This window comes from Teleopsis dalmanni, chromosome 2 (genome assembly GCF_002237135.1).
Source record: "Teleopsis dalmanni isolate 2A chromosome 2, ASM223713v2, whole genome shotgun sequence".
NCBI lineage: Eukaryota > Metazoa > Arthropoda > Insecta > Diptera > Diopsidae > Teleopsis > Teleopsis dalmanni.
The window spans coordinates 182513017-182637108 of record NC_051847.1 but is presented as its reverse complement, the minus strand read 5'-3'; the positions used below and the strand labels follow the sequence as shown (position 1 = coordinate 182637108).

Below are 124092 nucleotides of genomic sequence, written 5' to 3'. Positions count from 1 at the left end.
CTAATTAAATACTATGTAATAGAATAATTATGCATCAATGATATTTTTAATTATTAATCAGCTTTGCTTACACATCTGTCTGATATCAGAGGTCACACATATGATATATAAAATGCCTTTAATTATAGTAACAGATTCTTGTCAAAGAGCATAACCTTCCTCGCCTCCTTAATTTCAAAATAAATATTTATTTATTTCAAATAAAAAATATATGATTTATATAAATATATATAATAATTTTACATAAAGTAGTAGAGGGTTTAGATACTTAAAAGTTATCAGCTCATATTATGATGGATTGAAATTCAATAGTATGCATATATAAAATAAAGTACAAGTATAATATTATACTTAAAATATAATATTACTTAATAAATGAAAGGGAAATTCACAAAAAACTTTTATTTTTAAAATTTAAAAAGTTTATAATTAAACGAATAAGACTAAAGATAATATCAATTAAATTAGTTTAGACCATAAATTTGTTTTAAAGTCAATAAGACTAAGAATAAATTCAGTCTACACAAATAGGCTACATTCTTTTATAGGTTACAAGTAAATAAAATACTTTTTACTCAAATATCTGAATTTGTATAATTGTGCATCCAAACCACTAGTTATCTACTATCCTTTTCATGGTTACAGACCCATGCTATACTTAATGATAGTGAAGGCTACTCACTGGAAATTTCACCCAAAAAGAAAATGTATACTTAACCCTACAGATTATAATCTGTAAGGTACATTGTGACCGAAAAGCTTTCGGAAATTCTCATTTAAAATTCGCGCGCTGTATATTTTTCGATATTTTAAGTTTATGTAGTTTGGCAGCACTGTCCTTAATTACTATGACAAAAATGAGCGCGATCTGTCGGACAGTTCGTTTACGGCAGCTGTTGAAACCAGTTCACCTCAGTAGTGCGTTGCGAAAAAAACAATGGAAAAAAATATTGAACAAAGAGTTTGCATCAAATTTTGTTTTTCGAACGAAATTTCGTGTGCAGAATCGTTGCGAATGCTACAAAAGGCTTATGGGGAATCAGTTTTATCGAAAACTCAAGTTTATGAGTGGTACAAAGCCTTTCAGGACTGTCGTACGACCGTCGAAGACATGCCGCGTTCTGGACGACCTTCGACCTCTACCACCGACGAAAACATTGAAAAGGCAAAGGAAATCGTGTTCAAAAATCCTCATGTGAGTGTTAGAGAGATAGCACGAGAGCTAGGCATCGGTCGTGAGATGGCTCGTTTGATTTTGGTGGACAATTTGTGTATGCGACGTGTCAACGCCCGGCTTGTTCCGATTCACCTCAATTTGTTCAACATTATCAACGATTTTAAGGCCAAACATTCAATAAATACCATCGAACAGCCACCGTATTCACCTGATCTTGCACCGTGTGACTTTTTCCTGTTTCCCAACCTCAAATTACCACTCAGAGGAACGCGTTTTGAATCCATAGAAGACGTAAAACAGAATTCGCAGAGGGAACTCAAAGCCATACCGGAAAGCGCCTATATAAATAAATGTTTTGATGATGGAGAAAAGAAAACGTTGGGCATTTGTGTATCGCTTCTAAATAAGGCAGCATATTTTGGAAGAGATAAAATAAATATTGATGAAGATTAAGAATTTTGCGTTTTATTTAAAATTTTCCGGAAACTTTTCGGTCACAATGTATACCATACCTTACCCTATATAAAATATTATAAATAAAAATTAAAATAAAAAAATAAACAAATAAATAATAAAATGTTATTGATAGTAAACATTTCAGTTCTGGGTATAAAAAGTATTTATACTTGTTTTTATATATTCGGGAACAAAAAAAAAATTGGAGAGAATTTTTTCATATCGCAGATAAGCCTTTTTATTTGTTTTTATTTTAAATATATTACAAATAAGGTCGTATAAAGTTAATACTAAATTTAATAAAATATGAATAAAGTAAAAAAATAATTGTTGGAATTCCGATAGTTCATATTGAAACTATTTTAAATATATTACATCTTCCATTACCTAAAAACAGTTTTCTGATGGTCAAAAAAATAAGAGACACCTCGTTGTAAAATAATTAAATATTATATGTGTAATATCGTAAATAAATTGATAAATAAGAATTGAAAAATAATAGATTTATAGCATATAATATATTATTTTTAGAAGAAGAATTGCAGAGAAGTTAATTTTTGTATTATAAAAATTATTTTAAAATTTTAAATTAAATCAAAAGAAGACCTTAAACGTTTCGTAGTAATAAATAACACGTATAATCATTTAAAGCCAATCTATTTGTTTCTACATATATACATATCTGTAATATCAATATACTTAATCGTTTCATTGATATTATAGATATATATAATGTTTTAATTTAAAAAAATAAATTTTTCTTTCTTTGTATAAAATTAATATTACTTATTTTTTTTAAAGATGTCGAATTCGTATTCGAAGTTATGGGTTCGCCCGGTGTTGGCATTGATTGCTTTGATTTAGGCGATGCTCTCCGTGCCCTCAACTTGAACCCAACTTTGGCACTCATTGAAAAAATGGGCGGCACAAAGAAGCGTAATGAGAAAAAAATGACAATGGAAGAATTCCTCCCAGTTTACTCACAAGTTAAAAAAGAGAAGGATCAAGGTTGCTACGAAGATTTCATTGAATGTTTGAAATTGTACGATAAAGTAGAAAACGGCACCATGCTTCTTGCTGAATTGCAACACGCCCTCCTCTCATTAGGTAAGTTCAAGAAATTAAAATGTATAAGAAAAGTTCTTACACATATATGAGAACCATTAATTAGTAATAAAAATTGAAAAGATATAAAGAAAAATAAAATACAAACAACTAATTACGAATATTATTAAAATAATAATAGTATAGGTACTACTATTATACTATACAGAGATTTAATGACCCCTGTTTTTAAGTCTGTGAATGTTAGTATTTATTTATTATATATTTTTTACTAAAATAAAGAAATTAAATTTAAAAATATTTTTGAATATTCTTTTATATATTATTATAATTATAATTTGTAAAAAAAATTATTTCAAAATATAAATGATACATAATTAAATGGAATAATTATATTTATTTAATTTGCAAACAAGGGTACAGTTAATTGATAACAATTTTTTTTATATTGACATATTATAATTTTAGAATAGTATTACTCTTTTAATTATTAAAAATATAAACAAATTTTTTTAATTATATGCTTACAGGTGAAGCTTTAGATGATGAACAAGTGGAGCAACTCTTCGCTGACTGCATGGATCCTGAGGATGATGAAGGTTTTATCCCATATTCCCGTAAGTACTTTCTACATAAAACTAATAATTTTATTTTATTATAAAATTATTTCTTTTTGAAATATAAAATTGTCTTTCAACAAGACATTAAACAACAAGTATTAATATATGTTTTGTATTTTTATATTGTTTCATGTCACTATTTGTTATATGTATCCACAACACACCTTATCCGATTCCTTAAAAAAAATAAATCACATCCTTATGTCAAATGCACTGCAAAAAAACAAATCGTTTGTTTTACTTAATCCTATGTAATGTACCACATATGCACCGTCCAAAAACGTTTGAATGTTTGCACCAAAAACAGAATTCGTCCAAAGATTGATGAGCGATCCAGTCGTCTTCGACTAAACAGTAAGTAAATTGTACTATTTTACATGAGGAAAATTATATAAAAATTTCCAAACTATATAGGAAAGTAAGATAATGAAGTTAAGTATTCTATGTTAAATGTTAGTAAGGTATATGTACTTTTTAAAGAGTAATGACTAAAAAAGAAACCCATTTAATTGCCTATATACTCGTATGTCTTCTAATAATTTTAAATATTTAAAAACTTTTTTCAATTTAATTATTATATTATTTAGTTATTTAATTTTACATTTATTTTCATAATTATATCAATTTATTAAATTTTATTTATAGTAGTTGTTGATTATATTAGAAAATATACACATATAAATATGTTTTATTAATATTATTTCATTTGTATTATATATATATATTATATATATATTAATTTTTTTTAAATTATTATATATAAAAACGCAAATTTTTTTGTATTACCATTTTCGGATTTAGCAGACCAAAATTTTATACTTTGGAAATGACTTTGTTTAGCTGTGTCGTCCGAAGTTATTCATATTAAAGTATTAATAGGTATATGTTATATTTTTGCAGTACCTTGCATTAATAAAATATATATAAAACTAAAAATATTTGGCGGTATTTTAAACAACAGTGAATAACAACAACAAAATTTTGATTATTTATTATGAAATAATTATTTTGGTGGTCTTACAAGTTGTATTTGGGAATACTCAAAACAGCTGTGTGGTCCGTCAAAAAATCAAGTAATTAATAAATAATAAATATTTTGTTGTTGTTAGTTGTTAAAAACTAGTAACAACAACAATCAAATAATCAGTAATGTTCAAAATAATTCTCTATTAAAACAATAGTTTCTATTAAGACACATAGTGTCTTAATTATTAAGACACAAAATTGACTTTAAAAAGCAAAACAACACATTTTATTAATTTATTATAATTAATAAAAAAAGTATATAGTATTTTTATAAGTATATACATTTATATAAATATTGTTTCGAACTAAAAGTGATAATTCATATATATATATATGTAATACAATTTATTATGTAGTATAATCGATTTTTATTTTGTTCTCCAAAAACAGTTTAGATAGATAAACAATTTTAAATTAATTCTTATTGTAATGAGGTAATGATATTTTAAGTTCAAATATACTATCTATAAAATTAGTTTTTTGATTATTACCGGGTTTAGATCATTTATTAAACACATAAAATTATAAAAAAATTATAAAAAATTACACATTAATTTGTGTTAGATATAAATAAAATATTATTTGATTATAAAATAATTGTTATATTTATAATTAATTATTAAATATAATTAAAATATTTAAAACAAATTAATAAGTGTAATTTTTTAAAAATTTTTTATAATTTTACACATAGCACATTACCGACCTACCGGCCCGGTAACAATCAATAAACTTATTGTAAGCTGATCTCAATAATTAATAATTAACAAAATATTTAAATTAAAAAGTTTAAAAAATTTGTTTTAAAAGAATCCTCTACTATAATGATTCAGAACAATATGATAAATAATAATAATAACAATAATAATAATAATGGAATAATTTTTTTTTTTAATTTACTTCATAGCATTTTTAGCCAGAATGTGTGACAGACCTGATCAGCTATAAACTGTCAACAAATTAATAGCTGCAACATATCTCCATAGATGTTATAGTCATCTCTCTCTCTCGTATATTATATAATTTAATTAATGATACTGCTACTACTACTGCAATTGAACTTCAACATAAAAATAATTTTTTTAAAAATAAAATTTAAATTATAAATTTCCAAAAAAGAAAAAAATTTTAAAAATAATTTTGTTGTTCATTTTTTTAATTATAAACACAATTTTTTTTATTTTATTTTAATGCAAAAAATAAAAAAAAATTGAAAGAATAACATTTTTACATACTAAAATATAGTAATAAATACATAAAATATGCATAGTGAAGCATAATTATTTACTAAATTGAAAAGAAAGCGAAAACTGTTTTTAGTTGTAAAATTGTTTAAAAATACAAAAAAAAACAAAAAAAAACATGCAAGAAAATGAATTTTAGTTGGAACGAACAAGACAAACTTACCATTGCAAAGTTTAATTAAAACAAATAAATATTATATCTATCTCTCACACACATTCTCTCTCTCTCTCTCTCTCACTCACTCACTTTTAATACACTCTCTCGCACAAAACACACACAACTAATGCGATGCAAAGTAAGCACAAATTAAGCCGTATTTGTATTTCTAATATATGACAGTTTTTATTATAGAGAAAATAGTGAAAACTGAACCGTACAACAACAACAGAAACTAATTTCATATATAACGGCCGTTTCAAAATTCGCATAAAATCAGTTTTAATGCAGTAGGATTCCTGGAATGACTTCCATGTAAAAACTCATATATAGGAATTTGATATGCTTTATTTATGCTACTTTGTTGTTTTTTCTTATGTACATAACATACTTTCTTTAATTGAAGGGATTTTTTTATTTATAATGATGATAAGCTTATTTATACATAATGAGTTAATTTTAATGAAATTATAATGATTTTATGTAAATAAAAACTGAAGAAAACTGAACCAAGAACATTAGATTTCTTCTAAAATAAAATAAAGCAAATAACATCTATGCTACAAAACAAAAACGAACTGACTTGATTATATGTTAGCCATAATTTTTGTTTAATTAATTTAAACTTAGTTAGTGTTCTACACATCCATCCCCATTCCCATCCTCTTCCCTCTCTCTTTCTTCATCTATCTTTTTCTCTCTCATGCTCTTTCTTTCTTTCTCTTTCCATTTACTTTTCTCTCCTACTTCTCCTCTCCCTCCCGAAAATAGTAACTGCTAGCTCTTTCCATTGGTTCTGGAGATATTAGTACATGTATATTATAGTATAGATTATATGTTAGTCATAATTTTTGTTCAATTAATTTAAACTGAATTAATGTTCTATACCACCATTCCCATTCTCTTCTCTCTCTCTTTCTTCATCTATCTTTTTCTCTTTCATGCTCTTCCTTTCTGTCGTTTTCTTTTTCTTTTTCTTTTTCTCTTTCCATTTACTTTTCTCTCCTTCTTTTCATTTTACTCCCGAAAGTAGTAACTGCTAGCTCTTCCCATTAGTTCTGGAAATATTAGTACCTGTATAGTTTAATAGTTATCTAAATAACTAGTCTTTTAAGTTCTAGGTTATACTTCCGCAAGTTGAATTTTTTACGTTATTATCGCTTATTATGCGATATTTTAATCAGGTTTACGTTTGGTATGCTCTACTTACCATTAGTGACGTCACGAAATTTTTATAGCAGCATGCAACAGCTATTTCTATAACTGTTTCTATAAATAGTTAATTATAGTCTCTACAACATGTTTCGAATGGGTTATAATGTATTTATGGAGAAGTTTGTAAGTAGTTAAGCGATATGTAATGAAGTCCAGTTTCCTTCAGCATCTATTTGATATTCCATTCTTCGCATATGGGGGAGATACTGGACGTTTTATAATCTACAGCATGCACAGTTGCTTTAATCAAGTATTTGGTTAATTGTTGTGTCAAATAAGTTAGAGAATTGTGTGACAGTGTGCTGAAGTCTGGAGTGGGTGAGCTTACATTGTACCACAAGAGGTCTTCCAATGAACCGTTTGTATGTTTCATAACGTATTGGATACATTATTCAAGCATATATCCTGCTAAGTGCTTAAGTCTTAATTAAAATAAATTTATATACAGACCTTATAAGTATAATGGCATAAACAAAAAACGAGATATATATTATCAAAACCTTTTAAAATTGTTTACAAAAAACATATTTAATAATCATACAATTATGTAAATTTTACAATTATGTAAAACAGAGTAAAAAACTTGTAAAAAATTATATCATAAAATCATGAAAATTAAATTAAATTTATGATTCAGTATAATAATACAAGGCTTCAGGATTAAAACCATCAAAATATTGATGTTTTAAAATATCTTTTGCTAAAATGCGGCTAGCTGGATTATAAGTAATCATTTTTTTAATTAAATCGATTCCTTGGTCGTTTATATTACCCGATAACGAGGTAAGTTCAATTGTTGACTCAACTTCCCATTCTGATAAAAAGTGCGGAAGAGTGGTAACTCCAGGCCATATATCTTCAGTGGGGGCACCTAATGTTCTATAAAATATAAAAAAAATATGTTAATAAATAAATAAAATATTTTTTTATTTATTATATACGTATTTTATAAGCAAGTTTAAAGCAACATATATATATTAGCTAATCCAAAATGTTGAATATGGTATATATAATTATAATAAAATTATAATTAAAATAATATTATAATATAATAATAAAAAAAATTATAATATAATTATAATGGAAATATAATAAAATTATAATTTAATTATAATAATATTATTATATAATAATAATAAAATTATAAAGTAATTATAAATAAAATATAATACAATTATAATATAATTATGATATAATTATAATAAACATATAAAATATGTAATGGCAGTGTGAAGTCTATTAAAATCAAAAAAAAAAAAAAACTATCAATAAAATATCTTATATATCTATTTTTTTAATATTACTGATATTTTTGTTCATTAAATGTAATTTAATTTAATGTTTAATACATAAGAACCACAGACAAGCCGTGAGTAGATATCTACCATAATACTTTTCTGTACCAAAATTAATTCAAAAAGGTACCATTTCTGTAAAGAAGGTCCAATTTTTTTCTTATGTCTTTTAATAAAAAAATACAATATACAGAAAATATACAACAGTAGAGGTCCTTTTATACATAACAATTTCATTATTTAAATATTCGAACTATACTGACCATGCATAGTGTATATCTTTTTTATTAAATAGTTCTTTTGCATAGCATAATATTATTTAAGGTCTATATATATAATTAGTTTCAATTATATTCATATTACGTATATGAATTTTTTACTTCTGGTTACTGCTACTGCTATCTGTGGAAATACTTCCAGCATCACAAATATTACCAATATTATTACCAATATTATCGGGTGGCGATTTTCCTTTACATAGAAACATATGCTGTGATGTGACTATATAAAATATCTGTGCATATACCTACAATTTTTATAAGATTTTAAAAGTCTTGGTTGAAAACTCAGCACTTACATATGCTATTTCGAGTCTAAATTTTAGACCCGTCAGTTATGAAAATACCCTTTTTGTTTTTTCGTTCTATGTTCATGAACAGATGTTTTGCATAGTGTTACAAAAATAGCACATGTGGCAACCGTAGTACTAAAATACCACATGTGGCAACCGTGTTGCCAATGCTGAAAACAAACAAAAGAAAATAAAAAAGCACATGTGGCGTCACCTAACGGGACTTCGTTCGGTTATCGTGTGAATAAAAAAGTTCCGACGATAAATTATATGTACATGCAAAATAAGCATAAAAATGAGAGCGAAACAAAATTGGTTTCTATTTAAAAAATAGAAACTCTTTTCTGATTTCAATAAATTCTCTCTTTGCTCTATTGATTTTATGTGTGTATCAATGGACTTCAGAGAGATTTTAAAAACAATATTTTTAAAAATATTCTACTTTATTCTACTTTCTACTACTTATAACTTGTCTGTGATAGAACCCCGCTAATCTGAATCTATTAATATTGGGTTAGATCTGAATTGCTGAGATATTCGGGTTGTGGTAGTGATATTAAAAAAATCTAGGAAAAGGTTTGTATGTCTTAATATATTTAATTTTAATATTAAAAATTTAATAATAATTAATTGTACCTTAAATTAATTTAAAAATTAAATGATAAGTTTTCCTTCAATTGTCTTTTAAACTGCTTTTGTAGTGAAGCATATATTCGCTATTTTAATACGCTAGAATTTGAAAATATTTGTCTGTAGAAATGTTTTTAATTAGAGTTAACTTGCACCCTGTATAAAAGTAAAATTGTACTCTGTATTAAAAATAAAATAATGCTCAACAATACTTTTTTTTGGGTCAATGAATTATCTCTGGAGGAGAGATTCTCTAGAAAGCACTCAGTGTACTATGCTACGTAGGTATATAAAATTAAAAGTACGAAACATAAACTATTTTAATCTTAATAAAAAAATAAAAATAAATATTTAATTGATGAAACTAAATAGATAAAAATTATTTCATCCAATAGGTAGTATTAGTTAATGGCAGAAAATATTGTATTATATTGAATATAATAACTTTACAATTATATATATATATATATATTATCAACTTTTTTATATTTACTAAAAATTAAATACCTGAATATAACCAGTATTTGATTTATATGTGAAGAACCTTTAAACAGAACGTTTTTGGTTGCCATTTCTGCAAAAGTGCACCCGATCGCCCAAATATCCACTGAACAATCATAAGTTTCTTGTCCTAATAAAAGTTCTGGTGCTTTGTAGTACAAGGTTGAAATTTTGGGCGAGTATTTATGTGGTGTGTTTTTATATACTCGCGCCATTCCAAGATCTGCGACTTTTAAAACCCCTTTATCGTCAATTAACATATTGCGAGGTTTTATATCGCGATGCATTATGCGCGATCGATGTAGGTAGTCTACAGCACTGCTTATCTGATATAAATAACTACGCAACAAACTTTGACTAATAAATTCGTCTTCTAGTAGCAACTTAAGATACTTCTTGAGGTCTATCAGCATGTACTCAAATATTAAATATAATTTATTAATTTTTGGGACCATGTCAACTAAGGTGACAATATTTGGATGTTTAATCTCTAAAAGTAGTGATATTTCTCTAAAAATAAAATTTAATGAGAAATTGTTGATGGGATCTATTATTCATTTCAAACCTGAGTGCAAAACTAGCATATCCTTCATCATCATTATGGAATCGAATTTTTTTTATTGCGACTAATTCATTATTGAACTTATTCAATCCTTTGTAAACTTTACCATAGGATCCTTCACCTATTTTGTTAAATTTTATATAATTCTCCATCTTGAAATAGTAACTTTAAGATTTTGCAGACAACAAATTGCGGGAAAACTTTCAAACGAATCCACACAACAAGCAATGCCGAAAATTTGACGAAGAATGTGTGAAGAAGCAAATAAAATCAATATAGGATGTATAGTGTTGCCAGTGAGGTTCAATTAAGTTTTAAAAAGTATTTGTATTAAAATATTTTTATAATTACTGAATGATATTCAAAATTCGTTACTGTGTGTATTTGGAACATGTTATGTAGAGTGTCGCGGGCATGGTAAAATAGGCTCTTCCGGGCTAAGACGAAAATTAATGTTATGTAGAGCGTCACATCAGTATTGGCAATTTCGTATTGTTACTACTTTTTTTACTTGTTCATTGTACCTAAATTTAAAAGGAATGCTACTTTATTATTGTATTTTCTTATAATGATTGTACTTACAAAATTATATGCGTTTTCTTAAAATCGGAAAATCTGAGAATTAGATTATTAGCAGTTTATGAAATGGGCCCTGTTGCTTCCTGACCATTTTTCTTCAAAATGTACTAAAATTGTAAGAATTTTCTCCTAAAAGACGCAAATTTTGACATTTATTACTGGATAACACTGGTTTGTCTAAGTGCTGAGGCACAGATCGCATGCTAAAATTTGAACCGACATATTGTTTTTACTCTCACTCTAACTCTCAATTTTATAATTTGCATTGAAAACAACAATAATTTTACACACGCCGTGCCCGTGACATAAGGCTGCGGTGACGTTGCACGCGAATTTTGTCTTGCGTGTTCGTATGAACAAATCAAATGTATGTAATCATATGTGAGTGCTTACAGTTGTTGAGAACAATTCGCGCGACGTCTTGTCTTTCTCATGCGAATATATGATTAAACAAAACATTTTGTTTGAAATTCTACTCGGAATTACAGAATTGAACCATTTTCAATCGTGACACCTATTTTGCTGATAATTTTTTATCATTTCCATTTTATAAAATGTTATGAACCCATTTAGTTGGTATTTTCGATATAATAGGAACGATTATAGTTTTTATTTACTATATCGATATCATCCAATATCTTTTGTGCCTACATAAGCACAATAAGACTGGTTAAATCGTTTTTAATGGTGATATATTTTAATAAAATATATTTTAATAAAACAGTTTTTAATAAAATTTTATATAATAAAATATTTTTTGATAAAATATTGTTTAAAAAAATATTGTTAAATAAAATATTTTTTAATAAAATATTGTTTAATAAAATATTTTTTAATAAAATATATTTTAATGAAACATTTTTTAATAAAATTTTTTATAATAAAATATTTTTTTAATAAAATAATGTTTAACAACATATTCTTTAATAAAATATTTTTTAATTAAATATTTTTTAATAAAATATTTGTTTAAGAAAATGATTTTTATAAAATATTCTTCAATAAAAAATTTTTAATGAAATACTTTTAATAAAATATTTTTTAATAAAATATTTTTTAATAAAATATTTTTTAATAAAATATTTTTTAATAAAATATTTTATAAGAAAATAATTTTTAATAAAATATTTCTTAACAAAATATTTTTAAATGAAAAACTTTTAATAAAATATTGTTTAATGAAACATTTTGTAATAAAATAAATTTTAATAAAATATTTTTTAATAAAATATTGTTTAAAAAAATTTTCTTTAATAAAATTTAATTTTTTAATAAAATATTGTTTAAAAAAATTTTCTTTAATAAAATATTTTTTAATAAAAAATTGTTTAATAAAATATTGTTTAATAAAATATATTATAAGAAAATAATTTTTAATAAAATATTTCTTAACACAATATTTTTATATGAAATACTTTTAATAAAATATTTTTCAATAAAATATTTTTTAATAAAAAATTTTTTAATAAAATATTTTTTAATAAAATATTTCTTAATGAAATATTATTTAATTAAATACTATTTAATACTATTTAATAATTAAATACTTTTTGATAAAATATTTTATTAAATTAATTCAATTAAATATTGTGTAATAAAATACTTTTTAGTGAAATATTATTATGTCTAATATTAAACAATTGAAATAAAATTTTTTAACTGTACGACTGAAAGCTTTTCTTTCCGTAAAAACGACAGCAGTACTAAATTTTTTAACGAAACATAAAAGCATTGTGAAGTTTACTTTACAAATAATTCAATAGATGGCGTCTCTTACATTTTAGTGCTGATAAGAGAGTTTGTACTAAAAAAGCTTTTTACGGTGTATGGGCATTTGTGCGTTCTCAAAGCTTTAACGTTAATTAAAAATTATTTTGCATTTGAATATCAGTTGAATTCGAGATAACAGACTAAAAAGATTCCTCGGCTCGCATTGCAACTATTTTAAAGGTGTAAAATACATATATAAAATAATTGATTAAAATTAGATTGTGAAATTTTATTTAACACATAAATTTTATATTCAAAACTGAAACAAGTTTTGAAACAAATGTGAATATTAAAAACAAATAACAGTAATTAAATAGAAATTTAAACAAAGTCTTAGTTCAAAAGAGATATAAGAATTCAATATACTATATAACTTTGTTTTGAAAAAATATATATTTTTGATATTTTTTCAAATTAAATTAATTTTACGTATTTTTATTCCAATTTTTTTAATTTTTTTGTTCTTATTTGATTTTATATTCGGCAAAAAGTGTTAACGACTTAATTTTTTTTCCAGTGAGGCAAGTGTAACAACATTCCAATAAATAGTCTATATAAATATACATATATAAAGTGATACACAAATTAAGTAAAATTTTTAATATTTATAAAAAAAATATAAATAAATATATTTCTATATATTCAAAAAATATTCTATACACACATAATACTTTAAAAATTATAAATAAAAAATCCACCGTTCAATTCTGTAAAATCCTTTTGCGTGCTTTTGCATCATTACTTCGGCTTTTAAAAGAAGAGGAAGTTAAGTGTTTGAAAAAAAATTTTTTATATATAGTATAAAAATACAACATATTATTCCAATATGGCGGATGTCATGGAGAAAAGCTCTATTATGGAAGCTGCGGCTCCTGTAGCTCCCACCGCAAATACAACAATAACAGCAGCAAACATTCTAGATGATTCACATAACATTGTGAAACAACAACAATTGGAACAACAACAACAACAGCAGCAACAACACCAACAGAATTTGTTACAGGACCAAAAGCAGCAACAACAACAACAGCCACCACCAGCCCAATTGCAACAAACGCAAATGGATGTTAAACAACAACAAATGCAGTCACAAGCAGAACAAAAAGGTACGAACAAAAAATACGAGTATAAAAACAAAAACAATATCTTCAAGGAACAAAAATTATTGTGAAATAATAACAAAATGCGTATTAAGGCTTATGACATGGTACAGTAAGTGTAAAATAAGGAATTGTACCGTAAAAGCATGACACTGTAGAATATAATGAAGCTTAGTGTGGTTCGCTTAAATTACATCTTATAATTTTTGATTTATTAGAAAGAATCTTTTATTTCAAATAGAAATTGATTTAAATAAGATACATTTTTGTTGGTTTTTCATTATTACTTACTGTCTTTTATTAAATTGTATTCCTTGATTTTTGTGGAAGTCAATTTAATAATCAAAAATTTTTATTATAAATATTGTATAAAGAATTGAAATCAATAATATTCTAAAATACAAATATTATATTGTATGTTATATATAAGCTGCACTTTGTTGTTGGTTTAAGGCATTTTGCTAAATCTTATTTAACGGGGTTGTGAGTTCGAGATCTTAGGTGTCTAATACTGCAAGGTTGTCGATTATAGGTATTATGGACGTGTGCGAGTTAGGCTAAGTTGCGTTCTAAACGAGGAAAATTCTAAATTGTGCCGATAATGTAATGATGTGTTGATAAATGGCTAACTGTGTGCAGTGCAAAATATCCCAAAAAATCTCTCATTTGGTTTAGCATCAACTTAGCCCAACTCGCATACATCCTATATAATTTGTTGTTATGATAATCAATCGAAAATTATTTTCTTTATTAGGGATGAATAATTTCTGAGTTATACTTTTCATAATAAATTAATTTAAGAAATATGTCTTAAACAAAAGTAAACATATTGTTATGTATGTTAAAATAACATGGATTATAATGGATTAATTAAATAATGCAAATAATCACTTAAATTAGGAATTTAATTCTCAACAAATAACAAAATAATTAAAAGTAAAATTATTGAAGTTGGATATGATAAGTTTCTCAATAACGCTTTGAATTAATGTTAAAATGAGTAATATTCAATAATTATCGATAGAATAATTAGAATCGATGATTTTCTATAATATAATTGCTAAATACGTATGAAAAACATTTAATTCAGTCAACCATTACAGTGTTTATTGATAATCACTTTTATTGATTACTGTGAATGTCTAAGTTTTATAGATTTCGGTAGAATCAGTATTTCCAATTTTTATTAGACCTATTATAAAAGGGGTTTATGAGGAATATTGTCTTATAGGTTCTTATAGGTTATATGTTATGATTGTTTTTCAATGTGCTGTTAAACCAATAAGGTAGAAGAATTAATTAACTAGTCTTCCGGCTAATTAAGCTGATGTATGATTTTGAAATCAATTTTTCTGAAATAAATTATGAAATAAATTATGAAATAAATTTATGAAATAAATCTTTTTAACGTCAGAAAGTACATATAGTAAGCTTCGTAGGAACCTTATTTGACTGGACTCATCCTCTTATTTAGTGTAATTCGAAGCCGTACTAAAGCGGCAATATGTTGATCAAATTGTTGAAATTCTATACACAAACGCAAATTGTTCTTAGTTCGTTATTTAGACAGATTAATCGTTCTTAGGAATACTAATTTTATACAATATCATGAATGGCAAATATAAATCTTTTTATTTTGTACATTCTATTTTTTTTGTCTGGTAAATTTAGAGCTTTAAAATCCATTGCGAAAGACTCCAGCCCATTGAACCATTTTTTAGAAATGAACATGAAGATTTTAATCATTAAACTTCTGAGAACCTCATCTCAGTAGTCATGAGTAAAAGTAGAAGTTAATAAACTAAAGAAAAGATAAGAAAGAAGGTTAAACTTTTGAAGAGGATGGAGTTACTGTGAGAATCGTAGGGAGATCATTATATACACACTTCAACTTCTAAAAGAGTTGTAGGTAATTGTGAGAATCAAAGATTATTATGTATATATTCTCTAACCTGGTCTACTAAAACCGCAGTTGTGTAGTGGGCTGTTAGAAGGAAATGATCACACCTCATTGAAATCGACTTAGAGGATTTGGGTGAACTTATATCTCAAAGTTAATAGCAAATATGGAGTAATGGTGTTAGTATAATTATTTTTTTAATATTTTTGATAATTTCATTTCATCTTTTTGCAAAATATCTATTTAAATATAAGGATTAAAAAATGTCTAGGTCATAGGGTGGTTGGGCTATACTAATTATTTTCAGTACGGAATTTACTAATCTGGCTAAATTTTTGCATATGGGTTAGTGAAAATCCAAACTAATTGTATAAAGATGATTGCATTTACAAAGGTCATTGTGTGGTAAGACATTCGTTCTGAAGATCTCATTAAACGCTTCAAGACATCAATTTTGGTATAAAATTGTACATATGTACGTGAAAGATGTGTTATTTTAAGAGGATAATACTAGACATAATTCATTATGTTTTGGGTTTGCTGTGGATGAAATTTTCCAGTCATGTCATTGCATGATGTGGTGAGTTTAGATACCAATATCATTCCATTTGTCACTACTAAACCTTTCGTTTATGGAGTTAAGCGAAAGATTGAATTGATATAGACAATCCCTAAGTTCTACACCTTTTTGCACATATCGTGATGTGAGTTTGACATCAAGGTTAGGTTAGTACTAAAATTTTTTTTTTGTGCAGGCTTATTAAGAATCTAAGAATCGTATTTATATGAATAATTCTCAAATTCTTAACGTTTTGAAATATCTCATGTAATTTCATCTTTTGATGATGAAAATTTGACATTGAGATTATGTGATTTGTCACTTTTATTGTGAGGTTATACAAAGTATCGAATTTATGTGGAGAATCCTTAAAATTTTATACCTTAGAAAATGAAAAAGGAACACTCGTCAAGCTATGACCGTGGTAATGTCTGCTATGTGCTTATAATTTATCGTAAATTATTTTAAAAGGATTAAGTATTGTGAGATGTGGGATAGAGTATATTTAAATGATGTTTTAATCCTTACCTAATGTCTAAGTCAAATTAATATATTAAAATAAGAACTACATTAAAATCTGAATTAATGGAAATGCTCAGAAAAATAATTTGGTTGATTTAACCTGATATTAACTAAATCTCAGATCAAAATATTTTTATTCGATGGTTCATATTGGTTTAACTATATCACATCTTGGATTTTATAACTTTTTTATCACATGAGCTAAAATTTCTCTAACAAAATGTTTAGATTAATTTAACTAGTATGTGGTTAGAGTCTAGTTTTCTAGGAGATTTTTTTTTCTTAAGTTGATTATCAGAACCACTAATTAAAAAGAAATTAATAGTGGTAGTCTTATAGTATTATACTTGTTTAATACATTATTTCTAGAAGTTAAGTTCCATTAAGTTTTGTTCCAATAAAGCAATTTAAATTCCATACAATTATGTTAATAGCGATTTAGAAGCAGTGTTTATACCTATATAAAGTGTATTTCAGTTATAACTATGAGTCAAAATATTATTAAAGCTCGACTAATTGCTTATTTGACACATACTCTATTCATGAAAGCGTGATTATGTTATGATTACTTTTCAGTAATTAGGGACATATAAGTGAAGAATGAGAACGCTAACATAGCAGTATAATGATAATAACTTTAAATTTAAAAGGATTTTTATGGTTTTATGAAATTCACGCTAAACACACCCAAGTGCATTACTGAAATGCAGACATGAAGGACACACCCAGAACAAAAATTTTACAATTTATAAAAACTTAATCAACTAACGTCTAAAAGCTACACATAATATATATGATATTATCAGACGTACAGGCAGGCAGACATTAGAAAAAAATCAGGAAAACTCCTAGACAGGATTTACGAAGCCATTATTATTTGAAATATCTTACAATATGACAAAAACAAGTACAAAAGAGTACACAAAAAAAAAAAATAAAAGGAAAACATGACAAAGAATTTGTTGAATGTACGCCAACATCGGTTTTATTGTCGTTGCAAATGTCTGAAGTGCGGGCGGATTATTGGAGTTGAAAAGGATAATCGCTCCCATTAAAAAGTGAAGTTCAGAATAAAATTGAAAATTCGTTGCAGAAAAATCCAAAAAATGCAACGGTGCCGTAAGCGGAAGCAATGTTGCTCATACGCTCCATCGCACAAACATAGGAGAGCAGAAAATATTGTCAAGTGCAGCGCAGATATTACGGGGTATGATGGCATTAAATCAAAGAAAATTATAAACTCTTTGACATTTGTGCATTGTTAGCATTAAGCATGTTTAGTGGGAAAAATACCCAGAGAAAATACAAAGATATAAGCATTTTTATATGTAATTATGGCGAGCAAACATAACGAGTTCACTAACCTCGAAGTGTGACAATTACGATTATGCAATTGTAAATGCAATTTTTTTTATCTGATGTCATCAAAGTCGTCGGCTCTTTTTTCTAAAATATTTTGTATCTTATGCGTGCGCCTAAGGCACAATAAAGTGATTCACTTAATTGCAGTAACCAATCTGTGCAGTTTTTTGCAAAGTACACAAACGCATAATTCGTCCGATAAAAAGAATCAAATTCAATGAACGAAATTGGCTTTAGTAGTTCTCAACACAATTTAATTTATCAGCGGACTTAAATGCTTATATGACAACGTCGAGTGTACTCGTTAATTGTCTGTTTCAAGTCTATTAAAAACTGCATTATTACTTGCAGTTGAGATATTATAGCGAGTAGCATTTATTTACTACTCTCAGATACTTAGGCTGTGCGTTTCCCTTTAATTGATGTCATTACTGGTATTCATGTGGCATGTGACATGTGACATCATCGCCTCAGTAGTGCAGCATTTAAAACATTCCAGGCACATTAGTTAAAAATTTTTGTTGAAATTCCAAAACGTTTAGTTCAAATATTTTATTTAATTAAATTATATTATACATTTAAAATATTTTTCATAAAGAATTCTTTCAAATTTATTTTATTGCATTTTGTGCATTTTTATTCATTTCAATTAATTTTTTTTTGTATTTTAAATGGTAATGGATTTTTTTTGTAATATTAAATTAACCCTTTAATGATACTAAGCATGCTATGATGGTTTTATCATTATAGCATACATGGTCATAAAATGGCAATAACATAGTCTTATATTACTTTTACATACTATGACTCTTATATGTATACTATGAACGTTATGTATTATTACTCTTATATACTATGAACCTTATGCACTATGACTTTATGATTATAGATAAATATAGATTATAGATATATAAATTGAAAAAAAAAAAAACTAAGGCTCTGTTTATAACGCGTAAGTGGAGACAGAATCCGTCAAGAGTGAGAGTGGGTGATATGGTGATAAACTGGGAGGATAGCGTTAAATATTTCGGCATCACGTTGGACAAACGATTCACATGGCTTAAACATGTTCAACTGAAAAGAATTAGCTGCGCCAAAATTCTTCATTACCTCCAACCGCTATTTAGAAATGAAAACAATGCAAAGAACAGGAAACTAATACATAACCAAATAATTTGTCCTTCTATATGGTTGTGTAGCGTTTAGCAAAGCTTCAAACACTACTATTCACCAGTTAGAAATTGCACAAAGCCAGGCTCTGAGAAGACTTTTCAAAGTTCCTTGGTACATTAGATCATCCTCATGGACATCAAGTTTGATCCTATCAAAAAATACATAAAGAATAAACCCCTGAAATTATTTGCGAAATCTGACAGACTTACTAACATCGCATTATCAAAACTCAGAATGGTTACAGGCTCCTCGGGGATATATGCAGATCTGAGGTCAATTATTGCTTAGTCTAATGAAGTGATAAACAATAATCCAGTCAAGACGCAAAGAGGGGTTTTGTAGAAACCTCGCAGTTAATAGAGAGTAAAAGTGCTCAGGTGCACTGACTCAACTCAACTAGCCTTAACATAGTAAATTGATATATCATATACATATTATAGATATAGAGATTTTAAAAGAATAATTATTTAGAGAAAAAAATAACATTGGAAAATAAAAATCTATCACAAACTTTTTCAATATGTTAAGAGAAGAACATCCTAATCACAATAATTAAAAAAAAAGTATTTATACTTTTTTTTAGAAATTTGTATTAATAACATACAAACATTTCCATTAACTAAAAATTTTTGTTGTTGTATTTTCATTTCTATTTTAACCCTTCTAACTTTTAAATAATCCCTTTTCATCATAAGACGAGCCACTTTCGTTGAGAAGAGATTAACATAAAAATTTAAATATTTTGTTTTTTAATTGGTAAAAAAGATTAGTTTGTAGTTAAATATCTTATACTATATTAAATAGCTTATGCATTTCCTGAACCTCATTAGAACTTTTTTGTTTAAATATTTTATATTTATATTTTTATTTTTTATACTTTTATTTATATTTGAATGGGCCAATTGGTCAATTGTTTAAATAAAATAGTACTTTTAAAATTATTTAAAAAAAAATTCATTTTATTGTAATCATTATTTCAACTATAGTCTGTAGTCATCTACAGGGTAGGTAGGTAGGGTAGGTAGCTTGGAGTGGCGGCCTTGTTCCCAAGAAGCTCATTAGCGCATCTTCAGGGTATGGTACTCTAAATTTTATATAAATAAAATTTGGTCATTAAAACAATAAATAATGGTTATGCTATGAAAAATTGCAGTAATTGCTGCACATTTGTGTACTTAATTGTGATAGTGTAAACGCACTATTAGTCACATTAAAAGTCAAATCATTCTATTTTCCCTTTCTTATCACTGAAACTAGTGATACAGTTATCACACATTCAATTTACTAATTGAAAAATAAAATAATAATATGAAGTGGTAAGATGTGATAGGTAATATAAAAGAACGTAATGCAAAATTTGCTACCCCAAGCCCTTGTCAATATTCATTGATTATATTGCATTCCGGGTGCTGTTATCATTGAATGATGTCACATACGTAAGTCGAAGACGCGTTCAGTTAAATTAGAGCACGCTTCATTTGCTGATTATCAAGAGAAAAGGCAAAAGCAAAAACAAACTCAATAAAAGACAACAATAAACTTTAATAAATTAAATGATTTTACTCGGTTATTGTTGTTGCGTGAATTATTATTGTATTTACTCGACAATAAAAAATAAAAAAGTAGAAACACTAACACAAAATAATAAAAGCCGCAGTAGCAGCGTTAAAAGTGAGACTTTGCAATGAAGTCATCATCAGTAGCAGCAACGGCAGCAGAAGCAGAGCCACCAGTAGCAGCAAAATATTGAATTTTGCATTAGTTTCCTTTCAGAAAGCACTTTTTGCCGGCTCTGCTCGCTCTGCTGACGTCTAAATTTGTTTAAATAAATTCATTTAACTGTTGCGTATATAAAGTGGTAGTTTTTTTTATTTATTATTATTTATATTTTCATATTTATTTTTTTTGCTGATAACAGGTGCTCAATTGTCAAACTTTGAATGCTAAAGTGTGCAAAAAAAAAACATTTATAAATAAAAATTGAATATGATTTATAAATATTCTCTTATCAATTGTTATCGGTTTTACTTTCTAAGTACTTTCAAGCTGCAATTGCATTTCTCTCTATTAAGTTGCTATTAACAACTTGTTACTTTAGTCATTAAAATATAAGTACTTCAAGCATTTAAGTTCATTAAATTATAATACAATGAAATTGTTTAAATATTACATATTTTAAGTAAACAAAATTACCTCATTCTTTTCTAAGACTTAAAATATTTTGTTGAAAATATCAATTAATTATTAAAAAATAATTATTAAAAATATATAAGCTAATGAATGAATCATTTTTCTATTATTAGTAAAATATAAGTATAATTTTATTGATTTAAACAAATTTCTAATAAAATATTAAAATATTTTTACTCGATTTTCTTACTAATTTCTCTATCAAAATGATCAGGTCAATTTTACTAATATGTGGTTAGAGTATATTTTTCTGAGTGTATGTTTAAAGTGATGCTTGGAGTAAACTTTGGTCATGGTGACGAGACTTTCTATAACTTTTCATACTCTGATCACTATAGTATTATTCAGTAATAAGACTCAGAATTTAAATGTATTTTACATTTCTGTACAATTAAGATGTATCCAAAAAGTGCAAAATTAATAATTGTGATTTGACTATCTGCATAAAAGCCTTCATAGTCATGACCAAAAAGAGTGCAAAAACGTTGTGACTATTCGTCATATCATCATTTGAATAACATGGCATTGTAAATGCTGATATTCCACAAAACAGACATACAACCTCACGTAGCTTAACTCAGATTTCAAGTATAATACAGAAGTCTAATAGCAGTCGGCAGATGGATCAGATTTTTGGGAACTATAAAATTATCAAATCCATAACCCAAAATGTAGTTTCAAAATATGAATTAACTTTTCATTCTAATTGAAGGCTACAAGATATTATGTGTAAAAAATATTAACACCTAAGTGTAATCAAATCCAACAATAAAAGTATGTCAATTAAGTTATAAAATCAGACAAACTGAATACATAAAATGTGTAACACTCATATCAGTTAGATGTTATACTAAACATATAGACACTATGTAGGTAATTTCTGAGATCGGTGATTCATACAGGAGAGGGCACACAGGATGGATCTACTCTTCTTGATAACATAATATACTGATAATGCAGTACAAAAACATTACCTAAATATTTTGTAACATATGCCTCTCTGCCCCTAGACATAATCCTGCCAGTACGATACTACTTTACTCTCACTAAATATTTTCTAAGATATGCCCTTCTGCCTTCAGACATAATTCTGACTATGCTCCACTTTCATGTGATTTGTTAGTCGAAATTTGATAACAAGATTATTTCCAAAATAGGTATTGTACCATTTTCACGATACTACTTCACTCTCACTAAACATTTTCTAAGATATGCCCTTCTGCCTTCAGACATAACCCTGGCTATGCTTCACTTTCATCCCATTTGTTAGTCGAAATTTGATAACAAGATGATTTCCAAAATAGGTATTGGACCCTTTTTTGTACAAATCAATAACGGCAATCAAATAACGATATGAGATGTTGAAATCTCGGAAATTTTTATTAATGAATTATAGATATGACTTATACGACTCCCTTTCCCTTCATAGCTAGATAGTTATGGTGTATCTATCTAACAATAATAGTTCAAATCAAATTATAGGTATAACAATATGGCCCAGATAAAAGCATATATAAAAACACTATGTCTTTTACACTCTTAAACGTTTGTTTTATAATTTATTCACTATTAATTTAAATTATATATTTCTACTTTTTAATTGTTTTTTTAATTAATAATAAAAATAACTAGCAAATTCTGTAAAATAAAAAAACAAACTGCATTAGTTGAAAAAGATAATAAGATACATACATAAATTGTGTAAGTGTTAGATACTGCCACACTTGTTAAGTGTTGTTAAGTATATATAATATAACAACACTGTGAGAAATATCGCATCATATAAAGAAAATATATGTATATAAAAAAACATAAAAATAGAAAAATACATTTTCTTTATTTTGTGTGTCACTTTCAGGTGCAATTTTGCATGAAAATCTGCTGAGTTCTATAAAAACACTCGCATTTTCTTTTGCTAATAATACTGAAATGTCTAGTGCACTGCAACTAGAACAAGTTTCTTATATGCAAAAGTTGAAGATACACAAAAAAAACTATATAAAGTGTGCAGAAATAATTAGAAAATGATTTTAGATGTGTTTACTCAAATCTGTGCAATGTCACAAATAAATAAATAAAATAATATTATTTACAAAGGAAATGATGTTCATGAATATAATGAAAATGAAAAATTAATATTAAAATTAAATAAATTTATAAATAAGAGAAAGTAATTTACCATTTAAATATATAATATGAAACTGTTAATAAAAAACTAAAAATTAAAATAATTTAAAATAAAACTTAAGTTTGAAAAAAAGTATAAAAAAATCGTTTTGTCAGTGAAACACAATTTGAAAAATGAAGTAATTAAAATTAGATATTTTCATTATATTGTAAAATATATTTGTTTACCATTGAATATTTATTTGTTGTTAATAACTATATACTAGTATTGCCCTGTACTTTGTTCCGTTTAATCACAGTTTTTGTGTTCTTTCAAATTCAACTCATCTAGTGCCTCGTTTCATTAACCCAATCTGTTGCTAACCGAAATTTTTACAATTCTAAACGTTCATTACGTTGTTAATCAATTGTATTTTTCTTATATTTATCGTTTATGCTAAGATTATATTTAGTTAATGTCTTTTACAACCAGTATTTCTATATTTCGCCAATTTTTATTTAACTGTATTTATCCTTTTATTTTTATTATGCAATAACAAAAGGGCAATAGTAAAAATTTTTGTCTTGTCCAAAAAAAATTTAATAATCAATAAAAATTGATAAATTTATTATTTTTAAAGATACTATTATTTTGTTTCCTTTTTTTGAAAAGATTTTGAACAAGTAGGTTCAGTAAGATTTCATAAAAATTGTATTTAAATTAGGATAGCTCGGCTAATTCGTTTTAAACTTCAAAAAGATAATTACTTTATTTATTTATTTGATATTTACTAAAATAAAAAGTGTTAATCTACCAAGAAAAAAATCATTTAATTATAAATATATATGAAAATAAAAATCTTAAATATGCTTTATACACATTGCTGCATTCAGATTGCTTCAATTATATACCAATTCTAAGTCCATAGGTCATTTTCAAATTTGTTACCTAATATATGCTTAGGTTAGGTTAATTTAGCTGGCCGTTCATTGATCTATTGGTCTATAGCCACACTAAATAGTGTTTAATCTCCGTATTGATTTTGTAGTAGATATTATTGAGAATTTAAGGAGTTCTCTATTTCTGAGCCACCAAGAATTTTTAACAGATTAGTTATAGCATTTTTAAATAAGCTTTTTTTTTAGATAGAACTTCATGGAATTTGAACTCAGACACTGAGTGCTGTAGTTATACAAATAGTACACACATATCGTGCTATCAGGGCAGTTCAATATGTACTTAAATAAGTTAAAAAAATTATAGTAGTTTATGGAAATCTCATTCATCCCAAAATTTTGTTTATTATTATTATATCAGTTTCGAGCAGTGAATGTCTTGAGTCTTACATCAATTTCAGAATATTTGTTTCAACCTCTTCAACAATTTCTATTAAATCATCTAATTTAATTGACAATACTTATGGGTTCAATTTAGTTCTATCTACTTCTCAAAGCAAAAAACTCTAATGCAATTCACTCTATGTTTGGAGAGAGCTGAATGGTTTCTTCCATACCATCATTCTACTAGCTTCTACAGAAGTATCTTACTACTTTTAAAGTTAAATTGATTTCAATTAAATTTATTTATTAAATACATAAATAAATTTCTAGACTTAAAATTATAGAATATTATATTAAAAATAAATTTGATTTAAAACAAATTATGGATAAAAATTTCAACAATCTATTATTTCTACAAACATATTAGTTTTATGTTAGTGGTATATTAAATATATTATTTTATATTAGTTTTTTTTTCTACAAATATATTAGTCTTGGGTTTGTATATTGTATATATAAATATATATTTACATTTATTATAATATTATATTACATATATTATATACTATACATATTATATATAGTATTCACGTTATGTATAAAATTGATTATTTAAAAAAATATAGTGTATTTATAGTGTATTTTGAATTTAAATTTATATAAATATTTTGGAATACGAAATACTTCAGAATTTTCGTTTTGAAATAAGAAATACTCTAGAATCTAAGTATGAAAATTAACAATTAGAGCCAGATGTGTAAATATTTAATTTCAACTGAAAAAAAATAATAAAAAATTTATAATGTTCTGATTTTAAAATTAATGTGTATAATTAACATACTCTTACTTATATGGAAATAATTTAATATTTCCTAAATGAAGATACATGTTATAATTAATTATATACCTTTCCACATGTGACGTTCCACATTGAAGTTAATGGTCTGCAATATTCAATACAGTTTTATTGATTGAATAATTAATGCTCATTTTGACCGAAATGTCAAATAAATTTTCAATTAACTACCATTTTAAGACGAAGAAATGAGGTGGAAAATTGTTTTCTCTCTGACTTTACTGCCTCGAATTAATTTTTATACATAGTACTTGGCAAACTCGTAATTTGGAAACATATGATTTTTTTAGGCATTGGCCTACATAAGTTTATGGTTAATATAATTTATACACATTTTAATGAATACTTTAACATATTCATTATACTATTTAAATTCTGAAATCAATTTATAAAGAATATCTGTATTTTTTATGATAACAAAATTAAGCATATGGTGGGTATCATAAACATACTACCATAAAAGTAATAAAATGTGCTACAAATATCCACAAGGGGAGTTTAAGAAGCACTTTTAAAATCTAATAAATACCAGGCTATAAATACCAAGTTACTCGTAGTATTAATTGAGTATTATTTAAAAGATTTTAATATAAAACTTTAAAACTTTTTTGTATTAGCTAGGCATGGCATGAGAATGTTTTTTTTTGTTTGTAAAAATAAAAGATGGCTTCCTTATATTATATTAATTTTAATATATTTGTTATATAATAATATATTTATAAGTTACATATTCCCAGTTCTCGGGCATGCCTATTTGTTAATGGAATTGAGCAATATCAGCTATGTTAAACAACATTTTCGCTAACGCTATATGTCAACACAGTCTAGTTTTGAAGATTTCGGGCTTTAAAGCTGGGAATTTTCATATGGAAAATACCTACAACGAATAAATGCACTATCTGGAGAAAGTAGTTTCTGTTTATTTCATCAATGTAAAAATTTCACAGCTTTAAATGAGAAGTAATCTATATAATTATTATTATTATAGATAGGCTGTACATGCACTGCGTCCTGAAAGATCTATCTAGTAACCTATAGATATAGCATAGCGAAAAAAGTTCTTGTTTGTACTAAAATTCGTTGCAATATCGGCGTTCCTCGGAAATGATATTCGCACCCATATTTTCTATATCAGTGTAGTCATTTTTTTGTCATTTTTATATAAGAGGTCTCACAATATGTCCTCGTAATATTTTATTATTAATTATATGCAGAAACGAATTGGCCATATTGACTTAAGTCATATTTAAGTTATTCATCTTTCTTTCTCTCTCTCTACTTTACTGTATATCTTAATTTGTACTTATGTCAGTTTGAGACTTAAGTTAGGTTTCTAAAATCTTTCCTTAGTACTTAATTTTTTATCGGCTTCTTTGTTTTTGTATAGAAATTGCGATATTTTATCTAAAGCTTAATGTATAGTGTTTACTTGTTTAATTACAATTTAATTTAATTATACCTAGGAAAAGATTTAAAAGTGATACTTGTTAGGTTTCTTCCGGCAAGTATAGTAGATAAGTATAGCAAAAGAATAAACAGACTTAAAATTAGTTAACAGTAATGAATAGAATGAAATGAAATAGGAAAGAATCAAATAAAACAATAAAATTGAATACAAATATTTAGCTAACTTATAAATAAATAAATTAAATAAATAGGAATAAATTTATTTAACTTATAAATTAACAAAATTAAATAAATACAATTTTTTAATAAAAGTTACTGTCACGATTGATATAAAATTTTCGTCCTTTTTGAATAGTTATATCATTACTTGTACCCACCCACTGATTCTGACTTCTCAATTTAGAAAGAAAAAAATAAGATTATTATTTTTCTCTTTTCACAGTTGCTTTGTAAACAAACCATTGCATTGGAAGACCTAAGTCACCTACGTCACCCTCTCAACCATCTATTATAAGACATCTGATATCCATTAACAACCTTAATAGCTTTATTCAAATAGTTGAAAGATATAATCTTCCACTCAGTGGCGGCGCTAGGAATCAGCGATGTCGGCAACCGCCGATGGCCTCAGGCGCACAGGGCCATCGCAAAAAGTTATCGACTGTGGATTCAAAGCATATAATGAAAAATTTGGTTTCATATATGGCATTAATTATATCCGAAATATATCCTAATGTTTATATAGTAATAAAAATTATGTTCACAGTTTCAGTCAGAACAGCTTCTACGAAAAGAAGCTTCTCAAAGTTAAAATTGATTAAGACCGTTCATTTATTTTAATTGGTGTTTATCTTAATTTAATTAGCATTAAAATATTCTTACATGCTTCGTCGTATTAGTGAATGTAAATTAGTTACTCATTATAACTCTGTAATGAAAGGGGCCTCGCAATTCTGGTGTCCAGCGCCAGTTTAGTTCCGCCACTGCTTCCACCTATATTTCTATATGTCAGTTGGAATTTTATTTTCAATTTTTATTTTGATTTAATTACACGATAATTGTAGCTTTAAATTGCAGTTCTCTTTAGAATTTTAATAAATTTTGGTTTAGGTCTACGATATATCTATAATACTGTCATATAATGCTGTATACAATATATTGTCATTACAGGGTTTAAGTGTTAATGTATTTGAGTTAACGAGTTTACCTAATTTTTATTTTAATACTGCACTTAATATCTTATATTAAACCAAAAAATAGCAAAGTAGTAGAAATTAGAAACAGCAAATTAAAGAAAGAGAATTAAAAGAAAATTGTAATTCTATTCTATTCCGTCAAAATTTGTCCAAAATAGAGATTGAACGGTAACACGGTGACTATTAGATTAGTATAAGACGAATTTTTGCAAAGTATGTAGTAAACGGAAGTTTGGACACTTGGTTACCTGTTGATGTGTCCTCATTTTGTTTTAATATTATAGATTTTAATTTATTGTCATTGATTACAGTCATCAAAAAATTGTAGATATTCTGTGTTTAAATCATTGTATCAGTATTGGAATAGTGTATATTTTAGGTCAAAACTAACCGTTTTTGGTACTTTTTCTCTAACTTTTCTCATCAATATTCTTGTTATGTTCGAACTTAAATGGAAGAAATTTTATACTGCTAGTATAAAGTATATTTTTGCATCTTAATAATTAATAACAGTAATTAATTTTAATTGTTCAAAACCTAGAAAAAATAATAATTATCTTTTGGGGTACCAAATTATTAAATATCTTAACATTACTTTGGACATTCTCGTTTTCTTAATCTTTAATCTTTTGAAATTGATAATTTAGTTAATAATTAAAAAAATAAATTTAATATATATTGTTCTTCAGGGGCAAGTTCAATAGAAACTAAACATTGTGCAACCTCAATGAAACGAAAAGCATACAGCATTTTTTAGAATATTGTCCTATATAAGGGTTTTTAAGACAAGTTTGTTTTGAAAGAGAATCTTTAGTGGAAGAGAAAGTAATCAGTTTGATAAGTGAAAAAAATGATCCTGATTGGAAGAGTTTGATTAGCTATATTACTAGTGCTTTGAAATGCAGAAGGCTAATTATGAATGAATTCAATACTTTTTAATTACAATTTAAAACATGAACGAATAATTTGAACTCTTTACACTTTCATTTTTGAATTGTGAATAGTTCTAAGCTAGAAGGCAAATTTATTTAAAACCAATACCTCCGACAGACGAATATCAAGTCAGTGTTGTATTTTTTATTGTGAATAGTTCTAAGCTAGAAGGCAAATTTATATAAATCCAACATCTCCGACAGTCGAGCATCAAGTCAGTGTTGTATTTTTTATTGTGAATAATTTTAAGCTAGAAGGCAAATTTATATAAATCCAATACCTCCGACAGACGAATATCAAGTCAGTTTTATATTTTTTATTTTTTTCAATATATTTTTAAGTAACTCCAACCGAGGTTTTGGATTTAAGCTATAATACTTATTTATGTTAAAATATTTTGAAATAAAGAACTATCTATATTTTACTTCAGTAAGTGTATTACTTAAATATTATTTTTAAATAATTTTTTCAACTTAAGTAAAAGAAATTAAATGTATCAAAACCTACAACTTTTCATCTCAATCTATCTAGTAAACTAATCTTCAAACAAATTCATTTCAAATGTATTTATGTATATGAGTTATGCATTGTGTTTGTCTTGTTCATATATTTATTTATTTTTTTTTTTGAATAATTCTCATAGCATTTTAAATTATATACTAAATTATTGTTTTCAAAACAACTCATTTAGTTTTTGTTAATAAATTTGAATATTTAATTGATTAGGAAATACTAAACACTTTTTGCGTTGAACTGTTAGCGAAGCAAAATAAACGAAACGAAAATAGTTTGAACAGGTTTGACTCAAAACAATTACAGATGCAAAAACATTAATGAGATTTCGTGTTAATATTTGGCAACTTTTATATATATTTAATGACAATGAAAATAAATTCACAACCTAAGTTCTCTCATTTTCTATTTTTTGTTTAATTTATTTTTGTATTTTTATTTTGAAAATAAAATTGTAAAAATTGTCAAAAACCAAAAATCAAAAACAAAACATCAAGAAAAAAATTAACTTGAATTCAATTAACACATTTAAGTTAATTTTAAACATTTAAAATATATTATATATTATTATTAAGCTTAGTATCTCAGATAAGTTTTAACAATAGAAACTTTTTAGAGATATGCATTCTATTGTATATAATTATTATTAAAATTTTACTGGTCTATAGAAAATAAAACTTATTATATTAAATTTATTTCTGAGAACTTGGCACATTTCCGTGATATAATAAAAAATTCTCTTTGGCAGATACGCCTTCTCTACAGACAATAGTTCCGATCATTAAAATAAATATATGCACAATAACTGTAAAAAATACTTGTATGGGGAAGATTAATATACCAATATATTTACTACCAACATTACATCTTTTGTATTTTGAAGAAATTAAATATATTTATTTAGAAACTAAATTTATGGCTGACCTGTTGTTGTTCTGAATATGGTCAAATAAATATCATGAGTAGTTTTTGGAAATAAAATAAAAATAATAATAATTATTAATTATAACAGTAATTGAAAAATTTGTTGTAATGTTAACTATAACTGCTATCAATCACTGTTTATACACATAGGGTTATATGTGTATAACCACTGTTATCAATCGAAAATTGAAATATTTCGAGTTATCAAATCTCAAAATGGTTATAGGTTCCTCGGGGAGGTATGCAGATCTGAGGTCAATTATTGCTTAGTCTGATGAAATGACAAACAATAATCTAGTTAAGGTGTAAAGAGAAGTGCTTAAGTGCACTAGCTCAAAACAGCTTCAATACAATAAAATATCTTGACCCGTAAAACTCCAAAACAAAATAACAATTAAATTAAAAAGAATTTAATATATAAACCCGAAAAGAAAACTACAGTAAAACAAATAACTATAAGAGAGTACCTTTCGTATGTAAAAAGATGAGTAATCTTCATATATTAAGTCAAACAAGCTTTTCATTTGTTGAACATTAAATAAAAAAATAGGCTACGGGATCTCTTTTTAACAATGTTATTTTCATGAATGGTTCTTAGTTAGATTATGGGGTCAGCGAAGGTGCACGCAAAGTTGGATAGTTTAAATATGAAAAATTTACACAGCTATCTAACTTGTCCACACTTTTTCAGGTTAAAATATTTATTGAACTGTAAACTCACTAATGTGAGTCCTGAAACACCGTATTATTCAGGTCAACATAAAGCTGATGTTCTGAATAGAAAAGAATCAGTCACGCGAAGAATTCTTGAAGAACCGGTCTTAATACACTGATAGAAATATCGTTTGCAGTATATTAGAAATAGGGACACAATAGACCCGACGGTCGCAGTGCCACATCCCTTAACAAGAATAATATTAGAAATAGGTTTAAATCACTTCTATATTTAAACTGACAACAAATGAAGTGATTTAGAATGGACTTGAATATGAAATTAATTTTAATTTTTAAATTATCTACATAATTATTATTGAAGAAGTGTTTTTTTATTATACATGTTCCGATGTGTTCACATGTATTTTGTATAAAATTTTCACTTAATAAAAATAGTGAAACTTTATTCTAGTTCAATATATGAGTTACACATGTATCTTCCTAATCCAAAACAAAGTATGTCCAAAATGTCATGTTTAATATTCACAACAAGTTGCACATTACGACAAGAATATCGTTTACAGTGAAATATGTCCAACACTAATTGTTGGGTTTACTAGGGTTAAACAAGTTCAAATTTCTTTGAAACACGATTTCATGCCAATATCTCGCAGGTTGTTACCGTTCTGTTCGCAATGTTGTTATGAATAATAAAAACAAATTTAAGAACTACGTTGATTTACATATCTGTGCAATATATATATATATATATATATATATATTCGAAGTGCAAAGAAGCAACAAATTTTCATTGTTAAGTGAAGTCTTTGCCAAGAAACTGGGTAGGCTCACAATAAATTGTGAAGCAGAGCATGGAAGCCTTTTGATGGCTTGCCATGCACTTCGCAGTCGAATAAAAGTTGCTAATTTGCGTGCAACAAATGTTCCATCAGAAGTGCACCACATCCAATGTAGACATAATTGTGCCACGAGCGCGGACGTTGAAATGTAAACAAACCAGCAATGGATGGGCTCCTCTACCAAAAGTGTACCTAAATGCACCAGAGCATTACGGAAGGTGTTAATACAATAGTTGAGGTTGTTGTGCACTTTTACGATTTTATTAGCCCATCAAGAGAGGGAAACGTTTATTGTCAGCTAAAAGGGTTTCATTAATTTCTTGTACATTTAATTTAATTACTAGAATCGTTATAAAGACATGGAGCTGAAAGAGTACACATATAATATATATAATAAAATTCAAATGTTAAATGATTTATGGTTGAGATAATTAATTACTTTCACGAATGAAATTATTTTATAAAATATAAAGTTCTTTTTAAGTTTGATCAATATTATTTTAAATTAATTTTTTGCATGCGTTTTCATTTAAGAACAATGACATTTAATATTTACATAAAAATTTTTATATGTACTAAATTATGCAAACTATGAGATAAACTTAAGACAATTATTCTTAAAATTATTAAAAATAATAAAGCACGGATTTTTACAAAAAAAATAGTTATTCCCATTTTACCATTTTATCATTTTTATTATTTCCTAACTTTTTTTTTCAAGATTTTCGAAATGCTCAGTCTTTAATTTCTGGATTATTGCTTTTTTATAGGATATTTAATTGTCGGATGCTTGATCGTCGTGTCGAAAAGCCTTCTTAGATAGATTGATATCTATCTTGCTATGCATTTGATATCTTGCTATGCAACATAAGAACTGAGTTCCTAATCTGAATTAATATGTCAACCTGTAGTATTTTCAGTCTGTGATAATCCAAATATATTATATATTCATGCCACCTTAATTTATAAAAAATGTTCCAAATGACCTAAATCAACCGGTGAGGAAAACGGTGAAAAAAAATCTTTTCAAATAAAAGAAGGTATTGAATTTAAGCGTGTTCTACACCATTACATTTGGACAATATTTTAGGAAGATTTAAATATAAGAAAACTGTAGATTTATTAGATAACAGATTTATAAAATGGCTCTAATACATACATATAGGGCCAGATCTAACTCCTACTAACTAATATTTATAGTCAAATATTTAAAAATTTGAAAAGTTCTCCCAAAATTCTCCCAAAACTTGACTAAGTGTATTATTTAAGGGGAGATTGAAGGACTTGGAATATCGTTGGAAAATGACGTTATATCGAAAATTGATTATTATTGTGATTTGAAGTATACATCTTTTTAGTAGTTTTAAGTCACGTGCCGTTGGTAACCATAAGAAGCAACCTCCATAGCATTCACAGTTCTACAAACTCATTCAGTTCAACTCAGTTTTTGCGGTTACCTCGAAAATGTTTTATATTTACATATTTAGTTACTGATTGCGGTTGACATTTGTACGAATCCATAAGCTTTGGTAAATTATTTTAATTCAACGATTTAAATATTATTACTACGATAATTGATTGGCTAGCTTTAGGGAAGATTGTTCTCTTCCATATTGTTTGTAGTCTTCTTCAATATCTTACACCTTGTGCATTTTAAGTCAGCGTTCACTATTTTTTACATCGAATAATAAGTAAAAAATTTTAAAAACGGTTCTTTCTATGTTTCTATGTTGTCGTAATCGTAATCCAATGTTAGCTTTTTGTATGAAGGATGATTCTTGTGAATTAATTTCTATTTTTAATGTTTTGTGTTTTTAACGTTTTTTTTAATAGGTGAGAAGGTGGAATCCTTTATCCATCGTCAAACTAACGTCGTCAGGATGGTGTGATCAATTCTTACTTTGTAGTATACGGACTAATACACACCTTCTTCTGTTTCGGGATTGCTATGCTCTGGGATCGCTTTCACATTTTTTGAGAAGGTATCAATACTTATTGGCTATCCAAGCAGTATACTTTTTGTACAGCCTTCATCCAATCCCCACATCTGTTTCGATTTGGAAGATCTCCAGATTTATTTTGCTTTAGTTTAGTTTGCATCCATGAGTTTCTTCTTTTTTCGAAGCACGTACTTTGATGAGTTGCTTGATTTTGTTTTAATTATCTGCTTGTACTTTCATTTTTTAAATGATATTCTCGAAATAAGATCATATAGTTATATGAAATATATTGTGAAATATTATATATAATTGTCTGTATAATATGCCCCTAATAGATTAACTATTTTTATTATATAGAATATCTAATTCCTATTGAGTAATATTTTTTTTCAAAGTTGAAATGTTGGTTCTCTTCTACATAGAAACTCTCTTCTCTTGCTTCATGATATCTTCACACAACTTTTCTCTTCATTGCACTCATCGGTTTCGCAATATGTACTATTGGAATATTATGCTGTTTTTCATCCTATATGGATATTTTGAAATTATCCATTACTAGTTAGGAACTGTGTGACATAATTGTCAATCTCGCCGAAATTTCTTTCTGTCAATGATTATACATCCAGTATGAGCATTGTTTTCTATCTTTTGATTGATTTGAGGTGCAACTATTGCTGGCAAACCTGAAAAGGTCAGTCTTTCATGCAATGAGAGTTTGTTGATTTGTTTACGTGTTTCTTTCGTTCATAAGGATGTAGGTTAATAGGGTTTATTTCGCTGATCACAGGATTCCACTGCCTCAGATATGGTTTGGTACGTAAAAGCTACACGGAGTGCAATAATCAGCTGTACATACGTTTCTTCTACATTCAACCTTTAAGGAGTTTGCCCAAATATCGTTCCCGTAAAGTAGTATTTAATTTGTAGTCGCCATGTAGACCGAAACGGAGTAACACCTTACGTATAGTTATTATATATATTATATGTAAATTTGCATAATTACTTCTGTTCTGCAGAGTCAAAGTTTATTTCTCACATATTTTTTTCCTTTCACCAAGAAATATAAATATATTCCTTTTTGTAATATTAAATATGCTTTCAATGGTGTTCACATATAATACCCATACAAAGTTCAATAAACTCTGGCTTGTTTTTCTTTTGCACTGAAAGAACAGTGTTCAAAAGAAATAATTAAAACAGTTTAGAATAAGCAATGTAACCAACTTCACAGCTTTCTTCCTATGTAGCCCTCATATAAATGAACATAGAATAAAGCCGCGCGTATGGCTGCTCGAAGGAAAGTCACAACACCGCGAAAATTTCAACTTTAATTTTCGCACATAAATTTTGCAATAAAAGAGTTTGTATCTTCCGCAAGATTAAATTTGGTTGGAATGAGTTTTCATATTTGGAAAAATATTCGAAGAAAAACATTAAAACACGCCGCACCTCAAAGTTAAATAATAATAAAAAAAAATATTAATAATTAGTTTGGTGCCAATTTTGGTGAACTCCTGCCACGACGAGTTGCCATTTATGGCAGTCGTAGTTTGTTAACATTAATCCAAATGCTGCCATATTATTTTCTGCGTAACACGCACCTTTAATTGCGTGATCTAAGTTAGTACAAGCGACTAAGCAAATATAGACGTAAGCAACTTTAACTGCTGAAAATGCCAACTCAGATACAAATCAATTTCGTCTTCTACGAGTTTGAGGCAGGCGAGTCAAAAAGCTAATAAACTCTGGAAATGAAAATTGTTCGTCTGCATGTGAGAAATTTGTAATAAATTCAGTGTTACAAATGAAATGCCATTTAATTCAATTAAATAAATTATTTTAATCGATTTTTATTTTAAATGAACAATAAACTGAATTATTTATTAGTGTTGTAACATAAGCAATTTCTGAGGATATTTCATTGCATATTAATATCATTTATTTTAATTTATTAATAAGAATTAATAAATAATTCATTCAATATATAATAATGAGCATAAATTTAACATATATTCTCATTTATTTATACAGTCAAACTTCTATAACTCGAAGTACCATTTATTTATTTATTTGAAATCAAATACAGCACAGAAGTTATAGTGAGTTAAAATATTCAGAAATAAGGGTTTGAGATTTTGAGTTATTTTTCTTATTTTTAGTAAAAAGTGATTCCAATTAATACCAAGCCTTATAGTGATCATCAGTTGGACTATCATTCGTTTGTAAATAAAAATTTAGAATTTTGAATGATTCTTCTACTTAATTCTTAGAGCGCTAATGAAGAATTTCATACACCTCATCATCACTTTACATTGCGCTTAGAAACGGATCCAAGAATTCAAAGCTATAATGCTTAATAATATTGTCATCCGTAGGAAAGCTTAATGTACACATTTCAGTGTCAAGCTCAATATAATCGTTAAGAGTAGCATTGGAAGTTATTTTATTTATTGGCATTTGCACAAAGATGCAACTTAAGAAAGAAAAAATTAAACATTTGGTTTGGAAAAAGGGGCTTCCCCTAACATCTAAATGAATTCATACTAAAAACATAAATTCGACTTATAGAATGCACTTTTTCACATTTCTATTGACACGTGACAATATTTTTATTTGAGTTATAGAGAAATTCCAGTTATAGAAGTTCGAGTTATCGAAGTTTGACTGTATGTATATAATGCAGTACTCATCTGAACTATAAATAGCAAGTTTTAAAAGAATCCATTCAAATTTCAATACATCAATGTCATTTTATGCGCTTGATAGACATATAGATAGTCTATCTGTAAATGTATCTAAGTTGAAAATGCAGTATTTGTATGCTTTCATACAGTATAATTGAAAATTCTATATTCACGTTTAAATATGTTCTTTTCCACTAAAATTTCAAGTAAATTTAATAAATTCAAAAACCTTTAATTTCATCAATGATAAAATCTAAATAGCTTTGGGGGTTGAAAAATGTTTGCTACAGTTTAGTCTGTACATAAAAACTGTCTGACGGCATTTCTGTCCGAGTTTTTGGTGTAAATTTATGTCAGCGAAATGATAAAATGCTAATAATAAAACAGTTGCCATAAATTGACTGCAAAAACAACATCAAATGTTTATCAAAACTAAGATAAAAGTCATTGAATTGAAAAAATGCTGCTTTGAGATACTTTATACTTTTAATGATTTTGTATCTTTTCATTGTTTTTTTTTTTATTTTTATTTTTTTTTGTTATTATTTGTACGACATTTGTGCTAGTTTCAACGAATAAACATGCGCATTTGTCGCATTTAAGGTTGATTCATGGAAATTCCGTTGCACTCAATTTGAATTGAAATTAACCCCACAGATTTCGCACAAGTGGCCCTTAATTGCTACTTTGCTTACTTAGGCCGGCCACATTTCCTACACAAGCATGAAATGAAATAATTTTTATAAAAATATGCTGTGTGTACAGAAAAAAGATATATAAAATATAAAATATAATATAGGTATTTCAAGAACTATATGGTAAAGGAAGCAAGACATAAAATAATCAATGAATGTACATGGAAATAAAAAAGAAAAACATATGAGAAAACATTTTTTTAAAATGCCGAAAGAAGCCAACAAAAGCATATTTATTATGGCGTATATACACATTAAACGCACCCTCGCACCCAACAACAACAACAACAGCAACACAACAACAAAGTGCGGCCAGTGAGTCAATTTCACGAGCATCAACTAAGCAACCCTTATGGACAGGGGGTAAGGGATGATAACCATTGCCACCGCTATATTTATCTTTATTGTTATTAGCTGTTGTTGATATACTCTTTTTGAAAGTTCACTTGGAAGCTTTTGCAGAGAGTAAATTTGAAAGCTTTTCACTTTGAAAGAATACGTTAGCTTAATTTTAGTACTGCAAAGCTTTTGGTTGTTGTATAAACTAAAAAGTTTTTTAATAAAAATATATTATTCATTTTAAGCAATAGTAGTAAGTTTCGAATACTTTTCATTGAATATAAGTGAAATAAAACATTGTTGCTTTTAATTTTCTTAGGCTCCTCAAATCACTCAGCTTTCGACTAATAAACTTTAGTTGAAAATATACAAATATATATTTATATAGGTACATGTGTACATAATGTAATGAAAAACAAAGGTATAGGATTGCAAATACTAGCAACAGCATAATAATTACAAATTAAAAGTATTATTAGATACTTCTTGAAATTCTGTAGAAAACGATTGTGTAAAGTCTGTTATACTAACTAGATGCCTATTCAACCAAGCAGAGTTGGTCACGTAAAGCATGGAGTGTCATTTGTAATGTCTGAATGGTCTCAATGTTTCGCTCCTTGAGAGCCAGCGTCTATCTGTCATATCTGACCATAATTGTGTAGTAATTCTTTACTTACTTAATTAGCCAATTCATATTCATTCACTGACCAAACATAATACTTCTCTCCAGGTGCTGCTGTTATGTGTGGGCCTACTCTAGTCACGTTAGTCTAGTATAGTTTGTGCTAATTCAACTTAATCAGGCCACATTAACTATGTCTTCTTCCTTTGATTCACTGTTCAAACGTGAAAAAGATAGCGAAGCCGTTGGACTTAATTTGCTTATACGTTTTTGTTCATTTGGATAAGATAGTTGTCGCAACTCCAAGTACAGAATCAAAGCCCATTTTCACACATTTTTTTACCAGTAATATCACACGTATATTGTATAAAAAAATAAACCTCTGTAATGTTGGTTTAATACTACAAATAGTAGAGATAGTTGAACTTGAAGATAGACTCTCTCTAAGAAGGAGCTATAATAGATCTATTAATCGCAGTCTTAATTCTTCGAAGATAATAATAATATCATACATCCACTAACGAATAGCTACGTATTAGCTTTACCGGAATATAGAGATTACGAAGTAAACGCAATCCCTTACCGGATTATCGAAATTCGCTTTATAATTGGTAAAAAGATGGTGGATTTTTCGCAGATTTTCAGGATTTGTTATATTGTGAATATCTGGGTAATAGCAAAGCGACAAAGTCGAAAACGGAATTGGTGAGGTTAATCAATGATCTCGCGATCGTTGGTGCCTTTTTTCAAAATAAAATGGAGGGTACTAAGATTCCAACTGTTACATTTTCACAAGTATATAGAAACGATTTGGCTTAATCTGCTGATACTCTTAAAAATATGAGCATAAACTTTATTGAACTATAATTGCCTACTGTAGCACATAGTTTTTAATAAATAACCAACCAATAATGCTATTAAATAATGTCTGAAAAAAAAATTATTTAAGCAAATATTTTAATTATTTATTTTAATATTGTGATATATGAAAGTATTTAAAATATGAGATTATTCTTAAAAATAATTATTGTATGTTTTTTTTTATTACAGGTAAACTGAAATTTAAATATAATAGTAAGTAATGGCTTCATATAATATATTTTACTAAAAATTAAATAAATTTTTAATGCAAATCAAAAGGAAATAGTCATTAAAATCCATAGAAGGTGTCATAATAGTATATGCTTCTATTTTATGGACTTACACACATTGATATCCTTCAGATTTAATCGTTTTTATTATTATTTTTTATTGCATTAAATATAGGTAAAATGGGTTTTATATGATCAGTACCAGTTGAATTTTATATTTTTAATAATTTTTATTACGTATCCGTAAGAACTTGCGATAATTATTGCACATTTTCGCTTTATAAAGTTTGATGAAATTATCCAGTTAAAAAATTATTACCGAATTGGCATTGGAAAAGTTCATTCGATTGTGAATATCCTTAACCTTAAGTAACTTGAAACTTCATGGCACAGTCGGTGATGTGTCCCTTATGTTATTAGAAGTCATTCAGTTTTATGATTCTACGCATTCCACAGTTCCAGAGGCAATAGTTGCGTGTTGTCTGCCACTAACCATCGCTATTAGATACGAAATATGAGTCGAAGACGAACACGAAGTCACATTTAATAAAATTCATAGATACTTTGGTTGAAGAAAAAATAATTTCTAAATTTTGCTTATTTGTTTGTAATTAATTTTACAAATTGAATTAAGTTATTTTTGCAGGTTTACATTACGAAAATATTTATGATGTTGGGTGGAGTTTAGTTTTGTTTAAGAAACTTAAAATAGAATCCTTTTAAATTAGTTAATTTCATTAAAAATTTTTTTTTATTGTTTGGAAATATTTTTAGAACGAAAATTATTATTTAAAATTGCTTTTAGTGTTTACTTCTTAGTTACCATTTGTAGTAATTAAATGTAATGTGACGTCATGCTCTACAATAAATTAATGTAACTATTTTTACAACAAAGTTTCTGGTAATTATAATATTATTTTATAAAACATTAAAATAAAATTTATATATAAAGATATATCTCAATTTAATAAATTGTAGTCTCAATATGGCAGTACTGTTTATCATCCAAGGCATCATACCATCAGTTTAATGTTCGCCATTTTTTAATATGAATCGTTGGACAACCGCTGAACGAGTTAAAATTGTGAAAGTTTACTTAAAAATGGTGATGATTATTTCTAAAGAATTTTTCTCAGTGATTAGAGTTACCATATGTGTCACTTGGTGGATATGTCCTCGAACAGAATAGTTTTATCTTGGTAATAAAAAGAATTAAACTTCATAAGTATAACTATCGGAAGATTATTATATCTCCAAAAATATACTATATAGTATGGCATTTGGTTTAGAGGTGTGTTAGAGTCATTCCTTTTTGAAAATGCGAATAGAGTGACACAAACCCTATTTGTTTTTTTGATGTATGAATGTAGAGAATATGTGGTTTCTACAAGAGAGTGTTACAGATCACACAAAATATCGTATTTTGGTCTTTAAATTAACATATTGATTTAACATATTGATGTCTTTATATTATGTATGTTATATAATTTGATATATGTATATATCAATATATATTGATATTGATGTCATATATTGATATCACATTTCTATCAAGTGAACCTTTTTTTGTGGAATTTTGTTTATGAGAACAATCTTCAAAATACGAATAATTACCTATTAGATAAAGATGAACCAACCTAACAGTTCGATGAACTTGGCTAAGGCCCAATTATTGCAAGATAACAGCTCGGTAAGAAAAGGGGCTTCGAATGTTATAGATCTTCTTTTAGCTAAAGATGGGCGCTGACGCAAGAGATGGAGCACAGCTTTCTCTTTTTCGCCGAAGCCATAACTGGGTAGACCCAGTTTTATAGCATGCCTACCTATCTTGTAGTGGGCCGTCACCATCGATACAGTGATGCTGAGCTTGTTACGCCTTAGTTAAAGTAGCTGACTGGTGCGTTTTTTTAATTTAATTCAATTTACACCAGGTCAACCTAGAGGTCTAACAGCAGGATTCGTTTGCACAGTTTTGTTTGGCTTTGCTCACATATTTTTGGTTATTTAACAGTTTAACTGTTCCCGTTTAATTATCTCAGAAGTGAATATAAGCGAGAAGAGTGCCTACCTTGACAAACTCGTCTCCCCTACATTTGCCCGAAATATCCCTATGTCCAGGGACCCATACGAGTTTGTACCTGATACTCCTAGCTCAATCATTGCAGAAAGCGCGACATTCGAGTTACGAGTTACGATTGATGTGGATTTAGTGCTTACTAGTGATTAAATGGCAGCTTGACTGTCCAAAGAGAGATAATAAGTTATGATTGATGTGGATTTAGTGTCTATCAGTGATTTAATTACAGCGTGGCCAGTCCAATGAGTGGTAATAATGAGGAAAATTTTGATATAAGAAACTTTTCAATTTTTAATGGCGCAAATTTTTTGGCTAAACGGGTTTTTCGGTTAAACCCAAATATCCATCATTAGAAGTGTCTTGGATGCACTTATTTCTTTAATTGTCCGTGTATAATTTTTTGACTGCAAGTGTTGGGAATTGAATCCAGTTAAACTTTGTCGGTATACCTTTAACAAAAATTCTAAATAGTCATTTAAAATAGTTTATCACATGACTAATTTTTATGGTACTTATAAGTAAAATTAAATATTAAATATTAAATATTAAATTTAAATATTATATAAAACAAAAAACGAAAATATACAAAAACTTATCAGACATTTTAGCCAAAAATATTTTGATGACGTACCGCCGTTAAGTTTAAAGCCTTAAGAAATTTCTCCATTTCTTCCCAAATATATACAAATACTTATGTGGGCCAGAAATTGGTTAAACTATTTTCCTGCCCTACTTCGCCATTATATCCTCATCGTGTATCCTACGGTTATTATAACTTTGTATGTCAATAGATTCATTTCACAATGAACTGCGCAAGGACATTTCAGTCTAAGACCCATATTCGTGCCGTGGAATGTGTAGTTTTTTCTTTTTAGTTTTGGTTTCTTTGGTTAAATCGCAGTAAAAATCAAAACAAATTCTAAGAAATGCCGTTCAAATCAAAATATGCAAATTCAGTTGAGTTCCTACATTCGCGCCTGCAAGTTGCCTTTTACTAAACCTTACAGGAATAAATTTTTTTACGTGTGTTTAAATAAAAAAATTATTCTAAATAAATCATAAATGCTACATTTTGCTTTAAAATAATTTAAAAAATAAATTAAAATTTTATAAATAAATTTAATTTAATATTTGTTTGTCTGCTATTGCACTTTAACTGCAGAAGCATATTCGGTCAAAGTGCATTATCCTTTTTGTATAAAGTAAAGTTATTGCCCTTTTGTGAAAAAATCAATAAAATTGCAATTTTTTTTTAAATAATTTAAAATTAACGTTTAGTGTTGGTAAGTGGAGAATGACCGGCTGTGTTCGTTCTAAATTCGTTTTTTCATTCATTAAAAGGATATATATTTTTAAATCCCTTTTTATGGATTTGTGAAAGTAGTTGTGCATTTTATTATTTTTATTATTTTTTTTTAATATCATTGATTTTTTTTAATTTAGTTACTTGAGTTCAATTGTAAATTGTTAAAGTTCGTTTCAGGCGCGAATTGTTTTCAGTGTAAATTATGTGTAATTATGGCTACCGGAAATGGAATTATTAGTTACACCTGCATTGCTCTATTATTACTCTGATAGGAGAGTTAAATTTTATGCTTGCGTTGAAAATGTAATTAAGTCCTTCGTTATTATACTACGAAGCGTTTTTTTTTATTTTATTGAAAGTAATGTGCTTTCCGATTTTTTAATAATACATAATAATTTCTCCATAATCAATTAATAGTTAAGAACGCACTAATATTTATTCAAAATTGCAATTAATAGTTTCATGAGTATGAAGTTATCAAACAAACTTTTGATTATCAATTATATTCATTCGATAAAGTTTATAATTTTAAATTGCTGTTTATATTTTCTATAGTATATATTGTGTATATTATAACATATATATTCCCATAGATAAAGTTTATGACTAATATTAGTAAACGGAATTATTTATAAACTTAAGTTAGAAATCTTTTAGTTGCATTTTAATTAGGTATGGTTAGGTAAATTTGGCTGGCCGTAAGTTACACATACGCCTATTAATCTCTAGCAATGCCAGACTCTATATACACTATAGAATCTTTAAATATTTTAAGCACATTCGTGACAATGCAGCAAATTTTTTTTGATTTGTGTAGAGGGGAGGAGGGGAATACCTACGCATTAACTACGATCCGTCACCCAGAGATGTGAGTGCCCGATTAAAAGCACTCCCCTCATTCCTAGAGATCTTGTCTTATTACGTAAGTACTACTTCGAGGTAGGGTCCGTATTAGTCATTTAAGACTTCCCCCCATCGCTGTGAACTGCATCTAGGCCATACTACTGGTTCAGGTAACTTACCCTGCACTTCGTCTTTTTGTAATGCAATTGCTTGCTCTAGCTGCCATCTGTCGACATCTACTATTTACAACCTCAGGATTTTCTTAGCAAACATTGCTATGTGATCCCAGCATTGTTAGTGATTCTCATTCGCGCATTACACTCAAAGAATGTGTGATCTGCGGTATTATCCTCAGCTCTGCAATATATGCGGACACTACTTAATTTGGTCACCATATTTGGTGACTCTACTTTACGCCTGCGGTACAAGTAGCTCTTGAAATATCCATGATCAGACAGAAACTAAATGAGATTGCGCCTAACAATGAAAACATTGTGCTTAATCAGTACCAATGGTTGTATTATTTTTCGAAGTATTCGTCATGATGTTTAATACATTTTAGCATTCAATTGAACCAATTTTCGAAACAGTTTTGCTACACTGAAATCTCCAAAATCAGGAGACGGCCTATTCTGGAATAGAAAAACGTCGTCACATTTTTTCTTAATTATTAATATTCTGACCTATTTCAATGTAGTTGATGAACAAAATACTACGCACATCCCAAAATATGGACTCCATAACCTTACCAGTTGTATGTTGCATTTTGGGCCTCTTTGGGTAACGTTTGCGATTTAACTATGGAGTTAAGTGGTAGATTTAAGTTTTGTTCATTGCTATGAACCGCAATTCAAAACGTTGGTTTCATCTTGCTTCAACAGCTCCAAACGGCACTCAAGATCATCAACATATTGTTTTCGACATTATTTCGGTCAACTATCAGAAAACGCGGAACCCATTTCATAATAAACTTTCTTATAGACAAGTGTTTATGAAAAATGAACTGAATCAAACTAAATCATAAATAATTTCTATATATTCCTGTTGAGCATTTTATTTAAATATTAATTACTTGATCAAGACTAGCATTCTTAAGCTTATCAAATTTTCTGTCATTATTTTTTATATATTCTCCCTTTTATTACAAATAGCATCATACGTAAACTTCCTCAACATTCAGGGTAAAACTTGTCGAGTACAACATATCTTTGTATGATAAGCAAGGAGGCCGAAAATTTGGATTCCTAGAAAATGTGCGCCTTAAGAGTTCAATTATATTAACATTTAATAATAGAATCTAAGATTTTATGATTCGATATGATATTACATATTTATTATTTTATATAGTTTTGTTAATAAAACAGTGCAGGTTTGAAGTACTACAATGCTTGCAAACAGCACAATTTTTTAATACGCTGCTCATGAATGTATCTTTAAGATTCATTCATTTGAAAGTTTTTGTTAGTGTTAATGCGTGTATATGGTATGTACATATAATAGCTAATGGTACATATTGGCATAAAGATTATTTGTAGTATTATGAAATCTTGGTTTGCAAATGTTTCTTCTTCTTTGTTAAAATAAGAACCTGCGGTCAACCTGTACTTCCTCTAACATTTTTCGCCATCGCTGTATCTGTTGTTTATTTTTTCTAGTTATTTATAGCTATGTATTTATAGTTTGTTAATGGCACCCGCCATTAAGCACCCGCTTTTTACTACGTAGGTCTCGTTACAAAACCCTAGCTCAGACATTTTATGTGCAGAGTTGATTAAAATTTTGTTTTTTTATTATCCTTTATATTTAATCGTTGTAGAATATTAAAAATTAGTCTTTTGTGTAGTACCATAAATTTATGTCTCATCTGGAGTTTATTTTTTCACACTTACGCAATATCACTACTTTTCAATGTTCAGACTTTACATCCACAAGTAAAAGCGGTTCTAAAGGTTTGAATAAGTATTCTCATTGCTCATAAATTGCTATATATTGCATGGATTTTCCTTTTTAAAGTGCTCTCTTCTTATATATATTCTTTTATAATGCCCAAAGCTATTTTTATAAACACATATTTCGTTGTGTTATTAATTGACTTCTTATTAATTGGTCCATTTTCTGCTTTAGAAGTGTATATATATTTTAATATTTTGAACTTTTATTTTTTTTAGTCACCATTTTAGATCATTTAAAATGAGTAATAAGTTTTTTTGTATAGTACTATAAATTTTTGTTACAAATTTTGGCTCTGGCTATAAACAGATATTCATAATCACTATGTCCCAAATTTATCTCGACTATAATCCGTTGGACACTACCCTTTGGGCACGATTTGGAGTTCCATTAGCAATACGTGAACTTACCTTGCGGCATCAGTATATAGGTATAAATCTGGTACTACAGAGGTAGGGACTTACAACTTCGACCATCCTACTGAATAAATGTTGGTTCCTTAAAGGGAGTTTTGTGGGATTAAAAAGTAAAAGTAGTATATAACTTGTCCAGATATTGTCTCTATCTTTTCGTGTTCATAATTTTTTCTTTTTTATTAAAATTTTTGACGCAAAATTGCACAACAGCCGGTACATGCAGCCAGAGGAGACCTATTGTACCCATTTCACTATTTTTTACACAAAGTCCTTTAAAGCTTTCTGAAGAAATTCAGAACTAAATCTAAAAAAGAACTCAGTCTGTTCTGGTGACAGAAATGCCATATGATATGAGTATCTTCTATGCGTTGTTAAAGCTGGATAGTCACAAAGAATGTACATAATAGTTTTTTCATCTTCTAGGCATAATCTGCATTCCAAATTAGCAGATAATCGTAGTTTATAAAGGTAATATTTCAGACCATAATGTCCTATAATGAAACCTATTATCAATTACCTTTTAAGAATTTAAAAATTTTTTTGTAGGAGTGTGGTTTGATCAGTGTTTTCCTTTGTCTAAGTCTTGGGAAGTCTTCCCAATACACCAGCCGCATATGATTCTCCCTCTACTTGATTATTTGCTTAGTACTGGCACAATTTAACCCATAAAATGTTTGACGGCCTGTAAAAACAGTTTTTAATGCAGTTCGAGCTAGCGCATCGGCTTGTTCATTTCCCAAAACTCCTCCCCAGTAAGGACTTCACTTATTCCGAATTGTAAGTAACTGTAGAAGCTCGTGTTCATAACTTTTTTTATTCTATATAGAGAGTTGCTTATATCAGTATTTTATTCGACATTCTTTCCTTATCTATTATTGTGTTATTATTTAAAATAAACCACAAAAAAAGATATATATATTATATATTGAAAAATAACCGCAAAAGTTATATATTGAAAAAAATTTATCGTTAAATTTGTTTTAAATAAATTTTTATTAGTTTTAGTTTTTCAGTCGGCATATATGTATACTCACCTATTATTATTATTTTTTATTATATTTTTTTATTTTTTGGTTTTATTTTCTATATTAAAACTTAAGTAATAAAATTTTAAAAACCATTAAAAGTTATTTAACATAAAATTACTGCGAAAATTGTGGCAGAAAAAAAAAATAAAGTAACAGAAATGGAAGGATAATGTATGCGAAAAAGGAAGAGGGGAAGGGGGTGTTTATAGAGAAAGTACTGCGGTGATAAAAATCGTACCTGCAACAATGACGTCGAAAACTTTTGCAAACAAATTCACATTTTGCATTTTTTTGCATTAGAATTTCAATGGAATTCGAAGTTGGGAAGTCGGCCGGAATCACATTTGCATTTGCTTGCATTTTATGCGCTTTTGTAATGCAACTCAAATCAGAAATAAGAAAATGAGAAAAAATGAAAGGAATTCCATTGCAGCCACAAATTATGACAGGTCTGAAGGAAAACTGTTGACAGCCGGTAGGCGGCTGTAGGATGTACTGCCAGTAGGCAGAGTTGCACAATTGAGTAGCACTGAAATGACAATAAATTAAATATTCCATCCATATTCCATCGTAGGTTTTGGCCATAAAATATGAAACTATTTTATAGGAAGTTCATGTAACTTCTTTGAAGGACTTCTGTCAAAAATACTGAATTTATTTATTTAATATTATTTTGCTTCATATTTATTTCAGTTTGTCCTTTAGATTTTTATTTTAGTGACTTTTGTTCCAAAAAGGAAATTTCACTATAAACGCTTTATAAACTATGGGTGAAGTTTCCATATGCAAATGAGTTGCTTTCGGATTGATTTTAATACCAAAATTATTTGGATTTTTGCAGGAATTTAACTAATTCAAATAAAAATAAACGTTTATCATTTGGTATCAATAATTTTTGGCAGATTTTATTTTTTTTTTTTTTATTTTTATCTGCATATCCTTTTCGTGCATATTGAAAGGAAATTTCTTATTTGTGGCATGCAATGTGCCATTTTCTCTTTTGTTATGGTTTATTTATTTTTTTTTATATATATAATATGCTTGTGATATCCTTAATATTATTATTATTGTTGTTGTTGTTGTTGCTGTTGTTGTTGTCTAGGGTAACAACGTTCTTACTGTCGCGAAAGTTTTTACCACAATTTCATTTCACTTTCATACAAAATATGTAAAGAGGGAAATGTGGTGTCGGGCTGTGAAGAAGGGCAGGCGCAACGAGGAAGTCAAATACTCCGGAAAAGTTACTGACTTTCGAGTTTGTCGGTTGTAGGCGCTCACCACGCTTTTCACACTTGTTTTAGAGCTCGTCAAAGTTAAACGTGTCTTTCGGTTTTTCCCTTAATAAACGGCGTGACTATAAAGGCATTGTTTCCTTTACTGTTTTTGTTTTTCGGCCGTAGTTTTTCCTCTCTAGAAATTGTGTTAATGTGTTTCTTTGTTTAGAGGAGAAAAAAAATCAATTAAAAATTTTGAATTAATGTTGTTGTTACTTTTATTGCAATTTTATTGGTTTTTTAACAAATGAAAACAGTTAATTAATAAAAGTTAAAAGTACGTGGTTTAAGCTAATTGTTTTCATAAAACTCGAAGGTGTTAATTTAGAAGTTAAAGGAAGGAAAAAAGCTTAAAGTTAATTTTTTAGAAGGACCACAAATAGAAAATGGGCGATGCAGACGCGGTAAGTTGTTATCATATATACAAAAAGTACTTATAGCACCTCAAATAAGTACAAAATGTACTTATTTGATTTACTCACAACGATATCATCTAAGACATAAATTATCTTATTATTAGTTAATTAGATATTAATTTTTGATATAACAACAATTTAGTATCATTTGTATTATATTATGACTATCTTGTATATTTAATTTTTTTTTGAGAAGACTGAGAATTTTTTTATGATTTACAGTCTGAAGAGACTTTATTAAGTTAGTTACTATATATTACTAACAAGTTAGTATATTAAGATTTACACATTATTGTTTTTATCAAATGTGATTTTTAACGTCAGTTAGGAGGAGAAAAACTATTTTCTTAATAGCAAATTTTACTGTTAATAGAAATCTTAATAGAAATTATTGTTTTAGATATAGATATGATGATATGATCTCGAACAGTAGTGAATTGCAAAATACAAAATTTTATTATTTTAATTATTTAAATTTTCGGCTCACCAAAGAGCTGTTTCGAGTATTGCCTAATTAGCAATATTTTCATATCGAAGAATTGTAGTAAATTATAACAAAAAAATTTTATTATTTTATTTATTTAAATTTTCGACTGACCAAACAGCTGTTCGAGTATTGCAAATACCCATTAACAGTGATCTTTTTGGAAATATAACTTATATTTAATTATTCGTAATAATTGCTTTTCAGTTCAAATTAAATATGTTCCATAATTAATCTAAATGTTACATCATTAATTAAGCTAATCTGTTAACAACAAAAAAGTGAAAGAACAATAAAGTAAGCATTGGTGAAAAAAATAGGTTTGAGAAATCCATCAGAAAACCACGTATAAGCGTTTCCAATGTTAAAAATATGTACCTTATTTATAAAATTAAAATAAATAACCAATTATATTATTACTACTTACATTTCCGTCGGAATTTTTTTTTACAATAATACTTAAGATTACAATACTACAATTATTTTTACAATAATAATTTAATAACATTATTTAAAAAAAATAGAAGACTTAATTAAAAATAAAGTAAATGACTTATTATATCATTACTAATTTATACTATTTTATATCAATATAATGTTTATATATATAAAACAATGTTCTACTATGTCACCACTAATACCACAATAATATATTGATATAAAAATTATTCTAAAATAAAAGGAAAATTAAATTAAAAATAAATTAAATACCCACTATACCATTACCACTTTCTAAATTTCACATTAAAATTATTATACTACAATATATAGATTAAAAAGTTATTTTAAAATAAAAAGAAACTTAAATAATTAATTAAGTAATTAACCCATTGTACCAACACTACTCTCTAAATTTCGCAACAATTTTTTATTGAATTCTATTTATCCAGGTCCATTTAATTCTTCGTTATAAGGACAATTTCAGTATATAAATTAACTACCTTAGGAAAAGATGTTTATAAATTTCTATTTATTAGGGACTGTACTGTAAAATAATAGTTTTGATAAAGTAACAATAATTCTTAATAATAAAATATAACATGTCATTTCCATTTCGGCAGTTTCCATTTTTTCCTCAAAATAAATTGACTCCTGGCTTTGTTCTTTAAATAAAGCAATATCAAGAATATCTTCAGCTACTTAGAAGAACTCTTACACTGTTCATAATACTATCGTACATTGATAAGTTAAACTATCTATTATCTGTTTTAATACGATGGCTTTATCCCATTCACATATCAGCCAAATGAAAGTAATGTTAAATTAATAGTTTCCAAAAATAGTTAACTATTTCTACTTGTTATTTTATTTAAAAAAAATTATTTCTTTAAAAATATGTAAAGTTATTTTTACTTCTCCCTTAAAACTATCGGAGATAAATATATCTATATCCTGCATCTTTGTTTTAATGTGCTGATAGTGCATATAAATTACTCATTGTATGGCAATGCAAAGTTCTACTTCGGTACAACGGACTTCTCAGAAACAACTTTTTAGGTTCCTCAAACTTAACAGATTTAAATTCAGAACAACACTAGGGTCTTAAATAAAAATACTCCTAGTAAATGCTTTTTTTAGTGAAAAACGAGAGCATTATGTATGCACATTTGAAGATTCCGTGCAATATGGATTAAAGCATTTGCTCATATTATCTGTGCATGATATGCGATTGTCAGAAAACAAGTCCAGTACATTCTGTAGTGTGTATATACTTCGACTAATTTACTGCCAGCGTTACTTTAAGTCGAACTATTTATTTTCATGTTAAGCTATAACTGTTTATGCAATGGGAATACGATATCTTGTGGATGACAACGGAACGTTGAGCGTCTTACGATAAGCTAGTCAGACTATATATGTGTATATAACCCGTCAATTAAACAGAAATGGATGTTAGATGTTTTCAACGGTAAATGTAGACTATTTATATGGCGATTCTGCCAGCTTATGTTGAGGTCTGCTGTTATAAATATAATTATATTTTAGAATTTATCAGAAGCCTTAATTTTAGCATATTGACTTAAAAGAGTTATCTAAGACAGTCCAGATTTATAGAACATGTTATAGAAGAATAGATCGTTCAAATTGAATAGATGGAATTTGTTGAACAGATTGTGAAAGTTATGGTATAACATTGCCTCTTCCAATAATAGTAATAAAACTTATATATGCAAAACATTTTTATAATTAATAGTTATATAAATGACTATAGCAACAATTTTAAATTATTAAAGGAAATTTTTTCCAAAATCAAAAATATTATGCAATAATTTATAATTGGTCATTTAAATAAAAAAAAAAAAACTATAATTTATTATTTATATTTAAAACAAATTATATTTTATTATGATATTTTTCGATATTTCGAATATCTTTGTCATATTCAGTGAAGCTGTATAGTCAGTCAAAAACTCAATTAATTGAAATAATATAAAAATAATTTTTGTTGTTATAGCTTACTATTGTTCGAAACTTCTCTATAATACATATAGTTATACAATTGTACATAGTTATCTATATATGATCTGTAATCATGGCTTTTACATCAATAAATTTAAAACAAAGTATTTTTTGTATGTAAAGTCTGAAATTTTATACTTTGTGGATATATAGAGTACTATAGTAATATTATATTTTTTTTAAATTTCTTTCTATGAACTTTATATTTTATTTTCGAATATTAATAGAGGTGTCCAAAGCCTTAGATTTTGCTTCTTAACGTATTTGGTGCTTTATTGTACTATCAAATATCTTTCATATTAAATTATGTACACATACTCAACTCTTAGTAAATTTGAATATGCCTAGAACTAACTTTAGTAACAAAAGCGCCTATAAAAATCAACTGCAAATTTATTTAAATTTCTAAATTTATGAATCCTTTGACCTTGTTGCATTGTGGAACTATTCATTGTTGTCATAATAAACCCTTTGACTGCTTAAAATTCAACAAATAAAATGTTACAAGAAATATTTCTAATGTTAGACCCTGCATTGACAACTCAAACTTTGTTGAATCAATAAGCGATTTGAGTGAACTAAATTAGGTCGAATTACAATCGTACACAAAAATTCATGACAAAACTCCTCGAAGGTAATAAAACTCGAATAATATAAACACAACATAAACAAAATAGAATATTACGAGACGATTTTATTGTTAACAATTCAGTAATATGAAGAAATAAAATTCTGAAGTACTGCAGCAATAGTTTTTAGCAAAATACAAAGTAATTTTTTATGATTTCATGTTACTTGCACATTTGCACACAACGGGCACAAATCATTTCTGTTATCATACTCTCAAGCAAATACAAATAAATTTTGTTTTGCATATGTAAATTTGCAGCAAATGCGACCTACAGGTCCGCCACGCCCACCATTTCCAGCAGGCATGCCTATGCGACCTATGGCTGGGCCACCACGTCCCATGCCACCAAATATGATAAGACCTCCGCCATTACGACAAACTGATAGTCAAGGAAATCTGCTTATGGGACAACGTCCACCAATGCCACAACAACCAAATATACAAATGCGTCCACCTAGTAGTGGTGGGCCAATAAGTCCACCTGGTCAAGGTCCGCCACGACCAGGCGCACCTTGGACAGGGCCACCACCAGGGCAAGCAAATCCAAATCGACCACAAAATCCTTTTCCTGGAAATCCACCAGCGAGGCCACCATTTCAAAGACCACCAATACCACAAGGACAACAACAGTTTCGACCACCAATACCACAACAACAACAACAACAACACATGCCACCTACGCAACAGCTGCAACAACAACAACAACAGCAAGCACAGCAACATCATCAATTGCAACAGCAACAGTCTCAACGCCCACCTTCAACTAGTTCCATTAATAATGAGGATGATGATGATGTGATTATGGGTCAAGCTGTAACACCTTTAAAGTCTTTAAATTTAAGAGATGATCTATTAGGTCCATCACTATTTGAAGAAACTGAACCACCAACATCTAAAGAAGTTTCTGATACTACAACCAGAACGAATAGCTTTTTACCAACTGTAAACGAAATCAATGATAATATTATGAAACCGACGAACCCTCAAATTAGACCTTCTAGTAATAGTTCCGAGAGGACAATGAAGTCAAGTGTTTATAGTAAGATTTTTGTAAAATAATTTTGTGTTTTGAATTTACTTTGATATTAAATGAAGCCATTATTCGTTCTATTAATTTGTTATATAGATAAATTTATTATATATTTTTTTCAATGTTATTAATTATTCTTACAGAAGGAGACAATGATAGTGGCGTTGATGAATCAACTCAAGAAAAGGTTAGTATTTCTTAGTTTTAAATTATTAAACCTGTTAGGCATGATATGACTGGTAAAATATGGAACTAATCAAAACTCCCTGCATTCAGAAAAATATATGGAATAAAAATATAGAACCACATACTAGCAAAATGACCTTATCATTTTTTAGAAAATTTTTAACTGTAATATGGTTAAATCAACCGAATTATATTTCTGAGTGTACTATTATGAAAAACAAGTACTTATTTCTTATAATATAAGATAAAAATATTAAATTTCGTAATATGAAATAAAATATTAAAATAATATACAAACTAAAAAAAAAACTAAAAAATAAATATAATAATTAAAAAATTATAATAATTGGTATAAAAAAATTACCTATATTATATATAATGTTACAGAGATAGTTATACCATCAATATTACCAATATTATTAATATACATCGAAAAACGGGTAATACTCTATTATCGAGTGGTGAAGTTTTTGTGAAGTGGAAGTCTAGTTTTATCATATCTAAATTTCAGTAGTTAAAAAGTTAATGGAAAGTGGATACATCACTTGTAGATCTATCTAACACATGTACTTATGTGTAAGCTGAATCATCTGGTATTTATTTATGATGAAATATGTACATTATAATTTATTTTACATTTTAATTTACTTTGATTATATTATTTATTATTGTTAGATTGTAATGAGTAATACTTTCTGATAGAATTTGACCACATAGCTTCATCTGCAAAGACTAGCAACATAAATTAAATAAATGTGCTGTAATTATTGAAGATAGGGTTTAATATTAATTATGTTCAATGGGTTAACTACTCAGGGCAACAGAACTGAAATGTTGCCAAGTCCAAGACAAAAAATAATTTTCCTTTAATAGTTCTACTTCCAATCGCAAACCTTAAAAATATATTTTTGTTTTACATAAACAGTAGGGTTCCTAGTTTCAAGACATTAGATTATATAGAATAGTGTGCAATAACCAGCAGCGACATCTCAGGAAACCGCATACATTTCCCACGGTTTAAAAACTTATACTATTTACTGCTGTTACAGTTTTCCTCGATTATAAAATTTTTTTTTTTTTGGTTATAAAATCTATCAGTCATTTATAAATATTTTCCACTTTGGAAAAGAATCTGTGAATCTGCGTATCTAAGTGCTTTTGATTTATAATTGTTACATTATGCGATATTTTATCTCAATAGAGGATGTAATACTTAACATAAACAATAATGAATTCTGTGAAAAAATATATAAAACTGATAAATATGCTCGTACGTTAGCATCTGAAAGATCTGAGTAGTTAGTTCAATAAAATAATTCTTATAAATACTTTCAATCAATAATCAATATGCAATAAATATATACTCTTATAATATATATTAAATTATATATTTGAAAATTGAAAAAAACTTTTCCTTATAGTGATATTAAAAATAGCTGTTTAATTTAAATATAATTTTTGAATATATAGTTTATTTTTAAAGTATCAAACAATTTTGAATATATTAGTTTTATGAATTCAAATTTAATAATTTTAATAATTTAGTTGATAATTATTGGTTATAATAAATATTTAATATGCATTTAAACATTTTTATATACATTTTCATTGGATTTAAAATGGTTAAAAAATTCTATATATTTTTTATATGTGTAAATATTAGTTTTACTCAACAGAAGTAACTAATAAAAAAAAAAAGAAAAATACCTCAACTAAAAAGAGAAAAAATTTTCTTTTTCAAATATATATTTATGTAACTTATTTTTATCTATATAAATATATTTTTATATATAAAGTATAACAACTTCTCGTAAATAAAATCGAATATACCAATACTCGCGTCGATAAGACATTGCGTGACTTCAAGTGATTTATAATGGCTTTTAATAAAAATTTTTATAAACACCAAATCGCTTTAAATTGCTTGTTTTCAATTAAACACCCTGTTCGCTACAGTCAAAACTGAATAAAAATTTAAATTTTATATATATAAAATAAATGCCATAATTAATTATATTATTATGTTGAGGGAAGTTGAGTCAGTGCACCTGAGCACTTTTACTCTATATTAACTGCGAGGTTTCTTCAAAACCCCTCTTTGCGCCTTGACTGGATTATTATTTATCACATCATCAGACTAAGTAATAATTGACCTCAGATCTGCATACCTCCCCGAGGAGCCTGTAACCATTCTGAGATTTGATAATGCGGTGTTAGTAAGTCTGTCAGATTTCGCAAATAATTTCAAGGCTCTATCCTTTATGTATTTTTTGATGGGATCAATCTTGAGGTCCCTAAGGATGTCATTCGTCCTAATATACCAAGGAACTTTGAAAAGTCTTCTCAGAGCCTGGCTTTGTGCAATTTCTAATTGGTGAATAGTAGTGTTTGAAGCTTTGCTAAACGCTACACAACACCATAATTAATGCCATGTTAAAAATGAAATGATTTATTATATATAATAATATGATATATAATATATATAAAATAATTAATTGCCACAATGTAAGGAATTAATGTTAAATATTGACCGATATTTGCACTCCTAACAACAGAAAATGTAATTTAAATAAAAATAAAATTCTGTTAACTAAGAAACCTTTCAATATGAAATAATTAGTAAATAAAGAATAAATTTATATATAATGCAGTTTCACCTTTTTCATAGTAATCAATCATCTACTAATGTATTTCTTGAGATATTTTACTAATTTTCAATCCATATAACTTTTTAATAGGAAAAATATAAATGCTTTAACAAAACATATAGCCTAACAAGTCACCTATTATATTTATTTGAAATAATTGGATCAGTGTTGTTAGATTTATGGGTACTAATACCATGTAGCGACAAAAATAGCGGATACTTATTTATACCTAATTGTTGTATTGTATCATCTTGTTTAACACATGTATTAATAAGAGCAAGTCTTCATAAACTTCATACCAGGATAACAAAAAGATTGAAGTATGTGAAATCCTTCGGAAAACCAAATTTAAATTTTAATAACTTATGTTAAAATCAATATATTCTACATATGTTGGACTTATTGCCACGGTTGCCACTTGAAAATGTTTTCCTGTACCAAAATTGGTTTAACATTTCTGTAAAAAAAGGTCCAAAATTTTTTCGTTCTGTGTTTTTCATAGTCTTACAAATGAACAAAATATAAAATAGTGCAAAGTTGCATTTACAAAAAAAATTGATTGGAAATATCCACAATAAAGTTGGATCGTCAAAAATGTACCATTTTTTGAACATGAGTACCAAACGAAAAAAAAAGTACCAATTTTGGTACTAAAGTACCACAAGTGGTAACCGTGCTTATTGCAAACAAACAAAAAAATTCCACATATTTGTGACCATTTTTACAACTCCAACTTAACAAACCTATAAAACCGAATGTAGTGTAATTGTTTTTCCATATTCCAGTACCAAATGAGTTATAAACACGGTTGCCACTTGAAAATTTTTTTCTGTACCAAAATTGGTTTAAAAAGGTACCATTTCTGTAAAAAAAGGTCCAAAATTTTTCTATTGTCTTTTTATAAGAAAATACAATTTATATAAAATGTACAAAAAGTACAAAACAATACAATATCCACAATAAAGTTGGGTCGCCGAAAATGTACCATTTTTTGAACATGAGTACCAGAGTATCAAACGGAAAAAAAGTACCAATTTTGGTACTAAAGTACCATAAGTGGCAACCGTGGTTATAAATACATAAATAATTCAAAAAGGCTATTCCCACTGATATGTTTGCAATCAATTATATTGTTTAACACATATATTAATAAATCCAAGTTTACTTAAATTCTGTTCTGACCTATCAAGTAAAACCACACATTTTTCATTAAATGCAATAATTTATATTAAAGTTATATTTCATTATGTTTTAACTTAAACGAAAGTATTTATAAAGTATTTCAAACTAAGTTAATGAGAATTGTTAATAAGATTCTACGTATGTACTCACATACATGACCAACTGCAAATAACCCATCCAACTTTTACTTTTGTATATTGCGCACCTAAAGCATTACTTAAAGATACATTTAAATATTGATGATTACGCTACAAACGATATTCTGATTTTTACAGTCATTATGAGGATATTAAAATAGAGTGAAGGTTGTCAAATCCACTGGAAGAATATTTAAGTAGGAATAATTTATATTAAAATCATTTAAGTTAACTTAAAAGTAAACACTTATAAAGAATGTAAAACTAAGCTGATGAGAATTGTAAATAACTAAAAACTTGCTTATATTCTATACAAATACTATTAACTGATTACTAAATGGCCAAGTAATTAAAATATCACTTCAGAAGCAATTAAATTTTGATAATTAAACTGAAAATGTCATTTCGTCTTTTATAAAATCAGATTAAATAGAAAATAGTAATATGAACTTGTAATTCCATGTTAGAATTATTTTACATTAAAATTATATTACAACACATTTCAATTTAAACACGAACATTTATAATATATAAAAATAAGTGTAATTGATAAAAAATTATTGAATACAGCAAGAATTAGTAGAATATTTATTTAGATAATTTATAAATTAAATAATATATAAAACTTATACGAAATACATTCTATAATGCCTATAAATGAAAATAAAGTGATATAGAACTATATAGAATAATAGTCGAAACTTTTACAGCTGTCATTTGAAACTTGCTAGATATAGGTACATACAAAATATAATTGTATTGTTCTGGCATTGCCACCTGTTGTGAAGTTAGGTCCACCTTGTTATAATATAATCAGTATTTTTTGCAAGTCATCTGTTGGTTAATCACGACCTGACTTACTATCTCAACAAGATGGGCTTGTTTGAGGAGACAGAGTATTGCCTCTGCTTAGAAGCAGTTGAGCGATGTAGTCTTATTCTTTGTGACTGACCGGCTTAGATCTAGACTATGTTGAGATTATTAGGTCGAGAGTTTTCATCCTCGTCTCATATTAGAACATCTTCAGAGGTTAACATTTTGGTATTCATTCAAAGGGCGGGGTGTTGTGTGTTCAGTTAGAGTTAGTTGTCATCAGTAAAGGTACTGCTTTGATCGTACTGCTTTGCTCGGATGGGAGTCAGTATCAGTTTGTTATTCTGTCAACATATTAGAACATTTTTCAAATTTTCATAATTTAAATACTCCCTTTGTTTTTTTCATATATGTTCTTAACATATTTCATCATTTCATCATAATTTATGAAATGAATTAAATTTGATAATTTTTTTTTTCATTTTTTTATTATTACTGGGTTTAGGTCGTTCATTTAACACATAAAAATTAAAAATTTGTGTTATATATTTAATTGTATTTTAATTTTTATAAAAAATTATTTATATTACAGATATTTCGGTCTACTTTGTAGCCCATATTTTGTGTACAATTAACGATCTAAGCCCAGTAATAATAAAAAAACGTATTAAAAATTGTTCATAATAATAATTTATTAATAATTTAATTTATTAAATAAATAATTATAAAATTAAAGAATGAAATAAGTAAAATTTTTCTAAAATTAAAATAATAATAATAATAAAAATAGTTAAAAGCTTAGCGGCAACCAAATTAAATTCTACCTCCGCATTTGACGGCATTAAATAATAGTGGAGCCTAAGTCAACTGGGCTACAATTACGTTTCATTGAAGAAAGAACCGAGACGTATGAAGATGATCGCTAAATTAATGAGCCACGCTTCATGAGCAGCAATTCAACTAACAAATATGGGCAAATTGACTGATGACAAGATGGGTGCCAAGCATTTATGTTTAAATAAGAATCAGTATTGTTTCAAGTCAGCGTGGAAAAGCACTAATTTTTCGTAAAGAACAATTTTCCAAGTAAAAGAAAGTCAAATTTGTGAAGAGTTTTTTTTATTTTCGCATTCAGTTAGCGATTCCGTTTGTTTTTGATTGCTTGAGAAGTAAATCAAGGAAAGTTTTCTGCCAAGTAAATAAAAGTAAAAGTATCTACATATATCGAAATACACGGAGTACACGGGCGCACTCTACATAGAATTAGGCAGTTCAGCGATTTGCCCTTGTTTCAACTTAAACTACAATAACAATTAAGTAACCAATTTATATATAAACAATAATAATAAGAATAACGGCAAATAATGTTTCATATGCCAAACTAAAAGAAATTTCCTTCCCAAATAAATGTAAACAAATTATAAAAAATAAAACAACAAAAGTTTTGTATCGCAAATGGCATTGGTATCTGAAAGCCCGATAACAACATATATTGTATCTTTCTTACATTCGGATTTGTACAATTTTCTTTTGGGCTTTTAGGCTTGTAGGCCTCATGGTGGAAAATATTATTTATCATTTGCCATTTATTTTATTTTTTTTCTTTATTTAGTTTTTGCCAAAAAACAAAAAAAAAACGATAACTAAAAATATGCATGATATTTTGCTGTTCGGCGCGTAGAATCGATAAAACAAAAATGAAAATTATAATTTCGTCCTTTTGACTCATAACGAGCTCAAAATTATATTAAACAACTTCGTGAAAGCAAACCGTCAACACCAAAAATCAAACCAACCAAAAAATTTTTATTACATTTTATTAACTTATATATATGTATATATATATATAAGTTCATATTGTAGTTAGTGAAGTTATTAAATATCGAATATCGAAAAATGCATTTGGTCATCTCAGCTGATACGAATTTTAAAATTGTACTAACTTTTAATAAATTAAACAATACAATTTCTATATATAACATATAAATGATTAATATGAAATAATCTATTGCTTTTCTGTAGGAGCGCAACGGTCCTGGTTCACCAAGTTCACCAGTTAAGACACCAACATCAACTTCATCAAAACCAGACAAAACTGGTGCTTCACGTCCACCCAGTGCAACACCATCGAATAAGTCGAACAAGTCACGTAGCACTTCTCGAAATCGTTTGTCATTGAAAACTCCAGAACCGGAACCTTCAAAGAAAGGTAAGTGGACAAAGTGGAAAATGAATTTAAAATTATAAAGATATAATGAATATCGACTAGTAATTATTATATTACTATTACTATATACTTATGGTTTTATATATATATAAAAATATATATATGCATTGATATATATATATATATATATATATATGTATATACATATATATAATTTTTATATGTATTTATAAATTTTATTATAATATATATTTTATATTTTATTAGATATACATATATATACATAAGGAGCATAAAAATTTATATAAATAATTATATTATAAAATATATTTATAAATAAATTAATATAATAAAATTTATAAATATATATATATATATACATATATATATATATAAAATTTAGCACAAAAAAGCTATCAAGAAAGCATAGAATCTGTTCTAGAAATTAGTGAATAACTTCCAATGCTGGGTCAAAAATAGCACTAATAGAGTTTATATAATTTAAAAACTAATTTATTTGTAATAAAAGCCATGGAGTAGTTGTAGTGGGGTATATTAATGAGTTATGTCTAAAATATTACGGATCACTGTGCGCGAAGTATAATTTATATATTTCAATTAAATTTTTTGATATGAGTTGTGAAGAAGATATATTTTCTCACGAAGTTATTAATTGCTTTTAATAGAAAAAATATATATTTATATAATGAAATAAGTTTACGGTTTCCGCAAAGTATTAGGAATATATAGAGAATATTTATATATAAAGAATAGTTTTTAAAAACTCCACCTTAAATGGGTCTCTTTATATAACACTCATATTCAATTTCTAAAATTTAATTTAAGAATTTAAATTTATTTATTTCATTTGTTAATATATACTTTGACTGCGTATACAAAGATTTGAAATGATACCCTGTCCAAAAATTCGAAGCTCAGAGCTACGTTTATATACTAATTTTTATTCTGTTAAAAATAGACTGTCTTGAGACACTATTGGGTTGGCAACTTCAAGCTAAATGAGCTGCTTGAATTAACAAGAAATGTAGTTAAAGCTGAGTCCAGCTTTAATGCAATATACGACATCCGAAAACAGAAGGACGAAAAAGGACCCAAGTAGTTTCGTGGTCTACTTCGGTTAATCCTTCATTTCAGCGCTGTCCCAATGTCCCACTATAAGTAAATATTTTATTCTAATTTGGAGTTTGATCAATTTGTTATTAATTTTCACCAAAAGACTCACTTCTTGTTCATATTAGGTCAATCATAAGCCACAGCCTCTTGATGTACACGGCCTCTTGATGATGGCCTCTTGAGTACAAATAATGGAGCCACAATATAATTGTTTGAATAAATTATAGCTCTTGTTGTTATTATTATTGATATGGCAACTGGCACTGAGACCGTCGAGTTTAGTGTTAGTCTTTAGGCCCTGTTGTAGTATACTAGTATAGAACCTGCTTTACAGAGGTGCTTTATTGCTTTTTCCGTAAGGGTATGCATTCACAGCTCTTGTTCTTAGAATTTCGCAACATTATCTTTAAAGATATTTATCAGTGATATTTTAGTTTTTATTATCTTCTCAAATCTGTATATACCATATAAATTAATGATTAAAATTTCTGCATTTTTTCAGTTCCAATGAATAAAGTTCAAGTTGGACACGCACCTTCACCAAACTTGAAGGCGGTACGCTCTAAAATTGGATCTCTTGACAATGCAACTTACAAGCCCGGCGGTGGCAATGTCAAAATTGAAACGAAGAAAATCGAGATTAAAGCAACTCCCAGAATCGAGGCTAAAAATGAAAAGTACGCACCCAAAGGTGGCGAGAAGAAGGTATGAAAGATCGGTTGAGAACACATATATATCTTGTACATATGTACTTGTATGTAAAAACTGCAAAGTCAAATTAATTTTCATTTCAAGTAAAAGTTATCAAAAACTTAAATGTTGAAATTGAGTAGGTTGTGTAGTTTGAGTTCAAAAGTAATTAAAGTACAAGTAAACGGAGTTGATTCAACTTCTAAAGGAAAGTTCAAAAGCAATTTGCATTGAAATGCACAGTTCGTAATTTAGTAGTAAAAAGTTCAACTTTTTTATGTATGATTAAGAAAATCAATTTCACGGTTCGATTGATTATAGAATAGTTCATTTGAGTTTCTTGTGTAAAGATTGCAATCACAAAAATGTATGCAATGCAATTACAAATGTTTAAACACTTTTCGTTTTCATTTTACAATTGATAAATGCAAAATTATATATATCTTTTTTTTTTTTTTGTAATTTACGTAAATGTACTTTTAAATTTATTTCATTGAGTTTCGATATAATTTTTAATTGTAATAAATGTTTACAGGAGCGTCTTCCATCAGCTACATATGTACGTTTAGCTTAGGTCTTATTCAGGTCTTTTATGTATTCATATTGAGTTAGCCTTCAAAATGAAATGAGCCGTTAATGATTTTATTATTTTTAAATTTTGTTACTCTGTTGTCGTGCCAACCACCTCTTGAATTGAAAAATTTATAGATAGTCTCAACTAAGTTGCAATGGAATGCCAAATCAAAGATTGGTTCATTGGAGAATGCTCACCATAAGCCTGGTGGCGGTGATAAGAAAATTGAGGTCATTAAAACTGATTTTAAGGATAAGGCTAAGTCGAAAGTTGGCTCCAAGGATAATGTTAAGCATGCTCCTGGTGGCGGTGATATTAAGGTAAGCATTTGATACGTGATTTATGTGACTTAAAATATATATGTATGGTATTTATTATATATAATTGGCATAGTATATGTTAGAATAGAACTATTTCATTATTTTTCCGGCATGTTTTATATTTAAGAGTTAATATGTTTAACTATTCGATCTACTTGAAAATGAACAACCAGGAATGCGACTCTAAAATTTGCATGATTTTTGATATATGTATGATGAATGACTTACGTTTTGTTAAAATATTTTTTCAATATAAGTATATAATTAATAATGAATAAATTGATTTTCATGAATACTTAAAATTTGCATGAGTTTTCATATCTAAAAAGTTTTAATATTAATCAATCAACATAAACAAATATTATTATTATTCAAATATGAAAAAACGAAAATCTTTTTGTAACCTGTACCAGAGCTAAGGTAGGAGACAGCAGTTATATATTATAGCACTTCGAGAAAGAAAGAAAGATGTTAATAAAATTAAAAATCATTTGGATGTATTCTTATAAAAAATTCCAATTTAAATTAAATATTTCTTATTTTATCATCAAGCGATTTTTAATAAGTTGTTTTTTAAAAAAATAAAAAAAAAATTATTTTTAAATGATTCTTATTTAATCGATATTTCGAGTTTAGTCTAAAGCCATCATCAAGAAACGATGATAAAGAAGCCTGTAAAACAGTTATATCAAAAAAGACTATATTAAAAGATTTTTTATAAATATTTTTTTTAATTACAATATACTCCGTAATTATGGGTCATAATCTATTACTGTGTACTATATTACTAAAACAAGGGTCTTTACATAAACTTAATGGAAAAATAGAATGAATAGAAAAATATAATATATAGTTCTTTATAATAACTCCATATTGTATGCCCAGTTAGATTAAAAGCTTAATTCATCTCAATTTTGTTTGAGATTTCATAAATATATATTATAAAGAATAATAATAATCTTGATATTTAAGTCTAAATAATTATAATATTACTGATTAATGTTAGTTGAGAATATGGGTTTTTTTGCTCTTTATTTAGTTCATAGGGTTCTGCAGAAAAGAGTATTGGGAAGACAAAAGTAAGGAAATGATCTGAAGGTGATCTAAACTTTGCTTGTACATTTTGGTTCTAGTAGGTAGAGCTTTATGTTATCCTTATCCTTAACTTATCTATTTCCATTGAAAGTTTAGTAGACTTAGTTTATTTAACGCTTATTCAAAAATATTAATTTTCACTTAAAATGAATTCATTTAAAATGAACTTTTAGTTAAACGGAACTAGGTTGGAGAGTACGTACTTAACTTTAACCAGTAATACTCTTTTAAAGGTTTTTCCTGTACTCAAAAATGACAATTTCTGTGACCATTTCTAATTCAATTTGAATATTAAATTCAAATTAGAGCTTCCAGTCAGTTCCGATACACATATGTATTATAAAAACCATTGTGCCATAAAGCAATAATCTTAATATGTACATGTACAATTACTGGTAAATATATTTAAAAAAATGTTTACTTAAAAATAGATATATGTTAATTCAAATTTTTTTCCATTAGATTTATTTTTTTAACCAAAGCAATGAAATCATCACTCTTTTTTTCCAATATCATATAGAACACAGATTTTATACACAGACTATACGTGTTTCAAATTTTTATCTCTTTTATTCTACTTTTGTTTAATAATAAACATATATATATATTTTAGTTCGAGTTTATAATTTTTTCTTATTCATTTAAAGTACAGCTAACGTACAGATTTGGTTTTCCTTATAAAACACCTTCAGTCCTAACTGCTTCTCGTAACTATTTTACAGTCAGTGACGACCTGACGTCTTAAATCTGATTTTTTGATATCCTAAATTTATAACTTAGATTCTATATAGTCGATATTTATAAATCTATTAACCACTATCTATGTCTCTATTCGGAATAAACACAAAGTATTTATCATGTCTAGAGAACCATTTTTGACTGGTCTAACAGAGTTAACGATCTCTTGTATCTCTTGAACTTAATCTGGAAAACCAATTAATTTAACAAGGGTAACATAAAGACCTTTATTGTAACAATGATTAGTGTAACTCACCTCTCTCCTCATGATAGCTGTAAGGGTTTCACAATAAGCAATAGGTTTATGGTTTATTTATTAACTTTGACTCTGGGTGTAAGTGTTGGTTCAACGAGGAGAACTCAAGAAGTTATCTTCGAGGCATAGTAAGTTTGAATAACTCGTCTTCCAATAATTTTAAGGGCATCACAATGAGCAGTAGTGTTGAAGTAACACTTGCAGTTGGTTCAACGAAGATAACGCAAGAAGTTATATTAGAGGCAATAGTTAGTTAGTGTTAGTCTAATTTAATTTTTAGTGCATTACAATGAACAATGGTTGTCTCTGCATGTAAGAGTTTGTTTGACAAAAGTGAAGGAAGAAGCTATATTGGAGATAATGTTTAGGTACTTAGCTCGCCAGGTGTAACAACATCTGTACATTAACCTAATATACAGATATCAAAGTATGTAATATAGTAAAAGATTATGTGTTATGTACTATGCTTGAAAACTTTGATGTTTATGCTTTATAGTAACTACAGATATTTATATGTATATATTGTTAGTCGTCTTATAAGATATTGAGCATTGGATATATAGTGACAATAGAGGTTATTAACAGGAACAGTTATAAGATTTCTTATTATTTTGCTTAAGATACATATAAAAAAAATATAGCAATAAATCTTGAGTACCTTTTTAGCTCTTAAAAAACATATAAAGTGTGTGTATATATAAAATAGTAATTTTTGATATATACAATAATATAAAAAAAAACTATATATGAAAAAACACTACAAAAAGTGTTCAAGGATATTTTTGTATGTAAAGTAATTTTTAATAATTTTTATTTAATTGCATTTTTAAATTTTATCTTTTCTCTGTGCAATTTACGTACCACAACTAAAACAATAATTTTTTGGCAATTGTTTATAATAAATTAAAATACAAAACCAATTAAACAAATAATTTTGTTAAAGGAAAACGATGGTAAAAATGTAAGTAGTTTGCTCCTTAAAAGTTTGTTTTTTTTTTTTGTAATAATTTTTTTTATTAAATTTCAAATTATTTAAAAATGTTTTTTTAAATTTTGTTAATGCTCACATTAGAAATAAATCACAAAATTCGCACTTAAAACTTAGAGAAGTTTAGAGAAAGCACCGAAAGGCGTGGCTAGATACTTCTTAAGTTGAAATACTTTTGCAAGAAGTTTGTAGTTTTGTTTTGGGTTTTATCAAAATCAAAAGCACAGGCGTTAAAAATTTATAATAAAAATTTGTTAATTATTTGTTATTATTTTATTTTTTGGCTTGCCTTGTTTTGGTTTGCGTTTTGATGTCGTCTCACAGAATTTGAAAATTTTTGTCTAAATTTTTTAATTTAAATTTCCAAATTGATATCAAAAAAAAAAAAGAATTGAATTGAAATTTAATGGTTTATGGGAATTATTATAAATTCTAATCGCAAACATACGAAATTCGGTGCTGCTACAATTTCAGATACAAACCCAAAAACTAGAAATTAAGGCACAAAGCAAAGTTGGTTCTTTGGATAATGTAAAGCACAAACCAGGCGGAGGAGATAAAAAGATTTTTGATGATAAGGATTATTTGAAAAATGTTGATCACTCTGTTGCACTGTCACCAACTTCACAGGTAAAAAACTAAACAAAAATTTGAACAAAATTCAAATATATTTGATTGTAATAGAAATTCACAATTAAAGTTTTTTTTCTAAAATATTTTAAAAACATTTTCATTAAAAGATTTCTAAAATCAAAATTCATTTCATTTCATTATAAAAATTTAATTTTCATTTCCTTTTTTTATAATTTTATTCCAAGAAAATAATGTAAATCTTAAGAAAATAGAAAATAAGTTAAATCTATCTTTGAAAAGTTAATAGGCGTTATTGTTTTGTATCTATATCTCCTATAATAGATTAAATTAGATTAGATTAGATTACATTAGATTAAATTAGATTTTAAATTACCAAATTATTGTAATAGAATAATAAATAAGTCAATAATCCAATCAAATTTGTACAAAAAAGAGCAACTTAAAAGAATAGATTAGAGATTAGATTTTAAAACAGGTTGGGAACTTGTCATTACATCACTGCATTCTTTGAATATTATTGTAATATACCTACTTTAGTTCCATAGACGAGTAGCAGTTAAGAACGCCATGTTGTGCTTTTGAAAGATGTTGCCTAATACCGTTATAAGTGGATAGGCAGTTGATAAGTACCGAAGTCTGTGTTTGGCGTGATTATCACAGTGACACAGAATGTGTTCTGCTGTTTCCTCTTATTCGCAAAAAGTCTGCAGCTATTGTTTCTAGTAATACCTAGGTTCGATAGTTGCTTTTTAACTACTACAATGCCCAGTGAAAAACCCTGTGACAAGTCGGATGACACTTCTGTTCAGCATTAGTAGCTCCCTAGTTCTGGCTTTTGATCGATACGGCAAAAATTCTTTAGCTTATCTGCAGGCAATTATATTATACCTATATCTTCTATGTTATATATTGAGAACCATTTCAACTTTTTATCAAAGTCAGATAAAAGTGTTCCATTAATGTTTGCAAAGAACACTACCTGTCTTAGTAATATTTAATCAAAATACTAAGCAATGGAGTTCATATAGTAATGAAGAAACAAAAAAATTTGTTTAATTAATTTATTGAAATATAGCTCACCATACAACACTGTTTCGGGTATTGCCAAGTACTCACAATCAGTGATCTAATTCACTGATCTTACTGAGAAAAAGAGGAGCCTACTCATTGTTTGTATATTCAATGTAAAAATCGTATATATCAGTTGGCGCCAAATGATTTATTTAGTATTTTATTAATATAATCAATGTAAAATGTTAATAACTTTACAACTCGATATAGCAAAATATAAGCTATGTCTGTAAAGTTCTCAATATATTAAACTTTACTTAAATACATTGCCAAATCGATATACTTGGGAAATTAGAATCGCGCCAATATCAATTATGAAATTTTCTTGTTTCAAATCTTCAAGCATACAATGCACTAGTAACACTAATAAAATGAAAGAACTCAATGTGGTAGCTAACAGCACCAAAAATAAGCGCATTTATCAAAGACGAACTCAAGAAACAGCACGAAAAATAGCTAACTAATGGCACCCAAAATAATAAAATAAGGGCAGCCCTAACAATGCAAAGAAAATTTAGTGTTATACTTAAATTTTTCAGTGTTGAAAAACTGGTACAGCATTCACCCATACAATTTGTAATAACCATAACTATTAATAAAGAAAATATTTTGTTATTTTTTTAAATTATTAGCATAATGATAGTTGTGAATAAAGAAATTATGGTTCTGAGGTCTGTTATTATACATTTGGTGGTCTAACCTTTTTCTTTCACCTTAAGCAATTATCTCGTTTCAATAATGAATCTTATAAGTAGAGGGGTTCTACTAATAATTCAACTATTTATTCTAAAAATAGCTTCAAATATATATTGTACTGTATAATCAGTAATGAAATCAATGTTTTATATATATAAGTATAAGTCATTATCATGGGAAGACTTATCTTTTCGGCCACCTAAAGTAACCAACTAGTTTCAACAACGAAACTTGTAAGTATAGTGATTCTTAGAAGATTTGATTGAATCTTGAAATCTATGAATATCTATGATGAAAATCTATGATGATTTCATAGAATCATTATAATCATATATATAATTCATATAAAATAATAACATAAAATATATAATTCTTTTAGGATGAGTTTCAGATCCATGTTCTACTGCATAGCTTGTAATAAAAAGCAATGTTTTGATTGAAGGAAATATATATTACGTTATATAAACTATTTTTTTAGCATACATATAATAAAAATGATTAGATTATTTTCTTGGAATTAATTTTAAACATTTTTTTATTGAAATTTTATTTATTTTATTACTGAATTTTGTTAAAATTATAATTTGTTATAGCAATGAGCACCATAGTTTAAGACGCACCTTTGGCTTGAATAAAACGTACACATTTAAATGCTACAAAAACACTAAAAAACCTCAATATTTTAATTAAATAATTATTATTAATATTAATTAATAAAATAATTCTTCTACACAAAAAAATATAAACACTCACAAAAATTTCGCATTTTGAACTTGTATGGCTTAAAAGTATCAGCATCGATAATTAATTAGTCACTGATTAATAAAATATTAAAATACTATAAACAATTTCTATGCAATATATTAACACCTGAGTATATAGTATATATTTAATATAATATCTATAAAGAAATATATATAGAAATTTAAATCATATTTCTCATATTTGGAATGTGTTTACTAATAGTAGAAAGTTCTTATGAAAAAAATTAAATAAAATTTAAGTATTGCATTTAAAAAATTAATATTCTTTTTAAATATATTTAATTTATTAAAGTTAATTTATGCTACTTTTTATATATAATTTTCAATTAAAAATATGAAATTAAAAAATAAATAAATTAATTTTTGAATTATTAAAAATTGTCTGAATTGATGTGCGACTTAATTAAAATTTATAAAATAAATTTTAAAATTAAATTAAAAGTTAAGAACTAAATTTTCTCAAACCGCTTTTTATGATCATTTGATGTTTGAAGACTTTTGCTGAGCACAAAGATTTGATATTGAGTCACCCGCAGATGAGAGAATCTAAATTAGAATTAGTATAACCAAAAATGGGTTAAATGGTTTTATATGTTCATTACAAAAAAAAAAATATATATTAATTTATTACATTTGAAATGTTTTGTTTTTATTTTTAAATTATATTTTTCTTTTTACTCGTATTTTTTTTTGTTTTTTTTTAATTTATTTCCATTTGCTTTTTTGTCGTTATTTGAATTTAAATGAATTTCTACCATAAAACTTCATAAATTGTCGATTTGTTTCGTCGTCAGTTTTGACGATGAGACGACAATATTCGTAGTTCAAATTCTAAGCTTTTAATAAAACAAAAAAAATAGTAAAACCCATAATTCTTCTATCTTCTATTTTGTATTTCTATTTCTATTTGTAGTGCTCCCAAGGGCGTCTTATTGCCACGATCCACCTAGAATTCGGTCTTTGCAATTCAGACTGTGTGTGTACCGAAATATTTCGTTCGCTTTTTAAATAAATTTTCATTATAATTTTTTATTTACGAAATTTATTCAAAGAATTTAATACTCTTTTTTTCTCTTAAATACAATACAAAGCAACATAAAGTAACAATAATAATCGATACAAATTATAACTGAATACATATATAAGAAAAGCTAATTATTATATATAAAATTTATGTACCTCATTTGTAGTTGAAACCAATGAAAACGCTTTTGATTCAAATATGAAAAAATTTATTTCACAAAAAAAATCATGAAATCCTCAAAAGTTTCTAAGCTGAAATTAAATTGTACAAAACTCAAAACCTAAATTAACAACAAAAAAAACAATACTAATTATTTTAACAAAAAATGCCAAATTTTAAATCAAATTTTAAAACATTTATTTAATTATTTACACTTCATTAGTTGTAGGTTAGCACCTTGTACCTTATAAGTACCTTAAAAAACAAATTTATTCTTTCCATAATAATTTAAAAAATTTATTAAAAATTTATTAAAATTTATTAAAATTTTGAAATTAAGCTTTGCTCGATACCAAATAGCAAAAATAGTGATGCTGTTTTACATCACAAAATGCTTTGTAACTGCATGCAAAGCGCAAATAACTAATATATATTTTTATTTATTTATTTTTTTTTTTTGTAATTACAAATTTAAATTAATTAATAAATGTTTGCCATTTAAAATCACTTAAACATTATTTTTTCACCTAAAAACATTTTTAATTTTTATTTTTTAATTCAAAAATTTTGACGAATACAAAGGTGCAGCTTCAGGCCGCTATCCGTCCAAATAAAACAAAAAACTATTGGCAACATTTTATAATTATATATAAATTTTAAGTTTATATATACTTATTTAATTATTTGTTATAAAATATACTCATTATTACTAAAAAAATTTACTTAGTGCCTTAGTAACTGCGTTAAACATTAGATAGACAAAATAATTTATTTCTAATTCGTAACTAATAATTTTAATTTATATAATTTAGAATATTCTAATCATTTCAATTATTCTCTATAACCATTACGTTAACTAATATGGTTTGCATATATGTAATATGTAGGATTCTTGATGGTAGATGGAAGTTAAGCATTGATTTTAAGTCACCCTTAATTAGCTTGTATTCTAGATTAAGTTAAGTTATAGTGGCGGCCTTGTGTACCAAGAAACCCTTTTTGAGCTCAAAATAATGTCCCGTTGTGGTACCACAGAAATAGCGTTGGTTCATACATAGACAAGGTGATCAGTATACGTCCAACGCCGAAAAGGCGATGACTTCCCCAATTAGGTGTAGGAAAACCTTGTATTCTAAGTACTTAATGAGTAGAGAGTGGTTGTTGTAATATATAATGTTATATTACAGGTAATGTTATCTAAAAAAATCTTATTCAAAAATAGTTCTTTTATTGACAATTCAGAGACAATCTGAATTATACACGTGAAGTGAATAAAAAAAATATATCATACGGCTTTAGTCTTTTTAAGTGACCTTTGGAATATGTGCGAAGAATCGCTGCCATTAATGTTTGCTATACTTTTACCTTATAAATACTACTAAAATCAGAAAAACATTAGGAATTTTTATTTAGTAGTATAGAATTTATAATGTCCATTTATGTTAACCGATTTACTATTTACTTAATATATGCTCTTATCAGGAACTTAGGGGTTGTACATAGGCGTCTAAGTTATTCTGTCTTAAAAAAGTTGATGGTATATTTTTCTATTCCTTTTTTATATTCCTCTTAGAAAAAATGCATTTATTATAACTATAATCATAAAAGATAGTGGTAAGCAATGAGATCAATTACACTTACCCCGGAGAGACGCTATTTAAGAGATATCTCCTTTTAAAACTCCAAATGTCATTCGATTCAAGTCAAAACATATTTAAGGATGTACTGGACATTTCCTTGCAATTGTTAAACATAGAAGATAAGCTGAGCGAAAATTTCACTCTGCAAGTAGGGTAGTTCTTTTTTGCTCTATTTTTTTTAAAAATAGTAACTAATGAAAGTACCTATGTTCAGTTAAGAAATTAATGATTAAGCTGAGTTCAGATATATTTAAATTGAAGAAAATTTTTGTTTTTGACTCGGATGACCATTTTGGATTGCGTTACGTCTTTGCTCTACCAAATGGTTCCTTCTCGACTGACCTTTTCAAATGGTTTATACCCAATTTATCTAAGCTGAACTTTTTTAATATAGGTATATTTCATAATAGACATACTTAAGGATCCTATTTTAAAATTGTTTAATTAACAATGATGCAAGTACTGATGCAAGTGTTCTCATTTTGGAACACTCCATTTATATTTTTTCGGTAGACCACAATATATCATAGAGTTACTGATAATCCTGATATTACTGATACGAAATTTTTAAAATTAATTTTTATTAAATTTAAAACAGAAAATCTCCATCTTTTGTTCAATATACTATATATACTTTTTTATCTTATAATCATGAATTTTTTGAGCATATAAAAATAAATAAAAAGTTATTAATTTTATGTTAACTATATATAAAATTTTATTAATTTTCTTGAATTTTTTAAACTTGTATTCGTCAAAATTTTGATAAATAATTTTATTATTATCATATTCGTATATATTATTTATAATAAAATTTTAATATACATACTATCTTTATAGGATTACTTATATACATTTTACTAGGATTATAAGAAAGAGTTTAATAAATTTTAAGTAAATATGCCAACCAAAAAAAATAAATAAAGTAAAAGTTTAGTAAGTGTAAAAAAAAATGGTTTCCTTTTGTTTGATAACTTAAATTTGTGCTGTGATTCACTAATAAAAATATTTAACAGTTGAAATATCCTATATAGACTTGTTTATATATATTTAATAACAATATTAACTAATGCTCATATAAGTGAAATGCTGGTTTTTGAGGAGCTAAAATTTGCATAAATTACAAATAAAATTTATTTTAACTAATTATTTTAAAATATATTTTCCTGCCAATAAATATCCTTTTAATTGCCTGCTGTGTGTGCTCTCTGAAAAAAATTAAAAAAATTAATTATAATTTATATATAATTACTTAAGTGCTTCAAATCATTGTGCCGCTTCTTAAAATGTGTCCCTTAAATTTTGTTATAAAAAAAACTAATTTTTATATAATAATTTTTTTTTTGTTTGTTTTTAAATTAAGCTTCGTTCTTAACAAGTTTCATGTTTTACACAATTTTCAAATTTTGGTTTTTATAATTTTTTATTGTGATTTTTTTTCTTGAACACAGAGTCCGCAACCAACTTCAATGACGACATCCACAACTGGTGCCGATGAAAATTTGAATCAACAGAGTTAAATATTTTGTTAAAAACAAAATTAAAAAAAGAAAAAATTTTAAGAAAAGAAATTTTTTGAATACAGAAAAAAACCAAATAATTGGATTCAGTAAATTGAAAAAAAAAAAAAAATTAAATGTATTTAAGCAAATGAAATAATATATTTCAAAATTATTATCATATAAAAACGATAATAATTAATAGTTGACAAGAATAATATCTGATAATAAAAAATATAGAGCAAAAAGTAACATATTTCATAAATGAATTTTTTATTTAATTTATTTCTTTTAGCAGAGTTTTGTTTTAATATTTTCATTATGCAAATTAAAAATACACACAATTTATCAATTTGCTATAAAAGTAGTAATTATTTTCTTTAGTTTTGTTATATATTTTTTTCTTATTAAATAATTATAAAAACATTTATACTAGTACGACTATATAATTTTATATATATTATATTTGAAATGGTTTTGTTTTTGTATTTTTGCCTTATATATATATGAGTATTTTATATGTAGTTGTAACTGAACAATTGAAATTTGTAACTGATTCAATAAAGTACACCCACAAAAATTAAAAATCAGAAAATAATTATTATACACAATTTTTTTATTAAATGATGAAAGAAATTAACTTCGAAGTTATATATATGTGAATTCTATATATTTGTGAAATGGAAACACTATTTAAAAATATTATCTATGCATTGAAGAGAGGGAGAAAAAAACAAAAAAAAAATACATATACATAATATCTTCATATAAAAATTATTATTGTAAAACCAAAAGTATCTAAATGTTTGAAAAAAAAATTTAATATAAAAATTTGATGATATTTAAAAGAAATTTGCTTAAAGAAACGTATTTACATATGATAAATATATATATATTTGAAATTAATTAAATATATAAGAGAGAATTATATAAAAAGGATATTATTCAATATATATTTCAATGTTAATTCCGTAATTAATTTTTAAATGCTTAAAATTTGGATACTTTTATTTTACAAAAACACATTACATTCATACCTACAATTTTAAAGGATAATTTGAAGGATAATCATGCAAAGTTCAACACTATATTTAAAAAAAAAAATTTTTAATTATAAATAGATTTCATGTCATAAGACAAAAAATATTAAAATAGTAATAAAATATTATTATTATTATTATTATGACAAGTTCTTCATTATAAAATTAAATGGGGAACTTAGTCTATTCACAGTTTGTTGTTATAAAAATTTTTGATTCGTTGCCACTGTTCTTCGCCAAGCGGTTCTGGAACAACCTCGTCTCCTTACTCCTTGCGGGTTCCATTCCATGGGCAATTGCGTCTGTTGGTTTTCTCAGTGTGTGACCAAGCCATCCATATTTGCGTTTCTGAATTTGCAAATTTCAAAATAAAATTCACTTACTTACTTACCGCTGTCCAATTAAGGTTGGATTCGTAGTGGCTGTTGGTTAATACCCAAACTTACGCGGGAGGAATGTTCAGTTTTGGTTCAGATTCGGCGTGGTGTTGCAAATTCACCGGCCCAAATTGTAGCAGAGGCAATAGATAGACCTCGCATTTTACCAAAATGGAAGATATGACTTAAACACATTTCTTCATTGGTACCGGCGGAATTTACTAAGGTAATTCCAATAGGTCGCTGATTGACGCTTTGTATCAATACGTTGTGTTTTGGAGCACCGTGATGTTAAGCCTACACGGCAGAAACTCCGGAACTTCATGTTCTTCTCTTCTAGTGGAGCATTGAGTCTTAAAAAAAATAAAATTTTTATTATTTTAAATATTTGTAAAGTGAAGAGTCATTCTTCCATTTTGAAACATTTCTTAATTAACATTTTTTAATAGAAATCCAAATAATTTCGGATCAAAATAATGGATTTCAATGTTACGCGTCTTTTGACGAATACAAACTATTTAAAAGCTAGTAGGGTTCGAATAGAAATTAAAAGACAACAACAAAAGTTTTAATTAATTTATTAAAATTTGGCTGACCATACAACGCTTTTTCAAGTATTGATAAGTTTTTCAGATTTTCGTCCAATTTAAAATTAACATTTTTTATTTTAAATTTCAAAGTTTAATCAAAGTTTGAAATAGAGAATGAGAAAATAGTGTTTATAGAATGAAGAAAAAATCTTTTACAATAATTTTTTAATAGAGAAGGAGAAGTAAAAATTTTTGTTAAACAATTGACGATACATATTAAATTTCGAAAGAGAAGGAGAAGAACATTTTTTTTATAATTTTTTTTTAATTGACGAAGATGTTCTTTTTCTGTATATGAATTATAAACACTTTTTTTAAATTTATTTTATTATAATTATATATTTTGAAACATCAAATTAATAAATCTGATTAATTCATTGTTAACAAAAATATATGTTTATTAAAAATTATTAAAATAAAATACACATCCTTTATTTAAATAAAAAAAAGTTCTATTTTTAAATAAATCACTTTGCTTGATTATTCTTAAATAATAAAAAAAAATTCATATATACAAACAATTAAAATAGAAATGCAAATTTTTCTTTTCAGAATTATTTGCATTTATATTAAATAAAAAATAAATGCATACATATTTAGTAAAAATTTTACACAATAAATCAAGTTTATTACTTCATTTACATCATAAGAAAAAGTAATAAAATTTAATTGTAAGAATTTGCAAAAATAATAAAATTCATTTCCTTACAAATAGCAAAAATAATTTTTTTTATTTATTTGCACTTTTACTTGGTAGAGCTTGAAAAAATATTGTAGTTTGAGTTCAAAGCAATATTTTATATCGCAAATGTAGATCAAATTGATGCAGTGATTATCACATACCACGTAATTTTGACAATGTAAATTTGGAGAAAATTTGATTAAGAGATATATGTTATATATCAATATATTTGGTTACTATTTGGAATATTAAATTATGATAAAGTAATATTAGCTAACACAGATTTATATAGAATAAAAGTTTTGAACTGTCTTTGATTTATCGAAATATAGGTAATATAAGGCTTTATGAGCAGTGTACATATAGAAATGGGAGATAAGGTTCTACCTTGCTTTCACTACTAATTGCCAGGTATTTCTATCTAATAATTTCATAGTTCGAATAGAATGTACAAATGGACAAAATCCTTCTTTCTGTGTAATATATGTTAAACTCTTATTTTATACCTTTATACACAATTATCTTATCTCTTAAATCTATTTTTGTATGTATTTTGTATGAATTTTATGTTCACAATCCCATACATTGCTGTAATTTTGTCGAGTTAATAACGATAGTGTAAACATACTGTTACTTGTTTAAATATATATTCAGAAGTTTCAAGAAGTAACTCTCTTCTCAACATGTTGTGTATATATGTAAACAGATTAGACAATCACGGTCTCTATATATTCACTAACGATTTAAAGATGTTAATAAAGCCTTCTATTTATTTATAAATTTTTCAGTATCAAAGCAATATCATATGTATTCACCGACTTTTCTTGGTTGGTACTGGTTAGTTTAATGACTTTTTTCATTTATAGTAGACTAAATTTGCAGACCTTATTGGTTTATGACGAGACAGCATAATGAGTAGATATAAAAGTACACACTAAAAATTTTGAATTAAAGCTGTGAGTAGCTATTTTAATAGTTGAAAGTAAATTTGTTTAAAAAGTTTTTATCGCTTTCCGATAATTATAGAAATACAACAAAATAAAATTAAATCAAAAAACCATTTAAAATCCATATCAATGACTTAACATAACCCCATAAATAGTAATCAAAAGGCGTTAAATGACACGAACGAGGGAGCCAGTTAACAGTACTTCTTCGGTAAAAAAATTTGCACCAATTTGATTTCTCAATAAATCGTTTGTTAAGCGCGCTGTATAGCAAGTTGCGAAGTCTTGTTGGAACCAAATGATCTCAATATTTAACTGATTAATTATTGGTAATAAAAATTTATTCAGCATGGCTTGATAGCGTTTACCATTCACTGTAACGACAGCTCCCTCCCAATTTCAAAGAAAATAAGGACCGATTATGCCACCAGCGTGTAAACCGTACCAAATACTCAAGAGATAATAGTATTGATTCGAGTAGAGTAAAATTAGTGCGATAACGGTCAAAAACTGCAGGAATTGCATGTTTACTAGGCTGCTTATATTGACCGTAGAATGGACGAAGTGCTCTATGAACTTCGCGAACAGTTTTATTTTTTTCAAAGTAAATTTCTACAATTTAGAAGCTGTCCTTTAGAGTTAAATTAGTTAAATGATTCATTATTAATTGATCAACTATGGTTGACATCCTGAGCTTTCAAACCATAATTATCAATATCGATAGTAGCATAAATGCAAAAATAATAATGCAAAAATATCGTTTTTTTTTCAGTTCGAGGCTTTGATAAATTGTTCCAATATGCTGCTAATAGGAATATAAAAACCAAAAAGGCATTTAGCTATATATAGTTCAGTTTTTATAGTTTAATCTTGAGTGATGATTCAGTTGGATCTGGAGTGATATTTTACATGATTAATAATCAAAACTAAGAGTAAATTGTTTACTTTCTAATTAGTTGGTTGTATATGTACAACATATTAAAGTTATTTATTTACAATTCTCATCAGCTTCGTTTGGTATTCTTAATAAATATTCTTGTTAAGGGTGAATTATGGTAGAATGTGACTTTAATATAAATTATTTAATTTAATTGAAAGATATGCGGCCTTACTGATACTTCAGAGTAAAATTTAAGTAAACATGATTTGTTAATATATATGTTACGCAATATAATTCATTACAAATAGATTACTGAGGATAGTCTTTTTGAAAATATTTGTTTAATCCGGGAAGCGTCTTCTGTTTTTGTAACTCAAATGGCGCTGAAATACAACACCACATTTAATTTTAGAATTTTTAAAGTGGGTTTTAAAGTGGGTATTTGTAAAAATAGTAATAAATATATGGAATTTTTTATTTATTTACAAATTTCCTTAACTTCCATATTCTTAATCGTATTTAAATTTGTATATATTGGAACTTGATTTTATTATGTATTATTAAAATTTAAATTCGTTTTGTGAATGTTTTCACATACTTCACTCGGTTTGTTATCTTGGTAAGGAGTTTATAGACACATTCTTTTATTAAAACAAGTTTTTTTTTTGAGAGCATTATAGAGTACAACTATAGTAATGATAAGAATCTTTGCCGAGCCAGGATGAAATGTTTTATTTCATATACATAGAGAAGAATTGAGGGGAATCCTCAATTATTGCTTAATCTGATGAAGTGATAAACATTAATCCAGTCAACGCGTATAGAGGGGTTTTGAAGATACCTCGAATTAATTAAGAGTAAAAGAGCTCTACTGCACTGGCTCAAATAGCTTCAACATAAACCTAACACAAAAAAAAACAAATAAATAAAATATTTTAATTTTAACAGATATGTTAGGTAGATACAAAGATTTATAATAAATTGTTAATGAAGTTAATTAGTTAAATACTAAACACTTTTATTTGAAAAGCAATATTTGTTAAGCAATAGGCACCTAAGCATACACGACGAGCACCAACAATTTTTATCGCTGAAAATAATGCATAGAATCCACTGCAACTCAAGCATCAACGCCAGTTTCAATTGGATGAAAAAAAATTGGTAAACATTTTAAAGTGAAAAAAAAACACGATTAGTAAGTTTTTAATTCAATAATTTAATGTATTATTCGCATATCAAATAATTTTTTTTTCTGTTATACTAACAATTGTTTTTATTTCATATTTGCCTTAGCAATTCTGGAAAGCACCCAAAATCAAGAGAGCAACTACGATATCTTCTTCCATGTCGCTGCCAGCCGAGTGTTTAGTGCTATCTGTATCAATGCCATCTTTAAATTCAGCGGAACCGAAAAGACCCAAAAGTGCTGGACCTAAAAAAAAGCCTGGCCAAGCCGTACATCCAAAACCATTCCGTTTATATTAATTAACGTGTATAAAGTTTTGGAAAACAATCGTTCATACAAAAGGATTTCAAATTATTATATTAATTTATGGCAAATAAATTAATAACAAAACATTTATTGATACAAAATAAAACAATCAAGTAGAATATTGATTTGAACAAACAAAATTCACCACATGAAGTTTCTCACAAATTAAACACACCTTATTGTACGTATCTTGTGAAATTGTTAGTTATTCACCACATCACATTGCCAATCGTTACATATAATATGTATGGTGTATACATCAGTTTTATACATAAATATTTTTATTAATAAATTTAATGCACAAATACATTACAATACATTACATTTAATAAGTTATAATAATTTATAAATAAATAAATAAAATTAAATTTAACACATTACTTTTTGTTTCAAGAAAAAAAAAATATTCAACAACTATTCCGAGGTGATATTAAAATTTTAGGTGATAAAAAAAAATTATTTAAAATATTCGATCTAAAATAAAAATTGTGCAAGTATAAGTAATACAATATATAAAACAAAAAAAGGTAGATATAAATTCCAAAAAATATCACTGAGTAAAAATTTAGTAAATAAATTTAAATAATGAATTTAATAAATTTAAAATAACACTCCACGCAAAACGATATATTTATCAACACATCTATTTATTATAATAAAATCGTATTTATTTACCACTACATGTAAATGAAAGGAACAGCTTTTATTCTATATTTTTTTCTGATTTTGAGATAATGCGAAGTAAATAATAAAAATAAATTATAAAATATATAATAAAGTGGTAAGATACGATAAGAATAAATGGTGTACTAGCTGCCATTAGAATGGAGCACTGAGACTATAACTGATCTTTATCGTTGTTTACCGACTCTAACTTAATGAATGTTATTCCCCTATTCTTTGGGTGAACATCAAAAATGACATCAGTTATAGATTTTTGTATATTAAACGGGAATATGAACTCTCAGCCCTGAAACCCTCACCTGCCTCAGTGAAAAGTCGGACAATCACTTATATCTCTATGTGGTATCACATAGAGTTTGTTTAATTTTTGCCTATTGTAATAGACCGACTTGCCAATGATGTTTACATATTTTTAATGAAATGACATTTGTCTGTGCAGCGTAAAGGTATGCTAGAATTAGTTAATTATTTATCCAACCGGTACAAGTCCGTCATCGGACTACATCTAGTGCAGTAAGTGCTTCTTCAACTTGTTTACTCCACTGGGTATACGATCTTCATCAACATTTTAGCTCTTAAACTCTCGCTGCAAATAACTTTCCCACTGGAGCATTATTGTCCTTTCTCATGACATGGCCAAGAGAGCGAACTCTCTATTTATTTACTGAGTTATATTAATGTCGTGCTAAAAGTCGTACAGCTCGTGATTCACTCGCAATCGGTAGTCTTCGCTAAGTTGTAGAGCAGAAAAGAGATAACGAAAAAGTTTTGTTTTAAACACCCTCAGTACTGATTGATCATTCTATGATAATGTACATGCTTCTACGCAATGCAACAGCAAAAGTTGGATGAAGGATTTATAGAGCGTAAGTTTTATTGGTCTAGACAGACAAATATCTCAATGTCTACTAACACCATAGTAGTAACTTTTGACAATAGTTATTCTTTGTTTAATCTACAGGTTGTTCATTAGGGCATTGCCGTATCTTACTGCTGCTGGATGAAATATATTTCGTTTTGCTCTCACTCTCTGTTAAGTCCATTTTCTCAGATTCCTTTTATGTTGCAGCAAAGGCATGAGTAACATCATGTTTGTTATGTCCAACGATATAGAAGTCGTCAGTGTAGTTAAGGAATACCCAGTACGATCAAAACCACTTTTGTTTATAACCACTTCTATGACGAAATTGGAAATATTTTTGTGAAGCCTAGCATGATATGCAATGCTTTGAATAGACTTGATTCTATCAATACCAAGCTTAGACGTAGCGGGATAAAAGTGTCGTCTTATGCGGAATATAAAGCAACTATCGAAAGTTGCGTTATAATCTACAAAATAGCTATACTCGGTGGTCGGCATTACGTTCGTTGCCTGTTTCTACGATTTGCTGCAGGGCGTATTTAGATAAACAAGAATTTTTTCTATGCTATATTTATTAGGAGAGTTTAATGGAGAAGATAAAGGCATGTTAAGTGTGATTTGAACGCTTAGTTGATAGAAGTCAAACTGCTAAAGATAAGGATTGATTATCAAAATTACAGAGTCGATAAGTTCTTGCTTATTAAGCTTTGAGAGTTTTTAATTGGGAAGATAAAGGTATGTAATGTGAGATTTGAGCGCTTAGTTGATAGAAGTGAAAGCGCTAGGGATAAGGATTGATTGCTAAAATTGCAATCCTTGCTTAAGCTTTAATTTATGTTTTTGGCATGACCAAGTTCTTAGTCTCATTGTTTATAAGAAATCTAAAGCTATAATTTGTTACATTAGTATAATCAATACAATAAATTCAAAAAAAAAGTATTTATTTTTATATATATAATTCGAATTAATTTATTTTTTGTATTTGTTTACTTTTACAGGCCTTTTTATAATATTTTGTTACAAATATTTTCTTTCATAATTTTTTTTCTTTACATATAAGGTAAATAATTTTTTTTTATGAAATTTACAAATAATGCTCAAAAAGGTTCATTTTAAAAAAGTTTTAAAATTAATTTCAGATTTAATTAAAAATAAAAACCTTCGTTAAAATTTTACTTTTGATTCGAGTTGAGTTATAAATGCATTTTTCACTTAATAATAGTAACTATTAATTGGTTTTTGTCTGATGATTACAGTAAATAAGCAATATTAATTATTTTATATAAAAAAGAACAACAGTTAATAATATAGGTTTGTATATATTACTTAATTAAATTGTTATTAGTATAAAACATAAGTGTATAACTAATTATTTATTTTTTTTTTTGAATTACCTAAAAGTTACAAAATAAAGTATGTGTTGCAATGCATATAAATAATATTAAATAATTAAAAATAATATCGGTAATTAAATAAAACATATCTAAAAACAATGTTTATGAATAATACTACTTAAACATTTTTGTGCAAAATTTTATTTTATTTTAACAAAAATTACAAAGCAATTAAGTTATAAAATAAACAAATTATATATGAATTTAATTTCACAAAATTTTCATATATATATATAAATATTTTTTTATGTATAAAAGCTAAATAAATAATTTTACTATTCTTTATTTCGATACTATTTATTAATATTTTACTTCTCAAAAGCGCATTAACTATTTTCCATTTTGTTTTTATTTTTGTGTGAAAAAAAAACTATTACTGATATGCAAATTAAATAAGCTTATAAGATTTTCTGCTTATACATAATTACGAAAATCCTACAAATACATTTCTATAAGCTCAAATGGCAGTGTTGCTGCCCTGGTTCCATATCTCCACCTCGTAGCTGCTTTCTAGCTGCTATTAGTGCGATTTAATATAATTTGATTCCAACTCATTTCACATTACTTTCTTTTCAATTGACTAGATACAAACTATTCTTTATACTTTCACTTGAAATCTGCATAATAATTTTTTTTAAAATATTTAAAAATTTAAGAAAAGAAATTTGTAAAAATTATAATATATATTTTTTTCCAGATACATAATACAATGACATTTTTTTTTTAATTTCGTTAACGTTTTATTGCTATTTAATGTTAAAATACCTAAAAGTTTATTAACAAATTAAATAATATTTTTTACACAAAACTGTTTTTTTATAAAACGTAAACGTAATACAAAGTTATTGATTATTGATTAATTCGTTAATAAAACTAAAAATAAAAACAATAATAAATATTCAAGACCTCCGAAACGGAAGCTCTGTCAAATTGCTTATTAAATACATAAAGTTAATTAAAAAACAAATGATTTCGTTAATGACATGAATTTGTATAAATATTAATGATTTGGTTTGTTTGTTTTGCTTTGATTTAAAATATCATTCATTGTCATTTTTTAAATTTTTAATTATTTCTTAATTTTAAAAATACAAAAAATTTCTATTTGTTTAAATGATTTTCTTCTGTTTTGCTTATTATGTATATTCGAGCTGCACTTGTTCTTTGTCCTTATATCTTTTACTAAATATTTAGTATTCGTTTGTATATTTTTTTTTTGTTTGTTTTTGGATTTCATTGAGTTTGTTAAATTGCTTAGTTTGTTTTTATTTACATTACTAAACACTTTCGTTGACGTCGCTTTTGTGGTTCTGGCCTAAGCACAGCTCTAACCGCTTCTTCAAAAACCTGAAAATATAATATATGTATTATAATTAGTAATTAAAGCAAGTAATTAAAATGTTTATCTATTAATTAAATAAATTTATTTTTTTATTTATTATAGTTCAAATAATATATATATCGATAACAATATAATAGGTACTGTAAGCGTTTTAAAATGTTAATAATAAAGAATAAATATAGTTAACTAAGATTTTACCGAAGGTTCAATATTCTTTTTAAACAAATGCTTTAACATGTTATTAGCAATAAATGGCAATTGAAATTACGAAGATATCATCATGCTGTTGTAGACCGATAGAACCTGCAGTTATTGATAATATTGGAAGCGACACTTGCTCGTGTATGTAGGAAAGTGGCTTCGCTGAACAGCTTCGCGCCTGATGCATCTTGGGATAAAAGAAGGCTCTCACGTGTAACAATGACTATTCTTGCCTAATTAAGCTAAGGATATAGCTAAGTTGTAAATAGTTACTTATCACGCATAAATAGGAGCATTCCCTATATGTGCTCCAACTACAGCTTTACTCCACATAACGTCGACCATATGATTTCTAGCCCAAATGCGCAAACAAATTTTGAAACGGAGCCATATTGATTTATGGCTCCAAACCGTTGAGATAGCAAGATTTTTTCTTCTAAACTCAGTTTAAATTCAACAACCCAACCTTTTTCCTCATCATTACTCTCTTTATTACTAGTACATAATTATACCCATCCAACTTCATAGTACAGTGTCTTGACAGTATTTTATATTTTATGTTTTCAGGTCGGTGTTCGGGGCTAATGAAACCATTGTTGGTACAAACCTGACCGCTTATGAAATAAAGAAGCGGTTATAATTGAGGAATTCTGTTCTTAAGATAACTAAAAAGAAAGTATTGCAAGCATATTACAAAAACATCTGCCTTGATAATGATGATACTGATGAGTATTGGGTAATAAACAATCTTATAATTTGAGATTAAAAATTAAAAAGTTGTGTTTTATGACTAGACCTTAAGTGAAAGTGGCTTCGATAATTGCTTATCTCAATAAGAGTGCACAATAAATAACAGTAAGTGAGTAACTGTTAGATAACATATTATCATAAGATCTACCATATAAGAACACAGGGGCTTAAAATCCAATTTTAACTTTTGGCAAAACTTGAAAAGCTTTTTTAAAGGAAATTCTGGAGTTGGCCAAGATCCTCAAAAAGAATCACACATAATTTAGGAATTTAAAACATTAAGTTTTAAATGGAATAATTTGTAGAATCTCAAGTAGGAAAATACTATGCCTTTATATTTCATATTGTATCTAACACACTTTTGAACGAATAGTAAAAAATTAGCAAGTAAGTATAAGTGTCAACCCAGCATCTAATTCCATACAGCATTTTTAAATGAAGCCAACCTTTTCATTAGTTTAGTGGAGCATCTATTTTTGTGAGAATTAATTTGTGTAGTTACAAGCAAGAAATAGTTCTTAACCTCTTGATATAAACATTTCATATCTTGTTGTTGTGGTAACCCGGAGGGATCTGTTTGAAAGGTACCTTTGGGGAGTGGTGATGGTTGTCGTGATTCATGAGCGGGTTCGCGACATAAACCCGGCAGTTATTGGAACCTTAACATTTCATATGATTCTTTAATCTATCACTAAATTTACCAAGGCGCTTATATCAAGTCATCTTTTTAATATAGAAATATTTATAAGAAGAGATTATGAAATCTTTCTGTGGAAATCCACAACACAATATACTATAGAGATTATTCAATTTAACTCATTGTCTTCTCAAGCCGAAAATTGTACAGTTTATTAAATTAAATATAAAGATTAACTTTATTGACTTTTTACCATACACTAACAATATAAAAATCTTTTCTTTAGCTTTATTGTGCAGTATTATAATTTCAATATAACATTTAAAATGAATATTATGTGGATTTTCTATCATTTACATTTACTATTTCTACTTATCCATTGGAAATATGAACAACAAATCATTGTCTGCACTATTTTTAGAGAATATATTATTTACCATCCCACGTCTAACATACTACGAATGTCAACTAATGTCACACCATAATATTAAGATTAGAAAGTTATTTATAGAGTAATTGCATGTTGAATAAGTATAAATTATATTATTTCATTAAATTAATGAGACCTTTCAAAAAATTAATTAAAATCAAAATCAAAATAAATTCAATGTTAAATTTATAAATAAAATACTTTCATATTAAAATAAATTAATAAACTTTCTAATAGTTGCTAATAGATTTATACTGTATAAAATTTAGTTATGCTAGTATAACATGAGGTTCCTATCACGTCATAAGAAATGTTTTCCAGTAATTTTAAAACTCACTTGCTTAAGTCCTCGTTGTGTTAGCGCCGAACATTCCATATATTTAACAGCTCTAATTTTATTTGCCAACTTTTGGCCTTGTTCACGTTTTAACGGTGCTAAACCTTGCTCCGCTAAACTACTTAAAGTTTCACGATCATCGCGTAAATCGATTTTCGTACCTAAACAAAATAAGAGAATATATTTATTAATAACAGAGACTCAAATATATTATAATTATATACATTGAACGAGTATTATTATATATAATCGTTATACATTACCAACTAATATAATGGGCGCATCAGGGCAGTGATGTTTGATTTCTGTGTACCATTTTGATGTGACATTTTCAAAAGACGATGGACTTGCCACACTAAAACATATGAGAAATACATCTGTCTGTGGATAGGAAAGCGGACGTAGACGATCATAATCCTCTTGACCCGCTGTATCCCACAGTCCCAGTGATACTTGTATCGTGTCTACTTGCATTGGCGCTGAATAATTGTCAAAACTGGAATGGAAAGAGCAATAATGAAACATTAAAAAGAATTTCATAAATTATGTGTTATTAATGCAATAAATTTTCTACTTACACTGTAGGTACATATTCACCAGGAAAGCTGTCTGTTGTGTATGAAATTAACATGCATGTCTTGCCAACAGTGCCATCGCCAACGACAACACACTTGATGGGCCTTCCTGTTGACATCTGCCCAATAGGAATGATGACATAAAAGTAGCAAAAATAAATGAAATAATTAATAAATTTAAGAAAAACGAGAAGAAAAAAAACAATTTTGCAAGCAAAAATTACTAAGAGTGATATAAAGTTGATATGGTATGTTGCTGAGAAGACCACTGAGAACATCAATGGTGTTTAGTTAAATTTTATTAAATTCATTTAAGACTTGCCTGTTGATAGTTTATGAGACTTGACTTGTTATAATTTAAACTTTCATGTATTTATTTTTTTCTTTTGTTGGTATTGAGAAATTTCGTTAATTAAGTTAACAAAGACAATTTTTACATCATATAATTGACGACTAGTGACGAGGGTAAAAGGTTTTCTTAATACATTGTTTCTTTTAATATCAATTTGATAAGTTAATAAAAAAAATTGTATTGTTTTTGATTGTTGAAATAAACTTTAAAAAATTGATAAATGTCTTCATATTATAAACAGTTCTTCAACTCCAATAACGAACTGTGGGTTCAATATATACATACTATGTTACGACCTCGATCAATATAATATCCAGTACAGCTTACAGTATTTACCCATTCACATAGTTGCTTCTTGCTTTTAATTTATAATTTTGATATTATTATCATTTATTATGTAGGGAATTCTACACATCGAGGCTTGTATAAAATTCTGGCGGTCTATTGTGTTAACCCCAATTGTTTAGCCCGATTATTAGTCTTTTAATAAATATGTGCACCTTTGATACCTTTATATTATTTATATGTTATAAGAAGACAACAATCTGTTTCTCAGATGGATAAGTCTTCTGCTCATCAGTTTGGTAAATATTATTTACAATAGCGGTTCTTTTAGAAAAAGTCTTTTTTATGATTTGAGTTTTGAGAAATTTGCGTTATTATATTATTATTCCATTTTTTTATAATTGTTTGCCATATTTAAAATGTTAATAACTCTAAAAGATTTTGACATTGTGCTTTAACTCAGCATAAAAGATCTTGAGATTTTAAATATTTATTTAGCAGTCCACATTGATTTCAGATAACACCTTAGTAAAAACAAAAACCAAATGGGTTTAATGATTCGCAGATTCTTATTGCTTATTTGACAACAACACAACGGCCTTAGAAAAAAAATAACTCCAGCTAATAAAATACACGTCGGCTCTATGGCTTTACAGCACAACGGCCCTTATAAAAAATATTAAAGGGCACATCGGATCTATGGATTTAACGATCTGTACTCTTTTATTCTTTTTTTTTTTTGAAAAGGGCACTGCTAAAGTGTATAACATCTCAGTCGAACAAAACTCCAAACTAATACAGATCATATCGGTCTTTCTTGGTTAATCTTCTTCTTCTTATTTGGCACTACAGTCCAGTGTGAACCATGGCCCCTCACTTGATCTTTAGATTCTTAATGCTTCTTATTGCAAGCTTCAATGCTGACCCCATGCGGTTTTGTGGGCTTAACTTGAGAACATATTTTCTGCCACTGCACCATCTTCGGCAGATGGCGTATAATGCAGCTAGGGCAACTTACTTCACTTCATATATAAAAATTTAGTAAACAAAGATCTTGCACTACATTAAACATGTCAATATTTGCTTTCTTTCTTGAATCCATAACATTATCTTTTAATAGTAATACGAATATTATTTTTCTTAAATCTTCAGAAATAGATAGGATTTCTTATTTTTGATATTCGATTGACGTTTATGCCGCAATAACAAATGAATATTTTGTTCAATTCGATATAATATATCTGTATATATACATTCTATCTGTCGCAGATATCTAACAAATTATCGACTAATATCTGAACTAAATAAATTTATATTTAATTTAAAAAATTTATAAAGAGCAGTATTGACAACCCCTCAAGACGTAGAGAGGGGAAGAAACCTCGCAGTTAATAGAGAGTAAAGAGAGTGCACTGACTCATTTATCCTCAAGAATAATAATAGATCTGATAAAAATCAATCAAGTCTAACAAAAAACAAATGAGGTCTGATACATAACAGCAAACTCTAAAACAAAATAGGTATGATAAACCAATTAGGTCGGATACAAAGCAATTGGGTCCGATACGAATCGATTAAGTTTGACAAAAAACTATTTAGATCTTATATAAATATTAGTTCTGATATAAACCAATTAGGTTTGATAAAAAATAATTAGTTATAATATAAAGCAATCACGTGTCATACAAAACAAAAACTATAGTTAAGTTTGATAAACCCATCAGGTCTGATATAAACATTTAAGCACGGGCACAAACCATTTCGATTTATTATAATAAATTATAAGTTAAACTTTACGCCTCTTACAAAACAAAACCTATAGTTAAGTTTGACAAACCCATCAGGTCTGATATAAATATTTAAGCACAGACATCAACCATTCCGATTTATTACAATAAATTTTAAGTAAAATTTTGTATTCGTTCATTTTTACTTCATTACATTATATATATAAATAATCAAATTCGATCAGGACCCAAGTCTTGGAATTCTAATAAGACACTCAAAACATTTATTATAATAAATGGCTTGTATTATGTTACATATTTGAGCGAGAAGGTAATACCACTCTCATTATTAATTGTTAAGTTATAATGAATTTTGCTTGTCTGTGCGAAATGTGTTGACACATTGTAGGCATTGTTCCCACTGTGTTCGCATTCTAACCATTATTTATGTTAAGAATTTGAGAGGAGTGCCGAGCAGTTATTTCACAACTCAAACCAATGAAGAACAATGAAATCCACATATAAAGTCATCAATAAACATAAAATAAAATGTAACCAAAATAAGCAAAAACTTACAAAAAAACAAGATTTTCAAATTTCTTGAAAGCAACACAAACGAAATATTTGCAAATCAAAAAATACACAAACAATAGTATAAGGAAAAAAATGAAAAATTAGTACTTGAAATATATTTTCGGCCAAAATAGATCAGAAGAAGAAGCACCAGAAGAATTCGACTTGAAGGAGCACAAGTGTGTGCGGCGTCTGGAATAGTATCTACCAACGATAAATAGGAGAAGAGAGGAGTAAATTATATTCTGGCAAATGACGCCGGCCGACAATTTTTAAAAATAGATACAATTAAGATTATCTGGTACAGGGGGAGGTAGAAGCAGTGCCAGTCATTGAGTGCGCGCCCCACACAACAAAAACTTTCGTTGCAATGAGAATGTACCGCAGCGCCTGCCATTGCTACTGCCGCGGCTGCTGTTGTGGCGGCTGCTGTTACGATTGTTAATGAATGCAATTGATAATTTTGTATTAGAAATGACATAGAAATATTCTCGGAATTAAAGTGGAAATTGTAATTAAAATTCAATTTGAACATAAAAAGCACAGACAAAGAACATAAATGATATTGCTTTTTTATTTTTTCATTGTCGTTGTCGATTTGTTGTTGCACTGCTGCCACTTTTGTTGTTGGGCGTAGGTGCTACACACAAAAGGCAGTAGCGGTGGTTATTGTTTCAATATTCTCATTCACTTCCATATATTTACTACATACTTTAATTCATTATTTTTATACTTTTCAGTTAATATTATTTAAACAATATATATCTCGCTTATACCTTATTTTTTAATTTAGTTTTCTCACACTACACTTTTTGTTGTTCTGTGCTTCTTTGCCGTGATTTTTTCTTATTTTTCTACGATTTTGTACTTTGTTATTTTTGTAATTTTTTCTTTAAATTAAATTAACTTAACATTTAGATTCGATTTAATAAATTAAATAATTGCCATTAGAAAATTTGTTTAAGTAAAATTGTATGGTTCGCGTTTACTTTTCGACACACTTCACCTTACGTTTGCCATTTACTAATAACATCGTATGCGTGTACAACAAACACTTCTACCAACACACACACCCTACCATGCTACTTCGTGTACATGCGCGAATTCACAATAGCATTCAAATGTCAAACTAAAAAGTTTTGTGTGTGAAGAGCAGCAAATCTAATTATATAGTTGTGTGCATATAATTTTATAAAAATTATGTACTAAATTAGAAAGATTTTATTATTATATTATTTATAACATAATAACATATGTTGAATCAAAGCATGTCAGAATATACAGACTCAAAGAATACCACAGGGCAGAATCATTTAAAAAAATGATTGAGTTCATGTTTTAAAGTAAATATAAACATTATTATTATTGTTTGAATAGTTGTTTTTTTACAGAATACTAAAAATATATACAAATCTCTGCAGATAATTATATATTGTTATCAAAATTAAACATATGAAAAAAATTTTGTTCTGTACGTTATTAACATGTACAGTACGTAAAAAAACAACTTCTTACAGTGAATTGGTTTACACGATGCAGTTTTAAAAACAATAAATTTTTTTCATAGAGATTCAATTTATGCAATTTTTAAATACACGCATCTGTATGACTGAAAAACATGATAACATTGAACATATCTGTATATATTGTAATTTAGTTTATTTTCATTAATTTAAATAAAATTTTACATGTATATATTAAAATAGAAAAGAAACAATTAATTTATTCACCAAGTCGTGTTTCTGTATTACTTTTCATATTGAAATAATATAAAAAGAATTAAACCTATTTTTACAACATCACAACAATTTATTTAATATCACTTAGTGAATTTTTTATCTCATAATAAGGTTTTCATTTTGAATAGAAAAGGAAGTTATATTAATAAAATTTTTATTTTCATTTAATCTAATGAGCCCCTGGGTTAATCACGCAGCTCTTTCGGATATCGCCAAATATTCATCATTAGTGGTTTTTGACAACATTTATTGGTTTATTTGTCCAATTTAATCATTTTTGGATTGGAAATGTCCGGGTGATTAAGACTCCAACTAAGACTCTAACGAATGTAAACAGGGAACAAATAATATTAAAAATACATATAACATTTACAGAAATGTCGTTTCTGTTTTAAAGTAAATTTAAACAATAATATGGGATAGGTGAAAAGTATTTCCTTAAAAAGTTTGATTACTGAGAAATAACAGAGAGATATTCCCAGTTCCAATTAATAGGGTGTAAGCTACCGATTATTTGCTAGGGTGTAATCTTATCTTTTCTCAATTTGTGCACTTTATCAAAAACATTCGTGGAAGTTCGGAAAACATTTCCTTCTTCCAGCAAAAGAGTGTATATTAATTTGTAAATACTCTTAATGAATAGATTTACCAGTAACTATTCTCGGTTATTTCTCAATTGAAATGGAAATTAAGACATGAACTTTTCTAAATCTAAATATAGTCATTGTGGTTAAAATCAACTTTCAGAAATGGATAATTTAAAAAAATCAAAAATTCTTGGTTGAAATGACGGCCACTAATTTCCAAAATTCTAAAAGTATTTAACATATGCTCCCCATTCCTAACACTCCACACAAATCGTGATTGATGTACTTCCAACTCAAACTTTACGGCTTTGTAGGGCAATGTTCTGCACTGGGGGGGCTTAATACCAAGTGACGAAGGGTGAATAATTTGATTATCGTGTGTGATTTGTACAAATTACCTAAGGTCAAATTGTTACACGCTGTGAAAGCCAGAGAGAAGGAGTGAGTATGTAAGAGTGAATGAATTGTGAGTCCATTTTTTAGTTTCGCAGTGAAAAAGTCTCTCAACTCGAATTACTTAAATTTAATATTAAAAATCTTACATATAAAAAATATAAGGAGAAGCAGAGCTACCGCAAAAACTAATTCAAAAATGTCTGAAACAAGAATTTTTCAACAAGTCATCAAAACTAACTAAATTCAGACTAAATTCTTTCTAATTTTAATCCTTTTTGCTTTTTACTTTTGGGGTTAAAAATTTAATTTAAATTTTTTGCAAAAAAAAAAAAATTATTTAAAACTTTGAAATATTTTTATTAAAAAGGCAAAAAAAAAAATAAAAGGACAACTATTCACTCACGCTGCTAAGGATATCACTAGGATCCCATATAATTGAGATAATTTTTGTTCAGTATATTTTTTTCTTCTTAAGTCTCGTATCCATGTTGTCCATCAACATTATGTATATGCAAGCACTCAGCATGTGTCCTTGCGTAAGGATAACAGTAAGCTTTGATTAATTTAATTGTCACTTTTATGTAACAAACTCGAGAATCATGTAATGACAGGGAAACTATCACTTCCTTTCCTCTTTTTTTAATCTTCCGTGCTTCTAGTGCCATCCATTGCTATTCAGTTGATACCATGATTAATTAGTTCGACATGGCAGGGTGTAAACTTGCAATTGGTAGAAAGTGACAATACGTTTTTATTGTGTTTAATGGCCGTCTATTTTATTAAGTGATATGTGCTATATTAAAATAAAACATTTTGAAGGATTTTTCAGAAAAATACTCGTATAAGAAAATATATCACGAAAGGAATTCAAGGAAACTCTAATTTAGACGTATTTATTTTGCAAAGAATTAATATACATTAGCTCAGTTTAATTATTATCTTTATATTCTATTAAGATTCTCTTGAAATCCTTTATATCATTTATATTTTAATTAAAAAAGGGATATGACACTTAGTATTGTTATATGTACTCATTGCAAATTCCAGGAGTAAAAATAAGTAAAAATAAAGAAGACTAATAAAATAAAGTAACATTCTTGGTGAAAAAATAAGATAATAAACATTAAGTAACTTTCTTTAGGAATGTCACCTCGTAATTAAGACCAGGCTCAGTAAGTGGAAAGATCATAAAATAAATATCAACAATAGCATATCGTTAGAACTTAAAATCAAATTGCACTTAGTTCTAAAAATATTGTCAAAAGTGCAAATATCATAACCTCAATATCCTCAATAGTTTATAGTTGCTCGAAAAACACCCAAAGGCTGACAATATTTTGATATTACGGGCACATCAAGATTAATATTTAAAAAAATCAAAACACAAGTATTTGTTTTCTTGGTAAACTCAATTGAAAATATATTGCTTTATTTGCATTAAGCAGCTTATTCCATAAACATTTTATACCATGTTTTCTTTGCTTACTTAGTAAGTTACTTAAGTAACTTTAAAATTTTGTCGTTTCCATTGACATAAGTTACTTTTTATAGAAGAGAGAATTTTTATTTGGCAGAAAGTTCTTTGAAAGTTTAAAAGAGTATATGCTTGTTTAAAAAAATATCACTCAATAATATATCACACAATAAATTAAGTATATAATTGATATATTAAATCATTTATATATATACATTTTATATACCCATTACATATTCATATTATTAAAATAAAGATTTTATTAAATACTTACTTCTTACTGTGTTTGTTTACAGCTTAGTGCATTTATCAAAGCTCCATTGACCACAATTAACGGTCAGTGGTAATACCACAGATAAACGATTCTTTAAGAAAACTATTAAATTAACCTGACAAGTCTATAAACTTGACTATGTCTCCAATTTTGAAGGATAACAGTTCTGTCAGATTTTTGTCAGCTTTAACACATAAGGTGAAAAATATTTTCTTCCTCCTTGGCAGAATCACAACAAGTCTTATTGTACGTCTTCCTAACACCCAGTGATCAGTCAGCATCGATAGAGTAGAATTGATTAGGTTCCGCTTGAATGACAGCTGACTAATATGCTTCTTGCTAAAATTGAACCAAGCAAGTCTTGAAGTTTGACAAGAATAGTCATTTACGCAGTGTTTTTCAGTTACTTAAAAATATTTTCTTTTGATGGTCACCTTAGCCGTGCGCGTGGGATACCAGGGAATAAATTTCAGAGAACAATGTGTTTACTTCGGCAAGGAGTAGCTTCGCTGGCTTGTTCATGTTGTGAGAATGGATGAAGATGCTGCAGCGAAAAAGGTATTTAAAGCAGTAGTTGGAGAAAGAAAGAGTAGTGGTAGACCGTGTCACAAGTGGAGTGATCAAGTTGAGAGAGTACTAACCAGACATGTTGTACGAGATTGGAGAGGGCGCACGCAACAGAGGTGTCTGGAGAGACCGGAACCCGGTAACGGGTTGTTATGGCCAAATAAGTAAGTAAGAAATTAAGCAGTAGAAGAACATAGACTAAGATAGAAGCAATAGTAGAGTAGAAGTACAAAAGTGTATCTTTTCAATTAGCTTAAAGTTTTTTTAAAAGATAAAGGCTTAGTTGCGTTGATTAAATATAATTTTTAAGAAAACATGATATATAAAACTCAATTAATATGATATGACAAAGACTATTTAAGTGTTTTAAAATAAATTTTTTATTGTACATTAAATTTAAACCAAAATTCTTTTTTCAAAAAAACTTTCTCTTCGAAATACCAACAAACAATAAATCTCAATTAAGTACAAGTATCGAGTGAAAGAAGTGAAGAGAGTTGGAGGAATGTATCCAAAATAAAACTCTTAATAAGCAAACAATAAAGAAGAAAAATTGTGTGAAATTAAGTCATGACAGACATGTGCCCTAACACATGCAAGGACTACAGGATACACTGGAAGTCAAAAGGATTTGTCTACATGTTGCAGACTTCACGCTGTTTTCGACAAAATGCGGACTACACAATAAAAATTTTGGATAAAAAAAAAATAAACAAAATAATGTTTAACAATTTTGGAAAGCTTAAATTTACGCATAGGACTTTAATAGATTTTTCATTGACAATACTGGACTGACTGAACTGACTGGACATCAGTGGACTTTTATTAATGAGCAAACCACAGATTGTCAATATTAAACATAAAATCCATTTTTTAATCTATTTTTTGTTGAAATGTAAATAAAATCAAAATTCAAGGCAAACTCTTTATTGCATTTGTCAAAGGCCATAGTGACATTGACACTGTCGAGGGGCTTCAAAAAATTTAAATAAAAGTCTAACGTACTCGGGATACGATAACTTTTCCATTCACCTCTTTCAGTAGTCAAAAAATTATGCAGAGGGTAATTTTATTACATTTGTTTCCCCCCTCCCCCCAGTCAACACACACACTCACACACACACACAGACGTTATATTTGCAAATACTCGTATTTGCCACTGAAATTGCAGAAAATTTAAATTGCAATCGCATGCAGCAAGGATACTCGAACTCACTCCGGAGTCACTTGCATATGAGGAAGGACAGAGTTGGAGCCCATGTGAGCCTGTTGCATGCTTCATAAACAATTTTGTGGTAAACAAAAAAAAATTTTTTTGCAGACTTTCTGTGAATTTTGGGATTTTTTTCTTGCTCTGCTCGACAGCTTCTTTTGCATATCAATGAGTAAACTCAACAGTTGAGGATAAAAATTTAAATTCTCTGTAATTTAATTCATTAAAAAATGATTTCATTTGGAAAATGTGATAAAAAAATATTACATGTGTAAATCATTAACTGAAAGTCACTTACCGACACATAAGTCGTATCGGTAAACGAAAAAGTTGAGGGGTGACAGTGGTTTACAGTTTGTGACGTAGTCGTATAAATAGATCAATTTTGGATTGTGTTATACTTAGGGTTCTTCACAATATTACGAGGAATGGTATATTGAATTGGTTAGTTGGAGTGAATGGAGTGTTGGAAGAAGCAAAGATCACATTAACTGTAAACATTCTTCATTAATTGGTTGATATTAAATTGAGTTATTTATAAGTCTATAATTAAGTTATTTATAATGTTTTACAATAGGCGCCAATAGCCTCATTAGAACAAAGCTATTATACTTCTAAATCTTTGTCAGATTGGATATATCTCTCAAACATTACAGGGTCATGGATGCAACCTATGAGAAACATTATACAATTCCTGAATAAATGCTTCTAATATAACTCAGCCGTAGATCTAGTAATTAAGCGAATATGGGGCACGAATGATGGGTTACATATTTAATAAATCAAAATGTATTAAGCTTTATACCGTTTGGTTGTCAGTTGCCAGTCATCTTTATTCTTATAATATAATAACATCATTACTATATATAATATAATATATTATTATATTATAATATATTATTATATTATCATTATAATATAATAAAAATGATATAAAATACCCATATAAAAAGTATTATCTTAAAAACTCGATGAAATTTTGAAATTGGCGAAAAAAAACCAGCACACAAGACATAAAAGAAGCACTAACCATCTTGAATGATTTGGAACAGTTTAAAATCATTTAAAAATAGTAGACTATGCAAAGACGTTCAATTTTTGGGTATCTCATAGAAATAATATCAAAGAAATTTGATTGATCTTGAAATTGAAGCGAATTATTTTGTATAGGAAAATAGGAAAAACGGATTAAATACGATAATTTCCAATGCCACCGATTATTGTCAAAAACCGGTGACCCTTCACAAAGGACTTAAAAGTCTGGATTAACGACAAACGCGATTATGTTGAGTATTTGATGGAACATGTACCATAAGTGAGTTATCTATTATAAACCGTTCCTTATTGGTGCAACAATTAATTCGCACCAATTAATTAATTAATCCACTGTGAGTAGTGGAGAACCGAATTAGAATTGGCCAACAAAAATGAAGTTATTTTCCATAACAGCAATGCCACGATACAGGCATGACTTAAAATTAATTGACGAAATTTGATTAAGAAGTTTTGATGCAACTACCTTATACCCCGCACTTTGCATCATCTGACTACCATTTGTTTGTGTCTGTAAACAACTCTATTAATGATCAAAAATTATTTAGTCTTACATTGACGAAATCATAAACATACCCGAAAAATAGCATAAGATCATAAAGAAACTTTATTAAAATAAATTTTCGTTAAAGAAAATTTTTGTTCAAAAATATACCAAAAAACGGTGGACTGTTCTTGGACCTGGTTTCCGTTACCATCCTTAAAACAGTATAAGACGAAAATAGCTGTTTCCTATTTTGATCTATCAATGATGATGATATGATGTTTTCCCAAGTCTCAAACTGTTGATTTCTGCGTAAGTATATCTTAAGCATTTAGTATAAGAGGAGCCAGATATATAGATTCCTGAGGATTTCATTTTGTATTATCCCTAAGAAGCCTATTTATTAGGGATGACCTATTCATTGTTATTTCCTTCTACTGATTCCGAATTTCAGCACTTTTCATGAGGACATTGTAAGCAGGCACTTTTATTATATGATTATATTCCTTAAAGATTGGGCTTTGTTAGTCTTAATTGCATTGTTAAGGATGATTTCGCAGGTTTTACTCTAGTAAAAAACCACAATACACACGTCTATCCGCTTTTTCTTAGAAATTGCTTCCTAGAAGTAGTGATTTAATAATTTTATCCATTAGAAGATATTCTATATGATCCTATAAGCCGTTTGGCTTCACAAACGGTTCCTATATCTATGATAAAATTGAACAGGTTCAGTTCCTGTAAGCCGTTTGGATATGAGTTGCTTCGCAGATAGTTCTTACACTGTGATAAAATCGAACAGGTTTAGCATAAAGGCGAAACTAAAATGATAAAAGTTAGTCTTTTTGGATTAAAATCAAAATTCTTTTGTTAATTAAAAAATTTGTATATCTAATTTTTCAGGATCCGGCACAGCATAAATTATAGTATATATGATCAGTTATCGTATGGATTTTTGTTTATTAGTAAATTATTTTAATTATGTGGAATATTGTTCAAAGTGATTGCCTTTCTATATATATATCCTTTTTTCTCATTACTAAGTACCTAGTAACGTTCAAAGCTATAGAGAGCTTGGTATTGAGGAATATAATGAAGCTTTATTCATCTGTATTACTTGTATTAAGCCATCATTCATTATAAGTTCTCATATCTAATTATTCAATTCCTTAGGTCCCTTTTAACTTTATGAACTTCGATTGCTTTTCCGGGCAGGATGACACCGAGTGGACGATTTGTCCTATGAATATTGATTATCTCATGATATCGAGTAATTACCCACTAAACTAGTAATAATTTCTTAATACAGAAGTTATTTTTACGGGGTCAAAATGGAGATAATAAAAATAATATATAGTTATTAAGTTACGATATGAGTTAAGGTATCGTCTACTATAGCTAACTTAAGTCCTTTGAAACCTTAAAGTACAAACTTGAACTGTTAGCTGTTAACTTAAATATATTTCTAATGTTTCTTAGTTTAATCTCATCATCTCTTTTCTGTGTTTCCAGTAACGGCAGTATTTGTACTTCATTATTCGGTTTAATACATAAATTTACATATGAATTATGCACAGAAATTGCAATTTTCTGATTTGCTCAAATCAGAAAATTTAGTTACTTCAATTACAGGAACACTTCAATTCAGATAGACTGCAAAAAATCCTTTCTTGCATGCACAAATTGAGGACGAAATTTCCAATTCATTGCATGTTAAAATTCATATAATTTCAATAGTCGAAATGGGTTTGCACATAGATACTCTGACTCTGTACATTTCAGTACATTCCGTTTCGTATCCAAGTAAAGCATATTTGAGAAGGTTATTTCAATGTTAGAAAAACGCTGGCTTAATGCAAATGACACGGTTAATTGGCTGATCAATGCTGCTCAATTACATTAATGGCCCTCGACTTTCAACCTTACCGACAAACACGGAGTATCCAACAAGGATAGGGAGGCGATTGCTGGGTTGGGTTCGTATGTGATGTGGAATCGCTCACAAAATCGGATGTTGAGATTTATGTGACACTAAAGCTCTAATCGTAATTTGGTTAAAAGTTCTTGTCCAACAAAGTAAAGAAAAGTTTTACGCACAAACTTAATTCGCAAATTGACTTCAAATAATTGAGCAAATCACAGATAAAAATATTTAAGTGCAACAATAATACGAGCACGAGAAGAAAAAGTTTCCAGCGTCTTACATTGTGTCCTTCTCGAGTGGTTCATAAAGTGTGTGTCCTTTCCGAAATTGGGAAGCAGTTAAAAATATATCAACTCAACACACACATACACGTGAGCCAACTACCCACACATAAATAATAGGCGGATGCATGGATATTTCTTGCTTCCTTCTTTCGTAAACGTTTGATTGTGTGACCGAGGAGACCCATTGACGACCTTTATCGCTGGCCATAAACTATAATCTAAGTTGGCAGTGTTAGGCAAGTGTACCAAACAATTTGGAACCAATACCAACAACAACAACAACAACAACATCAGTTATATATCGGTATCTGTGCACTTTGCTGGAAGGCATTGAATGCTTCGTTGCACAAAAGTGCGGACAACACTTGAGTGTGTACGAAAGGATATCGGAAAAGTTGCGGAAGCAAGGGTCATTCATTTAAACGTTGTCTACAAGTTGGCAACTTTTTAAAGTGTTGAAGTTGGTAACAGTATTGTTGCTGTTGTCAGTGCGCTGTTAACTTTCCAATTGAAGGAGGTGAAGCTTACCTCTTTTTTTTTGCAATGATTTCAGAAGTTTTTCTTGAAATTATGTGAGGACACTGTTGTATCCTTTCGAGCGCGAACACCAAAGATTTTTTCCTTTATTTTTCTGCGTTGGCGCCAATTTGTCGTGAAAATTTGTTTTAATCGATTAAATCGTCGTCATCTTTGCTGTTATCCTAAGGTATATTGGCTGTGTGCTTCCGCTGTTGTGTGTGCGCTTGATTGGTTTCCCGGGTGGGTTAACAGCTTCAATAGTTCCACAACACAATTTGCCGTGTGGCAAGTACAAAATTTCCCTTGTCTTTTATTTATGACAATAAAATTTCATTTCGCTAATATCACAGAAGAATTTCAAGAAGAATTTCAAGAAATTTTATATGTCGTTACTTTATAATTGGTATAAGGATGCATTGTGCCATAAATTTCTAGATGTATATAGACAGTAAGTTAATGAATTAGCAGAAAAGAAAGTTATACATCAATACGAATAGAGGTCGAGATTATAAAGTTGCATATATTTAATACACATATTTTAATAGTCTTCGAAGTAGTATAATTACCCCGACTATTTTTATTATAAAATATATTATACATAGTAGTAGATTGAAAAAGGGATATTGAAATGGAGAACAACTAGTGACGTATAAAGCATATTTTCAACAATATTTAAAAGCTAAACCGGTAGGAATTTGCTATAGTTACCCAAATTTTATTCATAATTTCCGCATTCATTTAGTTTTTTCGCTTCGCTTCGCAGAGCAATCGCAGAACACTCAAAAATATATGTAAGTACAATGGATGACAGAATGCAGTTGATATTAACAGATTGCATAACATAATACTCACAAATCTGATGTGGTAGTTAACTCAGTGCTACAAAAAAAAACAAAATGTGCTCATCAGATTTGTAATTTCGGATTGTATGCTTTATATTTGATGCGAATCTATAGAGTTTACAAAATCCGGATAGACAAAGTATAGTCTACGCATATTTTTTTTCATAGGGTAGTCGATCCCTGCAACCATAAGTTAGATATATGTATAATATATTTACTGTAAACTATTTTAGGTCTACATCATCGGGCAGTTTGTTTTGTGACACTTTGGTCACTGGGTACAGTCGGTTTAATCACTTGGGTTTAACATATCTTCCTTATTTTCATATAATTAGCTGTATGACATTTAATATATTGATTTTAAACTTTATCAGGTCTGCATAAATGTTACGGTGTAGCATAATGAATCGATGATCGCCGTCTATCGGGGTAATAATTCTCTTTGGAAAAAATAAAGTAAAAGTATTTGTGGATACAGTCACAGAACACTGTTTTATAAAACTATTAAACTCCTAATCCCACGCGAATGGGATTACTTATATGCATTATCGTTTCATTATCCACTGTGTGCTCTATAGCCATCAAGGAGTGCTATGATGAGACTATACAGGAACTTGAATTTTTGGGGAACACAATTTTAAGCAAGAACCTTTGTGGATTTAGTAAATTTGTAATAAATAACACATATAAACAAAAATACATATAAGTACATCAGCTAATCGTCCACTTTCCACCTTACCTTGAGGTTTCAATAAAAATAATTTATTACTTTTCGAAAGAATCCGCTTGACTGTTAATAAAATCAAATAAAAGAAAATTCCATTAAAGCGAAAAGATACAGAAAGCTTCGCGAAGTAAAAGCGGACAAAACGTGCGGCAGAGTGGCGTCACTGGAACGCCAACTACATTGTTCCAATTTTTTATGGTTCCGCACATCTCAATAGAAGTTTTCCGAAATGTAGCATGAATGAAGAAATGAACGAGTGAATGAATGAATGAGGAAAGCCATTATTACAAACAACCTTGAAGGTGAAATATCAAAAACAAAAAACTTGACTTGCCTGACTTATGTATGTATAGCAACTCCTCACTCTTACTTAACCCCTCACTTACCCAGTGTGCACTTTTGCACAACTTTTACTAAGGCAACTCTGAAGGCATTGAATGGCATAAAGCCTTGGCTACTCAACGGCGTACTCAACGGCGTACTCAACGGCTGATGAATTAAAACAGCTTTCCGAGTGGAACTAATCGTATCTAATAGACTGATTAATATAGAAGATTTTTGCTTGTGCTTGCCTTAGTTTTTTTATAAATAATTTTGTTGCCTCGTGTAACACGATTCCTACGGATTATAGGTTCTTAAATTGATTGATTGTTAAAATGATGAATAGACATTTTTTTCTCGTACTTCACTTCGGTTGGAATTCAACTTTTTTCCTTCTTTTTGTTTGGAACTCGAGATGAAATGACCAGGCAGCGCTGCCAGGTGATTGAATAAGAGCAACGTAATTAGTTGTATCGAAGCGAACAATTAATATTAGCATAAAAATTTTTTCCAAAAGCCGTGGTTCAGTTGGTTCAGTTGGAACCGTTGGGAGTGTTTGTAGGAATAAAATGAGTTGTTGATGTTTAATGCATGACTGTGTGAAGTCAGATTAATTGTTATTAAATGTTTATATAAAAAATTAATTAATAAATATATTGCGTTAGAGGTGTTCAATAATAATCAATATAAAAGAAAAGAAAATTTATTTTGTAACTAATTTTACTTTTATATATTTTAGTGTTGCAAGATATATAATATTCACTTTAAATACGATTCCTTAAACGCTTACACATTTGTTACTTCATGTATTTTTATTATTTTAAGTAAAAAAAATTTTTGTATCTCATCAAATTTATACGTCGTCGTATATCTGCTGACATAAATTTAACAACCTCTGAAGTTCAGATATACCGAAGCACACCTTAAGTGCAGTCGGAAAGAGTTGAATATAAATAGGAGTTATTAAACTCTATTGTGTGGAGACTTACTGGCGTCTAAGTACTCCTTAAACTTACTGAAAGTAGTTTTGCCATTACTTTTATGTTACTTCAACAACCAAAGGAAATACTGAAGATAAGTAACTTTTTTGTTAAGCTAAAGTGAAACTTAATCAAATGAAATTTATTATAAGGAGTAAAATTATGTTGAAGCAAGAAATAGTATTTAGCTCTAGCTAAATGGAAGATACCAACACTTATAAAATATAAAGTATAGATAGCACTTAAACTCGTTGAAAAAATCGACCATATTAGAAACCTAACACAGAATTCTAACTAAGAGTAGTTAGATCTCAAAGTATTAATACTCTTACAAGCAAGTCCTTTAAATTTCTGGAAGAGGGGATTCTAGAAATACCAGTTTTAGAATAAATGAAACACACATCAGGACACTTCCAAGGACTCTATAACAAGATATGATTAATAGACACTATGAAAAGTCTATGATATGAATTTCAAGTGGCCAGCTTAATAATAATAAGTCTTCATACATATACAGCTGCCGCAAAACGTGAGGAACAGATCACTATAATATTATACATAGGTATGTATCTTACACATATATTAGTACAAGATCTAGTGGTTTAGATTTTCCATAATAAGTTATAAATGAAAAGTTCGGGAAAAGAGTTATGCCATACTAAATACTATCGAATATCTTCCTATGACCTAAAATAATAATGCCCTGCCTCGGCTGAGTGATGCTTTGCATCATCTGAGTGATGTGAAGGAGTTTAAGTTTTAAGGCTTTTATACAATCGTGATAATCGAATCTTTTTTTTTATGTGTATATTCTATTCTTTGTATTTAGTTATGCTATACTAAATACTATCGAATATCTTTCTATGACCTAAAATAACAATGCCCTGCCTCGGCTGAGTGATGCTTTGCATCGTCTGAGTGATGTGAAGGAGTTTAAGTTTTAAAGATTTTATTGCTTTAAGTCTTAATGTGTAATCTATCCTTTGCCATTTTCTTCTCGTTTTGCATAAAACTAATACACTTTTACTTATCAAACGAAAGGTAATTTTATTTTTGGACTGTGTAAAGTATAAGGAGTGCGGTTAACCGGGTAAATTGTAGCAGTATAATCATTTTTTTTTTTTTGCTTCGATTATGTATGAAAATTCTATACTTACTTAGGTCACAGAGAGTGCCCGAGAGTAAGATTTTCTTTGCAAGAACATTTGCCTGGCTGTCTGGCAGCTATCAAGAATGTGACTGCCCAGCCTTGATCTGGTGCAGGAGTATATCACTGGGTCAAGAACTACTCTCCCCTTCTGACATTAAGAGGCCCTCAACGGCCGACATTCTGGCTTTCATTTGGAAGACGAAATGTCTTCTGTTTGGTTAGGATCTGTTGCAGCACAAAAAATCAACTATGGTCGCAGTTCGTTGGCAGCTGGCACCCCGTTTATTCGTATTCCTATGTGTATACTCTTCCATGAGTATATGAGTGCACGGAAGGTATTAATTTTTTATTAGTTTAAAGATCTTAGAGTTCACATCAGCTCTAATCCACCACACATATTAAAAATCTGAAGAAAATATTTAGACAAATCCGAGAATAATAGTATCAGTGAATTATAAATAATATATCGCTCAAAATATATATGTTTTTCAATTAGTTTATCTTTTAATATTAATTAGTTTATCTAGAATATTTTAAAATGTCATAACTGAAGCGAATTCGAATAATTTAGAAAATCTCACTTATTTAATTTAAGAACTTTAAATAACATTGGAAAAAATATTAAATAACTATAATATCAATTTACAATAATTATTATTATCATTATTATTGCCACTTAAGTATTTATAGTGCAGAGGAGTATAAATAAAAAAGTTATAAAATTCATGCAATTTGATCAATTTATGGTTTTCATCATAAACATTCCTTTTTCATAAACTGGAAGCTGTCTACATCGAAAAAACCTCACGAATGCTACCATTGCTTCCATTTCAGTTGATGTTGATGTTGATGATGATGATTCAATTGAACCATCGATGTGATAAAAATGTGGTTGAATAGTACAAACTAAAAATATCCTTTCACATCATGTGTGCCAATCGTCGAAAGGAAGAGGGCTTATGTGTAGTGTGGAATGCATTTTATGACAGGATACGTTATAAACTATCAACCGCCAAGTCACACACCAGAGTCGACAATTCTGATGAAGAAAAGCTAGTCTTGCTGATGGATGCACCCACATATGAGTATGAACAGCATTTTGGCTTGGCCGTTGAAATACGAGATTGTCGTGTATTTATGTTTATGCCAGAGTTGGTATATTTAATTTATAATGTATAATCATATATATGAATATTAGAATATTGTAGTATGAAAGTGACATAAAAACGTCCAATAATTCTCAACAGTTGAGATATATTTTTTTATTCAATTCAATTTAGTATTTTTGCGCTTCTGAATGAGTAATTTGTGGATTTTTTAAGATGAATTCTTTTTTATGATGAAATATTAATAATAAATAAATTTCTAAATACCAGTATTGGATTTTGATATATAGACATGATTTTATAGATATGATTACTAATATACAAAATACAAATATCTTATATTTTCATATTAAATGGAATTCTTTATAAGTGTTAGATTGTTAAACATATCATAATCAATTTGTTATAAGAGGTGTGATATAAAAGTATAGAGAATGCTCAATATCCACAAAATTGATTCATTTAATTTGCAATTTTTATTTATCTTCTTCAGATTAATCAATGGTATTATGTACTCATACCACTGTAGTTGCTAGTTTAAGAGAGACTCTTGGGAAAACCTCTTTGAGTGTGGACTTACTCACCTAACACTGTTATTAGGTATGTAGAGCATTTAAAAACAACAAACCTAACACAACGAGATACATATATGCACAGGTATTCCTTTAGAATCCTGAACGAAGATAGGATATAAACCAGTCAATAAAAGGGTTTAAGTTAATGCGTGGTTCCAACAATCACAACCCAATGAGAATAAATTAATGTAGCACTAAGGCAATAGTGTAACTCTGCGTCAATACTGGCTAGATATTTCGAACAATTTTTGCACACATTCTGACTTTTTTACTAACATATAAAATTGTATATAATACGTATTTACATTCGAACATAAAAATCTTGCCAAAGTCTAACCAGTGTAAACACTCAGTTAAGAACAATTAACTTAAACACACTAAAAAATTAATCTTTAGAATAATTTAATAAGACTAAAGTTGATGTTATAGCTTGTAATACCCACCGATATTAAATTTTTTTAAATATTTTATTAGAAAGAGATTTTTTTAGTAATTAAGACTATTTTTCGTTCCATAAGAGAATTTAAATCAAATTATCTTAACAAGTATATTTTCACTTATCTGTTGTCAGATAGATAAGTGGTATTTTAAGCCAATATGTTAGGTTAGTTAATGTTAAAATGGTAGTCTTGTCATTCCAAAATTTATTACCCAATGCCTGCCAAAGCCTGCTACCTAAGGTTTCAAAGCCTACCAGAGCACTAATAATGAATCGTTGCAATTTGTGGGATATAATAACATTACTTAAACGCCAAACTAAGTAGCCCAAAACAAGTATAAAGGCCAAAGTAATCGGTGAACAGACCGATTACTTTGGAATCAGTGAAAAAAGAGAAGAGAACACGCACTACGCCCACATTCAAGTAAAAGTAAATCAAACTATCAATAAAGTTTTTAATGTCCCTAATTTTGAAGGAAGACGGTTCTGTCACGTAGGTGAGAAAAAAGGGCCGAAGATATTAAATCTTTTACTGGGTAGAGACGGGCAATGACACATAAGTTAGAATATAGTTTCCTCTTCTTCTGCAGAACCGTAAAGAAAGTCAATATTGATAAGATCAAATGTGGCACCAATGCCATTGTACTGAAGATTCTGCTTTAGTTAAAGCAATTAAGACGTTTTTTGTATAAATTGGATCAAGTTGTCCGTACTTTGATTAGTTTATTAATAAAAGCTTGGCATTCTTAACAGTAGCTGTAGCTTAATTATGATTATTATTGTTAGGGGATATGGCACTGCGACCTACGGGTCTATTGTGCCCTCTTCTGAGCTTAGAGTAGGTCTCTAAGCTCTGTGGAGTCAATAAAAAATATAATAGAACCTATTTCACAGAGTTTTATTGCCTTTTGCAGCTGTAGCTTAAACTTATTAAGGATTTAATAGTAGCTTGGCTGTCGCTGAAGATTAACACCAACCATGTTATCAAAGACCTCTGTATTTGAAGTCCAGTCGTTTGTACTGGGAATGAGTGAGAAAAATCCCAGTTTAAGATTTGGCTTGGATCAAATATAATGATTTTAATTTATTTTGTTTAAATTAGTAATAAAATTTGCTTTTACTTCTGTAGTTTGTTAGCATCCCCAGTGGATGTTTCGTGCCCTTGATCTGTTTAAGTTTTCCTAGTATAAATAAATCTACTTTAATAAAACCTAAATGAATAGAACTAAATCCATAAGAGTTCATAAGAATTTGCATAATAAAATATGACTGTATCTATGCTTGAATTATGGCTTATTAGATTGACATACATACTTGTATCTACTTAACCAAGCCAAGGAGAAATAATTTAGTTTATTTGCAGTTACACATTCTAACATAAATACTCGTATGAGATGAGTTCAGATACTTTTCTAATAAATGAATTGCAGCAATTTTGGAGTATTACAAGCGCGCAATGTGGCGAATATCTACTACGTTTGGCTGCCAAATGTCACTCTCAGATAAAGGATACCAATTTCGAGATTTTGCCCTTTTTTCCTGCAAGTAGAGAACCAGAGTAATCAGTTGCATATAGCATACTGAGCTGAGATTTATTTTTATTTTTATCGCCTCCAATTCAATTCATTTGCTTTTAAGTTTGCTACTTTGATTCGAGTACGTTTTGTATTTGGCTTAAGTGTTGCGGGGTGGAAATTGGATTGGTGGATACTTGTCCTTTTGGAAGATACTCGTATATATGAAATTGGGTTGATATGGCAAATGTTTCGTGAGAACTAAATTTTTTTTATAATAATTTTTGGCGTATATTTTAAGTAAAATTTTGTGAAGTCTTGATTTCAAACAGGGTCATTTGGGTTGGTATCGCTTTAATATTGAAATACTGAATATTCTTTTGCAAAAATTATGTCAAATCTTACATTGAAATGGGTTATTTCCAATATGCAATTACATATTATTGTTAATTAATATTACAATCATTTTGATACTTCTGGATTAGACGATAATTATATTAAAAGTTATAGAAAAAATTCATACCTACGTAATTGAATACTGTAAGATAATTAAGTGAACAGTTGATCTTCTAGGAATGTACTTAATATGTGAATATATGTGATACATATGTTAAATATTATTATATTTAATAAATGTCCTAAATGCTTGGATAAAAATGTTCCACCTTGTTATGCCTCAAACTATCCAATCTATAAATGCCTTTTTTGAGAGAATTGAGAGTGAGAGAGAGCGGATTGAGAGATCTTGCAAATGAGAATACTCTACATAAATAAAGATACTTCCGTGTCTTGGTTTTAATAATCAAAATCAAGAAATGAATAACCAAATGTTCACTTACGTTCCCAATTAGAATGTGTCAGTTAAAGCTCTTTTTTTGCAAGAAAGAACAAAATTATGGACACGATTTTTACAGATTAGGATATCTATATAAATCAGTTTTCTCTGATTATACTTCTATCAATCTATTAGTACCAGGAAAGTGTACGTAAAACTCAAAAAAAGAAGCTTTTGTTTAATTTCTGGTCATTATTAAGATTATATTATTATTAAATTAATAATAGTACTTCGCACTATAAAAAAACAACAAAATTAAAAAGAACGGACTTATATATATGTAAAAGATAAGATTAAATGTTTAAATTGTTTCAATTTATTAGACTTTATTAAAGTTAATAATTAAATATACAAAAGTTAATAATTAAATATACACGACTGCCGACTGCTGGCTACCGAGAGCAACTACTGACGACTTACTACTGACTGCTCAACTTCGACTGCCTCGCTTCTACCCTGTCATTCTACTTCATTCGCATATTGCTACTATAGTGATGCCTCCCTTTTATATATATAAGTAACATATCGGACTAGCACAAGCAGCTCGCAACGTTAGAAATGATGGGCTTCAGATCCAACTCAAGGCAAGGCAAGGCGAAGATTGAAATGAGCAGATCATGTTGCAACGCAAAACATGGATTATTTGTGTATTTGAGGACCTTTAAAGAATACGAAATTATGGAAGCCAATGTCCTACTTGGACTGTTATACCCATTAGATAACACACGAACTTTGACTCAGAAGAATTCCATATTCAGTTCAGTGTCCATATTCTGGTTGCTTCAAGTTACTGAACCCTAGCTCGATTAACATATAGCATTGCTCATTGATCAGAGAAAATGGTAATCTGATGAAACAATGTTTGTTGAATGCGTGACAGATGTGGTAAGATTTCCCATTCCATTCTTCCCAATCGAAAATTTTTTATTTCTATTAATATGTGATATGGTATTGCCGTCTTAATGGCTGATTATATTTCTGTTGTTTTTCGATAAAAGTTTATTTTATATAAATTAAGGATATTTGGTAGTGGTTTCTAGAAAAAGTCTCATTTTGTTTTAGTAATTCATGGTATATCACATCTTTTTGAACCAATCAAACACAAAGCATTATCTGAATTATCTGAAAATAAATTTTTTATTTGTCTGTTGTTGAGTCTGGATCGGAAGACGTTGGTATAAAACCAATTTTGTGTGATTACCATACTATGTGATGGTAAATCCTTTTCATATTGGCTTTTCGAAACGTTTTTCAACATTTTGGTATTGGTAATTATTTATCAGAAATATCGACACACTCTAATTCAATTTAGGTTAATTCAATATATTGATTTTTTTTTGTATTATTTGTTACTTATTATTATTAAATTTATAGACGTGAAATCGCCCAACAGTGGATACCAAAAGAGTTCTATTGCACCAATTTTACTATTGATTACACAAAGCCCTTTAAAACTAAATCTAGAGAAGAGTTCTTAATCTGTTCTAGTCACAGAAATTCCATATGAAATAAGTTTCTTCTATATGTTAAAGCTTGACAGTCAGAAAGAATATGCATAGTAGTTTCCTCATCTTCGAGGCATAATCTGAATTGTGAATCAGCAGATAATCGTGGTTCATGAAGGTGATATTTCAGACGGTAATGTCCTGTAAAGAAATCTATGATTTGGTGCTTGGTACTCTTAGGTGTTAATCGAGAGATTAGTATTCCTACCTTAAATGGGAATTTAATTTATAATTAATTTAAACTGCAAAAACACATTCAAAAAAAATTTCCCCCAATCCCTTATCAAAATTCTATGGTTTCCGAAACAATTTATAAATTGTTTTTCGACATTCCCCATTTTTGTCTTTTAGTTAATCCAATATATTATACTCTTTACTTATAGGTATTTAGAAATACTACTGCGATCAATCTTAGATATTTTCGCAAATTGCTACTTTTGTTTTAGTTCTTCATTTAATATTTAATCAGACTCGATGTCTAACTTTATGATTCTCTTAATATATTAACTGATTTCGGTTATTCTATATATCGATTGAAAAATGCATTACGCTCGTATTTTAGCACCTTGTATTCCTTTTTTCGGTAAAAAGTAATACGAGGTATGATGTCTCACTTTGGCCAAAAAGTCAATCGTAGAAAAACTATTGAAATTGTAAGCAATTTTAATAAATAAAACACAAATTTATATAAAAAGAATCAAATAGAAAATATAAATAAAAATGTGTCATAGGAAAAAGAGAGTTCTAGAAGTATTACAATTCCAAAGCAACTTTATATAAAAGAAAATTGACATATCACTGGGAAGTCAGATGCTGAGTGCTGCAAGGATAATAAACATGTGGAAATGAGAGATCCAAGCAGTGTAAAACTGATTGGCTGTATTGACAGTTAGATTGGAAATAAAAACAGATTTCAAATGCACACCATTAAGTGATTAAAATATATATATAAAAAAATGTTTAAAATTATAAAAATATATGAAATTTTAAATAACTTATGCCATCAATGCACTTAGTTCATATAAACTTTATTAGAGCTAGCAAATTTATACGTAGTTCTGACAGAGACATATATTGGTTTATAAAACCAGTAAAACTAACGCACCAATAATAATTATTATTTAAAATTAATACAATTAAATTAATGAAATTAATATTGCATTTTATAATTAAAATTTTGTTCAATTTACTTTCTTCTAAATATAGTTATTAAAAAATTTCGACGAGGATGGGATTCGAACCCACGCGTGCAGAGCACATTGGATTAGCAGTCCAACGCCTTAACCACTCGGCCACCTCGTCTCTTGTCTACTTATTTAATTATTCATCATAATTTATAAACTATATTTTGTATTTATTTATCTGTTAAGTTTTTTATACTAATTTTGTTAATAATTTATTTACTCTATTGTTGTTTTTTCGTTTCTTTTAATTCTTACGTTCTTTTACTTTTTTATATTTAATTGCTTTTTACTGCTTCAACACTTTTACTCTCCGTGAGCTCCATTTTTTGTGAAGTCTGCAAAATGTACCCCCAAAAAACTTTGTTCTTATCATTTTTTTATTTTATATATATTATATTTTTAATAATAATAATAATTGTATCATTGATAATGTTAGTTAGTATCAATAGATCTGAAAAAATTTACAACTAAAACTAAAAGGAAAAACCCGTAATATTAAAAGTACCGGGTAGGTAAATATGATCATTAGTTGTAGATATTGTTAAATTTTTAGTATAGTAAAGAGATAAATTATTATCTCTGTATGGATTATTACTATATTGTGCATATTCAAATTATTCATATATGGTCATATATAGTATAAAAATATATGTAAGTATAATATATGTAAGTATAATGTATGTAAAGTATATATAATAATTAAATAAATATATGTAATATATGTTACCGAACCATTTACTTATCCGTGTGTTTAAGTTTCCGATCAAATTGAAATTGCAATATATTGTTTGGGCCATACCATCATTAATAGAATACAATATTATTCAAATTTTCTTTACGGGACCTCTTTATTTATAAAGACAAAATAAAGGAATTGATTCATATATACTGAGACTTGATGACTCTAATTTCACTCAAAGTTTAAATTTATTAAATTTGACTATTATAACTTATTATAAATAAGTTCAATAACTTGGTTTTATTTCAAAACATATCAAGTTTGGTTATGGGTTTCAGATATACTTACAGAACAAAAATTCCTTCGTCTCATTGATGTTGATTTATTTTTGAAATATCAATAAAACGATTTTAGAGATTACTAGAGACGAGAGTGGGATTTTCTCCAAGAATATTAAAGAATATCTAAATGCAAGAGATAATGGAGTAAAAGCATTTCGGTTTAAATCACTTTGAAAGAGATTTCAAGGTAATTGAAGTTTTGAAGCTCCTATTGGAGAATATTATAAAGAATTCTATAGTGTACTTCCAACATGTGTGTAAATTAATTTACTGAATCAAACAAAAGAGCTCAAATTAATTAAAGAAAAAGATATAGTGTTTCAACAAAATAATGTAGAATATCTTATAAGTTTAGTAACTCGTTAAAAGCTTTTCCACTTTATATATGAGGTAGCATTACACTCGCTATATTTTCCAGATCGAATACCTTCGAATTATTAGTTGCTCTATTCTCTTATGCATTTTTTAGTCTTCAATAATGATAAAAGATCAAAGGAACTATACCAAATTAGGTTATGCTGTATAGTGCTGTGTCGCCGTTTTATAAATAATATGTCTATTTAGCAGACCCTGATCAATTGTTAACATTCCTGAGATGGTTTCATGAATACCTGTAGTGAAGTGTACGAGTAAAGGTCAATATCTTTATTTTACCTGTAAAATTTGACACTAATTAATTTTGAAAACCCGGTGTAGTTTCAAGTTTATTCTTGAACTTGGCTTACCATTGTAATATTATTATACTCAATTATTATTAGCATTGGTATGGGGTATGGGATATTGCACTGCTACCGTCAACTGTCTCCAAATCCTGTTGTTTCGATAAAGAGTAGTGTAGAAACTATTTTACAGAGTTTAGTGACCTCTTCCGTAAAGGTGTGCTTAATAATTTTGATTGATTCCTTTTAAATATATCTAAATTTGTATTATTAAAATATCTACTAGTATTCTTTTTGTACTATATAAAGAAAGTTAATGATTACAGTTACATTATTTAAAAAAACAGAAAATTCGATTTTGTGATGATTAATTATCATACAATTTTTTATTCTCGTTAAGTAATATACATTAGTAAATATATTACGAGATTAGATTATTGTTAGTATTAGTATTACAATATATAATAATAAAAATTACTCCATAGAATTTTCATACAATTATAAGATTTTGACTTCAATCCACAATCCATAAGATAGTTTTGATATAAAAATAAAATTTCAAAAAATTCTAGAAAATAATGACTGAATAACAGTATTGAAAAGATTTTTTGTCACATTAAAGCCATCAACCACATCATTACAAACAAAGTTCAATAGGTCATCTCCGCTATTAATTTTAAGAAACATTAATTTAAATAAAACGAATGAAACAGTTTGTCTTACAGCTGTGAAATACAACTACCACAAAGCCCAAGTATGTTGCTATTATATAGAAGCATCGCTCCCATACTTGCTATCGCAAATATCCCACGAGTTTGACGCATATGCACGTTTTGAGTTGCTGGCCTAGTTGCTACTGTGCGTCTTCGCAATCCTGGATTGGCGTACCGTCCAAAACCCTCTCTTGGAACACCTCTTTGGTACATAAGTTGTGCTAAACGCTCGCGTCTTGATTCCTCAACTTCATGAAGAACAAGTTCAATCTGTATATATATATTATTTATTTGATTTTTTTATTAATTATAGTATCTTAAATCACAATTGAACCTTACGATTCTTTGTCTAAGTAAATTCCTACGATCTTCCGCATTCATATCAATAGGTGCCTGACGATCCATTATTTAAACTTTAGAATTTTCTAAAAAGAAACACACATAATTTTTGTTTTTTAAATTATAAAAATATGTTTTTTGATATTCTTTGATATTGATATACTATTTGATACAATATTCAAAGAAAAATAGAATTAAAACGATTTTCAGAAAACTAATGTAAAGAACATAATAGCATTAAGAAACATACCAGATGATTATAAGCCAAAGCTAATAAACATCGAGAAAAAAATGATACCACTATTACTGACAAACAGTAGATAAAGCAACACTTATATCATGTTCCCACTGCACCTTAATCAATTAAAGTTAATCAAATTGGTCGTTTCTATTGGCATAACTTGATTTATGTATATGAAATTGCTTGTTTACATTTTTCTTAGAAAACATATGACAAATATATTAAATTTTGGTTATTTCCCTTATGGAAAATTTATTTTTAAGAGTTGCATTTAACATTTTTCGCCTTAAATCAGTTGATTTATTTATAATGAGGTGATTTATATGAAAATTCTTTGTATGATATATTAATTACGAATTATTATTACGAAGGTTGAGAACTTCGGTTTTGTGGAATACTATATATAATTGTTTGCACTGTAGGTCAGGAAGTTCTACTAAAACTGATAGTAGTTTGTATTAAAAAAATAGGAAAAAACATAGATTAAACTGGAGAAAATTAGGCAATAAAATACAACAGAGCTGAGTGAAAAAATTTAAAAATTTTTACTAAAACAATGTTATATTTATATATGTAAAGGTGGCAACGCCAGTTATAGAAGTAATGTAAGAAGGAACGAGGTAAAGTCGAGAGTTGATGTTTGGTGGTGGAATCACGGTTGCCACTTGTGGTACTTTAGTACCAAAATTGGTACTTTTTTTTTCGTTTGGTACTCATGTTCAAAAAATGATACAGTTTTGACGACCCAACTTTATTGTGGATATTTCCAATTAATTTTTTTTATAAATGCAACTTTACACTATTTTATATTTTGTTCATTTGTTCAACACTATGAAAAACACAGAACGAAAAAATAAAGAGGTCCAAAAAAATTTTGGACCTTTTTTTACAGAAATGGTACCTTTTTAAACCAATTTTGGTACAGGAAAAAATTTTCAAGTGGCAACCGTGGGTGGAATTCAGAAGTCGTAAAGTAGTAGTCGAAAAGTGGCGGTCGTAAAGAAGATGTCGTAAATTAACAGTGGTAGAAATAGTGCGGTGGCAGTCGGTCCCTTGAGTTTTTAAATTTTATTACATTTAATTATATTTAGTTTATTATTTTTGATTATAAATTATATTTTCCTTATACCAATAAATCTATCTTACACATATATTATATATATAGTTATATATATATATTTTTAAATTTGTGTTATTTCTTTGCTATATACTAGATAATATTGATTTGTTGAATTTCTTTCATAGGTCGGATATTTTAACATCCTATTTATTTCATTAGTTCCTATAAAACATTATTTATTACTAAATATTATAAATCATTATTTATACCTTCTAGTCACTTAATTATTAAGTATCAAATATTTATAGCTAATAATTTCTCATTTAAATATTTATAATATATTCATGCATATGACAATTTTATAGTTACTATAAGGTAAGAACTTACGGCGATGTCTAATGTAGTTAGTAGTTAGTTATATTATCATACTTCGCTTAATGAATCTAAGAGTGGGTTTGATTTGAAGTTCAATTGATCTCAGGTCTTTGATATCTTCAATTGATTTTTGATAGTATTTAGCTCGTTTTTTGTGATATTTGCCCCTTGGTCCAAAATTTCTAATAAGACCCGAATCGCATTAGAAATGCTTAAAGTTGAAGGCAAAATTTTTACTTAAGAAACAATTTAGTAGAAATTATATTTTAAAAGAAAAAATTTTATTTAATTATTTTCTACAAAAATTTTTGCTCCTTTAATTTCTAGCTTTTCAAGGATTGCTTAGTTTTTTACGACTTAGTATTGAATTTACATATCATAGATGAGGTTGCTTTGAGTTAACAGTTGCACTTGTCTATTCAGTTTTTATGATATGCAAATTGATTAAAGCAGTTTAAGTTTTGCAGATAAAAATAACACATAAAATTCGAACTATAAAACTAAAAAGAACCGCTTTTATGACACTTCATAAAAAGGATATATCTTATTTATAGGATATAACATAAGCGGCGAGGAACTAAAATGTAATTGCGTGAGTGATTGCTTTAGAAAACTTGGTTCTTGGTTCCAATGAAACCCACTGAAGCATGTAAGAACTATGAAGTCTTCAAAGCAGGAGAAGACTTAAACAAATTAAATAAAAAAAAAGTTAAAAAAAAATTTTTTTATATTTTCTTTTCTTTAAAATAAACTAAAAACCAAATGATTTTTATATCTGCAACAACTTCATAAATTCAAAAATAAATTACACACATGAAGAAAAATGTGAAGGGTTGCACTGAAATTATTTAAAATAATTTAGCAATTTATTGTGACACTTTGGCACATTTGCATCTCAACAAAAAGCAGAAATAAAACATCTAATGCAAAAGTTTACTACTGAAATTTACGAGATACTGTAGTTTGTATCTGCAGCGAAATGCATTTGTACTAAGTTGAGCATAAACTTAAACGGAGCATTTGCTTACTGAAGCATATTTAAAACACAGAAATGTGAAGCTAAAGAAGTTTGTTAAAAAAGTTTTCCATAAAGTTACATTATGCATCCTTCTTCCGAGTTACGCCATGGATGTGAAGGTTTTGTTAAGCGAAAACAACAACAAAACGACACAACTTCAAATAGCAAAAATTCTAAGAAAAATTCCAGTAAGTTAAATAGTTTTTCTATTGATTCACTTACATCAGTAAGGAGTTAATAGTCAGTCCCTCCGCAGATCTATCACTCCGCCATGTTCTCGATCTCTACTTCTCTTCAGAAGTATCTTTTAAATATGCGAAAAGAAAATGGTCAAGCATCCATAGCAGCAGCAAATTGTCGACTTCAATCGGCAGCAGCGGTAACATTCGAAAAATTTGCTGCGTCTTGGTTGCAAAGTTTTTGCCGCCAACGCGTCGTCCTTTGCTTTATGTTCCAAGCTATGTCAAAGGATTCTTTCTAACAATTCACAAATGAGCCAAAAAGGCTTTGAATTTTTACAATTTGCAGATTCTTTTGAAAATTTTATAAATTTAACAAAACAAAAAAAAAATTATGGAAAAAGATAAAAAAATATCTTCATATATAAAATGAACTTGGAAAAAATAAAGAAAAATTTTGAGATGGAAAAAATTACAGCTCAAGAATTAAAAATTGCAAACGTACGAAACTGGTAAAAAGTTTCACGCAAACTTTAAGGATATAAATTATCGTTTGCGTGATACCTTTGGCACTTTTTGCTCCTTTTTTGTTTTCCGCCATTGAAGACGCTTGGCGCCAACGGATTTGACTTGTATAAATGGCTGTTAGTGTGTAATGGCAAGTGTACGCATTGTGGAAATATACGCACACAACTACAACAAAGCACACATTTTCCAAAACCCAGCAGGAAAAGGACATTGTGCCTTAGTAGGAACACTTATTCTGATAGGAAGAGGGTTTGCTTGATTGAATGAAAGAGAAATAACTGAGGGAGAGAGACCCATAACGATCGCATTTCCTTATCTGCAATAGTTCAACATCTATGTGTCACAAAGTTACTATATCTGCAATACTTCAAAAGTTATGGTGTAGCAAAATTCAGTCATTCGGAAAATTTTCCTTCTTAAATCTTATTCTTATTCTGATAGGATTGCTGGAAAAGTGATAGCTTGATTGAATGGAAGAGAAACAACTGAGGGGGAGAGAGCCATAAGGATCGCATTTCCCTATCTGCAATAGTTCAACATCTATGTGTCACAAAGTTACTATATCTGCAATACTTCAAAAATTATGGTGTGGCAATATTCAGTCATTCGGAAAATTTTCCTTCTTAACTGTTATTCTTATTCTGATAGGATTGCTTGAAAAGTGATAGCTTGCTCGAATGGAAGAGAAACAACTGAGGGGGAGAGAGCCATAAGGATCGCATTTCCCTATCTGCAATAGTTCAAAAGTTATGGTGTAGCAAAATTCAGTCATTCGGAAAATTTTTCTTCTTAAATCTTATTCTTATTCTGATAGGATTGCTTCAAAAGTGATAGCTTAATTGAATGGAAGAGAAACAACTGAGGGGGGGAAAGCCATTAGGATCGCATTTCCCTATTTGCAATAGTTCAAAAGTTATGGTGTAGCAAAATTCAGTTATTCGGAAAATTTTCCTTCTTAAATCTTATTTTTATTCTGATAGGATTGCTTGAAAAGTGATTGCTTGATTAATTGGAAGGGAAGCAGTTAAGAGAGAAGCATAAGGATCGCATTTTCCTATCTGCAATAGTTCAAAATCTCTGTATCACAAAGTTACTCTATCTGCAATAGTTCAAAAGTTATGATGTGGCAAAATTCAGTCATTCGGAAAATTTTCCTTCTTAAATCTTATTCTTATTCTGATAGGATTGCTTGAAAAGTGATTGCTTGATTAAATGGAAGGGAAGCAGTTAAGAGAGAAGCATAAGGGTCGCATTTCCCTATCTGCAATAGTTCAAAATCTTTGTGTCACAAAGGTACTCTATCTCCAATAGTTCAAAAATTATGGTGCGACAAATTTCACTCATTCGCAAAATTTTTCTTCTTAAATCAAAGAATTGAATTTTTCTAAAAAATTTTGTGCTGACTTTTGGCCTTTTTTTCTTTTTAAAAATCATTTCCCGTTATCGTCACTGGAAAATTATATAGTCTACGAAAAGAGCTACACATATGTGCTAGTCCATTCCTCTGTTGATTACGCCAATCCTATCATTGTTGGAATTTGAAAGCTGAACTTACAAATATACAATATTTTATATTCGCTTCATGAACGTAAACAAGGGGGAGTAAATGGGTGGTGATCCCATATGTGCAATAGTTCCTTTGCAGGTTTAGACAATCAATGATATTTTCTTCTTTTTGGAATTTGATGACTTAACTTTAGTCTCATTTTTATATTCGTTGCATTGGTGTATAACCAAACAGAAAAATATGGACCGACACCATAAAACTATTGCCTAAATGGTATTTCATAATAAAACAATGTTCAATGACCTAAATGTGATAGATGGAAGTATAGGGAATGAGGATATTTAAGGAACAAAAAATGATCTGTACTTTTTTGATTGGATGACATTTTTGGTATTTGCTCGTTTTTTTTTATCGACATTTATTTTTATATGTCGATTTATTTTTATTTTCTGCTTTATAAATGTAAAAAAGGCTCACTGCCTCTATCCTATATACCTCCATTGTGAATATGTTCAACGGACCAGCTTTTTGCAGATTTCATTCCATTTGAACCTTAACTATCCGAACATTTAGAATGATTTAAAAACACAAATAATTAATTGACATAGGACTGTTCTAAAGTTTTAGATGAGATAAGACAACATAAAACTTAGAGGATACTGGTTTCCATCAGAGCAAAAAATGCGACCATTACTATTTTTTTTTGTTGCTAACTAAATTGAAAATACTCCTCCCTTCGCTTAAAAGACAAAATATCAGTCATTAAAGATTTCTTAGCATCAGATGAGGATAAGAACTCCTGGTCGAGTGATTTACTTTAGATTAAAGTCGCACAGTCATATAAAAATATAACTAGATACTTCATCATCTTTCAACCGCAACTGACACTCTGTTTCAAAAGACAGACCCCTCTTGTTGAGAAGATAATCTAGGCTATGCAGATTCCTGTTAAGTAATTTTTTCTTAGCCCAGAACAATGCCGAATAGTCGCAAAGAATATGATTTGAGATCTTATAGGCTTTCCATGAGAGCTAAGATTTGATCTCCACAAAAAAACAACCACAAACATCTTCTTAAAGTGATAACACTAGCCAGACGACCTTCGAACAACTTCAACTATATTCTACTGAATTCAATAAGTATTTTAGACCCTGCAAAATTGTCTCCTGATTTATTATCTTTTATTCCGGTGTATCCAGGCAGATAATACAACATTACCCGATATTTAGTGAAAGACAATGCTTTGATTATTCTTTGACTATTTGTGTTAATGCAAATATATACGTCTTTTAGTTCTTTTGTAAGGTTAACTCAAACACGGATCTCGATTAAGTGAACCTCGGTGAAATAAATTCAAATTTAAAGAAATATTAATTTTTCGCTGGGTCATAACGCCTATGCTCTGTCTAATATTAAAACGAAGTACCTTGATTGTATGTTATATATACGTGGTCATGGCATCTAATGGATTATGTAAGCATTTAGCAACACCAACACCACCAATTGTGAGCCTAAACGAAGCATTTGTGTGGTTTTAACAATTTTTAAAAATTGAATTGATTGTTCACCAAAGATACTAAATCGTCTAAAAATGTGAAAAAAAAAACTGAAAAACAAAAGACTAAAAAAATTTTCGCAATTTTTCGTACTCTGGTATCTACTGGAATTGATGAGCAAACTTTCAAGTTTTTAAGCATCCTTGAATCCTTTAATTTAATACACCATGGGAAGTGTTTTCTAATTTTTTTTTTCGCATTTTAAGTAATGCAGTGAAGCTTAATTTATTTGACCAAAGAAAAGAAAAAAATTTAAACTAATTGAAATTTTATAAAATTATTGAACAGACGATGTAAGAATCTTATTTTCCTGCCAACTATGCTGAAAGCATTGATAAAGGATTCGTTTTCAGAAAAAAATGGGTTTTTTTTTAAATATGATAAGGTTTTAAATAGTGAAATACAGAGTTTCACAGGTTCTTTCCAGTTTTATGACATTTTGCTACCATATATATATTTAGGTTAATATTCGGCTTTCGGTATTTCGGTTAAAGGACCCTGCATCAATATATTAATCATGGTGATAACTTGATACGTTAGCTAAGATATACTAAGATATAAAGATATAATTATCTAATATCGGTTTTTACCTTACTATCTTAGCTACCTCACAAATCTACTAATTTTTAGCATGAATGTCTCTGGTTGTCTGAAACTGTATGGCCGGTTGAGAGTGACTAAAAATGAGCTATTTTATTGATTATAAAATACTACTACTATAATATAAATATCACTGCCTTTTTAGATGGTCAGACACTAATGAACATTATCGAATTCGGAACGTTTGCATCAAGAAGGTTGCTGAATATAGAAATATTATAGGGAACCAGATTAGGTTGCATCTAAGTGCGAAAATACATGACATTTGCAAATTAATATATAATATTATATATAAGTATTTAATATCTTGTATAATTTATTATTAAATAATATTTAATAATCTAATATTTAACTTATATCGTTAGAAATAAGACTCTGATCTAGTTTCGCAATGGAACTTAATGGTCTACGCATGGCCTTTTTGGTCTGCCAGCATAACCTAACTTAAATATTAACATATGTACATACCTCCTATTCTGTGAGCTTGACAAATTTATCAAGTTTTGACAATTAATCAAGATTTTTATCAAGGAAAGAACTTTTTATTTATGGCACAAAATAGCAAAACGTTGACAAATTGTCAATCTTATCAAATAAACAAGCTGAAAAATTTATAAAGTACATAGATTGGGGATATAATATATACGAAAACTGACAGGCTTACCAATACCGTGTTATCGAATATTAGAATGGTTATAGGCTCCGCGGGGAGATACGCAGATCTGAGGTCAATTATTGCTTAATCTGATGAAGTGATAATAATGCAGTCAAGGAGTGGAGAGGGGTTCTGAACACGGTTGCCACTTGAAAATTTTTTTCTGTACCAAAATTGGTTTAAAAAGGTATCATTTCTGTAAAAAAAGGTCCAAAAATTGTTTGGACCTTTTTGTTTTTTCGTTCTGTATTTTTTATAGTGTTATAAATGAACAAAATATAAAATAGTGCAAAGTTGCATTTATAAAAAAAATTAATTGGAAATATCCACAATAAAGTTGAGTCGTCAAAAATGTACCATTTTTTGAACATGAGTACCAAACGAAAAAAAAGTACTAATTTTGGTACTAAAGTACCATAAGTGGCAACCGTGGTTATGAAGGAACCTCGCAGTTAATAGTGAGTAAAAGTGCTCAATTGCACTGACTTAACTAGCCTCACCATAATAATGATATAATATTTATATGTGTATAACTAATATAAATAAAAATTATATATTACATTTAATATTAAGTACATATTGTACTATAATATTATTATATAATATTAAGTATATGAAATAAATATATTCAAAATAATACTTTAATAAAGTAAATTTCAACAAAATATAGCAACTTTTTAGGTTTGCTTTATCAAAAAGGGACTCCCACGTCCTTTTTCATCCCATGGCTTCCCACACATCTTTATATTTACTAAAGACTTTTTCTAAATCTCTTCCCGGTATTTAAAGTAGATACGCTTTCTAAACAAATTACTTTGTAAATTCATAGATGACACGTATTTTCCAGGAAATGATCTAAATGAGTACATCTCTTTTTCATACTTGCAATGTTCAACATTTTCTTAAACTGTATTTGGTTACACTAAACAACAAAGTAATGAGTTTCCATTATCTGTAATTGTGACTATCCTATCAATAACACATCAGGCACAACACAAAGCAACAACCTTCACCGCCTGTCATATCAACAAGTGCCATTAGTGATAACGCTGTAGTGTGAGAGTGTGCCATTATCATACTAAGTTGACCTATTTAGCATATACGAAACCTGTTAATTAAATACTTTCTATGTGTGTAGAGGAGGGTGTGGTACTTACATATACCATATCCGTATATTAAACAAATGCTAATATTATCTTTTGTCTTTTTGGAATTCAGCTGTCCACTTCGTTTTACTTCTCAAATATCACAGAAGAATCTTTTTCATTATTTCGAAAAAAGTGCTTATGAAAATAATGCCAGTGTCTTTCAAAGGAAGTCAGTCAATGAAAAAGCACAAAATTATTGAATTATTGAATGGCTTTTGTGTAATTTCCCTTTTTTTCTTCCACACATTTTAGTTCTATTATTAGTTTATAGTACTATGCGAATGTGTTATTGTGCAATTAGGTTAATGTATTGATAGCTCAGTGATTTTGCATTAATTGAGGGTAAATATATATATATTGATACTTACAAACATGCATATATAGGAATACATTGATGAATCCACGTACTCAATTTTATTCAAGTTCTACATGAAGACATACTAAGCACACATTTTTACTTCAGAAATATGCTGCGTCTCTTGCTGCCTTTGTGCCATCCATTGTAATTATGGAATAGTACTCGTAGTGCTCATAATGCAAACACTTTCCTTATCATGCAAATCATTCTTATCAAATGCTT

General features: G+C 27.9%; 5 protein-coding genes and 1 non-coding gene across 12 annotated transcripts; 2 read left to right on the top strand and 4 right to left on the bottom strand.

The window, feature by feature from the left end:
* Window positions 1-2434: 2434 nt before the first annotated feature.
* Window positions 2435-5293, top strand: LOC119682552 (myosin light chain alkali; the record flags this gene model as incomplete). 2 transcript variants are annotated; one of them, XM_038096020.1, is given in 4 exon segments in its annotated part: window positions 2435-2740; window positions 3229-3315; window positions 3626-3672; window positions 5252-5293. In XM_038096020.1, coding segments are annotated over 3 exon segments (437 nt in total), but the record flags the coding sequence as incomplete, so codon positions are not given.
* A 2293-nt stretch (window positions 5294-7586) lies between these two features.
* LOC119676321 (cyclin-dependent kinase 1-like) lies at window positions 7587-10739 on the bottom strand. Its single transcript, XM_038087562.1, has 3 exons — window positions 10523-10739; window positions 9964-10467; window positions 7587-7839 (listed from the first exon to the last, which is right to left on the bottom strand). The coding sequence occupies exons 1-3, from the start codon at window positions 10669-10671 to the stop codon at window positions 7587-7589; spliced, it is 906 nt and encodes a 301-aa protein (XP_037943490.1). The 5' UTR covers window positions 10672-10739.
* A 2249-nt stretch (window positions 10740-12988) lies between these two features.
* LOC119679042 (microtubule-associated protein tau) lies at window positions 12989-74183 on the top strand. Of its 4 annotated transcripts, none has more exons than XM_038091188.1 (9): window positions 12989-13048; window positions 13386-13974; window positions 53834-53877; window positions 60679-60865; window positions 62460-62662; window positions 63356-63541; window positions 66574-66591; window positions 67093-67248; window positions 74018-74183. In XM_038091188.1, the coding sequence occupies exons 2-9, from the start codon at window positions 13695-13697 to the stop codon at window positions 74084-74086; spliced, it is 1143 nt and encodes a 380-aa protein (XP_037947116.1). In that variant the 5' UTR covers window positions 12989-13048; window positions 13386-13694; the 3' UTR covers window positions 74087-74183. The 4 variants fall into 4 exon arrangements, with proteins under 4 accessions (XP_037947116.1, XP_037947118.1, XP_037947117.1 ...); XM_038091190.1 differs by lacking the exon at window positions 74018-74183 and adding an exon at window positions 73407-73446; XM_038091189.1 differs by lacking the exon at window positions 66574-66591 and having other exon boundaries at window positions 74018-74156.
* A 9892-nt stretch (window positions 74184-84075) lies between these two features.
* LOC119682986 (ras-related C3 botulinum toxin substrate 1) lies at window positions 84076-91239 on the bottom strand. Its single transcript, XM_038096573.1, has 5 exons — window positions 90999-91239; window positions 87289-87404; window positions 86974-87206; window positions 86711-86871; window positions 84076-84360 (listed from the first exon to the last, which is right to left on the bottom strand). The coding sequence occupies exons 2-5, from the start codon at window positions 87402-87404 to the stop codon at window positions 84283-84285; spliced, it is 588 nt and encodes a 195-aa protein (XP_037952501.1). The 5' UTR covers window positions 90999-91239; the 3' UTR covers window positions 84076-84282.
* A 20711-nt stretch (window positions 91240-111950) lies between these two features.
* On the bottom strand, window positions 111951-112032 carry Trnas-gcu. The gene has a single exon. It is a non-coding gene; the product is annotated as a tRNA-Ser (tRNA).
* Window positions 112033-113944: 1912 nt separating this feature from the next.
* Window positions 113945-116577, bottom strand: LOC119682500. Of its 3 annotated transcripts, none has more exons than XM_038095956.1 (4): window positions 116316-116577; window positions 114646-114731; window positions 114317-114576; window positions 113945-114260 (listed from the first exon to the last, which is right to left on the bottom strand). In XM_038095956.1, exons 2-4 carry the CDS (start codon window positions 114709-114711, stop codon window positions 114152-114154), a joined length of 435 nt encoding a protein of 144 aa, XP_037951884.1. In that variant the 5' UTR covers window positions 114712-114731; window positions 116316-116577; the 3' UTR covers window positions 113945-114151. The 3 variants fall into 3 exon arrangements, with proteins under 3 accessions (XP_037951884.1, XP_037951883.1, XP_037951885.1); XM_038095955.1 differs by having other exon boundaries at window positions 116334-116577; XM_038095957.1 differs by having other exon boundaries at window positions 116376-116577.
* Window positions 116578-124092: the final 7515 nt, after the last annotated feature.

Coding starts and splice junctions, on each gene's coding strand:
- LOC119682500 (XM_038095956.1), bottom strand. CDS start 114,711: ATGGATCGTCAGGCACCTATTGATATGAATGCGGAAGATCGTAGGAAT. Junction 114,577..114,645: donor ATTTACTTAGACAAAGAATC/GTAAGGTTCAAT, acceptor ATATATATACAG/ATTGAACTTGTTCTTCATGA. Junction 114,261..114,316: donor GGTAGTTGTATTTCACAGCT/GTAAGACAAACT, acceptor TAAAATTAATAG/CGGAGATGACCTATTGAACT.
- LOC119682986 (XM_038096573.1), bottom strand. CDS start 87,404: ATGTCAACAGGAAGGCCCATCAAGTGTGTTGTCGTTGGCGATGGCACT. Junction 87,207..87,288: donor GGTGAATATGTACCTACAGT/GTAAGTAGAAAA, acceptor TTTCCATTCCAG/TTTTGACAATTATTCAGCGC. Junction 84,361..86,710: donor CACAACGAGGACTTAAGCAA/GTGAGTTTTAAA, acceptor TTATATTTTCAG/GTTTTTGAAGAAGCGGTTAG.
- LOC119676321 (XM_038087562.1), bottom strand. CDS start 10,671: ATGGAGAATTATATAAAATTTAACAAAATAGGTGAAGGATCCTATGGT. Junction 10,468..10,522: donor TATGCTAGTTTTGCACTCAG/GTTTGAAATGAA, acceptor TTTTATTTTTAG/AGAAATATCACTACTTTTAG. Junction 7,840..9,963: donor CAAATACTGGTTATATTCAG/GTATTTAATTTT, acceptor TATATTTTATAG/AACATTAGGTGCCCCCACTG.
- LOC119679042 (XM_038091188.1), top strand. CDS start 13,695: ATGGCGGATGTCATGGAGAAAAGCTCTATTATGGAAGCTGCGGCTCCT. Junction 60,866..62,459: donor ACCGGAACCTTCAAAGAAAG/GTAAGTGGACAA, acceptor GCATTTTTTCAG/TTCCAATGAATAAAGTTCAA. Junction 62,663..63,355: donor CCAAAGGTGGCGAGAAGAAG/GTATGAAAGATC, acceptor AAAAATTTATAG/ATAGTCTCAACTAAGTTGCA.